The following is a 144,179-nucleotide window of genomic DNA, read 5'->3' as shown; positions in this document are numbered from 1 at the left end:
CAGTTGCACAACCATCACTACAATCAATTTTAGAACATTTCCATCACCTCTAAAAACGCACCCAATAGCAGTCACTCCTCATTCCCCACCACCATCTCTAGGCAACCACTAGTACACTTTCTGTTTCTATAGACTTCCCTGTTCTGGAAATTTCATATAAATGGAATCAAATAATATGTGGTTCTTTGTATTAGTTAGGATTCTCTAGAGAAACAGAATCAACAGGAAATATTCGTAAATATAAAATTTATAAAAGTGTCTCACATAACCGTGGGAACATAGAGTCCAAAATCTACAGGGCAGGCTGTGAAGCTGACAACTCCAATGGATCTGGATGAACTCCACAGGAGAGGCTTTGAGTCTTACCCATGCTTTAATGGGTAAGTGCATGTTCCCTTTCTTGTTGGTTCTAAGAGAACTTGGTGCCGATCATTCTTGGACTATGTGGATGAGACTAGCACCGCTGGAAAGGCCGAAGCAGAAAGAGAGCCTGTCTCTTCTGAATCCTCCCTAAAAGACTTCCAGTGATTAGATTAAGCATCACTCATTAAAGCAGACACTCCCCTTTGGCTGATTACAAATGGAATCAGTTGTGGATATAGCCAACGTGATCATGATTTAATTCTATGAAATTTCCTCATAGCAAAAGACAGGCCAGCACTTGCCCAACCAGACAAACAGGTACCACCACCTGGCCAGTTGGCACATGAACCTGACCATGACAGTTCACCTCCTGTCAACTTGGCAGTTATACTCATCACCTTAAACCATACCTAATTTCTAAATAGAAAACAATAAAAGACACATTTTTTTTCTCACCTAGCAATATTCAACTGTCCTGCAGATAACTGGAAACACATTAAATCTCTCCAGAATAGGGTGCAAGTCCTTGGGTAATATTCATTCTTAAACTTGATATCTTACAACTTAAATAGTATAACATGAACAAAATGGCATTACAGTCCTCATTTCTGTAACTGATCATGTGGCCATAGTTCATATTTATCACTACCTTCTTCTACTACCCATTCCATGTTCCCTTAACCCTCAGCAGTTGGAGTCCACAGTATTTTCAGAACAGTCATGAATATAACCCAAGTTTCTTTCTTTCTGGCTAGCCAACAAGTTTGTCACCTCTTTGTGTTTTATTTCCTGGCACTTCTGGGTCCAACCAGTAATCTTTCTTAGCAACTTTGTATACAAAATAGTCAAGGTCCATCCTGGCTAGTGTTCCAGGCATAATTTCTAGGCCAAGCTAAGCTGTGACCTAGGCACACATGCCCCCTCCGGATTCCTCCCATCCCTCATACACTGAAGAGTTATGATACCAGCTCTTCCCTAGCCTCCTGCTATGATCACTCATTTAAAAATGCCATGTTACACCTCTAGCCAGAGCCTCCCTTTCCCCCTACCTCCCTGAGTAACCCCTAGTTCTTCATATTCCTATTTTTCCATTCCCTGATGACTTCTCTTCACTCCACACTCCTGGGATCTATCATTCATTAACCTCATTGGGCTACGTTTTAAAATATATTCATAATTAATTTGTATTGACAATCACTCTATACCCACCAAGCAAAGACTCACCTTATTTCCCTCCCTCTAAACTGCTATCTGTCTAAACTACCGCTAAACTACTGTCTCTGCAAATTTGCTATTTTCTGAAATCTCATAAAAACCACACCATATAATATTTGTCCTTTGTCCTTATATGCCTTGCTTTATTTCACTTAGCATAATGTTTTCAAGGTACATCCATTTGAAACATATCTCAGAACTTCATTACTTCCTATGGCCAAATCAAATTCCATATGGAATTTGGTAATGAATACTTGATTATTTCTACCTGTTGGCTTGTGTATAATGCTGCTATGAATATTGGTGTGCAAGGATATTTAATAACAGTTGTCACTTTTTTTGGGTATATACTTAGGACTGAAATAGCCGGGTCACATTGTAATTGTATACTTAACTTGTTGAACTGCCATGTAGCTTTATATGATGACTGCACTATCTCACATCTCCACCAACAATGTACGAGGCTTCCATTTCTTCACATCCTCACCAACAAATGTAATTTTCCTTTTTTAAATATATAATAATAGCCATGCTAGTGGGTATGCGTGGCCTCTCATTGTGGTTTTGATTTTCACTTCACCAAACGCTTATGGATATTAAGCATCTTTTCATATGCTTATGGATATTTATATATTGGTAATGTCCACTCGAATATTTTGCCCATTTTTAGATTGGGCTGTTTGCCTTTTTGTTGATGTGCTGTAAAGGTTATTTATATATTCTGCATATTAATCCCTTATCAAAAATGTGGTTTGAAACTATTTTATCCCATTCTGCATGTTGTTTTTTCACTTTATTGATAATGTCCTTTGATGCACAAAAGTTTTAAATTTTGATGAAGTCAAATTTATCAATTGTTTCATTTGTTGCTTGTGCTTTTATGTTATATATAAGAATCCATTGCCAAACCCCAACATCATGAAGATTTGGCCCTATGTTACCTTCTAAGAGTTTTGTGGTTTTAGCTCTTATATTTAAGCCATTGACCCACATTGAGGTAACTTTTATATATGGTGTGAAGGATTCAACTTCATTCTTTTGAGTGTAGATATTCACTTTTCCCAATGTTTGTTGAAGAGATCATTCTTTCTCTATAAGAGTGAAGTTGGTACCCTTGTCAAAAATCAATTGGCCATAGATTTGTGGGGTTATTTCTGGACTCCCAATTATATTCCATTGGTTTATTTGTCCATTCTTATGTCAATATCATACTGTTGATTATTATCACTTTGTAGTACATTTTGACTTAAAAAAACACAAATCATCCAACTTTAGTCTTCTTTTTCAAATTTGTTTTGACTATTTTGATTTGAGGACCAGCTTTTCCATTCTGCAAAGAAGGCTGCTGGAATTTTGATTGTGATTGCATTGAATCTGCAGAGCACTTCAGATAGTATTGACATTTTAGCAATGTTAAGTTTTTCAATCCATGAGCATGGGATAGCTTGCCATTTATTTAGATTTTCTTATTTTCTTTTGGCAGTATTTTGCAGTTTTCAGTATAGAAGTTTTTCACATCCTTAAATAAATTTACTTCTAAATATTTTAGTCTTTTAGACACTATAACAGATTGAATTGTTTCTTAATTTCCTCTTTGGAGTGTTGATTCCCAGCTTATAGAAACACAATTGACTTTTGAATTTTAATCTTGTTCCCTGCCACTTTCCTGAATTTGTTTATAAAAGCTCTACTAGGTTTGGGTTTTTTGTTCATTTGTTTGTTTTTTGTATTTTATGTATAAAAGAGCATGTCATTTGCAAATAAGGAAAGTTTTGCTGCTTCTTTTCTAATTTGGATACCTTTTATTTCTTGTTTTTTTGTTTGTTGTTTGTTTTGTTGTTGCTTTTGCCTAATTGCTCTGGCAAGGACTTCTGGTACAAAATTGAATGGTAGGAATAAAAGTAAGCATCTTTCACTTCTCCTCAATTTTAGAGACAAAGCTGACAATTTTTCACCATTAAGTATGACAGTTATGACTTTTTCATAAATGTTGTTTGTCATGTTGAGAAAGTTCCCTTCTATTCCTATTTTCTACGTATTTCTACCAAGAAAGGTGCTGGATTTTGACAAATACCTTTTCTGCATCTATTGAGATAACCATGTAGATCTTTTTCCTTTGTTCTATATTGTGTACTACATTGTTTGTTCTACATTTGTGTACTACATTGATTGATTTTCATATGTTGGACCACCCTTGCATTCATGGGATAAATTACACTGTCATGATAAATGAACTTTTTAATATGCTGCTACATCCAGCTTGCTAGTATTTTGTTGTATTTGCTAGAATGTTTGCATCTATATTCTTGTGATACCTTTATAAGAATTTGGTATCAAAGTAATGCTGACTCATAGAATGAAAAAAGCTGTGTCGCCTCCTCTTAAAGTCTTTGGAACCATTTAAAAGTGATTGGTGTTACAGCAATTGATTCAGAAATGGTTATGTGATCCAAGTTGGTCCAGTGATACTCAACCCTACAAATTTTATTGAACTGTGGAGTAGAAGCTCTCTTTGCTGCAGTTGCTAAGATTTGCATCATGAAAAGCTGGAACCAACAGGGGCCACCACATGGGGTAAGCCAGTCAGTGAATAAGCCAGTGCAAAGGAAAGAGCCAAAAGATAGAGACTTGTATCCTTGATGATATCATTTGTGTCCCTGGATCCATCCATGTCTCAAGCTAGTCTATCCCCTGAATTTTTCAGTTATGTGAACTAATAAATTCCCTTTTTTGCTTAAAAACATTAAAAATTGATTGGTGTTAATTCTTCTTTAAATGTTTGCCAGAATTCATCAGTGAAGTCATCTGGTCCTGGAATTTCCTTTTTTTTTCATTGTGAAAAATAACATATACAAAAAAAGCAATAAATTTCAAGGTACACCACAATAATTAGTTATAGAACAGATTTCAGAGTCTGTATGGGTTAGAGTTCCACAATTTCACGTTTTTCCTTCAAGCTGCTTCAAGACACTGGAGACTAAAAGAAATATCAATATAATGATTCAGCAGTCATACTCATTTATTAAATCCTATCTTCTCTGTTATAACACCACCTTCTTCTTTGATTTTTTCCCCAGTCTTTAGAGGTATTTGGGCTATGCCCATTCTAGCATTTTCTTATTGGAAAGGATGTCAATAACATGACACAGGGGGATGAAACTAGTTGACGTTCTGGAGAGGCTGGGCCCTCTGAGTTTTAGGACCCATTTGGAGGTTGTTGGTTTCTAGAAAGTAATCATAATGCATGGAACCTTTGTAGAATCTCAGATAAAGCTATACATGTTCTTTAGGGTTGGCAGGAATTTTTTTGTTGAGGTTTGGCAAACCACAATAAATAGCAGTATCTAGCTGTAGCTTGCATAAGAGTAGCCTCCGGAGTAGCCTCTTGACTCTATTTGAAGTCCCTCAGCCACTGATAACTTCTTACAGTTCTTTTCCCCCCTTTGGTCAGGAAGGCATTGTTGATTTCAACGTGCCAAGGCCATGCTCACCCCTAGGAGTCATATCCTATATTGCCAGGGAGACTTTCACCCCTGGATGTCATGTCCCATGTAGGGAAGAGGGTAGTGATTTTACTTGCAGAGTTGGGGTTAGAGAGAAAGGGGCCACAGCTGAGCAACAAAAGAGGTCTTCTGGAAGTAACTCTTAGGCATAACTATTGGTAGGCTTAGCTTCTCAACTACATAAATAAGCTCCACAAGTTCACCATTCTAGTTCTCAGTCAGTGTATCCTTCAGTTACCTCCATCCATTGGGCATCATGTATAATGTTCAAAGTCAACAGACCATGTCTCACATTATCCTCACTTAGTGGTATACCCATCAACACTCTCAATTTAGACAATTTTCATTGTTTCCAAGAGAAAAATAACTGATTAATACACCCTCACCAAACAAAAAATCCAAACCTTCCCTTAACACTTGTTCCCCCCACCCTCCCACCAATTTATTGCTGTGGTAATGTTAATGTCTTCCTGTTAAATATAGCCTATAACATGCAATAGTAGTTTCCCCCATACCCTGATATTATAAACTCTTTGTACAGATTCATGCCTTTGAAGTAGTTCAGGCAAGAACTTATTTATATTTATAGTGTTAATTGGTGGGGTACATGGCTCTATTTAACCCCTTTCAATCAATATGGTAATTTACTTATACACCCACTAATGAACTGCCTTCACTTCTATCCATTCTCTTCATGTTTAAGTTCAGCCTCATTAGCTATGTGTTTACCCATCACTTGCCTCTGTGTATCTCTATGTCCCTTATATTCTGTATTATAAGCCTCTGAGTTTACCTTTACCAAAGTCATAAAAGCAAAATCATACAGTATCTATCCTTTTGTGTTTGCCTTATTTCACTCAGCATTATGTCCTCAAGGTTAATCCATGTTGCTATATGCTGCAGGACCTCATTACATTTTACTGCTGCATAATAGTCCATCATATGTATATACCACATCTTATTTATCCACTCATCTGTTGATGGGCACTTGGATTGTTTCCACCTTTTGGCAATTGTGAATAATGCTGCTATCAATATTGGTGTGCAAATGTCTGTTTGTGTTACTGCCTTCAGCTGTTCTGGGTATATACCAAGTAGGGATATTGCCAGGTCATAGGGCAAATTGATATTTAGATTTCTAAGGAACCACCAAACTGTCTTCCTTAGTGGCTGTGTCATTATATAGTCCCACCAGCAGTGCATAAATGTCCCAATTTCTCTACATCCTCTCCAACATTTATACTTTCTTGTTTGTTTAATAGCAGCCATTTTCATAGGTGTGAGGTGGTATCTCATTGTAGTCTAGATCTGCATTTTCCTTATAGCTAAGGAAAATGAGCATCTCTTCATGTGCTTTTTAGCCATCTGTATTTTCTATTCAGAAAAATGTCTATACCTTTAGCCCATTTTATAATTGGGTTGTTAGTTATTTTGTTGTTGACTTGTGTGGTAGTTAGATTCAGTCATCAACTTGGCCAGGTGAAGGCACCTAGTTCTATTGCTGTGGACATGAGCCAATGGTATATGAACCTCATCTGTTGCTTATTTACATCTGCAGTTGGCTAGGAGGCGTGCCTGCTGTGATGAATGACGTTTGACTTAATTGTCTGGTGCTTAAATGAGAGAGTGCAACGTAGCACAGCCCAAGCAGTTCAGCATACCTCATCTCGGCATTTGCAGCTCAGCCCAGGCCTTTGGAGATGCAGAAAGAAAGTTGTTGGAACCCAGAGGCCTGGAGAGAAGGCCAGCAGAGACCATCCTGTGCCTTCCCACGTAAGAAAGAACCTCAGTGGAAAGTTAGCTGCCTTTCCTCTGAAGAACTAACAAAATAAATCCTCTTTTATTAAAAGCCAATCTGTCTCTGGTGTGTTGCATTCCAGCAGCTAGCAAACTAGAACAAGTTGTATGATTTCTTTATGTATACAGTATATCAGACCTTTACTGGAATTTCCTTTGGTGTAAGGCTTTTGATTATTGATTCAGTGTCCATACTTGTTAGAGATCTGCTGTGTTTTTCAATTTATTCTTGAGTCAGTTTATGTAATTTATGTGTTTCTAGCAATTTTCCCATTTGGTCTAGATTAATTGGTTGGCATACAATTGTTCATAGTACTCACTTATAATCCTTTTTATTTCTGTAAGAACAGTAATGATGTTGCCATTCCCATTCCTGATTTTAGTTATTTGCATCTTTTCTCTTTTTTCCTTTGTCACCTTAGCTAAAGGTTAGTCAATTTTATTGACTTTTTTCAAACAACCAACTTTTAGTTTTGTTGATTCTCTCATTTGCTTTTCTGTTCTCTATTTCATATGTCTCTGCTCTAATTTCAATGATTTTTTTCCTCTTTCTAATTTAGGATTACTTTGCTCTTCTTTTACTGGTTCCTCAGATGTAAATTTAAGTTCTGGATTTGAAATATTTCCTTTTTAAATCCAGGCTTTCAGAGCTATAAATTTCCCTCTGAGCACTCACTTTGCTGCATCCTATGAGACTTCATATCTTGTGCTTTCATTTTCATTTATCTCTATGTTTTTGCTAATTTCTCTTGTGATTTCTTTTTTTAGCTCATTGACTGTTTGAGTGGGATATTTTCTTTCCATCTATCTGTAAATTTTCCAGTTTTGCTTATGTCATTGATTTCTAGCTTCATTCTATTGTGGTCAGAAAAGTTACTTCATATGATTTCAACATTTTTAAGTTTGGTGAGACTTATATTGTGCCTAACTTATGGTGTATCCTGGAGAATGATCCATATGCACTTGAGAAGAATTTGCATTCTGTTATATTTGGGCAAAGTGTTCTATATATGTCTGTTAAATCTAGTTTGTTTATAGTGTTGTTCAAGTTCTCTCTTTCCTTTTGATCTTTGTCTAGAGATTCTAATATTTAAAGTGGTGTATTGAAATCTCCAACTATCATTGTAGAACTATCTGTTTTGCCCTTCAATTCTGTCAATGTTTGTTTTATATGTTTTGAGGCCCTTGTTGTTAGGTGTATATGCAGTGATAATTGTTATATTTTCTTTTTTAATTGGTCCTTTTATCAATATATAATGGCCTTCTCTGTTTTTTTTTGGAATAGGTTTTAATTTAAAATCCATTTTGTTTGATAATAGTATAGCCAGCCCAGCTGTCTTATGGCTGCTAGTTTCATGCAATATTTTTTACTATCGTCTCGTTTTCAACCTGTTTGTGTCTTTGGTCTAAGATGAGTATCTTGTAAACAGTATATAGTTGGATCATCCTTCTTTATTCATGCCTTTTGATTGATGCATTCAACCCATTTATATTTAAGGTAATTACTGAAAAGGCAAGTTTTCTGCCATTTTTCTAATTGTTTTTCGTATGTCTTAGACCTTTTTTGTCCCTCTTTTCTTCTATTACTGCCTTTCATTTTATTTAGACGACCTTTTGAAGCGAGTTATTTTGAAATACTTCTCATTTTCTTTTGTGTAGATTTCATTAGGTGTTTTCTTTGTGGGGGTTGCATTTAATATCCTTAATCTATTACAAGAAGACTTTGCAAATACTTTTTTTATTATCTGCCTAAATTACTCTGGGATATATTGAGATATCACCCTAACCTGTACAGAACAAAAAGATCTCACTCCCTATTCAAAATTCCATGTAATTATGGTGTTTGAATAAACTGATGATTCAATCTTAAGAGTGATTTTTGCTGTAAGTTATGTGCATGTGTATGAATGTGTTAGAACTATCCAATTAAGGAAGTTCTTTCTATTTCTAGTTTACTAAAGTTTTAAAAAATCATAGCATGGTATTGAATGCATTTCCAACAATATACCATTGAGATAATTAAAAAAGTTTGAGAAGGTGATCAGACATCGAGTAGAGATATGAATGAAGCTGATCTAGATAGGACTAAGATATATTAGAAGACTGGGTAAAGAATGACATCCATATTTTAAAACTTCAACTTCTGGGTGAGACTAAAGGGAAAGATGTTTATTTGGTGCAAAATTTATATTTTGGGTAGTGCATTTCCTAATTTAACTTGCATGGTCAATTTAGTTGAACACCTTAAGTACAGGTGAATAGGGCATGAGATTTTGTTGGTTTGCCCAGGTTAGTGTGATGCCCTGATTAAGCCCAGAGTGATTTGAACAGTGAATAAAGAAATATTTGCAAAGTCCCTTAGGGGGATTGGGGAGAAAGGAGAAAATATTCAACTTCCCTATTTGAAGAGTTTCTGATACTCTTGCAAGCAATGGGGACAACCAAATCAATAGGCCTAGCCCTCAATCTTGGGGTTCACCCCTATGAAAGTTATTCCTGCAAAGGTTAGGGTAAGCCTACTTAAAATTATGCCTGAGTCACCCCCAGAGAACCTCTTTTGTTGCTCAGATATGGCCTCTCTCTCTAAGCCAACTAGGCAGGTGAACTCACTGCCAGGGGGATTTACATCCCTGGGAGTCCTGTCCCACATAGAGGGGAGGGCAGTGAGTTCAACTACATAGTTCCTGTAAGGTACTGCTCACTTTCATAGCTTCAGAGCTCTAACTCTGAGTCTCAGGTGTCACATAAATACCCAAAGTTTCTGGGAAAGACCATGTTATATACAAGCAGCTCAGTATCTCAGAATTCAGAATTAACAGTTACACCTCATGATATATATGACTGCTGTAAGAGCTTACAATTTAGGACCCTTTACAGTAGCCCCAACCTGATAGTCCATGCTCTCAACTTTAGTTCACCGAATTTTTATATTATAGTTAGTCCATATGATTGAGGCATGATAATATTTGTCTTTTTGTTCCTGACATTTCCTTCAACATACAGCTCTTAAGTTTCACTCAGCTAGTTGCATGCCTCACAACCTCATTCCTTCTTGCAGCTGCTCAGTTGTCCATTGTATGCATACACCATAGTTCTCCCTTCCATTTCTCAATATCGTTGCACAGTTAGACCACCTTCATTCATTGTGGATCAGAAATACTGTTGCTACTGGGCTACTTTTGATGAATATTCAACCTAAAAGAAAAATAAGGTTTAGCAAAATATGGTTATCCTAGATATGGATGTATTTGAGGAAGAGAACAGTATCTGTATGCTCAGTGAGTTCCCACTGCACACCTTTTCTCCCTACAACCTGTTACCATCATTCCAACGTCTTTTATGTTTACTCTTTACACCAAGAATGAAACCTGCATGTTTTAGGTACTCAAAGCCTATTGAAGGAAGGAAGGAAGGGAGGGAGGGAAGGGGGGAAGGAAGGAAGGGAGGGAGGGAAGGGGGGAAGGAGGGAGGGAGGGAGGGAGGGAGGAAAAGATGAGGAACAAAAGAGGGAAAAAATGTTCTTATTTTTATGCAGAATCTTTTTTCTTTAGTATACTATCTAGAAGTTGAGTTGTCCAGTACAGTACTGACTAGCCATACAAGACTATTTAAATTTAAATTAATTTAAATTTCAGAGTCAGCTCCTCCATCACACTGGTCGTATCTAAGTGCTCAATAGCCACATGTGGCTACTGGCTAATATATTGGACAATGTAGATACAGAATATTTCCATCAACACATAAAGTTCTGTTGGGCAGACACTAAAAAACTTTCAAATGTCCATAAACATTTTGTTTTTAGGGGATAAACATTTGGCTGTGGTTTTGCTAAGGGTATATTGAGATACCAAAAATCCCAGTTTTTGGATCCTGAATAGAATGTAGGCAATTCTAATTTTCTTTAAAAAGATCAGATGAAAAACAAGATTCAAAACAAATCAACAGAAATATGCTTTTTATACCTGAATTTAAGAAGCTAAAATAATCTTGTGATTTCATGGATCTATAGAACAAATTAAAAAAAAAAAAGTCACAGAAAACCCAATGAGTAATTATTTCTATCAGTTTTAACCCTAACCTATGTTTGAAATATCATCACCTGTCACAAGGATCACATCAGTTAGCGGAGTTAGCAAGCCCTATTACAGCAAGTGAACATCAGGCATAAACCTCATTGATATTAACTCAGCACAGATTTTGTGAAATTGCATTATTTAAATGTAGCAATTTAGTTAATAATATAGAAACTCTTAAGGAACTTCTCAGGCAATTTTTAAAAAACATTTTAGAAATAATGTGCATGCATTATACATTTTTACGCATACTAAAGCATGTTCCAACAGGACTTCTGCTTAAAGAAATTTTATTAGCTTAGTTATAGTTAATGTATTTACTTAAAAGAAATGAAGTAAAAACAAAATTCTTTAGCTCAGAATTTTCATTAAAGTCACAGCTTCGCTCTTTCTCCCTCCTGACACCTCTCTCCTAAACCTCCATTCTGAAATGGTGAGATTTTACTGTCATTCCAGGCACTGAAAGAGCTTCTCACTCAATTGGGAAATAGGCCGCCATTTTATTTTCTGCAGCTTCATCAACAGTGAAGTAAGAAGAGCTTCTGCTCAGGGTTTTGGAATACAGGAGCAGCTGAAACCACATACCAAATAAAAAGCAACACAACTCCTGCAGAATGGCAAGAGAATATGTGACAAGGAAACCAAAAGAACAATCTTAACAACATATTCCAAACTTCCTGTGGCTGTTTATATCTTAAGCAGCTGAGGAGTTTCTATATATATATATATATATATATATATATATATATATCTGTACTTAAGCAAAATACTTTTCTCCTAGATCTGAATCCAAAGAACTACAGGTAAAGCATAACGGAAATTTTGCAACCAGAGAGAATGTTTTTTTCTGTTTGATAAATCAGATATACAAGGCATTCAGGTTCCAGGCTCTTCTCCAAACCATGCCTTACTCTTTGGCAATGTGATACCAAACACTGAGTAATGAAAGCAAATGTACAATAGCAAATAATTCAGTATAGATCCAAGGCTGTGAGTAGTAGTTCATACGCATGAACCCCTGCCCTGGCATTCCCTATTTCCATTTCTGTTTTATTTCTTCAAAACTTTATTTAAATTTTCAAAACTTATCACATTCAAATTTATTATAGATTTATTTGTTTGGTTTATTGTCTGTCTCCCCCATTAAAATGGGCGCTCCATGAGAGTAAGGATTTTTATTTTATTCCCACTATTTCCCAATGCAAGATCAGTACACAGCACACAGAAGTCTGTCCATAAATATTTGTTAAATAAATGAATGAATGAAGACGTGTTTTCTGCAGATATATTAAAATATGCAAATAGACAAAAAGAAGAAAATTAGAATAACCTATAATCCTATGACCCAGAGTTAACTATTTTGAACATTTTTTTTATATTTCTTTTCAGACTTCACTCCATCTCTTTGAATATATGTGTGTGCTTTAAGCCCCAAAACAAAGCACCAAAATGCAGACTTTGGGGTCAGATAGAGTTTGAATCCCAGCTCTGCTATTTGTATGTGACTTTGGGGAAATGATTCCATTTCTTTAAGCTTCAATTTCCTCATCTCTAAAATGAGAAGTATACATCTATGGTAGGCATAATAATGGCCCTCCAAAAGTGTCCTTGTCTTAGTCGCTGAGACCTGTAAATATGTTAGGCTGCATGGCAAAGGAGAATTAAGGTTTAGATAGAATTAAAGTTCTTAATCAGATGACTTTGAGATAGGGAGATTTTGCCTAATTATCTGGGTGGACCCAATGAATTCACAAGTGTCCTTATACGTGGAAGAGAAAAGTAAATAAATGGCATCATGAGAATGATTTGACCTGGCATTGGTGGCTTTGAAGATGGAGAAATTGGACCACAAGATAAGAAATGCAAATGGATGTTAGAAATTGGAAAAAGCAAAGAAACTAATTCTCTTCTACTTAGAAAGACTACAGTCCTTCTGACACATTGATTTTAGCCCTATGAGACCCATTTCGGGCTTCTGACCTCTATTCCATCGTAAGGTTATAAATTTGTGTTGTCTTAAGCCATTAAATTTGTGGTAATTTGCTACCACAGCAATAGGAAACTAATACAACCTCCTACTTCATTGGAATGGTATGGGATACAACCTCCTATTTCTTTAGGATGTCTGAAAAGTATTTAGCACAATGCCTGGCACACAGGAGACATTAAAACATTTGTGCTCTTCATTATCATACTGCACATGCTGTTTTGCATCTTGGTTTTTGTTTTCACTTGCTACTTTGTGAACATATCCATATGTTCATACATATAATCCCATGGCATTTTTAATGGCCCACAATATTCCATCATATGGATATGTCATAATATTTAACCAATCCTTTATTAGTTAAACAACTAGGTTGATCCTAATTGTTTCTTCCACTGATGTTGAGATAAATATTCTGGTTGTATCCTGATCTTTTCACAGATCCTTATCTATGACCTCAAGGTAGAAAAACTGGATCAAAATTTATACATATATTTAAGGATTTTGCTATCCACTTAAGATGATACCTTTATCATGGCCCCAATGATAAGCTTTTAGGAAATTATATGAGCTATAAAGTTTTGGCATTTTGTCACAATAGAAGAAACTGGTTTCAGGAAGCGGCAGGAATCTCCATAAATGAACCAATGCTGAGGTACTTAAGGGTTCAATACTATGTACTACCAGTCTTGTTAGAGTCTTCCCCATCTAATCCTGCTCCACGTGCTCCAAGAGCTGTAACCCCCAAATCCCATCCTGGACTGTGCTCTCTTGGCTTTTAAAGTCAACCTTCCACACTGGAACATCTGCTTAGACGAGAGGTGTCAGAGAGTCTAAAGGCAATGAAGACAGGGATTCCCTTTAATGTTGCTACATTGTGAATCAGTGGGACTAGGCATCAGGCTGGAGTGTCCTGGGAATGGACAACTGGAAGGGAAAGAGGTACCCACTTTTCTCCTTCACCTGCTGCTATTGTCCAGACATACTGAAGACACTCCAAAAATAAAAGTCATATGTGCATTTGTAGAGTGATTGGAAAATTAGGAAGATCTTACGAATGTTGCCACCCTCTGGCAAGTTATAAGATACACCTATTAATTTAAAAATGCTTGCTAAATCTCCTAGCTGTTGCATTTAAAAATAACTTGAAGGAAAGAAAAGCATCTTATATAAGCTACTAATGAGTTATTGGCATCTTCCTTAGAGATATTCCCTAGGCAGGTTAACAACCATACTAAACAAAGTAAGCTGAGGTAGATACATAGCAGCTACTCAATCAATATTTTAATTATTGTCACTGAGAATAGATTAACCTGCCTATCAATAGGACTTGGAATGAACAAACAAAAGAACCCCCATATATGGCCCTCCCCTCAAACTCAGGAAGCCCTGGACATAATACTGTTGGGGTGTTTGGCCTGCATGTTCCTTCTCTCCATTTCCTCACCAGGAGCAAGAAATGGGGAAAAATGCACAAAACTCCCTTTCTCCCACTTGTTTAAAAATAGTAGACAAGATATTAATTATAGGAGTTTATTCAGGCAATTTACAATTTATGAATAGGACAGCATCCAAACCACACATAGAAAGGAGTTTCAATGAGGAAATTTTCTGATTACTGACATTATGTTTCCATTTTACATAGGGAGGGGCCTTATGAAGTGGGAATCAATATATATTGATTAGTTTAGTATGCCTTTCCATTCCGATAAACTGTTTCTCCTGGTGGAAAACTGATTTATTACTAAGTGTTGTTTATCTGCAATTCCATAGAATGGTCCCACTGTTCCATTTTCTCAGAAAGTCCCTGCAGGTCATTTTTTTTGTCTTCTGGAAACTCCTTTTTCAGGGAGGGGTGCTTTTCAGCAATGTCCGATACACTTAGCCATTTTTTAATTTCCTGACCTTCTAGGGAAACATAGCTTTGGAACTCATGCCCAAAGCAATGTTGAAATGATTATTTTCATGAATAGGGAGTAGCCCAGGATTTGCTAGTGGAAGGAGCAGACCAGCTGCCCAAGTCTGCCCAGGACTCTGCTGGAGGCCAGCCTCAGGGCCCCCTTTCAGGGAAGCCGTCTGTGCCTCACTGTCTAGGTTTCCTATGACTGACTCCACAGGGCCCCCTTCCTTTCTACCAATTCCCACCTTGCTGTATGCATTTCCCTCCACTTCTCCTTTCCTTGTCCAAAACATTATTTGCCAGTGCTTGAAATACATATTCATTAGTGTTCTCTTTTTTCCCCAACATGTAGGTTTAGTGAGGAATTAGGTAACTGCTATTATTATTACTAGCAATAATAACAATGGCTAATGTAGTGGTTTGAAGCAGTATGTACCCCAGGAAAATAGATCCTCACAACTAATCCTTTCCTGTGGGTGTGAACTCATTGTAAGTAGGACCTTTCGATAAAGTTACTTCAGCTGAATTGCAGCCCAGCTCAATCAAGATGGGGGTCTTAATCCTATTAATGGAGTCTGTTATAAGTGGAAAGAAATGCAAACAGAGTGAAAAAAAGCTGAAAAAGGTGAACACCAATGGAACCCAAAAGAGAAGGGAAAGACAAAGAGATACTGCCATGTGCCTTGCCATGTGACAAGCTTAGGACCAAGTATCCAGAATGCTAGAGTCTTTAGAAGGAAAGCAGAATCACCTTGATAATGTCTTGATTTGGACTTTTTCATGCCTCAAGTTGTGAACTAATAAATTCCTAATACTTAACCCAACTCATTTCATAGTGTTTGCTTGAGCAGAAACTAAAACAGATAACATTTTTAAGCTCTCACTAAGTTCCAGATCTTACCCTAAAGATTCATTTAATCCTCAAACCAAACCTACAACATTTGAACTCTATGTTTCAGGAGGCTCAATGACCAGTTCTTATTTCCCACAGGTGGTTGAGAACTAATTACTAAATAGATATGGGTGTCTGGAAAATGGATATCAAAATATCCTTTACTACAATATAGCTGATAAGGGAGAACATGGTGTAGGCCTGTGAGCAACTATGCTCCCTAGTACTCACCCTGGGACTTAACTCACCCTCCACTCCCAAGCAGCACTGGACCATCACAGCTTCACCACCAAAGACCTGAACCTGTAGGTCTTTGAACTTAGAGCAGGACTGAACCTGTCCTTCCTCTGAGCAGCTGGATATGGAGTGGGTTAGGAAGGAGTAACTAAGAAGGAAGAAAGAGGCCAAGTTTACCCACTTCATGGAAATTCAAGCCAGAGAATAGAAAGGTCTCTTCAACACTATTATTATTTAAAGGGTCATGTAGCTGATACAATAAATACAGTGTACTTTTCCCAACCAAAGTTGCCATTCTTCCTGAGCCATGAGTGAAATTATACTATAAGCCAAGTTAAGGTTCATGCATTCACACTGTCACCCACCTGGCTTTCAGAAGCTCTAGGGGGCATACTTCTATGCCTGCTATCAGGTCTATGCAATTCCACAAACACTAAATGCCTACTCAGAGCTTGGGTCTGTGTTCTAGATATTCCAGTGCTATTTGAGTAAATTTATGAATGAATAAATGAACGAATGAATGGACAGACAAATGAACGAACCTAATGCAACACATTGCTTCTATCCCTTCAGGTTTTCTCATTTAATTCAACACATTCTGTGCCAAAACTTGTTATAAACTAGACAGGCTTGGCCTTGGAGTATGTTGGGAATTCCAAGACGTGCTCAATATAGGAACTAAGGGAAAAACAACTGAGACAGTAGTAGGCAAACTTTTTCTGGGAGGGTCCAGCAACCTCAGCACCAAGGCCAAGGTACAAAGTGAACTCAAGTCTGACTGAGTGATGGGATTCAAGGGAGCTGAGCTAAGAGTGAGTGGCATGAAATTGCAGAAGGACTTCTTGGCAATAACTTGAGTTAATCATAACTGGCATCGTCAGAAAGGGATCAGGAAGCTGAGTACAGCCATAAGAAAAAGGGCTGAAAGAAGATTGGAAAGTCAAAGTCCCAACTGACCGGGGATCTAGGTTCATCTCTTGTTCCAGGAAGAATTTGGAATGAAACCTGGGAAATGGAGATAGACTGAAATCCAGGAAAGTAGACAAGCTAAGTTCATTGCTGCAACTTACTGAGTGGGAAGAGAGTGACTTCTCTTCATCCCTCTGAGTGCCCAGCCATAAGGGCTTCTAGCTCTCCGGTGCAAACAGGAAAGAGGGAGCAACTGAACCACAGCAGTCCTGGTTCTCTGGCTCAGGATGGAGGTGGATGCAGAATTCTCATACAGTAAGCTCTTAATGATGATAGCTGGGATGGGGACATGCAAGCACAGCTATTTTCTAAGAGTGCAATGACCAATTCGTTGGTGATATAAATAAATAGATTCCAAGACAGACCCTTTTTTAGAGTAATACTGACCCTTCTTTTATCTTCCAAAAACATTTGCTGAGCTTGCCCCAAAGAAACAGATTGATCCAAGGAGTAGGTGTTTCTAATTGGAAAACAATGCTCCCTCTCTCCCAAGCTAGAAAGCAAGACCTCAGACACTGTAGCTGGCCTTCCTCACACAATGTGTGTTACCTGAACTTATGTGGCTGAAGTAAACAGTTTCAGCCTACAGACAGCTTCCCACCTCAGGTGCCTGCCTCTCTCTGCTTCTCTGCCTGAGAGTTTTTCACATCATAGACCTTGCTCTGATGCCAGGAACAACTCCGAAGTGTGGGAAAATTAACTCCCTTGCGGGTTACCGTCAACTGAGGGGAAATGGGAGTTAGTGGATCACCCACTCACCCACACACACCCGCTCTCTTTCCTTATATTCTGATGAATGACTCTATGCTTTCTCAGAAGAGCCCCAGCTGGACCAAAACCTGCTGCCCACAAGGATAACTCACTCATTCCCGCACCATTCATTGGCTTTCTCTCTTCCTTCTCTTGCTTTCACTGTTCCTTCACTTTTGCTTCCTGGGATCCCCTTCCTCAGGATCTCCTTGAAGAGGAACCCAACACACTGACTATCAAAGGAAGTTCTGGAACTTCAGAATTTACTGAAGTTCTATTTGTGCTGAACTCTGGGGATTTAGAGGTCAATAAAGTCCCTGCTCTGGAAATAAAAAGCAAGCAAACATGCATTCTGGGATCATGTCATCAAAGCAAGGGCTCCCAGGTGGCCTATCTGTTCCTTTCTTTCATTTTATTACCAAAGGGTAGTTAAGATTGCAGATGACATCATTGCTGCCGAGATCCAGCCCACTGCTTGCATCTCTTATGCCACTTCTCTGGGGGATGCTGGGTAGACTCTTCACCCAACAGATATTTATTGAGCAACTATCACACATCAGACGCCTGTGCTCTGTGCAGAGTTAGACACAGCCCAATCCTGTCTGCAGAGATCTAACAATCAAGTAGGAAACAAGCACTTAAACAAATGAAGGGGATGTGGTCAATTTGAGACCAGGCCTCAATATGTCTGATAATTTGGTGGCCTAGGTGACCTGCAGGCATCTGTTTGCATGAGCTGATTTGCATGGAGGAAGGGACCCAATTGAAAGAGATGTGGGATTGGAGAGGACAGCGTGGTGCCTATTTTCCAACCCAGCTCCACAAGCTCCTTTCTGAGCCTTAAAGGTTAAAGTCATTTGTTTTTAAGAATACTCTGGAAAGCACAGGGTCAAATTGTATTGCTGTGGTGACCAGGTGACAAAGTACAGTGCAGAGAAGGGAAAGTGGCATTGTCCATGCCAGTGAGGAATGCTACAGGTTTCAGACCAATCAAAACAACAGGGAGGCAGTATTGCTCTGGTACCATGACAGCTCGCAGCTTTGGGATGTCAGATGACAACAGAGCAGGCCTGGACATCAGTGTGGTCATAGTGGGCACCAGGAGGGCTGCAGAGGTGAAGGTATAGAGCTACCCTTCGAGGTTTTGAAACCAAAAGGCTGCTACTGAGCTCCTCTTATATCTATCAAGGATGACTTCAAGGATCCTTGAAACTAAAAGTAGGTTCTAAAGATATTACATTACATAGGTGAAAGGGGTATTTCAGTTATTCCTATAAATGTGAAACATTTATACCCATGGAATGATAAGGGCTAAGAGATATTGTGAATCCAATTAATTGCCTCGCCCTGGGGTGCATGTTATGGAAGAGGCAATTTTTAAGTGTGATGGGAATACCATAGAAAGAAAAAGCCTGACTCCATGCAGATAGTAGAGTTTTTCAGAGGTGATATGGGACCTGAAGGGATGAGTGGAATTACTTTTCTGTGAGAAAAGGGAGGGATGGGCATTCCAGAAAACAAAACATGGAGCAGAGAGGTAGAAAGCATGTTTTTTTCACATGATAGTTTGGTGTGGCTGGAGCATATGAGAATGCTGAGGATCGTGAGAAATGATGAGAAAGTAGGTTAAAACCAGAAAGAGAAGGGTGTTGATGGCTGCACTAGGGATTTTGAACTTTATTCTGGAAGCAATGGGGAACCCCAATATCTTTGAATCTGGAATGTTGTTTTAGAAAGAAAGCATGGATGGCTGAGTGGAGGACAGATTGAAGTTGAGTGAGATAAAAAAAAAAGGCGTTCAATTAGAAGATGCTCTGGTTATTTCCCACTGGCTTCCTCACTGTAGACCCACTTTTTTTCTCTGCTTTGCTCTGTGTCCCCAAAAGTGTGGTCTCTTGGGACTACATCACTCTGATTCCTTTGCCCTATGGCTTCTGAATAGGTTTGCTCAATGGGAGACATAGATTGGAGGGCAGGAGTAGAAAAAGATTGGGGTATGTTTTTACCTGCTCCCACACCCTTGCCACACTTCTGGCAGCAGTTGTGTTCCTCCTCCACTTATAGCCATACCTCCAGCCAGACAAATTCTCTTCCATAATTCCAGCTCCCATCAAACTCCAGTAACACTATTCCTTCTCCTTGACCTTGTAGGCCTGAGGATAACACTGGCCTCTTGCTATTGCTATTGCTATTGCTATTCCTCCCTTGGTGCTGCCCTTAATCTTGCCCATGTCACTCTTCAGTTAAATCCTTTGACCATGCCATCTGACTCCTGCTGGAACACTGACTGATATAGGCAGTTGTTTTATCCAAGAAAGAGTTGATGAGGGTTGGCATAAAGCAGAGGTAGTCATAGTCAAGAAGAACATAGAGATTCAAGAAGTCTCTGAGAGGTAAACTCAACAGGACTTAGTAACTAATTAGATCTACTGGAGGAATATATTAATTATCTATTGCTGTGTAGCCAATTACCACAAAGGTAGTAGATTAAAACAATGCACACTTATGATATTGCAGAAACTGCAATATCATAAGTTCAAGCATGGACACAATTCTGCAATATCATAAATCCAGGCACGGATAACAAAGTCTGTGGTGAGGCTGCCATCAAGGGGTTGGCCACGGTGGGGACTCATCTGAAGGCTTGACTGGGGAAGGAGCCAATTCCAAGCTCACACTACTGCTGACAGAATTCAGTCATATTGAGAGCTACAATTCTTTGCTGGCCATTGGCTGGGGGCTTTCCTTGTTCCTTGCTATGAGGGCTTCCCCAACATGGAAGCTTGCTTTAAGAAAACCAGCAAGAAATAAAGTGTGCTAGCAAGGCAGAACTTACAATTTGGTGTAATCTAATCTTGGGAGTTGCATGCTATCACTTTGGCCAAAGTCTACTGGTTAGAAACAAATCACAGGCTTACCCATACTCAAAGGGAGGAGATTACACAAGAATGTGAATGCCAGGAAGTAGGGATCATGGGAGCCGGTTTATAGTCTGCTTGCCACAAAGAGTAAGAGGGAGTTGATTCCTGGGACTTTTATTTATATAGGAAGTAGTGCCATTTATCAAGCTAGGAAAATGAAGAAAAGGAGTAGGTTTTGCAAAAGTGGGGTGTGAATCTTAGGATCCATGGGATCAGAACAGGAGGTTGTCTCCAGAGAAAACTAGAATTTGCTTCAGTCCATTTGTGGAGAAAGAGACTTTGGTCTTGGGAGTAAAGGAAAAGAGCAGACCTTGAGGTCTCTGAAAGTAGCTTTGATGATTCTGTTCATTTGTTGGAAAAATAAGGTGATAAAATTGACCTGTGAGCAAATCATCTGCAACTAGGATGCAGGGGAGGAGAATACATTGGCATTTTCAACAGCAGGGGCTACATATTTTAAATGGATGTGTATTTATGTTTGCTGAAAGGGAACAAGAACCAGACCAATTGTCTCAACTCCTGAATTTACTCCCTGAAGAGAAAGACATAGGCTTCTGTTGAGAGAAAAAGGTTATCTCCATTGGTCTTTGGAGGACATGTGAGTAAAGACATTGGATTCAAAAATAAAGTAGCTGATCTCACTGATATGAAATAATTAGAATAAGCAAATTCATACAGTAAGGAATGGGAAGTTAATGCTTTCTTGGTACTGAGTTTCTGTTTGGGGTGATGGAAAAGTTTTAGTAATGGATGGTGGTGATGGTAGCATAATACTGTGAAGGTAACCAACACCACTGAATCATATTTGTGAATGTGGTTAAAAGGGGAAAATTTAGGTTATGTTTGTTAGTAGAATAAAAATTTTAAAACAACAACATAAGACTGTACAACACAGTGAACCATATTGTAACCAATGGACTATAATTAATAGTACAGTTATAAAATTATTCTTTCATGAATTGGAACATGTATATCACATGAACACAAGATGTAATAATAGAGTGGTATTTGGGAACTCTGCATTTTATACATGAATTTTCTGTAAACCTACTTCTCTAGTAAAAAAATTATGAGCACTTTAATACTCTCATTTTAAAACTTTAATAAAATTAAGAGAAGCGTGATCCTGAACAGATAAAAGGACCCTGTATTTTCTTCCCCTAACATGTTGATAAACACTTCCCTCCTTGTCTTTGCATACCTTTTCTTCAAGATGGCGAAGGGAATTAGGGCTTGGTTCAGATTCTTTGAACCTGCTATTTCCTCTGTCCCCCAGATACTCTTAGGGCTCATTCCCTCACTTACCTCAACCTTTGCACAAATGTCCCCATCTCAGTGAGGACTACTCTGACAACCACTCTCTTCAAAATTGCAAACACTTTGGACCCTGGCACTCTCTATGTCCCATACTTTTATTTTTCCAAAACACTTACCATTATTGACTTACTACTCCATAACTCATTTTGCTTATTTACTGATTATATTTCCCAGTAGAATATCAACTCCATGAAAATAGGGATTTGTGTCTGTTTTTGTTCACAGATATGTTGCAGTCAGAGACCAGAACAGGGTCTAGCACATAGTAGGACCTCAGTAAATATTTGTTGATTCAATGAATGAAATGACATTTTTAAAATATCTTCCACCAAAAAGATATAATTATGCATAGAGTGTAAGTATGATGACAACTATGTAAAACAACCCAAAACACTTATACATAGATAAATATCAAAAAGGTAAATACCAGAATCCAGTAGTATATTCACTAAAGAGGAAATTAAAATGGCTGATTAGCATACAAAAAAATACAAACTCACAATGAGTTTAAAAGATAGATCTTAAAATGATATATTAGAGAATATTTTAAAAGAAGAATTGATGCTGATGGCACTGGCATTCACACTGCTGGTGGGAATCTGAATTGTCACACATTTTCTCAAAAGCAGCTTGGCAAAGTGAAGAGCCTTAAAAATGCTTATATCCACAAACTCAGAAATTCCATTTCTAAGAATTTCCTAAGGAAATAATAACTACAGACACAGATGTATGCAAAAGATAGACATTGATGCATTATTTATAAAAACAAAACAAAAGGAGGCTATTTAACTGTTCAAAATTAACTAATAGTCAAGAAAAATTGTGGAAATGACACAATGGAATATTATATAGTCATTACAATTAATCCATAAAGAGATTATAACAACATGAAGAAATGCTCACAATATATGCTAATTAAACATTTTTTAAGCAGGAATAAACATTGTGTATGAAGTTCACGTAAGTTCATATAAGTTATATAAGTTCATCTCACTTATATAAAGGGAAGACTGCTAAAAATACTCTTCTAGTTCGCTAGCTGCCAAATGCAATATACCAGAAACGGAATGGCTTTTAGAAAGGGAAACTTAATAAGTTGCTAGTATACAGTTCTAAGGCTGAAAAAAATGTCCCGATTAAAGCAAGTCTATAAAAAATGTCCAAATTAAGGCACCAATAAGAGGTCTCCTTCACTCAAGAAAGGCTGATGAAGCTCAGGGTTTCTCTGTCAGCTGGAAAGGCACGTGGCGAACATGGCGACGTCTTCTAAATTCCTCTCCAGGCCTCTCGCGTCATGGAGCTCCCTGGGGGCATTCTCCTCCCTCCTCTCCCAAGGCTGCTGGCCGGTGGACTCTGGTTCTCTCGTTATCATGTCATGGGTCTATGGCTCTCTCCTCATTCTCAAAAGGCATTCTTTCCAAAATGTTTTCTCTCTTATAGGATTCCAGTAAATTAATCAAGACGCATAGAATGGGTGGAGTCATGTCTCCATCTAATCAACCCATGATTGATGAGTCACATCTCTGTGGAGACAACCTAATCAAGTTTCCAGCCTATAGGGATTAGAAGAAACTGTTGCTCCCACAAGACTGATTAGAATTAAAACATGGTTTTTCTAGGATACAGAAATCTTTTCAAACTGGCACAAATACATTCTTGTTTTTATTGCAAAGATTTCCAAAAGATAGAAAAATGGATAGTATATATTCATTTTAGATTCTTCTGCACTTTCAATTTTCTGTGATGAAGACGTTATTTGATGATCACAGTGAAGAGTAAAAATATTTCAATAATGAAAAACTAAAAAAAAAAAAAAAACAATTCCTAAGTCACCAACTATGTTAACTTTGGTAGTGTTAAGTGGTGAAACCAGGGTCCTCCCCCCACTGCCTTCTATCTACTTTCCTAAATTTTCTTTTTCTACTTAAAACTAAAGTTTTCAATATCTCCTTTTTATAGTCAGGATTTGGCTTAACGAAATGGGATGGAGAACAGCCCAGGTGGATTTCAGAGAAAAGAGGGCCATTGAGACTAGGAAGCAGAAAAGATTAAATTACCAACATCTTTGACTAGGTCACATTGTTCCAATACCTAGCCAACACTTTCCAATAGAACTCTCCATGATGTTGGAAACGTTCTATATCGGCACTGTCCAATACGGTTTCCATGAGCCATACGTGCATGGAGTTATTGAGCCCCCAAAATGTGCCTAATGCAACTGAAGAATGAATACTTAATTTTATTTTCTTTACCGTTAATTAAATAGTCACATGTGGTGCGTGGCTATCACATTGGACTGCATAAGCCTTGACTATTACAATTTTCTCATAATGTATCTACCTCCCTTTTTTTAACCTCCACATTGCCAAAAGTTACCCCCAAACAAATTTCATCCCATTGTCCACCTCTCAATGTGCCACGTTATGTGTAACTGTTGATATTCAGGTAGATCAAGAAATAAGATGCATTTTCAACTGTTGCTCTTGGTTAATCATTAGCAGCATGCCCTCTCATCCTCAAAAATATTCCAGTTGGAAGAGAAATTGTATGTACACCTTTGCAAGGGAGACAAGACCAGGTTCAAACCAGGTATAGAGCGTGAGTCACAGGTCCGGAAAAAGGAAGAAGACCCCGGGAGGGCACCTGAGTCAGCTGAGGATCGGAAACAAATATCACGGCACTAGAGATGCGATTCAGGGAGTCGTAGGTCCAGATCGCCAAACATCCTGGCACACATATTCCTTTTTAATTGCCCTAGGAGATTTGTGAGTTCAAAACTAAAACCCTGGCATTCATAGGTGGACCACTAAGACTTGGGTCTGGACACATGAATTGTAATAATATATATTGCAGGTAAATAGAGGCAATGCATTTGCAAGGTTCAAAATTCAAAAGATATAAAAGGGCATTCAATGAAAATCCTTTCTTCCTCTCTTGCTATTCAGCTACCTACTCTCCACTGAAAGCCGCAAATGTTACCAGCGTCTGGTATATCCTCCCAGAAACATTTTACAGATAACTAACTAATTATGCTTAGATTTTTCTCTCTCTTTTATCCAAATAGTAGCATACGTAGCATGCTATACATTTATATGCTCTCTGCTTTTTTTTTTTAATTTTAATTTAAACGTCTTGGAGACATTCCATCTCACTATATAAAAAGCTTCATCACTCTTATTTTACAGCTGCTTAGTAATCTCTTTGGATGTACTATCATGTTTTATTTAAGCAGTTCCCTTTTAATGAACACATGAGCTATTTCTAATCCTTTGTTATTAAAAATGGTACTCCCTTGAAAAACCTTGTGCCCAGGTCATTTCTCTGCGGGTAAATGCCTGGAAGTAGGATTGTGGCACCCAGGGTATTAGCATTCGCAATTTTGACAGACAGTGCCAAAGTGTCCTTACTAGGGAAGGCCCCCCTGTGTGAGTATGCATGTGGTTTAATTTTAGCCCTCTAGGGCAGAGAAGCTAAGACTGCTGACATATGAATATTCTCTCTTTTCCTCCTACACAAATTCTACCGCTTCAGTACTCAGTTCAGTGTCTGGCACATACTCCGAGCTCAATAAATGTTTGTTAGATGAGTGCACAGGAGGATGAGTAGATGGTGGGATGGGGGGTGGTTATATGAATACACTTACTATCAAATTTAAGACTCAGCTCAAGTACTACCTCTTTCCAGAAGCCCATTCTGAGAACTCAAGTCTGCACTTACTCCTCTTTTTTTTGTTATCAGGACCACAGAATTTAAGACGTCATTGTTCTTTGCTTCATACTGTTTCTTTTTTTAAAAAAAGCAGCTTCATTGAGGAATATTCACATGCCATACAAGCCATTCAAAGTGCACAATCAATGGCTTTTAGTATAATCACAGAGTGGTGCATTCATCACCATAATCAGTTTTAGAAAATTTTCATTACATCAAAAAGAAAATCCCTACACCCTTGGCAGCCACATTGCAATCTCTCTATAATTCCCCAGCCCTATATAAGCACTAATCTATTTCTGTCTCTATAGATTTATTTACGTTTACATTTTACTTAAACAGAATAATAAATATAGTACTTGGTGTCAGTTCTTTTCCACTTAGCATAATGTTTCTAAAAATTATTATTATTTTTTAATTAGAGTAGTTGTAGGTTTACAGAAAAGTCATATAAAAATACAACATTCCCATATTTCCTTCCTGCCCCCATTGTTGACACCTTGCATTAGTGTTGTTTTATGTCACAAATTAAGTTTAATCTTCTGGAGCGCTAGGACCATGGATAAAAGAGTAAAGGGCATGGTGGCTGGAACCCAGGCTTCACCTTTTACTAGCTGTAGGACCCTGGGCTACCTGGCACCAGTTGCCTTGTATGTCACCTGTTGGGGTGGGGAGGGATGATAGTCGTAGGACCTACCTTGTAGATGGTGTTGTAGTTAAATGTGCTAATATAAGAAATGAGCTTAGGACAATTGCAAGCCCTAGCAAAGATTTGCTGATCCCTGTGATTGTTTCTATTGCAGTTCCCTCATTGCCTACAGTAATGGTGAACACACAACTGCATTCCCCCAATATTTCATCACTGATTCGCTACCCTCTAATTCACAATCAGTTTTAGTGAATGGATGCCATTCTTTCTGCACATTGCTTCCAATTCCTGTTGAACATCTCCAAGCTTGTCTACCAGCTCAGGTCAAAGCAAGCTTTGAGCAAGCATACATTAACACATTTCATGAATATTTAATTTTATCTACTATGGACCAAAATTACAGCAGCAAACAGAACGACATTGTATTTGCCCACATGGAGGTTTCATTTTAGCAGAGGAGACGTAGCCCACAGAGCTCGGTAAAAGATGCAGCCACTCTGGGAAATACACTTCTTGAAATGACTTTATTTGGGAAGGAGCAAAGGTAAAATTATCCAAATCATCTGTCAACACCTCTCAAACTTACCTTTCTATTGGCTCCGCTCTCAAGTTCATTCATTTCAGCCTCAAGGTTTTTACTCAGATGCTCTGAATTTCCTTTTTTGAATATCCCTTTAATCAGATCCACTCTCCTCACCTCCTTGCTCTTTCTTCTCAAATATAGCTGCTAATGACGTGTACATGTGCCAGACTTGAACAAATGTTGAGCTGCAAACTACTTTGCGTCTGATAATCTCATCCTCAGCTTGAGCAGAGATCCTTGAGTTATAACAGATGCTGCTTCCCTGGGGCTTTAGCGCCTGTCGATCAGCTTTGTTGATGAAGAAGGCAAGGAAAGTTTCCTCCATGACTGCCATTTGAATATAATTTATTGTGTTCTGAAAGAAAAGTGGAAATAAGGAAAGTTTCCAATAGGCGATAACCCGAATGAATTGTGATGGATGACACTGGGATTTCAGTTTCAAGGGAAAATGCTTTTAAGCCAATAAATAATTGCAATGGGGAGGTGAAATTCTTCACAGCTGTGCCAAATGGGCTCCTTCTAACTGGCCGAGGTGCTTGTTGGAGTCCCTGGCGAATGCAGGTTCATAATTATAGTAAGATAATAATTAAATAATAGCATAGCATAAGAGCAAAGATGCTGTAAACAGACTGTATGAATTTGAATCCTGGCTCCACCCTTGAGCAAGTTAATTCATGTCTCTGTGCCTCAATTCCTCATGTGTAAAGTAGAGATCATAATAACACTTTATTCATGGGTGTTCGGGAGGATTATACATTCATATATATACATTACAGGTATAAAGTGATAAGAACAGTGTCTGTACATAGTAAGCTCTCAATGAATGTTTGCTCTTTGGGTGATTATTAACTTTTGCTCTCCATCAGGTCCTGCCTATGACTTCATTTTACTCTCACAACCACCTTATGATATCATCTTTTTTCTAGTCCTTTAGAGGAGGGAATGAATGCTGGACCATGTGCTTGTCTTCCACCTCCAACTGAATTTCTGACTTTGCTTTTATCCTTGTTAAGGTTTTATATGAGTGTCTTCTGTCTGTTTATTTATTTGTAATTCCAACTATATACAGAAGAAAATGTGAAAGACAGGAAGTGAATATTCCAAACTGGTAACAGTGTTTCTCTTTGAGTGATGTCATTATGATGGATTATTTTTTCCTATTTTTCTGTACTTTTCAAATTTTCTAAAAATAATTGTGTGCTTTTTAAAATTTTTTACAATAGAGCTTATAATATGAACCTTTAAAAATGTGGGAAGAGCAGATTTAACCCATTTTCCCTCTTCCTCAAATAACTCAATCAACCTCCTTAATCAGAGCACATTAATGATAAATCAGAAACTTGACGCCATATACAAGACCAAAACTGGCTGATTGCTATACTTGCTGTTTACTAAAGGGCTGTTGCTGGTGATTCATTTCACCTATAATATACCTAAGCTGGTGCAAGAACGTAATTTCATATGAGGAACTTGTAATACACATATTGTACTAAGAAATGCTATATCTGAAATAAAGGTGAGTAAACAGCCTAAATCATTCAAAATTAGTATGAAAACTAATGAACTACTTTGCATCTGGAAATTAAACAATAGCAGCATCTCCTCTGTTTAGGAATGAATTGCTTAAATTTTAGATGGCTTTGTAATTTTGCCAAGGGAATCGGGCAATTCTATTATCAGGATCCTGGCCTAAATCGGAGGCTAATTAGATGTTACCTTGCAACTAAAGAGACCATTTTTCCCTTAACAATACCACTCAAATTTTCATTTATCTTTTCTGGTTTCCCCACTCACTTGAAAATTTGTTGAGGAGAGTATGGGCTTGATAGATTGGGAAAAAGTATGTGTGTGTGGGGGGGAGGGGTAACAAATAAGGGCAGTCCTACCTCATACTAACCTTGTTGAAGAAAACAGGATGAAAGCTCATAGGGAGGTTGTTAGAGCTCAAGAATTCAGTGGGGAGTGGAGGCACTCCTCAGTCAACCTAGAGTCTCTTACAGGTTTTAGGCATTTCTTGGAAAATATGTGATGGCAGTGGGAACAAGGCATATGGCTCCTCTATACCACTATCCCAGTTTTGCAACATGTTACAATAGAAATCTAAGGGGAACTTTTTTTTTTAATTGCCCAAACTGTGTCAGTTATGTACTGCAAAATGATGATTTACAATAAAGACTCCACAAGTTAGTGGCTTAAAATAACAACCAAGTATTATTTCTCAGCTGGGTAGTTCTGTTCACCTGGACTGAGCTCAGCTATTCTTGACTGGGCTCATGTTGCATCTGTGGTCAGTTGGTAGTTGGCTGGCAGCTGACTGATGTAGGATAACCTCAACTGGGTTGATTTGGCCCTTCTCCACATGGTTTCTCATCCTCCAGTAGGTTAGCCCATGCTAGTGCACGTTGGCTGGACAGTTTTTCATGGGTAGGAATGGAAGTCTATGTGACACCTTGAGGCCTAAGCAAAGACCTGACACTCCATCACTTCCACAGCATTACATTGGCCAAAACATGACACAAACCAAGCCCAGATTGCAGGGATGGGGAAAGCAGATTCTATCTCTTGCTGGAGAAAAGTGACATAGTCACTTTGCAAAGGGAATGAATACTGGGAGAGGTGGAAAGTTGAGGCCACATTTACAATCAACCTACCACAAACTTGAAACATGATAGTATATGAAATACATAACACAAATTGTGAAATGCATATTATTGTTGTAATTGTTCTAAGACAGTGTAAATGATAGACAATGCATCAAGACAGAAGCCAAAATATCAACTGTGGGAAGATGGTGGTGTAGGGAGCGCCAGGACTGATTTCTTTCACCAGAACAGCTATTAAACAGTCATAATCTTACTGAAACAACCATTTTGAAACTTTGGAGGTCAAAAGAACTTGTACAGTATCCAGGGGAAAGTGGGAGAAGAAGCTGATAAATGATAGTAAAGAATAATAAATTGCTCTCCTGCTCCACGATTACTGGCACCCATCCTTGCCGTCTCGTGACATTCCTGCAGGGTCCAGCTCCTGGAAAACTCACTGTGACAGAAAGGGACATAAAAATCCTCTTCCCCAAGACCAGGGATGGGCACGGCTGATCACTGATCACAGCTTTTGATTACGACTTTGGATTGCTGGGGGCCTGGTTCAGAGGGTGGCCATGGTTCCAACTCACCCTGGACAAAAGCCATGATAAAGGAGACTGGCAGATGCTTTGGTTCCTCAAGACTGTAGGGGACAGTTAATAAACCGCACTTGCTCAGCTTTGGGGAGGCCAAGAAAGCTCAGCTTGAGGGAGACATAGAAGAATCTCTTAGCACCCTTACTTTTTATGCGATTTTATTGGGATATATTCACATACCACATAATCATCCAAAGTGCACAATCAGTGGTTCACAGCATCATCGTATGGTTGTGCATTTTTCACCACAATTAATTTTTGAACATTTTCATTATTCCAAAAAAATAAAAAATGAAAATGAAAATAAAAATAAAAAAGAACGCCCAGAACATCCCATACCCTTTATCCCCCATATCATTTATTTATTTTTTGTCTTTATTTCTGTCCATACACTGGATAAAGGGAGAGTCAGTCATAAAATTTTCATAATCACTTACTTGGTGACACATGAAAACTATATAGTTATACAATCATGTCCAGGAATCAAAGCTATTGGATTATAGTTCAGCAGTTTCAGGTATTTCCTTCTAGCTATTCTAATGCAGTAAAAACTGAAACGAGATATCTATATAATGTGCAACAATGAGCCCCAGAATGATGTCTCAACTCTATTTGAAATCTCTCAGCCACTGGAACTTTATTTTGTTTCATTTCTCTTCCCTCTTTTGGTTGAGAGAGCTCGGTACCCTTCTTGATGCCCCCCTGCCCCAAACACTTTGGGGCCAGTCTGCGTCCACTTTGTGAGACCCTGGCCCTGTTCTGGCTGGGAAAGGCTGACCTGGGAGAATCCTCTCTGCATGCACCTCCTCCCAGAGTTTGCCCTCCAGACAAAAGCATCTTGAGACAGTGAAAGAGGTATAAGAAACTATAGAGGTGGGCAGTCTGGGGCAAGGACTTGCCAGCTTCAAAAACCTGGAAGAAAGGATCTGTCTCCTTGAAAACAAAGGGAACAACCAAATTCCTACAGAAGGGGAGCCCCAAACAACTAACAAGCAAAAGCCCAGGGCGAGACAGAGGCCCAGAAACACAGTGGAAACCCTGCACACTGCACACTGCATCCCGAGGGAAGGGCTCAATGTTAAGAAAATCTCTGTCTTATCACCAGCTGGTTACAAAATCAAGAAACAGACATCTTGGGGAATAAATCCAAAGTTAACATTAAAAAATTTAAAAATGTACAGTGCACAATAAAAAAAGTATAAGACGAACAAAGAAATAGGATATGAGGGCCCATCCAAAGGAAAAGGATAAAAATCCAAGAACTGAAGGATATCAGGAAAACAATGAATGAACAATATGAGAATCTCAGTAAAGAGATTGAATTTTTTGAAAGGAGCCAAACAGAACTACTAGAGTTTAAAACCACAATAACCAAAATGAAAAATTCCTAAAAGGATTTCAAAGCAGACTGGAGCTGGCAAAATAAAGAATCAGTGAACTCCAGAGTTCCAGAAAGTTGGTGGAATAGGACAGATCAAGTTCACCCCTGTTCCAAGGAACAGCTAGAGAAGTGATGGCATGGCTATTCCAGGATGTAAATGACCTGGGAGGGTCTTCTACACCACACAGGAAGGCCCTGGTTCCAAAAGCTGAAGAATTGAGAGCTGAGAATTGGAGACCGTCCAGCTAGTGAGAACACCCTAATGCACCCCTTTCCAAAGAGAAGCCTAGAACCCTCAGGAGTGAATGGACAGGGTTGTAGGAGAAAGGAAGTAAGCCACGCTGCATTCCTTGAACACTCTACCCTCGGGCATGCTGTCCACCCCCCGACCTGTGATTCACCCCATACCCCAACACCTGAACCCCATCAGCTGCCCCTCCACACACACCCACACTGCAAATGCCCCCCTAAACCCCCCATGCATCCCCACCCCACACTCCTTACCTGAGCACATGCATGCCTGCCCTAGCCCAACCCACCTCTCCTGCACAAGCACACAGTCTTGCCCTGCTCCTCCTGAGATCTGCCCACCTGCCCCCAGCCCCTCGACCCCCCTCCCACTCCCTGTCCCCCACAGGCAGCCGCCAGTGCATCGAGGCTGCTGGCATTACCTTCCTGTCTAGGCTACACCAGACCCCCTGTCCATACAGTCGTGCAACCCCATCCTATTCACCCTGTGCACATTAGCTTACAGCCCCCCAGATCCCGGCATGCACACACATGCACTCCTGTCATGCCCCCCAATTCTGGGCAAGTGCTGACCTGTGCATCCCGGCCACGACCACCCCCAGCACATGCATGCAGGCACTACCTTGGCCTTCTGCCCCTGAACTCTGTGCGTAATCACACCAGGGCGCATCCCCTAGACTAGTGCACACCTAGGCCCTGCCCCCCAGACCCACACACGTTTACAGCCACATCCTCCCTGCTGCTGATGTCCTCGCATCCATGCACTGACCTCTTGATCCCTGCCCCCCAACCCCTTCACCGGCACACGTGCACACACTTGTCCTACCCCCTTACACAAGTGCCCTGCTCCCACACCTGGCAGGTGCTCACGTGTTCATCTGTGCTACATAGCCCCTGCTCTGCACTGGGCGCACCCCTGCTCCATCCCCCACTCCCTCATCTGCACACCTGCGTCAGGGCCCCGCCCACTCAACATCACCTGCTCCTGACCCACATCTGCAACTCTAGTGACCTGTGCCCACCCCTACACGCTCGCACATCTGAATGCTGGGCCCTCTGGGCCCCTCTCCCTGCTCAAGGGCAAATCCATGGCCTGCCCTCCCTGTGCCCTGACTTCTGTGCCATCTATCCTACACCCTGGTACCCACGACCCACACACAGCCCCCCTGCATCCACACAGCACCCCCATCCACCTCCCATCGCGCCCTACCTCAGTGTCCCCCACACTGCATCCTGCTCCTGTGCTTCAAGGCCTGACTGAGCTGTACCCTACCCCCATGGTCCCCACACCACACCTCCACATCCCCACATGCAGCACCCCATACTCACAGCCACCAGCATAGCATCCCCAACCTGTACCTATACCTGCACTGCAACCCATCATCGCAATGTTGTGCCCTACTCCCAACCCCTCATCCTGCTCCACATCCATCCCACAAAGCTTCAGAACACTGAAGGAAGTCAACTTTCAAAGGAACCCTAGCAAGATATTTACATGCCACAAAGGCAACAGATCATTAAACACATCAAGATGCAGACAAACCTTTCCCAGAAACTTTGAGTACTTATTAACACCTGAGACTCAGAGTTAGAGTTCTGAAGCTATGAAAGTGAGCAGTACCCCATACTGGAACTATTTAAATACTTGAAAAAGAAATTGGACTTCAACTAGAGATATGAATGAAGCTGAATTGGATAGGACTAAAGTATACTAAAAGACTGGGTAAAGGATAATATCGCCTGTATTTTAAAACCTCAACTTCTGGGTGAGACTAAAGGGTGAAGTATTTATTTGGTGCAAAATTTATATTTTGTGAAGTGCATTTCCTAATTTATCTTTTTTTTTTGCATGGGTAGGCACTGGGAATCGAACCCAGGTCTCTGGCATGGCAGGTGAGAACTCTGTCACTGAGCAACCGTGGCCCGCCCCCTAATAGGTTGAACACCATAAATACATGGAATCTTGACTACAGAGTGAGATTTTGTTGATTTTTCCAGATTAGTGTGATGCCCCAATAAATTTCAGAGCAGTTTAGGCAGTGAATAAAGAAATATTTGTGGGGTTCCCTTGATTCAATGGGAAGAAGGGGGGAGGTGTTAAACTTCCCCCATTTGAAGAACTTCTGATATTTTCACAAGCAGTGGGGCAACCACATCAATAGTCTGAGCCCTCGATTTGGGGTTTACCCCTACAAAACTTGCTCCTGCAAAGAATAGACTAAGCCTACTTAAAATTATGCTAAGAGTTACCCCTAGAGAACCACTTTTGTTACTCAGATGTGGCCTCTTTTTCAGTAAACTCAGCATGTAAACTGACTGCCTTCTCCTCCTGCGTGGGTCATGACTCCCAGAGGTGTAACTCCCTGACGACATGGGACAGAAAGCCTGAGATAAGCCAGGACCTGGCATCAAGAGATTATGAAAGCCTTCTTGACCAAAAGAGGGAAGAGAGAAATGAGAAAAAACAAAGCTTCAGTGGCTGAGAAATTTCAGAGTCAAGAGGTTATCCTAGAGGTCATTCTTATGCATTATATACATATCCCTTTTTAGTTTATGATGTATTGGAGTGGCTGGAGGGAAATACCTATAACTGTTGAGCTGTGTTCCAGTAGCTTAGATTCTTGAAGATGGCTGTATAAAGATATAACATTTACAATGTGACTGTGGGATTGTAAGAACCTCGTGTCTGATGCCCCTTATATCTAGGGTATGGACAGATGGGTAAAAATATGGTTAAAAATAAATAAATAATAGGGGGACAAAGGGTAAAATAAATTGGGTAGATGGAAACACAAGCAGTCAATGAGAGGAAGGCATAAGGTATATGGTATGTATGAGTTGTTTTTTCCCCCCTTTTTATTTCCTTTTCTGGAGTGATGCAAATGTTCTAAAAAATGATCATAGTGACAAATACACAACTACGTGATGATATTGTGAGCCACTGCTGGTGCACCATGTATAGAAAGCATGTGTGTGGAGATTCTTCTCAATTAAAAAAAATAACTCTCAACCGCAAACCTTCTGCTTATTCCCGTTTCTTCAAGAGAGGAGAAAGTACCTCGCTGCTCATGAACAGATGTTCATGTACTCTAGACATGCTCCTCTTTTCCCTGAATCTATCAGTGCCCATTGATTAAAAGTAGCAGTCATCTGCTTTTTAAATGCATGCTGAATGATCTCTTTCATCTCAAGGACAATCATTTGTTGAGTGGCACTAGAACATGTTCCACAAAAATCTCTGAGAATGAGCGATACTTTCCTTGAAAGCAAAAACAGTTCTGTTGACATTGATTGGGTCTTCTCCTCCAAAGAATAAAACTGTGATACTAAAAATAAAAAATAAAATAAAATAAAGGTGCACACAGTTATAGCCCACCCTAATGACCAAATTAAAACATCAGAGGAGATACAGACTTTGGAACAACTAATCAAAGGTGTTCATATAACAAAAATAAAATCAGTGCGATGGTTAATGACATAAAAGAGTTCATATAACATAAAAATAAAATCAGTGGGATGGTTAATGAAATGAAGGAGATTAAGAAGACACTAGAAGAGCCTAAAGAGGGATTTGAAAGAATAAATAGAAAAATAGCAGGTAATCACAGTGATTGAAGACGCTGTAGACCAAATGAGAAATATACTAGAAACACTCAACAGCAGATTTGAAGAGGCAAAAGAAAGACTAAGTAAACTAGAGGACAGGACAACTGATATTGAACACACAAAAGAGAAAATGGCAAACAAGATGGAAATTTTTGAAATGGATCTCAGGGAAATGATGGACAAAACAAAGTGTACAGTGTAAGACTCATTGGTACCCCAGAATAATCATTGAACTCGAAGCCAAGATGATTGAAATGAGTCAGGCTGAGGAGCAGAAAGAAAATGTATTTATAAAAAGCTAAAATAGGGGCGGGCCACGGTGGCTCAGCAGGTAAGAGTGCTTGCCTGCCATGCCCGAGGACCCGGGTTCGATTCCTGGTGCCTGCCCATGTTAAAAAAAATAATAAAAAAGCTAAAATAGCCCAAGAGACCTCTGGAACACCATCAAGCATATCAATATTCACATTACTGGAGTCCCAGAAGGAGAAGAAAGAAAGAGGAAGTAGTAATATGCAAATAGATAAGGACAGAGAACTTTGAAAACTTAGCAAAAGATGTGATTAGGCATTCAAGAAGCCCAGAAAACACAAGCAGGATAAATGTGAAGAAATCTACCCTGTCATATATTTATCCAAAAGACAAGGAGAGAGTTCTGAAAGCTGCAAGAAAAAAGTAACATGATACATACAAGGGAATTCCAATTAAATTAAGTGACAGTTTCTCATCAGAAACCGTGGATTCAAGAAGTCAGTGGGTGGAAGTTCTGTCAAGCAAGAATTTTACATCCAGTGAGACTTTCTTTCAAAAAAAAAAAGGATAAAGAGATAGAGACAGGTTAAAACATACCCAAATAAACAGAAGCTGAAGCAGTTCACCATCACTAGACCTTCCCTATGAACAAGTTTAAAGGGAATTCTTCAGACTGAAAGGAAAAGACACCAGACAGTGGTTCAAAGCAATGCAAAGAAATAAAGACTTTTAGTAAACATCACCCTTTGGGTAATTATAAATATTAGTATTATTGTAGTGCATTGTTTGATATTTAATTCCACTTCTTGCTTCCTACAGAAGCTAAAATAAAATACATAAAAAGTAATGACACATCTATGCTTTTGGACACACAATATACAAAGATGTAAGTGGTTACAAGTACAAAAATATCTGGGGGCAGAGAGGTGTAAGAAAACTGTATGTGCATGCTAATGAAGTCAAGTTGGTATCAAGCAAAATATGATTGTTATATATTTAGGAAATTAAATTTTAACTCTCTGGTAACCACAAAGAAAATAGATAAAAGACATATCCAAATGGAAAATAGAAGGCATTCAATATGATACAGCCCAGAAAACCAAATAAATATAAAAGTAGACATTAAAGGAAGAATTGAGGTGCAAAAAAACATATAAGGCATCCAGAATCTAAATAGAAAAATGGCATAAGATAGTCCTTCATTATCAACATGACTTTAAATGTAAATGAATTAAATTCTCCAAATGGCACAGATTGGCAGGATGGTAAAAAAGCATGACCCAACTATGTGCTATCTGTAAGAGAGTCACCTTAAATTCAAAGACACAAATAGGTTGAAAATGAAAAGATGGAAGAAGATATACCATGCAAATAGTAACCCAAAGAAAGCTGGGGTAGCTATAATAATATTAGATAAAATAGACTTCAAGTGAAAAAACAATTGTGAGGGACAAAGATGGTCATTACATACTGATTAAGAGAACATTTTGACAAGAAAATGCAAAAATTATAAATATATATATATGTATATAATACATATAAAAAATTAAATATACATTAACCTAGCAGTAAAGTCTCCAACTATATGAAGCAATACTGACAAATTTAAAGGGAAGAATTGATGGTTCTACATTAATAGTAGGAGACTTTAATACACCACTTTCAATAGCAAATAGAACATCTAGTCAGAAGACCAGTAAGGAAATACAGGACTTGAACAATATTCTATACCAACTAGACCTAATAAACATGTATAGAACATGTCACCCAACAAAAAGAGGATACACATTCTTCTTGTATGCACATGGATTATTCTCCAGGATAGACCACATGTTAGGTCACAAAACAAGACTCAATAAATTTAAAAAACATTGAAATCATACAATGTATATTCTCTGACCACAACAGAATGAAGCTAGAAATCAGTAACATAGGGAGAAATGGCATATTCACAAATGTGAGGACATTAAACAGCACGCTCTTAAACAGCCAATAGGTTAAAGAGGAAATCACAAGCAAAATTAGAAAATATATTGATATGAATGAAAATGAAAATACAACATACCAGAACTTGTAGGATGCAGCAAAGGTAGTGTTGAGAGGTAAATTTATAGCTTTAAATGCTTACATTAAAAAAGAAGAAAGACTTTAAATGAGAAACTGTGCTGATTTGAAAGGATGTATGGACCCTAGAAAAGCCATGTTTTAATCAAAATCCCATTTCATAGAGGCAAAATAATCCCTACTCAATACTGTATGTTTGAAACTGTATCAGATCATCTCCCTGGAGATGTGATTTAATCAAGAGTGGTTGTTAAGCTGGATCAGGTGACAACATGTCTCCACCATTTGGGTGGGTCTTGATAAGTTTCTGCAGTCCTATAAAAGAGGAAACATTTTGGAGAATGAAGGAGATTCAGAGAGAGCAGAGAATGCTGCAGCACCATGAAGCAGAGAGTCTGCTAGCCTGCGCTTTGGAGATGAAGAAGGAAAACACCTTCAGGGGAGCTTCATGAAACAGGAAGCCAGGAGAGAAAGCTAGCAGACGATGTCATGCTTGCCATGTGCCCTTCCAACTGAGAGAGAAACCGTGACTGTGTTCACATGTGCCTTCTCATTTGAGAGAGAAACCCTGAACTTCATCAGCCTTGAAGCAAGGTATCTTTCCCTGGGTGCCTTAGATTGGGCATTTCTATAGACTTGTTTAATTGGGACATTTTCTTGGCCTTAGAACTGTAAAGTAGCAACTTTTAAATTCCCCTTTTTAAAAGCCATTCTGTTTCTGGTATATTGCGTTCTGGCAGCTAGCCAGAAATTTTGAGAAAAAAAAATTTTGAGAAACCTACCTCAAAATTGTAAGAACAAGAAAAGGAGAGCAAACTAAACCTAATGTGAGTAATCTCCCAGTTTCTTAAAGCAGCTAGAAATAAAATCTAAAATTGTGAAATTATAACCCATACCAAACTCTGAAATCTGTTCTTCAACTGATTGTTGAGATGTGCTTTGAAATTTACTACTTTTTTGTATATATGTTATTTTTCAAAAAAAAAAAAAGAAAAGAAAGACTGTTGTAATGATAAATATATATATGTCTTCTAGCTTCCAATGTTCTGGAGCAGCTTGAAGGAAAAGTCTGAGATGATGGACTGTAGCCCATTGCAAACTCTGGGATCTGTCCTGTAACTATTAGTTGAAGACTGCTTCAAAAATTATTGCTTTTTTTCCTTTGCTTTGTATAAATGTTATATTGTACAATTAAAAAAATAATTTAAAAAATCCTACAAACCAAGTAGAAGGAAGGAAATATCAAAGATAATAACAGAGATAAATGAAATAGAAAAAAAAATAAAATAGAGAGAAGTATCAAAACTAAAAATTAGTTCTTTGAAGAGATCAATAAAATTGGCAAACCTTTAGGGCAGGCCACAGTGGCTCAGCAGGCAGACTTCTTGCCTGCCATACTGGAGACCTGGTTCGATTCCCAGTCCTGCCCATATAAAAAAAAAAAAAAATTGACAAACCTTTAGCTAGACTGACAAAGAAAGAAAGAGGATACAAATAAAGAAAATTAGAGATGAAAATAGGGACATTATTGACCCCACTGAAATAAATTGTACTATGAACAACCGTACAAGAAATAAGTTAGACAGTTTAGATGAAAAGGACAAATTCTTAGAAACACAAAAACTACCTATATTTACTCAAGAAGACATAGAAGATCTCAACTAATTACTAGTAAAGAGATTGAATCAATAACCTCCCAACAAAGAAAAGCCCAGGACCGGATGGCTTCAGAGGGGAATTCTACTGAGTATTTCAAGATTTAACTCCAATTCTATTCAAACTCTTCCAAAAAATTGAACAGGAGGGAACACTTTGATATTCGGAATAAAAGGAATCTTACTTAACATGATCAAAGGCATATAGGAAAAGCCTACAGCTACAATCCTACTCAATGGTAAAGGACTAAAAGCTTTCCCTCTAAGATCAGGAATATCACAAGGATGCCCACTGTCACTGTTATTCAGTATTGTACTAAAAAGTTCTTGTGAGAACAATTAAGCAAGAAAAAGAAATAAAAGGCATCCAAATTGGAAAAGAAGTAGTAAAACTTTCCCTGCTTGCAAATGACATGATCCTATATACAGATTTCCTGGAAAATCCAGAACAGAGATCCTAGAGCTAATAAATGAATTCAGCAAAGTAGTGGGGTAAAAGATCAACACCAGAAGTCAGTAGTGTTTATGTACATAAGCAATGACCAATCAGAAGAAGAAATCAAGGAAAGAATTCCATTCACAATGGCAACTAAAAGAATCTAATACCTAGGAATAAATCTAACCAAGGATGTAAAGAACTTATATACAGAAAACTACAAAAAAGTGCTAAAATAAATCAAGGAAGACCTAAATAAATGGCAGGACATTCTGTGTTCATGAATTAGAAGACTAAATATCGTTAAGATGTCAATCCTACCCAAATCTATATATGAATTCAGTGCAATTCCAATAAAAATTCTAGTAACCTTCTTTGCAGAAATGGAAAAAAAAATCATCATTTTTAAATGGAAGGATAAGGGGTCCCAAACGGCTAAAGCCATCTTGGAAAAGAAGAATGAAGTTGGAGAGCTCACACTTTCTGATCTTACAACTTATTAAATTTTCATTACTCAAAAACAAACAAACAAACAAACTTATTACAAAGCCTCAGTAATCAAAGCAGCATGGTACTGGTACAAGGTCAGACATATGGACAAATAGATTTAAGCTGAGAGCTCCAAAATAAACCCCACATTTATGGCCAACTGATTTTTGACAAGGGAGCTAAGATCACTCAACTGGGAAAGAATAATCCGTTAAACAAATGGGTCTGGTAAAACTGGATCTCTATTTGCAAAAAAAAAAGAAAGAATGTGGACTCCTACCTCACACTTCATATAAAGGCATCTCAAAATGAATCAAAGACCTAAATATATGAGCTAGAGCTATCAAACTCCTAGAAGAAAATGTAGGGAAGCAACTTCAGAACCTTGTGTTAGGCAATGATTTCTTAGACCTTATACCCAAACGACAAGCAATGAAAGAAAAATAGGTAAATGGGGCCTCATAAAAATTAAAAACTTTGTTCCACAAAGGATTTTATCATGAAAGTAAAAGGATAACCTAGTCAATGGGAGAAAGTGTTTGGTAACCACATATCCAATAAAGGTTTAATATCTATAATATATAATGAAATCCTCCAACTTAAAAACAAAAAGACAAATAGCCCAATTAAAATATAGGCTAAAGAATTGAACTGTCATCCCTCCAAAAAAAGATATACAGATAGCCAGAAAGCACATGAAAAGATGCTCAACATCACTAGCTTCAGGGAAATGCAAATCAAAACTACAAGAGATACCATTAAATACCCATTAGAATGGCTGCTATTAAACAAACAGAAAAAAATAAGCATTGGAGAGGATGAGGAGAAATCCTCTCTGCAGTCATTGCTGGTGGGAATGTGAAATGGTACAGCTGCTGTGGAAGACAGCTTAGTGGTTCCTCAGGAAGTTAAGTTTAGAAACTACCAAGTGACCAAGCAATCACACTACTAGGTCTATACCCTAAAAAATTGAAAGCAGGGACTCAAATCAACATTTGCACACCAATTTCCATAGTGATATTATTCACAATTGCCAAAAGATGGAAGTAATCCAAGTATCTATCAACCAATGCGTGGGATAAATAAAATATAAAATGTGGTATATACATGCAATGGAATATTATACAGCCATAAAAAGGATGAAGTCCTGATACATGCAACAACAAGGGTGAACCTTGAAGACAGCATGCTGAGTGAAATAAACTGGACACAAAAGGACCAATATTACATGACCTCACAAATTTGAAATAATTAAAATAAGCAAACTCATGGAGTCAGAATCTGGAAAATAAGTTGCCAAAAGACAGAGTGGGGACAGAAAATGAAAAGTTAAACCTTAAAATGTCCAAGCTTCTATTTGGGATGATGGAAATGTTTTGGTAATGAATGGTGGTGATGGCAGTACAACATTGTGAATGTAGTTAATGGCACTGAAATACATATCTGAATGAGATTATGAGGGAAAACATTAGATTGTATATATGGTAACAGAATAAAAATGTGAAAGAAAAAAAAAGTCCATGGAACTACTTTACACAGAGAACCCTGAGTTAAATCATGGGGGGTGGGGGGAGAAGATGGAAGCCAAAAATGCACAAAATTATAATCTGGGACAATCTGGGAAGACATCAATCACCACTGCGGCAGTCTTATTCCCAATCCTGAGAAGGTTTCTCCCTCCTGAAAAAGACTCCCTTGATTCCTGATAATTCTGCAGAAGTTTATTTGCCTTCGCCTATAAGAAAAATAACCTGAATCTGGAGCTTCTTTAGAAGGAAATCACTGCATGACTGGGAGGGGCTTATTATTTCTCCAATGCCAGATCTGAAGGAATACAGAGGGCGACTATTGGGCAGTGACATTATTGAATTACTTCAGATATTTTAACAAGGTCTCCGGAAATCAGAGTTTTTCAAACATAATCAAGTTTTGACAAAAGGTAGTAAAGGTAAAAAATAACTTTTTAAATACAACTCTAAAAATTTGTATTCAAAATTATATGCATACTGTAGGTACAGTCACATAAAGAAGTGTGCATGTAAGAACAAAGTTGGACCAGGATACACAAAAGGGAAATAGTTATACTCAAATAAGATGGTTATATTTTTCTCATTTTTCAAAATGTTCTCTGATGCTGGAGTTATACTGTTTCACAATGAAAAGAAAAGGGGGAAATGTAAATAAGTTGAAAGCAAAGATTAATTAGCATTTATTTTCAATAGTGTACACATTGTGAAATAGGAAAACTCAGAATTGTCTTTTCATCTTATAATCCTCAAGGCTGACAATGAAATATTCAAATGCCAAGAAACACAAAAGCAGCTCAGAATTATACTTAAGGAAGAGTTATATGACTCCACTATCATTACTTAATTCATACAAAGTGCCTTAAATAAGTGGTTTTATCTTCAACTTATGATTTTTTTATTTAGAAGATTTCTATGAATGTGTCAATGATGACAAGCTGCCAGGACCCATGTACTCAAGTATATCTAACAATGCAATCACAGTAATTTGAAAAAATAACAAAAGAATAATCATGACTATATATTCTTTGAGTGGTTTTGAATACAAATGCAAAAATTTGGGTAAATGTCACAATCAATATATCTGAAACCAGAAGTGAAAAAAAAACTGCCTCAGTAGGGAACATTGGAGCTTAGCATGTCAAATGATAAAGTTAACTTAATGTAGGGGCAAAAGAAACACGTTTCATATTTGTTTTTCAGGGCTGAGTACAAAGCTTTTAATCTTAATTAGAAGCTTTATAAAAGGATGTGGTCCTATTTGAATTGGAAACATTGTTTTTGCTCTAAAGTCTATTCAGTAGCTTATGAGTGGTGAACTGATGGTTTTTCAGCCTATTCTTAGATCCTGTCCCTAACTCATTCTTTCTTATCAAGACCAGAAATAACTTCAATAGGAACATTTCATATGCATGCCATGCTTATTATGTTCAAATAATTTTTGCATACATTTGCTCATTTAATACTCTTCCAACACAGCACACAAAACATTATCATCCCCATCTCACAAATAAAAAAAGCAAGGCACAAAGAAATGAAAGCAACTAGTTCAAGGGCATAGAGCTGGTAAGAGGCAGACTGGTTAGGATTACCTTTATGAGAAGCAGAAAAGTTGTCTATTGGATACCAGTTGATACTTTCAAATATTATCTCTACTGTGTAGGCATCTCAACATTAAAATGGCCAAACTCAGATCTTGTATCCTGCCTTCCAGTCCATTGCCCTTTTGAAGTCTTCCCCATTTCAGAAGTACTTACCATTGTAATACTTACTCTTCCTTCTTTCTGGTATCCTTTTCCCACAAATACCTGTTTGACTTGCCCCCTCACTTCATTCAAGTCTCTCTTCAAACATCACCAGCGAGTTCTTCCCTCGGCACCCTATTTAAAACAGGAGACCCCGCCTCTTCCTCATTGTCCTCTATTTTCTTGCTGCTCCTGTTTCTCTTCATTTGTTTTTATCATTACATGATAGATGAAATGATATGATATAGTAGGACATGGCATGTGATATGGCACATATGCTCATTCATTTGTTTATTTTGTCTCCCCCCACTAGAAATTAAGCCCCAGGCAGGAAAAGACATTTTTTTTTTTACTTTTTTTTTTTTTTATTATAAAAAACACACACAAGAGATTTAAGAAAGAATGAATATAAGACAAATCAGAACCACGGTGAGTTAATAAACACATTTTCTATATACAAATAATAAAATTCCGAAAGTGGAACATCTTCAAATGGGAAGCACATTACAGCCTGGCCCCATATGTACAGCACACACAGGGACCAGGCAGAGACATTTTTAAAAGTTTTTGCTTCAGTACTTTATACCCAGGGCCTAGAACAATGTTTTACACATAATAATCTCTCTGTCTTCTGTGGGAGACAGAAAATGAGTGAAATGAGCACAAATCCATCATGGCATATATCGTATAATTTAGTGATAAAAGCTGCAACGAAAAATAAAGCAGGTAAGGGAATAGAGAGTTATGAGAGAGAGATGGGGTCTCTAAATACATACATACACACATGTTTTAGAAATATGGTTCCAAAAATACTATTTGATAATCTGCCTTTTTCACAACAATATATCTTGAATTTCATTTTATATTTATTAATACTCCTTTACAATATTATTTTTAATGACTACATAGGATTCTATTGTAGAGGTGAACTGTTGTTTATTTAACTGATCCAGTGTTGTCAAATATTTAGATGGTTTCCATTTTTTTTCACCCTTATAAATACAAGTTAGATTAATTTAGGGGTTTGGACTTGCTGTCCAATATGTAGCCATTAACCATATGGGGCAAGTGAGCACTTAAAATGTGGCTAGTCTGACTTGAGATACTCTATAAATGTAAATTATACATCAGATTTACAAGATTTAGTATAAAAAAGGGCGAGGAATGTAAAATAATTCATTAATGATATATTAAAATGATTATAGGTTGAAATGATAATTTGGGGGATATATTTGGTTAAAATAACACTGTTAAAATTAAATTCAACTGTTTCTTTTTACTTTTTCTAAGTGGTTACTAGGATATCTTAAATCACATCTGTGGCTCACATAACTCTCAATATACTTGTATTTAGTGTACTAAGAGTTGACCTGGCAAGTTCGGGTAGAAAATGTGCAGGCTTGGGAACAACTGAGAGCCGGGAGAGGAACTTACGTGTGAGCTGTGTCATCCCACATAAGGTATTTAACTTCTTAGACCCTCGGTCTCCTCATCTTTCACTATATACCTCACGAGACTCAGGTAAGTTTTAGATGAAATAATGTTTAAAGCACCTGGCATTATTTGTCCCCTGCCACTAACCTACCAGATTCTCCTGCTCCACCTCACCAGGTCCTCTATCTCATCCAAAAGTAGAGAATGCACCATAATATTTTATGATTCTAAGTATGATTCTTTTGCCTGGTGTGCTGGTTTGAAAAGGTTTATGTATCCTAGAAAAGCCATGTTTTAATCCTAGTCAACATTTTGGGAGCAATAGTTTCTTCTAATCCCTATTCAGTACTGTATGTTGGAAACTTTAATTAGCTTCTCTCCATGGAGATGTGACTCAATCAAGTGTGGCTATTAAACTTGATAGATGCAGATGCCTATCTCCACCCATTCCAAGTGGTCTTGATTGGTTTTGTTGGAATCTTTAAAAGAAGAAGCAATTTGGAAAAAGCTAGAGAACAAGAGAAAAAGCCATGAGATTTTGAAAAAGCAGAACGACCTTTGGAGATGAAGAAGGAAAATGCCTTCTGGGGAGTTCGTGAAACAGGAAGACAGGAGAGAAAGCTAGCAGATGGCGTGTTCTCCACATGCCTTTCCAGATGAGAGAGAAACCCTGGCCATGTTCACCATGTGCTTTCTCACTTTAGAGAGAAACTTTGAACTTCATCAGCCTTCTTGAACCAAAGTCTCTTTTCCTGGATGCCTTAGATTGTACATTTCTATAGACTTGTTTTAACTGGGATATTTTCTTGGCCTTAGAACTGTTAATTAGCAATTTATTAAATTCCCCTTTTGAAAAGCCATTCCATTTCTAGCATATTGCATTCCGGCAGCTGGCAAACTAGAACACTTGGTTTGGTGTTCAGAGTCTCTTAAATGGAGATGGATGATTTTTAAAATGAGGAGGAAGGAGTTCTCGTTTCTCTGATATTGCCGTATTTTCCAGCTGAAGGTTACTATGTTAATCCTATGAGTAATGACCAATCTGGGTCAGTAGCCTCTCAGATGAAACTTTGCTTTGGTTTAAAACAGAGCCCTCTTTGGAGAAATGCTCACTCAATTCTGTGGTTTTCCATGTAGGACATCTATCAACCACAGTGGAATCAAAGCCAGAAAGTTTTTAGCCATTTACAAAATTGTCACAACAGTTTGTATTGCCTCTCATTTCCATTTGCAGTTATTTACTGTATGAGTTAAAGATCAATTTTTCAGGACCAAATGCCACCTGAATTCATGTTTTACACTCAGACAAGATTACATTTGGCATTCATTAGATTATTCATTGAATATTTACTTAGCAGTTGCTACATGTCAGGTACTAAGACACCTACTGCAGATCAGTGGTGAATAAGATAAATAGCCCTGCCCTCAAAAAGCATATAGTTTAGTGGCAGGGATAAGCGATAAACAGTAGACCGTAAACATACCAACACATTGCATAAATTATTTCATAATGTGAAATTATAAGAGTCACAAGGAGGAAAGGAAGTGCAGCCTGCTTTTACCTGGGTACCTAATCCAGATAAAATCCACTCAGGGTTTCCTCTGGGAGTGAAATTTAAACCAGACTCTAAAGGATGACTAGTAAGAAAAGGATTATGAAAGGGTGTGTCAGGTTGTATTTTCCAAAAATGGACACAATGCTGTGTCTATTCTCACATGCTCTTCTAGAACATGTCACTCCCCCATCAAATGGTGGGGTCCATATCCTCTCACTTTGCACCTGGGTGAGCCTCTACGGTTCCTTTAACCAACAGAGCACATTAGAAAAGGTGCTGTCTTAGTTTTCCAGGTGCTATCACAAATATCACACAATGGGCTGACATAAACAATGGGAATTTATTGGCTCACAGGTTCAGAGTCCAGAAGTCCAAATCAAGGCGTTGTCCAGAAGGCTTGTCTCCTCGCGGGGTTGGTAGCTTTTTGGCTGCTGGCGATCTTTGGGTTCTTTGGTTTTTCTATCACACTGCAATGTCCTCTCCTTTCTCTGCTGGGTTCTGTTGACTTCTGGTTCCAGAACCTCCCCATAGCTTCATCTTTGTGAGGCCTCCAGTAAAATGATTAAAACCTATCCTGATTCAATTGGCAATACCTTAAATAAAAATAACATCTTCAAAAGGTCCTATTTATAGTGGGTTCACAACACAGAAATGAGATTAAGATTAAGAGCATATTTTTCTAGGGTACACAACTCAATCTATCAGAGTTGTTACCTGACTTTTAAAGTAAGTCATAAAAGGTGATGCAGATTCCAATTAATTTTCTCTCGCAAGACACAGACTCTCAGAACTGGGCACGTGGAGAAGACCCAAGGTCCCTAGCTCTCAGCCCTGATTGAGTTGACAGCAGTAGGTTGCCAGTTATATGAGAAAACTCTCTTAAGGAGATCCTGCAACCCTCAGTCAGGCTACCCCCAGTGATGCCACATGGAGCAAAGATGAGTCTTCCCTGTGAATCCCTACAAAATGCAGATTCATGAACAAATAATTATTTTGGTTTTATGCCACTAAGTTTTGGGTGGTCTGTTATATAAGAACAGAGAACCAGAAGACATGGTTAATCTTTAATGCAAGAGATGGAGTGAAGCAAGAGGGGCTTAGCCTATCCAAATATCTGAAAGGAAGTCAGTGTGACTGAATTGAAGTGAGCAAGGGACAGTGTGGTATGAAAGGAGACTAAGAAGCTGGGGGAGCCAGGCCAGGAGGGCACTGGAGTCATGGCTACTGATCAGCTGGTGTTCATTGATCTGGACATACAGACTAAAAAATACCAGTTCCGTTACTCAGTAGCAGGGAACAACTCCAGCTCTGGCCTTGGGCTTCTTTTGTCACTCCCAGCACGAGCCGCACTATGCCCCACCATGCCCCACCAGCGGTACAGCACCACCAGGTAAGGGTCCGCCCTCTGAGCTCTTAAACTTTGTCCTTTTGTTCCCCAGTTCTAGGAATGGGAGCTGTGTCCTGCAGTTACTAAAATCTGGTGAACAATATAACAAATTTCCTGTATTAAATCCCCTGTATTTAAAATATCTAGGGTAGGGCCTACTATTTCTTTTTTTACTGAATTCTGACAATTAGCAGAAGCAACCTTGCTGCTCTAGCTCCATAGACTCCCTCTGATTAGAAAGGTGGCACCTGGTGCAACAGGCAGTTCCTAGACCTTGACCTAGCACTAAGGCCAACATCAGTTCAAATTGGTGGTGTTTGTGCTGGATCAGTGGTTAATTATTTTAAATATTATCACCCTCAATAGAGCATAGTAATAATTTTAGACTTGATTCTAAGGGCAGTGGAAACCCATGAGAAGATTTTAAGTGGTGGCCTGAAATAATGAAATATATATATATTTAAAAGAGTACTTTTACAGTCCTGTGATGAATACATTGGAAAAGGGCAAGGACAAATACAATAAGGTAAGACAGAAAGTTATTGGACTTGACCAAGTGAAAACCAGTGATGACTTAGACTAGGCTGGAGATATGGGGGTAAGAATACAGATTTTAGGTAGATTTAGGAGCTAGAATATGCAGTGCTTGGGCACTGATTGAATGTAAGGGTGAAGAAGAGGCAAGTATCAAGAATAACTCCAGAGTTTCTGGTATAAGAAACTATGGGCTCAGAGTTCATTTGCTGATGCAAAACACTTACAGAGGAACAGGTTGAGGGGGTAGCTAATAAATTCCATTTGGGGTATATTTTGGTTAATGACTATAAGCTGTCCAAGGGCAAATGTTGAGTAGGTGTCTCAAAAACAGATTTGAAACTCATAAGAGAATGATTTTTGCAAGAAATAAAACTTTTCAAGTTAGTAGACCATAAAGATAGTAAGTAGGTATGACAGCCCATGACAAACTCTGGAATCTGTCATGTAACTTACTTGTTGAAGAGTGCTTTGAAAACTGTTGCTTTTTTCTTTCTTTGCTTTGTGTATATGTTATTTTATACAATTTAAAAAGTTAAAAAAAAAAAAAAGAGTATGTAGAGCCTTGGGGATGGGTAAAATCATCTAGGAAGAAATTGTGGCGAGAGATGAGTCCAACATTGTGCCATGAGGAAACTCCATAAGGAAAGAAAAGAAAAATAAGACTGAGAAGGTACACACAGAAAGGTAGAAGGAAAATTACAAGAGTGTTTCAAGGACGTAATGGTGGCCAAAACATTTCGGAGAGTCAAGTAAGAAGATAACTGAAAAATATTCATTGGATGACTAACGGCGTGGAGGTTGTCAGTGCTTTTAAAAAAGACCATTTTGATGGATGATGGGTTGAATAACTAAATTCCAAAGGCTTGAGGGGTTGTGACAGTGAGTGGAAAATTTGAGAAGCTTGCCAGGAACAAAGTCAGTAAGAGAAATGTGGAAATCTAGAAAGAATGTTTGCTTTGAATTGGAGAAAAACTAAGACATTGTTTAATCCTGGAAAAACAGTCCCATATAGAAAAGAGAGAGTGTGGTCTGTCGGGCAAGAGACCTGAGATGATATGAGGGGATGAGATTCAAATCACAGTGAGGAGTTGGTCATTTATGAGAGGATGGTCCTTTGCCCACTGTAACAAGAAGGGGGAGAGAAGCAGTTGAGTCCAGAGGTGATCAACTGTGTGGATGGATTTGGTGATGGGAAAAGGAGTTCATTTCTTTTCAATAGAATCTACTTCCTCTGCGACGTGTGTAAGTCAAGAGTGAACTGATTAGAGAGATGCAGTAAATGGGCTGGCTGGTGTTGAGATCATTGAACATCATTGAAATGAATATATATGAAATGATACCAATCAATGAAGTTTTCTCCTGCATCCCTCCATAGTTTGTAGGGTCAGGAAGAGAGATGGCAGGGGTGAGGGCGGTGTCTTCCCAGGACTGTGAGACAGGAAGGACAGAGAGTAACAGAAGTATAGTGAGTAGAGCACATTTGCAAGAGACTTGAAGTAAAGGTGTACTAAAGAATCTAAGCTAGAAAGAAAGGACAAGGAAGATGGAAACCTGATGGGAAAGGAGGGAGGGTTAATGGATTGGAGGGCACAGGGAAAGTCAAAGAACAGCTGCAGTGCAGGAGGCCTGAAAAAGGCAATGGAAGGATAAGAGTTTTGTGGCTAGAGGATGGGATTTCAAACTAGCAGTTTCAGGTGGGGACTGGGCTCTCTGCCTTATCCATTGGCTCCTATTTGCAGCCTTATTCCAGCCTTCATCGACGAAATTCTAGTGATCCCAAAGGTTGATAAATAGAAAGACATAGTGCAGTGGAGTCAGACAGACCTGAGACAAAAACAGCCCATTGCCCACCCTTCTTTGTGACGTAGGCAACTTTTACTTTTAATCCTTTTCAGCCTCCCTTTCCTTTTCTCCATATCAATATTAAAGCAAAGTTGTGAAAATGATTTATATCTACAAAGTTCTCAGCACTTCAGATACTCCACAAATGTTAGCCTATAACACACACACACATACACATACACTCTAATCACCCTCCGTTTTTCACACGTAGAAAAATGAGAACCAGCTGATTTAAATTATTCCCCTCCACCAGCGCGCATGTCTTAAGAATTGTACTTTCAAACCCTAGGAAGCCTTCTCAGCCGGCTGGAAGACAGAACCAGCACTGTGAAGCTTTCCCAGCCACTTCGTTTGCATCAAGCAGATGCCCACAAACCTTCCATTCATAGAGCGTCTGAGCCTTGGGCTGGGGTAGCAGGGCAGACTGGAAATAACCAGGTCTTTCATGCACTTAGACACTGAATAGAATTTCTGTTTTTCCTCTGGGAAGGCAGCTCTTGTCTATGTGGCAATAGATTAAAAACAACAATGAAGACATCCACGTGGATACCAATTTAGAAAATATATGAGTTTCCAGGTTCCACCAATGGATATCAAAATTGGCCTCATTGTTTCTGTATAATTTAGAAATGATGCTACGCAGGAAGCGTGTGGGCATGGCAGCAAGAAGGTCAGTCTTGGACTGACTCCTCTCCATTTCAAATATTCCGTCCCATCAGCACCCCCTTTGCCCACCCCAACCCCCATTTCAAATATCCTGCCAGGCTGTGTATAGAGCTATGTGTCCAAGTTTGGGGCTTTGAATATATGGCTACCATAGATAGAAACAGAGGAGGAAATGGGACGTCCTTTTCTTCTTAAACTTAAAAGAAAATTATTTATTGCAAAAACAACAGCAGAGCGACATGACCAGAAATTTTACTGAAAGCAAAATTCACCCCTGAACCAAACATACCAAGAAATCAAAATGTCTTTTTTTCTATGTGTCCTTCACCATTCCTAATTCATGAAATATTTGGATTGTAGCATAAAAATTTAAAAAAAAAAAACAAAAAATAAAAAAACAGGCAGTGCCAAGGCTGTGTGAATTCCCAGAGTTGCACTCTCCCACCCTCTCACCCGATGATTCTAGCCAGATATAGAGAAACAAGCCATGGGAGGGCTTCTCCTCCTCTCCAGGCCACCTGCAGATGAAACCCCCACCTCTCAATCAATCAATGTTTCAAAACATCACCTACTGCGTGTTCAGCTCTTTCCTAGACACAAAAGAGGTGGGGGACGTGGGGAATACAGGAAAGAAATAGAAGGTCTGGTCCTTACTCTCCAGGGGCATTGTCATGGCAACAGGAAGGTGGGAGGCAGAGGGGGTGGAAAGGGATGATTACAGAGAGAGGCCAGGGCTCAACTAGGGTACTTGCCCCATTACGTGTGTGCAGGATGCAGCTGCCTTCTTTGTCCTTTCTAAATGAAGCCACTGATTGTAGTTTCTGGGGCAGAGTTTCCTAGAAGTGTGTCATGAGAAAGAGGCAAGATGTTAATGTGCTAAACAACAATAACAGCAAAAAAAAAAAAAAAAAAAAAAAACCAGTTCCATGGTCAGATGAGTTGGGAAAATGAGGGTTAAAGGATACAACAGGTTTCTCTTTGCAGGAGATCATAGAGCTTGACTATAGAATCAGGTTGAAGCATACTGTCACTTCCCAAGCTCACCTGGACACAGAAGAACATCTTGAGGAACCAGCGTCTGAAGAACACTTTCTGGCAAATGCTGCTCCAGAATATTCACTGTCCTGCCTATCCACTGACCTTATACCAGATTCCCACAGATATTTCTAGGCCAAAGGTAGTCATTATCTTGCCTTCCTTCCCATGTCTGGGAAATGGCAGAATTGTAGAGATACGAGATGTTGGGTTAGAACGAACCCTGTACAAAGAGCCCAGAAGGGGAATGAGTAGGAAAAGAACTCAAAGAAAGACACTACTTACTGAGTACCTCCTTCCAGAACTAGGTGAAGACACAGCCAAGACCCAGGGGAGCCCGCAACCAGAAGAAGGCTTCATAACCTAGTTTCCATGGCCAACTTCCTGAGTACCATAGAAATCCCAACATTTTCCCATTTCCCTTTCCTCTGAACCCCTTCTTAACAAAGTGTATATGAGCCAGACAGATTATGCCACTAAAGGCTCTGTGGCTGAGCCTTTTAAGATTACTTTGTTATTCTGGATCCCTCCTCTTTCCCCTAAGTTTCCTCCTGTAACTTCCTTGAAGTCACTCCATCCTTTCACTCTCTAGTCCAGTGGTCCTCAACTTTGGCTACATGTTAGAATCATCTACAGAGATTTTTTAAATTCCAATGGCCAATCCTCATCCCAGAAAAAATAAATCAGAATCTTTGGAGGATGAGATTCAGGCATCAGCATTCTTTATATTGGTGATTCCAAACTGCAACCAATATTGAGAACAACTGACATAGTGCAAAAATTCTCTTAGCAATCCTGGTCTCTCAGAAAGCAGGTTCCTTTCCATCTGTGACCAAGACCATCCTTTCTGTTGAGTCAAAACTGTTCTCTCTGGGGCACCCAAATCCTAATTTACTGATGCCTCTCAGTTATAAACAAAGAATTCTCAGAAACAAGCATTTTCTCTCTTCTGGGGAGCCAACTTCACTTCAGTTCCTCTGAGCCACTTCACAGTCAAATCAATACATTACTGAAAATAATCAGTAAAGCAGAGCACAGTGCCTACTTCCAAGGGGCTGACCAGTCATGATTTGGGGCTCTCAATGATTCTTGCCAATACCCAAGTTTTTTACTACCCCCAATTTCCCCATCTTGGCATCACTGATGCACATTCCTGCTAGAAGCCATCACCCAACCAGTTATCTCTCACTATTCCTTCACTCAGATAAGCCTAAATGCAAAACATTAACTCCCCTGAAGGTTTTTAGTCAGTGCTTAGCAAACTGCAGTAGGCTGCCCCCAGCAATCTTAAGGAATGAACTGAAAATGTCCTCTTAGCTATAATTGAAGCTAATGGACTCAATACAAAACAGATGAGGTAGCCCATTTGTTCTCATCTAAATATGCTACCTCAAAAGATGGATTGCAAAAATGGTACGAATAGGATAAATCTAACTGAAAGATCAGATGATTAATGTGTAGCTTTGATATAGAATGGATTTAATGCCAAAAAATAAAAATTCTAAGACTAGCATTCTTCACACAGACAGTACAAGACAATCTGGAATGTAGGAAAAGATGTTAATATTGCTATTTAGATCATAATTTATACAAAGACAAGAAAGAATTTTTAATTTATTTTAATATATAAATTGATAGTAATGCACCTATATAATTTATAAATAAATAAACATACTCAAAAATTCTTAACCACAGGGATGTACTCAAAAAAAGTTTGGCTACCACTGGTCTAAAGAATTATATGATAAACTCTTAGCCTATAGGAAAGACAGTAAGAAACTTACAATCCAGAAGAAAGAGGTGGTGAAAGTAGTAAGAGTTAGTCAGTGTTTATTTAGCACTATTGAGAAACAGGATGTTCTGACCAAAAGAATGCTTATCAGATACATAGGAGTGTGTACAGCTATAATAGTTTAAAGGTTAATTCTTTAAATTTATCCAATTCTCTATGCCCCAATGGTATTCACAAGGTAACCTTCCAGGAGTAACTCAAATTCTCACGTCAACTTTCCTTTAGGGAGGTAATGTATAAATAAGCCAACTCATGGCTCCAGGTCTGTTTGGAAGATAGTATAAATTGATAAATTAGCTTCCTGGTTTATCAATAGGTTTGGGTTGGCATTTCAGATAAGTTGGATAAATGTGAGTCAGGTTTCATGAGTCTGATTGCCTCTGAGGGAATGTCAGTCCCTGGATCTCTCTGAAGCTCTGCCTTGGACGTCATCTTGACACATCACTGCAAGGTCTTCTCTGAGCCACTGACCTCTCTCTTTTTGCATCACCTCAAGTGTCACTCAACATATCTATAACTTGACTTGTTTAGACTAAAGTTTCTTATTCCATGTATGCTTTCGGGGAAGAGAAGTAGTTCTTATTGTTTGATAGCCAGTAGTAGAACATTAGACACTACAGAATACGCAAAGTGAAGTATAAGATGAAAAGTTGTTGATAGTTCCTGCGGGTCTCCTCACTGGGCTTCTCTTCCACTGATCACTATTTGTTTCCTGTATAATTAACTTGCTCTAAGCACAAAGAAGAAATTCCAAAGGCTTATGTTATTCAGAAAGGTTAAAAGGTAGAGTTCTCATAAAGGTCATCTTCTGAAGCTAACAACCCATATCTCACACTCAAAATTGAAAAAGGAATCATGAGCAGAGGAAGCCTGATCCCTGTCTCATCCTACAATGTCAATATGACAAACATTTCATAACAGTAGAAACTCAGAAAATTCCAGCAAAGCTGATGTCTTAGTTTCTTGGCTGCTAAATCAAATACCATATAATGATATTTCTAAACTACAGAAATGTATTGGCTCACGGTTTTGAGACTACAAGAAGTCTGAAATCAAGATGCTGTCAAGGCGATGCTTTCTCCTAGAAGATTGTGGCATTCTGGGACTGGCTGCCAGTGGTCCTTAATCCTTGGCTTTTCATATGAGTTCCTCTTCGGGTTTCTCCCTTCTCTTCTGGGTTCTGTTGCTGTTCAACTTTTGCCTACTTCCTCTGGCTTCCCTCTCTGTGACCTTCCCCATAAGGCCCCCAGTAATAGGACTAAGAGCCATCCTGACTCCGCTGAGCCACACCTTAACTGAAGTGACCTCATCAATGGACTCAACATACAAGAATGGACTAAGATTAAGAACATGTTTTTCTAGCTTCCGTAAATCCAAACCATTATAGATGATAATCTGGGTTTTTAAAAAAATCTAGAATCACAGAATTTCAGACCAGAAAGATCTCAAAGAATTTAAAGATATAATTTAATTCCCTCACAGAGTTGTTTGATAAGTGCCTTCTCCACAGGGTTTCAGGCAGGATACGTAAGGATATGGAACAGAAATTTATTCTGTCCTCTCACCCTCAAACCTGCCAAAGGATGTCTATTGCCCACCTACACCCAGAGTTGTTCCCTTTGTCTTCTTTTCTTTTCCCCACAGGCTCCTCCTCCTACTTCAGAAATGTTTGAAATTGTCTTCCTGTGTGGCAGGGGATTGAATTTGCCGTATCTTAAACATTCTTCTAACTCTATGGTTTATAGCAAAAAAAATGATGCTTGATCCTGCAAGCACTGGTCCTCAATATTTAAAGAAAAGCTTTTGGAATTCAGAAAAATATGTATTTTTTTCTCTCAAGTGCCTGACTCTTGCAATTCAAAGTGTGGCTTACCCAACTACTATTGCTGAACTGGGCACTGAGACTCTATTTAAGCAGTTAAAACCTCAAATTTGACTCCTTTCTCTTTGCATTCCAACTATAAAAAATCCTTATCTTCCCTGAAAGAAATATTCAATAGGTTGAATATTTGAAAATAATGTACACACATACAAAAAAGCAGAGTACTATTTACCCATCTAAAATACAATTGGTAGCTTAACTTTCTAGTTCAAATATTCTATGATTCCATGATTTGGAACCAGCCAACCTTGGGTTTCTCCAGTGCTCCTCCTATGAGTGAGTCCCTCCCCTGCGTCCCCCCCACCCCCTTCTTCCATCAATTGTTCATTCTTCCCATAAATTCCAAGGTGGCACCCCGCCTCAGTTTTCCTTCTCCTTCCCATTTTCTCCAAGTGATTGGTGACAGTCTTCTAAAATTTTCCTTGAAAGTATTGCTGATAATAGAAGAGAATGGCCCTGTGGCCTCTGGGGTTCTGGGCCACAGTCTAAACCAAGCCTACAATTTCTTTTAAATCATTTGTTTTTTGTCTTGAAGATTCATGCATATGTTCCATTGTCCTCCAAAACTGAGATCTGTTTCTTTTTATAAGTTAAAAATAAGTTTTAAATCACATATCAGAATTACTTTTCTTGTTCTCCCAATCTTCAAATAAAGTTGACCCTTTGGCGTAAAGCACTACATTAATTTTGTGGCTTCTAAAAGGCTAAACACATAGCTGACTGCCTCCTACTAATGGGCACAAATTTCAAAAGTATGGACAGATGATTTGTTATAATTAAATTCATATTACTGTCAGGTATTCCAAGCCATAATAGCACTGATCATAGCAGGGAGTTGAAACAATATTTGGGAAATAAATTTGGAAGAGAAACTAAAGAACCGGTTACTTTGAACAGGGTTGAAGATCTAGTCACAAAATGGTAAGGAGTAAAAAATTATTTTGCTCATTCTACAGAAAAATCACCAGCTGTTCAGTATTTATTATAATCACATAGAAATAGGGGAACATTAAACTACCATATTAATCCTTGGTTATTCTGAGTTCCAAATCATTCTAGAGCTCCCAGAAATAAGTCATCTCATACTTGGCGCTCTCACCTCATAGCTTTCTTCAAAACTTCAAAGAAGGGTGGGCCATGGTGGCTCAGCAGGCAAGGACACTTGCCTGCCATGCCAGAGGACCCGGGTTCAATTCCTGGTGCCTTCCCATGTAAAAAAAAAAAAAAAAACTTCAAAGAAGATAGTCTTTCCCACATAGAAATCAGGCCATGGGCTTGGCCATGCTAGGAGAGGAAAAGTTTGCTACTTACAATCTGAAGGACTGCAGAGAAAAGGGAGAAAGGGATTGTGGAGGAAAGTAGATGTAAGGGAGCTCTCTCTCCCCATTTTGAGGCCTTCCTCATACTGGAGGAAAGGCAGTGTTTTCTCTGCTGTGCAATCAATTAACAGAAACTTTGTGGCTTAACACAAATTTATTACCTCACAGTTTCCATCGATGCCAGGCATGACTCAGGGTCTCAGGAGGCAGAATCAAGGTGTCAGCTGGCTGTGTTCCTCCCTGGAAGTTCAACCAGGAACAGATCTGCTTCCAAACTCATTCAGGTTGTTAGCAGAATTAACTTCCATATAGTTGTAGGACTCAGGCCCTTCTGTCTTGCTAACTGTTGACTGAGGATCATTCTTAGCTCCTAGGATCACACTCAGCTCCTGGCCATGTGGCCCCCTCCATAGGACCTCTCACACTTCCCATCTCTATGACCTTCGTCTCTAGTTTCCAGATCCAATTCTAAAGGGGTCACATGATCAGAGCTGACCAAGCAGTCTTCAAAGCAGAGCCCTCCTGTCACCAAAAGAAAAGCAGCAAAGATGCAGAATACACTGCGGGGATCCAAGATCCGGGCAGGTTTTCACTACTGCACAGAAGGTAAGCCAGGCCTTTCCCTCATATACCCAGTGCCTGCTCAGAGAAGAGAAGGGGAGGAGGAGAAATTAAAAGCTTGAGGGATAAGCAATGGTTCTGAGTATACTAGCGTTGAACCTGAGTTCTGTTTTCCCAGGGCTGAGGGAGGGTCTCAGATATAGGACTTTGAGTTCTGAAATTGGGACGGTTCTGGAAAACCAGGAGAGTAGGTCACCTTAGCTTGAAGAGACTGTTTAAATTATTAACTTGAGCTCCAACTTAAGTGAAGTTGCACCAAATTGAGACACACACATACCACCCACCTCAGGAAGATCATATCAATAGAGAGAAATAACAAGCTAAATTTATGTTGCATATCTGAGTTGCAGTGCTAGTAAATTTGCAGTTCTCAAAGTTCTTTCACTCATTTTCTCCCAATAGCCCTGTAACACGGACAGAAAGAGATGGTCAGGCCTGTCATAAAGATGCGGCTATAAGGGACTTACCTAAAAGCACATGGCTAGTGAGTGCTTTGTGGGACCAGGACTGGAACCAGAGCTCCTGATTTCCAGTGTTCAGCATATGATGAGTCTTTGGAATCTAATTTATTACCTAGACTTATCTTTCATGGTGATTTACTTAATTTCATTAATAAATTAAATCCTGAATATTCATCAGGATTCATCAGCGTTGATTATTATTCATTGAGTGTCCAATGGCTGCACAGTCTCGTTCAAGACCCCCAGGCAGCCCTGTCACAGCTGAATCACAGCCTCCTGCAGCCGGCCCCCACCTGCCTCCCCCGCCTGCCTGACAATAGGAGAAACCGGAACAAAGAGCAGGTCGGGCCAGAGCGCGGATCTCTGTGTGATGCTTCCCCCTTGTGGCCAACTTGCAGCTCTGGACAGGAAGTAAGAAGTTTCCAAAGGTTTTCCTTGCTCAGGGATGACTCACCTGCTCAGGTAAGTAAGAGGAGCACACTCACAAGTAATCTTGGGATCTAAAGGTAGGGGATCACAAGATGAGGTCTCTGATGTCCGACTTCCAGCCAGGAACTTTCTTCATGCTTGTAGGAACATAAGTCGTGACTCTCTAGAATACATACGTGCTTGGTTGTCAACAAATGCTCAACACATTTGGAGGGGGTCAGTGAAGGCAACGACTGATGTCAAAGAATGGCTGCGGGGAAGATTGGTGGTTGGCGATTAACCGCCCCATAACTCATCAAAACGTAAGGCCTATGGCTTGTTTTTTTTTTCATCATATCTGTATTCCCTCAATTTTATATAAACGGGTAAAACAAACTTTTAGAGGGTGGTGCGAGGGTAGCTCAGTGGTAGAATTCTCTCCTGCCTTGCATGGGACCCGGGTTCGATTCCCCCCCACCCCAAAATAAAACAACTTTTAGAAAACTGTAATTTGTATTTATCTTGGCAAGCAAAGAAAGCTTTAAGATTAGTTTCCTGGGATCCCTTTCCACCTACCTCACCATCCATAAGGCCCGCCCGCTCACCAGGCCATCATGGGCTGCAAGCTTACAAGGGTCGCAAACACACTTGTCCATGTTGACCCAATAAAGGAGTCCAGCGACCAGTGCACAGTGGACATGCTTAGGAGAGGGAGCCCTGCTTTACACAGGTACCAGTGAAAGAAGAACCAGCCAAGCATGGCAGAGAGAGTTTGAGGGTAAAAACGAGCAGGCGGCGGGAGGCTGTGGTGGAGGACAAGGCACAGGAATTAGTTGCAGACAAATTCCTGGATTATTTCTCTGAAATCAGAAACTCTGAGGAGATAGCACTGTGATAACTAACTGACTTAGAAATGTTTCAGAGGAGCATGGCTCACTCTGGGCTTATAGTGGTTGGCCTGGTATAAAACTGGGGTGGGATTGGAGACAAAGGTTAGAGTTGAGATGGCAAAAATGCTATTTGCTTCAGAGCTTCAATTCTTCTCTAACCTCCCACCAAGACAAGGTAACATTGCTGCTTTTTTTTTTTTTTGTCCATTCATAATGCTCTACTTTTCCCCTTGCAACCCTGATCATAACTCTAATGAAGTAATTATTTGGATAATTATTTTACTAAGTCTTTCTCCACCATTGAACCATAACCTCCATGAGGGCAGAGATGTCAATAAGTGGTTTGGAGTTAATTAGTAAATAAATGAAGGATTGTGCCATTGAATGAATAGCGCTAAGCACTGTGCCAAAGACAGGAGATACAGAAAAGAGTAAGTCAGAAAGGACCTGCCTGCAAGGAACTTAACAGTTTCAAGAGGAGTTGAGCCATTGAACATAGAGGGCTGAAGAGTGCTTCAAAGGACAAGTGGAGTACAGTACACTGTAGGAGTCTTCAGAAAACAGTTATGTCTTTGGGGTGCATGGATTTGATGCATGTTAATTCGCAAACCAAATGCGCATTGTCAGAGGAAAGAGCCTTTCAGGCAGAAAAAACTGCATGTGCCAAGGCCCAAGACAAGAAAAAGCTTAACTTATCGGTAAGACTGAAAGAAAAGCATTTGTGGCTGAAATAAGATGAAGGGGAGAGTGATGCAAAGTGATATGGGCAAGGGCCATAGTCCCTGTTGTTGAGTTAGACTTTTCTGTAAGAGCAATTAGAAGCCCTTGACCAGTTCTCAGCTATGAAGTAGAATGATTGGATTTGTGTTTTGAAAACTGTAATGAATTCTCTGGTTTCTGTGTGGAGAGTGGATTGAAGGGAGGAAAGAGTGAATGGGGTTAGGGCAGTTAAGAGGCTGTGGGGAGTGCTCATTTGGCAGCACATATACTAAAATTGGAACAATACAGAGATTAGCATGGCCCCTGTGCAAGGATGACACACAAATTCATGAAGCGTTCCATGTTAAAAAAAAAAAAAAAAAAAGAGAGACTGTGGGGACAGTCCAGGTGAGAGGTGATGCAGTTTGATCTCTTTTGGTGGTCATGAAGATGGAGAGGAGTGGGAGGATTCAGGGGTGGCTTAGGAAGCAAATGGAGAGAGTGGAAGAAAGGAAGGGAAATCAGGTATGTCTCTCAGGTTTGGGGCTCAAGCAGCTGGTATGTGTCCTGCCATTTACTGCAGCAAAGGACACTAGAGGAGGAGCAGGTCTCTGGGAAGTCATCATGGATTCATTTGGGGACTTCTTGAATCTGAGGACCCTACATATCTACCCAAAGAAGTTAACCAGTTGGTAATTGATTATGAGTCTGGAGCTCAGCAGAGAGAACAGCACAGAAAACAAAAAGCATATAAATAGTAAAAGGAGCTAAGAACTCCACCTAAGAGCCACTGAATAGATATACATGCGAGCATATTCATAACCATATGAAGACAAGGAATAATTCTCTGTGTAGTAACTCTTCTTGCATTTTGTTTTCTTGCCTCTGTATTCTTATAAGCATCAGAAAATCAAATTCTCTTATATGGTAGAGGTGACTAGTTGCCTACCCTGTATCCATTCTCCTTTCTGCCAAAGTAGCAGGCTTCTATTTTGACAAAGGTCTCACTGTGACCTGCAGAAAATGATACTTTCTAGTATGCTTTTCAGGATGACTAATGGGAGTAAATGGAAGTTGTTGAATGGGATTTCAAGAAAAGAGTCCTAAGCAGGCTGACCCAGCAGGTAGGCAGAACCATTTTCCTCTTCTCCCTTCTTTTACTTCTTGCCTCAAGCTTGGGGATGATGGCTGGAGCTCCAATTCCCACCTTGGACCATGAAATAGCCTTGAATATAGAAACTACACACTATAGAGTGGCAGGGATGGACAGTCATTGGGTCTCCAATGACTTATAGGATGAGATCATATAAGAACTCCCAAGAGACTGAGGCAGAGCAGAAAATGTGGGGAAAGACCTCTGGTCTTCTGGCTTTCATTTTGCCATGGAATTCCTTGTCATCCACTAGAATGCCAACACTCCAGCCCACCAAGCCAGGATTGGGTGAAGGAGGCCCACTCTCAGGGTTCCCAGAGCTGCCAGGTTCAGGAGCTTCCAGGAAACACAATTCTGACTATTTCATCCCAGAGTGAGAATTGAGTAATGTAATGCTTTATTCTTCCTTTGTTCACATCATTAAGTTTTCTTCCTAAGAACCATTTCTGGCTCACTGGCTTCAGCTGCAAACTTGATGGCTCAGATCCCTTCCACGTTATTCTGCCCTCATGTTTCATGTGCACTATAAGCAGCCTCTGACTCTGCACAGCTGTCTGGTGGTTTCCACTTCCTTCTTCTCTAAGCCTTTCCTAGCTGTTGCCATGTGAGCTCCTCCAACATGCGAAGGACCTGGCAGCTACCATCGCCATGTGAGGGGGAGTCAAGACCCTTCCCTCTCATTCCCTAAGCTATACTTTCTCTCATTTGTCTCCCAAACAGGGCAGGTTGCTTCCAGCAAAGCCTTCTCAGCACAGAAGGCCAGCCATCGGTTGCAACCAGTCAGATCATTAGGTCTTTAATCTTCTTATGGAAATTTAAACTTTTCGATCATTTTTACCTGTCCATTCAGATGGGTACCTGTTCAATGCCTACACACAGCTTAGGCCTTTTCCTGGACCCTTCTACATTGAGGAGTGTGCGTGAATTATGGATGCCAAGGGGTCTGGGGTTCGTGTCAGTGTTGTGGCCCTTTCTCAGCTCCTGTACTTGGCTTACAGTAATGCTGTAGAAGGAGCTTATTCTTTGACTGTCTTATCATTACCAACAAGGCAGAGACAGCAGAGCATAGTATCAAGACATCAAGAGCACAGACTTAAGAAAAAATCAACCCCCTGGTTCGCATTCCAACTGTGGTGCTTACCAGACGTTGGCCAAATCCTCTTAGGATTTTTAAGAGGTTTTAATTAGTTAATATTTGAATAGAGTTTGGGACTGCGTCCAGTCCATAGTAAGTATTTGTTAGTATTTGTAAGTATTCTTATATTTTGTAATGCTGAATACAACACTGATGTACCACTTGCTTGCTGATGGTAACACATGGCTTAAGTAGTCCTTGAAACATGAATGTTAATTTAAAAATTGAAACAAAAGATGGCTGTAATTACATAAACTTCATTGATAACGATGTGATCATTACTACTGACTAGCAACCATGAAACATCAAAAATGATCAGGATGCCTATATATGTGGCAATAAACCAAGGCTGTAGGAAATAAATGGGCTCAGTGAAATAGCGCATACCAATACCAACAAATAATGGTGTGATAGCTAATTACCATATGTGATGAGAAAGTTCCTGAATAAGTGAGTGCAGTTAGATCTGAGAAATATAGAGGGGGCTAGAGAGAAAATGCAAAGAGAATGGAAGAATTAAAGAGAAACCCACAGGAAGGAAAGGAGCTGTTAAGCAGGGATAAGAGCAAGATTCTCAAGATCTAGCCTTTCTTAGAGGGCCTTTGTGTGACTTCCTTTGCCTCCCTGACTGTTTTCTAGGCTGTAAACAAGTGATTTGAGTCAACCAAGAATCTACAGTGTGATTTATTCTAAAGCCCCTGGACTAAAAGTATACATAATTCCAGGGTAGATACCAAGGCCTGGGTTTATACTTGCACTCTTTGCGGCTCAAAGGGAACAACTGAGAGTTGAAATTCAGTCTAAGCTTAACCCCAAAGACTGGTCCCTGGGTCAAGCCTGGAGGCAGCCCCACTTTCCATAAGAAGCATCATTTGCCAATTGGCACAAAGATGCTTGATGAGTTGACTGGTACCCTGGTGAATACATTGGGAACCTTACTTGTCCAACTTACTTGTCTCTTCTGAAAACCACACAGTGTAGATTGCCTTCAAAATACTGAGGAACAAGGAAGGCTATGAGGAGGCCCACCAAAACAGCTGAGAAGATAGTTGAAGCGCTTTGATGGATTGATATCAAGAAAACTATTATAAGCAGATAAATTTGGTCGACCTATGGAAAAGCTCTATCAGTTAAGTAAGTATCACTCTTAATAAAGGGACATATCTTACTTTCTACAAAAACTAAGGAAATGAGGATGTGGCCCAAAGAAGAAATTTTCAGTTTCTTTGGAGCTTCTGTTGCTCTCTAGCATCCCCTTGTGGCACTTGAAGCAATCTGCAGTTCAGTGCGCTGATCAAACTCTGCTCTTAGCCACAAGAGGCTTGAACTATAAGAAACTGATACCTCGAATGCATTAGAATCCCTGTTCCACACGTAAGAATTGTATAGACCTTACAAGGAAAAGTTAAGTTACCAAAGTAAACTAGCAATGAGTCAATTTTCTACGCACCAGTGAAACTCAATTCTTTGAGAACCAATCAGATTAAGCTCCTCCACCCCTCTCTTCCACCCTCCATACCTCCCTCCCTCCCTCTTTCTCTCTCTTTCATTCTCCAGGCATTTACTTTATCCTACTATGTACCAGCCCTGTGATTGTGGCTCAGGCTAGAGTGATGGACACGATATCACAGTTTTATAGGAGAGACAACTAAGAAGTAGGCAAGAGACAGATCATGAAGGACCTATTATGTTTGGCTGAGAAATTTGAAGGAAATAGGGAGTCATGTAAGATTTAAACAAGGGAATGATGTAATCAAATATTCATTTACAATATATCATTATGGAAACAGAGTGAGTCTGGGTTAGGTATGGGGGAGTGGTTGATTAGGAGACAGAAGTCAAACAAACCTGACTCAAGATAAAGGTAACAAGAATTTTAAAAAGAGGAAGAAGAGGATTGCTTGGGAGTAGAATGGAAGGACTTGAAAAACTTGTTAGAGTTCTAACTAAGACAGCCGAGTGGCTGGTAGTATTATTAACTAATATTGCAAATTTAGGTTTGGAGTAGGGTAGGTAGAGGATGGGAGATGGGAAGAGGGTGAATCTGATGAAGGGTTAAAAATGATTTCATTGGTCCATAATGACAAAGAACCAGCAAACATAGTGTCACCAACTATCAAATCAAAACTGTCCCTTACCACTTGTCCTCCCCCTCACCGCCACCACCAGTTTTTTTGCCCCTGGTGATGCTGTGGTACTGTTGATATCTTCCTATTATCTATTGATCATAGCATGCATTTTTAGTTTTCCCCTACCTCTCTACTGTTGACTCTTTGCACACTATTGAACCATTGAAATAGTTCATGTGAGAACTGATTTATAATTGTAAATGTAATCATTGGAGCACATGGCACTATACAACCCCTTTCAATCATATTCAGTTTCAATATGGCAATGTTACTTATAAACCCACTAATTAGTTACCACTTCTATCCGTTCCCTTGCATTTATATTCAACCTCTTTGGTAGCCTTTCCTCCCTCTCAAGGTTTTGTGAACCTCTAGGTCTGTTATATTCTACAGTGTAACCTCTGAGAGTACCTTTACCAGAGTCATAATAGCAAAATCATACAGTATCTTCCTTTTGTGTCTGACTTATTTCACTCAGTATTATGTCCTCAAGGTTCATCCACATTGTCATATGTTTCGGGACATCATTCCACCTGATTGTTGCATAATATTCCATTGTGTTTATATACTACATTTTGTTTATCCATTTGTCCATTGATGGGCACTTGATTGTTTCCACCTCTTGGAAATTGTGAATAGTGCAGGTGTGAGCATTAGTGTGCAGATGTCTGTTCATGTCAAGAGTTTTCAACTCTTCTGGGTATATACTGAATATTGACATTGCGGGGTCATAGGGCAACTCAATATTTAGTTTTCTGAGGAATCATCAAACAACCAAACAAAGATACAGTAAGATACGGTTTGTTTATTCTGGACATTATCCATGATGCCCAGTAGATGGAGAGAGCCGAAGGGTGTAATGTCTGAGTTCAGTGGCAAATGGAGATATATTTATATGATGGAATTTGGTGCCACCTACAAAAAGGAGGGACATCAAGGGGCACACAACGAACTAAATAAACCTTGGGATAATGAGTTATGCAGAATGGGCCAGAAACAAAAGAACAAATATACTAAAGTCTCTTTCAGAAAATACTGATTAAAAAAAATGAGAGCCTGGATTGTGGGCCCTCATAGCAGCCACATTTGGTCTGAAGTTGTGGACGTATTTCTGGATTCTGAGACACTGAGCTATTTGTCTATCAGCTGGTCATTCCCTGGAACTTCAAGTAGCACTATGACATCTGGGTTCCAGAAATGGAGAGCTGCAGACCTGAAAGTTAGCACAGCTATATGTAATAACAGTTGAAGTAACCAAGAAAGAGATTAGGCTTCAATTAAAGTTTAAAATGAAGCCAATCTGGCTGGGTCTAAGGTAAATTAGAATGCAGGGTAAAAGATGATAGTGTACGTATACTAGCCCTCCAGTTACTGTATGAGATCAAAGACAGAGAGATTTATTATGTCTAGAACATAAATTTTCTGTAATGCATAGTCTGAATCAGCCTCTCTGGGTAGCTCATTTAGACTAGCCCAGATTCCTGGAGTCCAGAATGGGAATGAGACCTTGTAATTCTCTATGGCTTGGTATAGTACCAGGATGCATCTCAGACTATGGTGGGCTGACAATTAAAAAGTATTGATAGAGTCCCTTGAGAATCTGAAGGCAGGGGGGAAAACATATATATATATATATGTATATATATATATATATAGAACTATTAAACTCTTCCATCTGGCAAACCCCGGTACCCTCCCAATCGTTAGGGACTCCCCAGAAAATAGGCCAAGTCCTGGATTCTGAGACTTGCTCTCATGAAACTCATTTCTGTAGCAGAGAAGCCAAGACTACTTACTCATAACGAGGCCTAAGAGTTGCTTCCAGGAAGCCTTTTTGTTGCTCGAATATGTCCTCTGTCTCGCTCAGTTCAACTCTGTAAGGAAAAATTTTTGCCTTCCCCCCTACATGGTACAAGTCATTCAGGGATGAAAATCTCCCTGACAATGTGGGGCATGACTCCCAGGGATGAGAGTAGAACCATGGGATTGACAATGTGGGATTGACACCGTGGGATTGACAATGTCTTCCTGAAGAAAAGAGGGGAAAGAAGTATAGTAAAATAAGACATCAGTGGGAAAGAGAAATCAAATGGAGTCAAGAGGCTGTTCTGGAGGCTCCTCTTATGCAAACTTCAGTTAGATAGTGCTAATTGCCATGGTTTGCTAAACTTACTCCTCTTGACATCTAAGAACACCTAGCGCTCAAACTGAGATGCCATAAAGGTTTCATGCACTAGGTTTGCCTTCTTGGAACATATAATTCCCAAAAGGTTCCTAGGTCAGATAAATCCTGAAACCAAGAGGGATCAGCCTCTCCAAAATTATCAATTAATTGCATCGCCCTACACTTTAGTGTGACACCCCCTTCTCAACATGATAAAGTCAGAATGGGCATTGCCCAAAGATCCCTACAGATCGAATGAAGGATTAAGGGGGAGGTATAATGGAGAAAATAGGATTTAACAAATGAGTATGGCTGCTGAATCACTTTATCAATATTCCTTCTAGCCTCCATAGTTTTGGATTAGCTGGAAGGAAAAATCTGAGATGTTGGAGTGGTAGCCCACAACAAACTCTAGGATCCATTCTGTAGCTACTTGTTGAAGTGTGCTTTGAAAATTATTGATTTTTTCTTTCTTTGCTTTGTATATATATTATATTACACAATTAAAACATGTTTTAAAAAAGCGATTTCATGGAAATCATTTGCATCTGGGTGTCAGGTTCCTGCCCCTGTCTAGGTAATTCTAGACATGTTAATAGCTTCTTTGAACTTTCTTTCTCACATCTAAATATAGGAATAATAATAATAATATCTACTTCATACGATTGTATACAGCTTATTTACAACATGTGATAATCATCTTTGCACATATTAAGCACGTTCATAATTATCATTAACACTCAAAAACCTGATCTGCTAGTGCCTTTCCCCAGAAAAATCAGTTTGTTTGGGTTATGATACAGTCAATGAGTTCATATTCATGGAGACTGTTTAAAGTACCCCAGCAGGAGGAAATTTCAGATTTTCTAGAGCATTTGGTGCTAATCCCACTTGGTTCAGAATTAGGACAGATTACAGCAAAACTAGAATGAAGGTGAGGCAATTGATTCGTGTAGAGTCCAAAATTTAAGAAGGCTCCCAGAACTCTTGATTCTGTAACCCCCTATTCCCCGCCTTGTTGTACAGTTACAGGATAAAGAATTTCCATGCTAAAGTCATTAACATCGAGGAGCTTTATCAAGTGGCTAGCCCTCAGCTTCAGCATAATCTAAATGCAGACTATTGTGCACATCCTCCACACTGAAGCATGCTTCTGTGGATAGCCTGGGTCCTTTGCCAAATAGCCCCCATCAAGAACTAACCAGAGACCTGAATTTGGAGAGGAACTGAAACTAAAGAAGGTTTGCTTATTCAAGCCAGAAGGGGAACAAATTCTCTTTTTTTGTGGGGTAAAAGTCAGTGTTTCCATAAAAGTCACACCAAGTTCTACAAATCCATGTATTTATATCTTAAGAAAATAGCCAACACCCAAGACCACCCATGTACTTACTTGCAACAGTGCTCAGGATTAGAAGTTCCCCAGCTTCTAACTCTTCTTCTTTTTGCCTCATTCCAGGCTTGAAAAGGTTGCCAGAAAACCTCTGTTTTTCATTTAAAATAAAAGTTGTAATTCTTCCCATAAGTCTGAAAAGGATGTTGCAATGGCAAACAAGTACATTCCGTAGAGTTTTTATATTTTTTATTTTTCTGGATTCAAAAGGAGCTTTATTTAAATGTGAGGAGACCTTTTCAGATATGTCCCTGCTTAAAATTCCCCTTACCTTCACAAGCATGATTTTTGTCCTTTTCTCACTAGAGAAGAGCACAGCTGTAGTAGGCATTTTGGATCGATGTTCATAGGCTGGGGAATTTGGGCCAATACTGAGTTTGCCTTTGGGAATTACCAGAGGCTTGAGCATTGTTTTCTCAATTAGTCTGTGGCCCTCAGGGTCCCCCTACAATCCTTTCCTCTGTGGGCAGGTGATTCATTCAATCTTGAAATAAATATTTACTGAGCACTTACTCTGGACCAGCCACAGTTCGAGGAATTGTAAATATACCAGTGAACAAAAGAGATATGAATCCTGTCATCAGAGAACTTACATTCTAGCAGAGGAGCAAAAAATAACAGTGAATTTATAGGTTAACTATACAGTAAGTTTGAAGGTCATACTTGCTATGGAAAAAAAAGAGAAAAAGTAGAGCAGGGTAAGTGGGATAGTATGTAGAGCAGGTTAGTGGGGACAAGGAGCAGAGCAGGTGGGTGGTGAGATGGTGCTCATGAGATTAAGTAGGATGGTCTGAGTGTGCCTCATGGAAAAGGTAAAATTGAGCAGACACATAAAGAAGGGAGAGAATTATCCAAACATATCTAGGGGAGGAGCATTTGGGGCGAAGGACATAGCCAGTTCAAAGGCCATAATGTTGGTGTGACCTTGGTGTGCTCAAGAAACAGAAATGAGGCCAGTGAGGTTGGAGGGAAGTTGACCGAAGTCAGAGAGGTGACAAGTCAGATCTTGGAAAACCTATTTTAAAGACTTTAATTTCCAATCTGAGAAAAATGGGGAGCAGTCCAAGTTTTTGACCAGAGAAGTGACATGATCTGACTGCATTTTTAAAGGATTTCTGTGGCTACTGAATTGACGGCTGTTGTGGGGAGGGGCAAAAGCAGAGCAGGTGGGCTTTTCAGGAGGCCCACAGCAATCCAGCTGGAAGGTGATGATGCCTTGGACCAGGGTGATAGCAATGGAAGTGGTAAGAAATTTTTAATTCTAAATATATTTTGGATGTGCTTTTAAGGTAGAACTAAAATCTTGGCAGGATATGAGAAAGAGGAGTCAACGATGACTCCAAGATTTAGGGTATGAACAACTGGAAGTTTAGAGTCTTCATTAACTGAAATCAGGGAAACTGAGAGTGGATCAAATTTGAGGGAAGGAGCAAGAGTTAAGTTTTGGAATTAAGGTCAATTAATAGACATCCAAATGGGGATGTTGAGTAGGGAGGTGGATGCATGAATTGGAAGTATAGGTGAGAGGTCTCAGATGGAAATGTACATTTAGGAACTGACACCAAGATATCGATGGTATTTGAAGCCGTGAGGTTAGATGAGATGGAAAAAAAAAAGAGGTTCAAAGTGAGTCCTGGGACACTCCAACGTAAATAGAGGCCAAGAGAAGAAAAGAATTAGCAAGGAAACCAGTGATGCAGGAGGAAAAACAAGAGAGTTTGAGGTCCTGGAAGCTCAATGAAGAAAGTATATTAAAGATTGGAATAACAGAAATCCCCATACAACTTTCTAGTTTGTTGCAAAAAGGATATATTGCTAAGGAATGCATTTGATTGAAAATTCCAGAAAGCATGACAAATAGTAATTTAAATATATAATTTTCTCATGGGAAAAAAAGAAGAATCTGGAGGTAGATCAAGAATGCTCCACCTGTGCAAAAATATCATCAAAAGATTCACATTGTAGCCTTTGAACTGATCTGGATTGCCATTTTTACATGTGTACTTTAACTTCATGGTCAAAAGATAGCTGTTGTATCTCCAATCAGTGTCTCTAAGTTCAGGCAGGAAGAAATGAGAAGGTGAACATGAGAAAGGCAAAATCTTCTTCTCAAGGCTTTGCCTTTTTACTGCAATAAGGGAAATCTTCCCCAGGAATTGCACCTACATCTTACTTGCCAGAATCATGTCACATGGACAAATTCTAGTTGCAAGGGAGGCTGGGCATCTCAGTATTTTACTCTCCAACATTTTATTAGAAAAAGGCAATAAAAGGGATATTTAGAAAAGATGTTGAGGAAGCCAATCTATAGTATCTGGTGCAGGGTAAGAAAGTGTGCAAAGGTAAGGATGTTGTGACTATAGAGGTAAGTGTAAGGCTGACAAATGAATTTATCTAGAGTAGTTTGAACCCATATCTCAGAGTTGTAATCAGACCCTGTCCTATTGCTCCCATTTGAACCTCATTTTGCCTTTATTCTGATACATATTCAAGAATTTCTTAAGTAAAAATATTTCATTGCTGAAATATATCAGACATTTAAGGAAGAAATAATACCAATTCTAAACAAACTTTTCCAGAAAATAGAAGAGAAGAAACCCTCCTAACTTACTCTATGAGGCCAGCATTCTCCTGATACCAAACCAAGGAAAAGGCTTGATAAGAAGAGAGTATTTCAGACCAAAATCCTTCACGAATATAGATTCATAAATCTTTAACAAAACAAAATATTAGCAAATTTAATCCGATTATTTATTTATTTCATATATTTGATAATAAATTGTAATCAAGTGAATTTTATCCCAGGAATGCAAGATTGGTTTAATATTTGAAAAGCAGTCAATGCAATTCACTTTATTAACAGATTAAAAAGGGAAAATTATACATCAATTTTAATAGATGCAGAAAAAAGTTTTCACAAAATCAAATATCCGTTCTAGATAAAAATTCAGCAAATGGGAATAGAAGGAAATGTCCTTGACCCATAAAGAGTTTGTGTGAAAAACCTGAAGCTAAAATTATACTTAATGGTGAAAGACTGAATATTTTCCCCTTCAGATGAGGAATAGAGCAATGATGCCCACTCTCATCACTTCCTTTTGATTCTATACTGGCTAAGATAGTAAGTGAAAGAAATAAAAGACATTCAGATTGGCAAGAAGAGGTAAAGTAGTTTTTAGTTGCAGATAGCATCATCATCTGTGTAAAAACATTCTAAACGTTTTGCAAGGTCACTGACTATAAGGTCAACAGCACTTCTATTACTAGCAACTATTGAAAAATTTAAAATAGCAAAACAGATTAAATATTTAGAAATAAATTTAACAAAATATATCCAAGGCATGTACACTGAAAACTACAAAGCATTACTGAGATAAAAATAAAGAAGACCAGATAAATGGAGAGATACACAATGTTCATGGATTGAAAGAGTCAATATTGTTAAGATGTCAAGAGTATCAGTTCTTTGTCAGAAGCATTGAAATATCTACTCTATCATGTCTATTAACATCCTATTTCCCATTAGCAAAAAAAAGTCAAGTAGTCACGTCTAACTTCATTGACATGAGGATATATATTCATCCCATGGAAGGAAGGGGAACAGTAATTCAATTCACCACTATGTTCAGTGAACATTAGTGATGGTAGCATCCCTAGGGCTTAATATAATGTTGCAAAGTAGTTGATAAATGATGAATAAATAAATGTCTTTATGGAAAAGTATGCCAAGATATCACTTTATGTCTCAGTTTAGAAAGATCTTTTTTCCAAAATCATAACTGTCACAACCTTACCCATGGTGATGATATTTCACCATCCACATCCCTGAAAGTCTTCGTTCATAACTGTCTCACTCAGGAAGCAAACGTAGTTATGGCACATGGTAAGAGATGAATGGCAATACCAAAACATTTGCATCATTTTTGTTAGGAATGGGAAATTACCATTTTTTTCTTTTGTTTTTCTGAGAAGTTGAGGTTAAATGGTTGGGTTGAACATGCATAACAACAGAAAATTGCATTACTTAATTACTGTCCCATAACTGACCCTACATACATGTACTGTAGGACTAATTCTCCTGTATCCCCTGGGTGAAATTTAGGATCAACACAATGACATTTCTTGTCATGTTTAGATAATAAAATGTTTTCTATTTCTTTCAGTCTGGTAACCATAAACTAACTTTATGTAAAGTTTTAATTTCTACCTCCCAGCTTGGATCTGCTGAGGAAGAAGAGTTTGCAATGGTAAAGAATTGAAAATGGTCAATTTTTTCCGCTTTCCCAAAAATAGAGCTTCTTTATTCCTTACATGCTAACTTTGTTGCCTCTGCCCCCTTCAGAGTTAAGGGGGGTGGGAAGGAAGGGTATCACTGGGGAAGAAGTAAGGAGACGAGAGAAATCTAACTTGACTAGTACGAGTATAATCTAACTTAACTAATACAATCTAACTTGACTAATAAGCTAGTATTGAGAACTGTGAAGAATCTGAGATTTTAAACTACTAAACAAATAAGTAGTCTGTTACAGTTCCTGGATGCTGGCAGAAGACAAGAGATTCCTGGATCAGAAACAAAGGACTTTAGAACAACTCACAGCACAGCAAACAGCATGAGCTTTATATTTGTTTCAGTTCCCTTGTCCCTCAAGTCTCATGGGGTAATGTGAAATGGCATGGGTGGACACTACGCACACGGTGGGTTTGTATCACAGCTGAAGAATTCCAAACTTAGAAAACCCCAAACGTTTATGATGGGCTGCAAACAAACCTGGCCAACCTTTGTCCCAGAAGGAGATATTATTTTTATTATATTGCCCTCTTCTCTGGAGGGAGACTCTATCTCTATCTTCCATGAATGTAAGAATATTGTCTGTTGTATTAATTGCTGAATCCCAGGCCTCGCTCAATCACATTAATGGAAAGAGATATCAAAGTTTGACTGGATGGATGTGAAGGCAGCCAAAGAAGTGTCTGGAATCAAAACAAGGACTGGGACTGGAGGAAGCAAGGCCACCAAATCTGGCTAATCCAGCCCTATCTCCCTATTCTCCAATAGCCCCTTGTCCTCTGGTTGCAGAAAAGCTCTATATCACACCCTTTGGCTTTTTATTACCCCCAAAGAAGGATTGCAGCCTTCACCTACCACTATTTTCTTCTCTGCACTGCTCTGCTCTGTGATGTAATGTTTGCCTCTGGTAATTAGCTAGCTGGCTGGAATTAACTCTGTCAGCTGCCTGCTTTAGGCTTAAGCATCTTGGAGATCAAGTGAACAAAAAGGAGGCTGTTCTTTAATAAATAGTTGTAGAAGGAATTAATTAAAAATGATTTTCTTAAAAAAAATGATTTTCCATGGTTGGATCCTTGCATCATGTTCTCATGCATTTTCTCCAAGCCTTTCTAGGGAGAGAGAAAGGACATCTAAGAATCTCAGGCTAGTGAAAGGAGTATCCATTCTAGAAGTGTCTTTATATACTCAGGATATATAAACCAGAATGAAGTAAGAAATGCAATATAATAGGTCAGAGAAGAAAAAAGTTTTCTTCATTTCAAACAATTACTTAAATCCTAATCAAGTCTAAAACTTTGACCAAACAGCTGACCTCAAGCACCATGTAGAATACTGGAACTGACTCTGTTTCGAGCAATCAGCATGAAATATAATGAAATTCAAAATAGACAGGATACACATGATCCAGAGGGAAGTCATTAATACCCATGAATAATGATAAAGCAAAATACCATCTGCCAGAATAATGTAGCACATCATTTTAGAATTCCAATTAGCCTATAAACTAAAAACAGGGAACAAATATGCTTGCCCTGCCATGTGTGACCATGAATCCCTGATGTCTCCATCGCATTATATGTAAACTATAATCTGGGTGATGGAAACATTATCCATGTATGAATATATTTTGGAAAATGCATTTATTATTCTTTAAGAAACCGGTACAATTTTATGTAACCGGGTAGACCAGATGTCTTCTAATTAAGGCCACATATGTGTTTTCATTTATATTCTAATTGTGGAGTGAAAAAAATTGTGTCTGTTATAAACATAGTATATTAATTTTGCTGTAACAGTGTGGTTGCATTTAATTCTTCTATATATTTGGAGTTAGAGATAATGAAGCTTTTCCATCACCCTGTTATTCCAGGGAAAATTGCATAATTTATAATGGATTCAGATGTTCTAAGTCATTTTCTTGGGCTATATTTTATGAAGCACATAGATATTAAAATCATAATACCCATTACTGGAAGTATTGTATTATACCTTGAAAAGAAATTTTTCTGATTACAAATGTGTGAAATAGTTCTACAAGCCAACTAGTCCATCACTCACCTTTTGAAATATCTCAAGAAGCAAAGCAAACTTGAGAACCTTTTGAACACTGATATTTTCCAGTATCCTTTGCTTTTCCCATGGTTTATTGTAGTGTAAACAGTACTAAAATTGGTATATTTGGAATTTCTAATTCCAGTGCTATCTTGACCCAGTTGTGTGATCTTGAAAAGTCACTTGAATCTTTTGATGCCTTGGTTTCCTCATCTATAAAATGTCTTCCCTGCTGCAAAGCGCTTATTGTAAAAATCGAAGAGTAAATGTGAAAAATGTCTTTGAAAAAGCACGTATCTAAAACCCTTGAAATAAAAAGTCATTTTTATTATCATGAGAAGAAAGGAAAATAGGCAGAATTGCCAACATTGTATGAAGAGGTAGAATTAAACGTTTAAAAAGAAGAACAAAAAGATCTCTCCAGGCAAGCTTAGAGTATTGATGCTACAATAAACAGCTATTGTTTAGTCAGAAGGATTATTGTTCTGATAATCCATCTCTTTCCTAGGGCTGAAACAGAAGGCAAAGCTAATACCTGACCTTGCAGCTGACCTCTTTCTGGTTTTAACTCTAAGAGGGAATGCTTTGAGTTGTAGGACATTTAAATTTGTGTAATAAAGAGTTATATTATAATAAGGTGCTGTATTCTGATTATTAGCAACATCAATCAATCTCCATTATCCATAAGCTCAAAATGAGATGGCTTGTATATATTTTTTTAAGAATGAAAGAATGCACTCCAAATGATACACTCTGCCTCTGAGAAATGGGTCAGGGACAGGATAGGGAAGAAAACATGGTGAAAACAGACAGTAACATTTTATTTTATATATTTCTATACTGTTTGAATGTTGTACTAAGTAAAAATAATCACATATTCCTTAAGTAGGGGAGAAAAACACCATGCAATAAAGACAAACAAACAGAGATAGGATCAAAGATAAGTCAACCCAGTCACCTTTAAGTCAAATTCTGGGTCTGAGAACTGACTAGCTCAAATGTCTCAAATCTTGAATTTCCTATTGGTGTCATCAAACCATAAAGTAGGATCCTTTTGAAATGTCCTTAAGAAAGCAAGTTAAATAGATTTACTTTAATTTATATGATTAAACGGAAAACAAAAATATAAGAACCTTAGCATAACTTTAAATTATATATATATATCATTTATTGAAATATAAAGATCTTCATTTACACATTTTAAAATGAAAACATGAGCAGGGGCATTTGTAATGTATTTTGTACTGGTGGACCCTCCCAATCAAGTTAATTCTTCTCACACATTCACCACACCGTTGTTTGGGGAACACTTAAGTATTTTTCCTATTTATTATTTCCAAAATATAATTTTTGGACATTCAAAAGTGCAACAGTTAATGTGCCTGTGGGAAATATCACAGTTAAAAAAATATAAACAAAGGCAGTGATACAGCTTGTCATAAATGATTTGGCAGTATTCTCCAAGTCTATATAGAAATACATATATACATATTGATGTATAACATCATTTTATCTTACGTCCCTCTTCACAAAAATAGGACCATTTTGTACAGATTGGCAGACCACATTTTAAGGACATCCTTGATCACTTAAAAATTCACAAATTGTGCTTCTTAGGCCAGCTTTGATTGTCATAATAAAAATAGAAAGCAGGGAGGACTGGTAAATTTTCTTCTGGGGACTTTTCAGGAGGCCAAAGAGAAATAAATCTGTGATATATTGAAAACACTGTAAAAAAAAAAAAAAAAGCAGTCACAAAGACTCAGGGGGAGCATTTGTTAGGACTGCAAACTGCTGGCCTGAGAATTTTTATCCAGCCTCATGATGTCAAGCAAGATTCAAAGTAACATGAAAATGCAAAGCACCAACAAAAGAAGGCTACATAAGTGAGAGTAAGCGATAAACAGAATGCTTGAGCTATGATTCTAGAAACACAAATGTATTTCAGGTCTAATTGGTTCTGAAGAATCTAATCAGGTTTTCTTTTTTAATTGGCCAATCTGGCTCAGTCTTCATATTTACCATAAAAAGGGTGGATTAGAAAGTTGGGGCTTGCGTTGAGATTACACCAGTAGGTAGTCAAGTACCTTGTTATTGCTTCTACAGTTTACAAAGCATCACCTGTCAGCAGCACACACAGTGATTGCAGTAATCACAACCCATGTTTCATTCATATGGTGTCAGCAATTGAGCAGTTTTGCAAAGAATGTCAATGAACCCATGTCAACCAGTTTGACAGTTTGGATGGATTTGACAATTCATTCTCCTGTCTAACTCCAAAAAATGAGTAAAATTTTTCATCAAATATTGAGTTCATCAAAATATTGGCATGCTGACTTGCATCATTTTTGTACATGCCTCTTCCAGAAATGAAAAACAAAAAAAACAAGCATAGATCCCCCATGCAGTGGGAAGCAGTGTCTTCACTTTTGGAAGATCTGCCAAACCAAGATTTAGCTTTCTTAGCCTCAGCTAAGATAATTAAGAGTAGCAATTGCTAGATACAAGACCGTAAATGTGACTGACCTGAAGTCAAGGATTTAAGCAGTAGGCTTCCTGCAGGGTTGAATTCTAGCACGGTTCCAAATTTCAAATTATTTTTCCCCCAGGACAACTTCCTATAACCTAAGCTGATCAAAACAGCCAGGGAGTTTATAAAATACAGGTTCCTGCTCCCCAAAGGCTTAATAAATCAGAATCACTGGGGTGGGGATCCAGAATCTAATGATTCTGATTGCCAGCCTCATTTGGGAACCAAAGATACAGGTTAATGCACATACAGCCTTCACCAAACTGCCTTTACGATCACAGAGTTTCAATCTATTTCTTTTTGGAGCAAGAGATAAGGGAATGGGGCTGATGTTCAGGGACTCTTTCTGAATTCTGGGGATTCAGAGAATTAAAAAAAAATCTGGGTTGGGATCCATCAGAGTTATCACTAGGCATGGGAAAAAACCTCTGCAAAGCCAGTCTTTTTGCTGATGATTATATTTTCCATTGGGCAGCAATGAGATGTCTTGCTTATGCCTTTATATTGAAAATACTTTGGGGTTTTTTTTAAATCCCATTACTTCAGAGGGTAGTTAATGGTTTTTAGTACAATTGGTTAGCAAACCTATTCAGTACACAATTAAAAACTCTGACTTCCTGGAAGACACTACTTTTACTTTGTTTTCTATGTTCAACTAAATTTAATCCACTAAAGCTATTACCATATCTTACAGAGAAACATGTTATTTAATATAAATGTGAAAAAAGGTCAAACTTGTCACCTACTTAGTAAGGGTGTTTTTTTTACCTCGTGCTTTCTCTGTAGGGAAAACTTGTTACATATACACATTTAGCATTGCTGATAACAGCCATGTTATTATAAACGTAGATTAAAATATGCAAATGAGTTTGGGGCTTCTAAACAACCCAAATCTATTAAACAAGGTTGGTTAATTATTATCTTTTATCTCTTTAACACTAAAAAAAGGTAAAATGCTATAGTACCAGTACCTTTTAAGGTTCAAAGTGGTTTTGCATGTACTTCATTCATAAGAGAGTTCAACAGCAGCTGACACTAGGTTTCAAGAGGGAAGTACATGAATGGATTGAGTGGTCTCTTCAAAAGTCCAGAAAAGATATTTAATACAAATCTAAACACATCCTGGATTAGAATTTTTTACATAATTACAATGCTGGAGTTTTGTCGCAGTAAAACTTGTGTACGTCAGAATCTCACCAATGCCCTTGAAACACAAAGTTCATCTTCCGTGGCCTATCATTACCTTGTCCATCTACCTCCAAACTGCACACACCGCTGAGATGCTACTGAAGCATTGCAAGAGGCAATGCTGAAAAGGTTCATTTCACTTTATCCCATTCATTCATATTTAGAAGCCTCCCAAAAGCCCTTGGCTGGTAACTTCTCTTTACACATCATCCAAGTCCTCCTCTCAACCGTTGCATTGCAATAAAGTGGTTTTCTTAAAGGTGTCCAAAGGTAGTACCAGGAGTGGAAGGTACCTCCTGAATCCACCAGTTACAGGAAGCTGTCCTCCACCAGGTCTGAGGAGTCTATGCCAATGTCGTCCATCATGTCAATGTCCTCAATGGTCTCATCCTCTCTCTTGATGAAGGTAGAACTGCTGGAACCTGTTTCAATGGCACTCTCTTCAGAGGTCTGCGAGCTGGAGGACAGAGAGAAGAGGAAAATATTAAGGCTAATGTACAGACCAATAGGCCATGGTTGCATTTCTTGGATGGCCCTTGCAAAGGTTAAGGAGCTCTTTTTGCAAAATTCTTTGGCATTCAAACTCAGTCCACCTTAGTTTGGCAAGATTCTTCCATGGAGCCAGATAGCTACTTATCATCCATCATGCTGCAGTGGGTCATGTGAAAAACCAAAGTCTGCAGGTAATCTTTAAATTTGCTTTGGCCCTTCAGCTTTCCTTCTCTTCTGCCAAGTTTTTAATCAAAGTTGCTAACAAGCTGTGGCAATTTCTACTTTCCCTACTCAATTCTAATGGAAGAGAAACTAAGCAATGCATGATCAAAAGGCATGGAGAAAGAACATGAACTGAATTAAATCATCTACAAATTGTAGCCAAGTTCTCCCCCAAAACCTCTTGAACACACATATTTTGTTCTCAGGATTTCATCCCACTCCCCTGGAATACCCTCCCTCCTCCTTCTCCTCTTTATCTAATCCTCACCCATCCCACCCCCACCTAAATCTTGAAGGTGCAGGTGAAGAGTTTAGAGTTAATAGAGCAATGGTTAAGAGGGAAAGTTCTACAGTCAAAAGATGTCGATATGGACTAGTTCCACCACTTATTTATGTGATACGATGTCACTCAAGTTACTTAAACTGCCCCCCCTCACCAAGTTCTTTGCCCTTGCCTGTGAACTGGGATGACAATAGTTTCTACCTGTTTGTTAGGGGAATTAAATAAGATGACCATAAAGCACCGAGCGCAATGCCTAGAACATAGTAAGTGCTAAATAAATGTTAGCTACTATTATCAGATTCTCACCTGGATATTAAATGATATTAGAGAATAGGTGATAATATTATTTTGTTTGACAATGATTTGGGGGTTATAACCGAGACTGTATTTTCTTTTAGGAGATTATACTGGAATATTGAGGGTGAGGTATCATGGTATTTCACTTAGCTTCAAATGATTGAGAAAAAAAGGACAAATTATGCATAACATAATAAATTTGACAAATAAAGCAAATGTGGCAAAAGATTAACTATTAAATCTAAGGGGTGGGTGGTTATGTGGGTGTCATTATATTATTCTCTCATTTTTTAATGTACCTTTGTGGGGGATTTTTGGTATGCTGTATGGCGGGGCTCACATTTCTTTCTTTTTCCATGTGAGTATCCCATTATTGCAGCACCACTCGTTAAATTTTTGTATATTTTTTCCTTCTTTTGTTTGCTTCTTTGTTTGTTTTTGGGAAGTGCATGGTCTGGGAATCCAATTTGGGTCTCCTGCATGGCAGGTGAAAATTCTACCACTGAATTACCCTTGCACCCCTATTCTCTCATTTTTTATGTACTTTTTAAAATTTTTCATAAACATTTTTAGGAAAATAATCTTGCTTAAAGCCTCCAACTCATCATGATTTGCCATCTCTCCTCCCTTCTCTAAATTCATAACTATATTATCTTATCCTGCCTTGTATTGCAATCAAAATGTTTATGTGTATCTTTTCTCTCCAAACAGATCCTGACCTGCTGAAGGTGTGCTGAGGGTACTGAAGGCAGAAATGGTTTGGGCTCCTGGTTGTGCAGTTACAGCACCATGCCATATGAATGGCACATATACTATAAATACTGGTTGGCCCAGCCAGAGGGATGAGCTGCACACAGACAGAAACATGCAAACACACACACATCAAACAGGGGATCTCAACCCTTTCAGCTGCTTTTCCTGTCAGATTCCTCGCCCTCTCTCACCTTTCTGCATCAGTGCCAGAGCAGGGAATTAAGCCTGGTCAATGGGAGCTCTCTCCTGACTATAGGAAATAACCTGCTGCCATCTTCCCAAGTCTCTTTGACCTGTGAGCTCCTAGACCCTCTGGCACTATTGAGCTGCAGTGCTCCTAAATATCTCCCCACAAACTGGGCCCTTCTCTATGACTGAGGTTTTGCCCCTGTTCCTAGTATGTAGTCTATCCCCACCCCACCCCCTAACCCCATTTAACACCCTGGTCCTGGAGCCTCATTTTGAGTCCAAGTCCACTTGACTGGTCTTGATAAACATCTAGTCCTGGAAGTTCCACTCCCTGAGAGTCTAGAACCTGTCAACAGCCAGAGGCCATAAACAACTCTTGGACATTGACCCAATCCAGCTAGAGCCTGCATTGAGGACACTTCCTTGGACACTGCATTTTGGACTTGGAGGAATGTTAATACAGCTGAGCCTTTGGCTGAGTTATATCCTGGCACCAGCCCTCCCTGGTCTGACATTCTTTCTCTGCTAGTCTATCGCACAAAGAGAAGGCACAGGTGTGAGCACAGAGGAAGCTAACTTTCATCAAGACTCAGCACCAGATCATTGCTGCTGATCTCAGCTTCAAAGTGGGCCTTAGAGCTGACAACTGGCCTTACTTCTGGTTCTCAAGCCACAGTGCCCATCTTGTAGCCCAGGGCCTGGCTCCCAATGGGGTACTGACCTAGCACACCCAAAGCTCTCTACGATGTGAGCCTGTCTATGTCTGCTACCCAACCAGAGCCTAGCATCCTCAATTCTGGCTGTGCATTAGCATCAACTCGGTAATAAATTAATAGATTTAGGCAATGATCAGCAATGGCTACTAATACCTCAGAAAGAGATAAAGTTCCCTCAGAATGACCACGTTGATTCCTGGCTGCCTGAATCAGAGCATCCCAACTCTGGGACTTCATCTCACTAACCTCACGCACCTGTCAGGGATACAGAATTTCTTCCATTCCAGTTTGACCTGAACTGGAGTAGTTGTTCGGGACATACTTTGCACACTTTTAAGAAGATCAAAGTTGTCACCTTTGCAGAAATTCTAATTAACTAATACTACTGGCACTCTTCTCTTTGAGGAAATATGTGTGAAATTCTGCAGCCCACACTGGTGTACTCCTAGAAAACTTCTGGCTGCCTTTTTAAACGCTATTTTATTGAGATATATTCACACACCATACAAACCACCCAAAGTATATAATCAGTGGCTCACAGTATCATCACATAGTTGTGCACGTAGCACCATGCTCAACTTTGGAACTTATTCATTACTCCAGAAAGGAAATAAAAAGAAAAAAGAAAACCCAAAACATTCCATACTCCTTATCCCCATCCATTACTGACCCATCATATTGGTGTGGTACATTCGTTACTGTTAATGAAAAATATTAAGATAGCACTGTTAACTATAGTCCATAGTTCACCAGTAGGTACATTTTCCTCATATACCCCTCAACTATTAACTCCTTGTAATGGTGTCATACATTTGTTCCAGTTCATGAAAGAACTTTTTTTTATTTGTGCAGTTAATCACAGTCATTGTCCACTATGAGATTCACTGTTATACGTTCCCATGTTTTAACCTCCAACTTTCTTTCTGTTGACATACATCACTCTAACTTCCACTTTCCACCACTTTCACCCACAATTCAGTATCATTAATTATTCTTACAATAACACGCTACCTTCACTCACTTCTATTCATTTCCAAACGTTTAAGTTCAGCTTAGTTAAACATTCTGCGCATGTTAAGCAATCGCTCCCCATCCTAGAGCCTCATTCTATATCCTGGTAACCTATATTCTTTATTTTATGCCTAAGAGTTTACATATTATAATTAGCTCATATTAGTGACAGCATATAGTATTTTTTCTTTTGTGTCTGACTTATTTCACTTAGCATAATGGCCTCAAGGTTCATCCATTTTGTCCCAGGCTTCAGGACTTTATTCTTTTTTACTGCTGAATAACATTCCACCATATGTATATATCATATTTTTGTTTATTCATTCATCTGTTGATGGACACTTGGGCCATTTCCTTCTTTTGACAATTGTGAACAATGCCCTATGAACAACAATGTGCAAATGTCTGTTCCCACTTCTGCTTTCAGATCTTCTGGGTATATATTGCATAGCAGATTGCCAGGTTGTAAGGCAACTCTATACTAAGCTTCCTGAAAAACTGACAAACCATCTTCACAGTGGCTGTACCATTTTACATTCCCAACAGCAGTGAATAAGTGCTCCTATTTCTCTACACTTCCCTGTTTGTTTAATAGCAGCCATCCTAATAGGTGTGAAATTGTATCTCATTGTTGTTTTGATTTGCATTTCCCTAGCAGCTAGTGATGCTGAGCATCTTTCTATGCTTTTAGCCATTTGTATTTCCTCTTTGGAAAAATGTCTATGTATGTCTTTTGCCCATTTTTAAATTGGGTTGTCTTTTTATTATTGAATTGTAGGAATTCTTTATATATTCCGGATATCAAATTCTTATCAGATTTGTTGTTTCCAAATATTTTCTCTCATTTAGTCTACTACCTTTTCATCCTTTTGACAAAGCCATTTGAAGCATAGAAGTATTCAATTTTGAGGAGGTCCCATGTTTTTATTTTTTCTTTTGTTGCTTCTTTGTGCTTATTTTGTCTATTATTAGATCTTGAAGATGTCTCCGTACATATTCTTCTAGGAGTTTTATGATACTGATTCTTATATTTAGGTCTTGGAACCATTTTTACTTAATTTTTGTATAAGGTATGAGATGGGTGCCCTCTTTCATTCTTTTGGATATGGCTATCCAGATCTCCCAACATCATTTATTGCAGAAACTGTTCTGTCCCAGTTGAGTGTATGTGGGGGCCTTGTCAAAATTCAATTGATTATAGATCTGAGGATCTATTTCTGAACTCTCAATTCAGTTCCATTGATTGACAGTTTATCTTATGCCAGTACCATGCTGTTTGGACCACTGTGGCTTTATAATATGCTTCAAAAACAGGAAGTGTGAGTCTTCCCACTTTAGTCTTCTTTTTCAAGATATTTATAGCTATTCAAGGCCCTTTACCCTTCCAAATAAATGTGTTAATTAGCTTTTCTATTTTGCAAAGTAGGCTGTTGGAATTTTGATTGGTCTTGCACTAATCTGTAGATAAACTGGGGTAGAAGTGACATCTTAACAACATTTAGCTTTCCAATCCAAGAATGCAAACGGTTTTTCCATTTATTTAGGTCTTCTTTGATTTCTTTTAGCAATGTTTCTAGTTTTCTGAGCACAAATCTTTTACACCTTTGGTTAAATTTATTCCTAGATATTTGATTCTTCCAGTTGCTTTTATAAATGAAAATTTTTTCTTGATATGGATAAAAACCTTTGGATAGCTCATTACTAGTGTATAGAAACACCACTGAGTATTGCATGATGATCTTGTATCCCGTCACTTTACTGAACTCATTTATTAGCTCTAATAGCTTTGTTATAGTGTTTTCAGCATTTCTATATATATGTCTTCTGTATGTAGTCTGCAAATACTGAACGTTTTACGTCTTCCTTTCCAATTCGTATGCATTTTATTTCTCGTTCTTGCCTAATTACTCTAGCTAGAACTTCTAGCACAATGTTGAATAAAAGTGGTGACAGTGGGATCATTGTCTTGTTTCCAATCTCAGAGGGAAAGCTTTCAGTCTCTCATGATTGAGTATGATGTTATCTGTGGGTTTTTCATATATGTCCTTTACCAAATTGAGGAAATTTCCTTTGATTCCTACCTTTCAAAGTGCTTTTTCAAGAAATGATGCTGAATTTTGTCAAATGCCTTTTCTGAATCAATCAAGTTGTTTAAGTGGGTTTCCCCTTTTGATTTGCTAATGTGGTGTATTACATTAATTGATTTTCTTGTGTTGAATCACCTTTGCATACCTGGAGTAAAACTCATTTGATCATGGTGGTTTTAATGTGCTGTTGGAATTGATTTGTAAGTATTTTGTTGAGGATTTTTGCATCTATATTCATTAAGATAATAGTCTGTAGCTTTCTTTCCTTGTAGTGTTTTTAATTAGACTTTGATACTATGTGTCATGGTCAGGCTCATGTGTCAACTTGGCCAAGTGGTGGTACCTGTTTGTCTGGTTCGGCAAGTGCTGACCTGTCTTTTGTGATGAGGACATTTCATAGAATTAAATCATGATCATGTCGGCTGCATCCACAGCTGATTCCATTTGTAATCAGCCAAGGGGGAGTGTGTTCTGCAGTGGGTGATGCTTCATCTAATCACTGGAAGCCTTTTAAGGAGGATTCAGAAGAGACAGGCTCTTCCTGCTTCGGCTGGCAAGACTCTCCTGTGGAGTTCATCCAGACCCTCCAACGGAATCATCAGCTTCGCAGCCTGCCCTGCGAATTTTGGACTCTGCATTCCCATGGTCACGTGAGACACTTTTATAAATTTTATATTTGCGAGTGTTCCCTGTTGATTCCGTTTCTCTAGAGAACCCTAACTAATACACTAGGTGATGTTGGCTTCATAGAATGAGTTAGGTAGTGTTCCTTCTTCTTCAAGTTTTTGGAAGAGTTTGAGCAGGAATGATATTTAATTCTTCTTGGGAGTGCTTGGTAAAATTTACCTGGTAAGCCTGGGCTTTTCTTTGTTGACAAGTTTTTGATGACTGATTCAATCTCCTTAATTTTGATTGGTTTTATGCTGGTTTTAATCTGTTATTACCCCAGAAAAGCCAATATTCTTTTAGTCTAGTCTTGCTGAGGTTGATCTATTGTTGGGTGGGACCTTTGGATTGGGTTGTTTCCATAGAGAAACTGCCCATTCAAGGTGTGTCTTGGTCTGCTTACTGGAGTCCTTTAAGAGAGCTCACAGAGAGAGAAAGTGAAAGTTGAGAAAGAAAATGCCCCAGAAGAAGCCAGAAGGACCCAGAGGAGCTGAGAGAACCATTTTTGAAACCAACCCAATCCAGGAGAGAAAGGCCAGCAGACGTTGCCACGTGTTTTCTGTGTGACAGAGGAACTCCAAGCGCTATGTGTTTCTCTTTAGAATCAAGGTATCTTTCTCTGGATGCCTAAATTTGGAAATTTCCATGGCCTTAGAACTGTAAATTTTTAACCTAATGAATCTCCTTTGTAAAAGTCAATCCATTTCTGGTATATGGTATTCTGGCAACTCTAGCAAACTGAAACAGGTTTGTGGAGGTCTTCTATTTCTTCCTGAGTCAGCGAACATTGTTCATGTGTTTCTAGGAAGTTGTACATTTCATCTAAGTTGTCAACTTTGTTGGCTTACAGTTGTTCATAGTATCCTCTTATAATCTTCTTTATTTCTTCAGGGTCCACAGTAATGACGCCCCTCTCATTCCTGGCTTTATTTACTGCATCTTCTTTTGTCTTTGTCAGTCTGGATAAGGGCTTATCTATTTTATTGATATTCTCAAAGAACAAACTTTTGTTTTTATTGATTCTTTATTTTTTTTTTCATTCTCCACTTCATTTAATTCCACTCTAATCTTTGCACTTGTTTCCTTCTGCTTGCTTTGGGATTAGTTTGCTGTTCTTTCTCTAATTTCTCCTCTTCAGTTAGGTCATTAGTTTTAGCTTTTTTTCCTTTTTAATATAGGCAGTTAGGGCTATAAATTTCTTTCTCAGCACTGCCTTTGCTATATTCCATAAATTCTGATAGGCTGTATTCTCTTTTTCATTCATCTTGAGTTATTTACTGATTTCCCTTGTAATGTCTTCTTCGGCCCTCTTATTGTTTAAGAGCTTCTTGTTTAACCTCCATATATTTTCCAGTTCTGCAGTTGTTATTGATTTCCAACCTCATTCTATTAAGATCAAAGAAAGTGCTTTGTATAATCTCAATCTTTTTAAATTAATTAAGACCTGTTTTATGCCCTAGCCTACTGTATATTCTGGAGAATGTTCCATGAGTACTTGAAAAGAATGTATAGCCTGCGTGTTTTGGGGTGCAAAGCTATACATGTCTGTTAGGTTTAGTCCATTTATCGTACTATGTAGGGCTTTTTTGTTTCCTTATTGATCCTCTGTTTAGATGTTCTATCTCTTGAGACAGTGTTGTGTTGAAGTCTCCCACTATTATTGCAGGACGTCTATTATTCCCTTTAGTTTCACCAGTGTTTGCCTCAGGAACGTTGGAGCAACTTATTTAGGTGCATAAATATGTATGATTGTTATTTCTTCTTGGTGAATTGCCCCTTTTATTAATATATAGTGCCCTTCTTTATCTCTCATAACAGTTTTGCATTTAAAGTTTATATTGTCTGATTTTAGTATAGCTAACCCTATTGCTTGCAGAGAATATCTTTTTCCATCCTTTCACTTTCAATTTATTTATATCTGTGTGTCTAAAATGAGTCTCTTGTAAACAACATATATAAATTTGGATTATCTTTTTTTAATCCATTCTGACAATCTGTGTCTTTTGATTGGAGAGTTTATTCAATTTTGAAGAACATTCAATATTGTTACTGTAAAGGCAATACTTCCTTCAAGCATTTTGTCCTTTGGCTTTCTTTTGCCAGGTCTATTTTTTCCTTCTTTTTATCCTTTTAGTTACCCTTATAAATACTGTTCAATTCTGTACCCTCCCGAGGCCTCTCTCTCCTGTCTTTTCTTTTCAGCAGAAGAACTCCTTTTTGTAGCTCTTGTAGGGCCAGTCTCTTATTAAACAGTTTTCTGTTTATCTGCTTAAACTCTCCCTCACTTTTTAAACTTTTTTATTGTAAACTATAACATATATACAAAGCAAAGTAAGAAAAAGCAAAATTTTCAAAGCACACTTCAATAAGTAGTTACAGAATAGATTCCAGAGTTTGTCATAAGCTAGCATTCTACCATCTCAGATTTTTCCTTCTAGCTGTTCCAAAACACTGGAGACTAGAAGGAACATTAATATAGTGATTTAGCAGCCATGCTCTTTTGTTAAATTTTGGTTTCTCTGATATACATCCTCCTCTCCTTTGATCCTTCTCCTAAAATACAGGGACTTTTAGGCAATGCCTGTTCTGACTTTTTCGTGATGAGAAGGGGGTGTCCACACTAAAGGACAGGGGGATGTAATTAACTGATAATCTTGAAGAGGCTGGTCCCCTTGGGTTTCAGGATTTATCTGACCTAGGAACCCTCTGGGAATTACAGGTTCCAGGAAAGCAAACTTAGTGCTCGAAATCTTCATAGAGTCTCAGTTTGAGCCCTAGGTGCTCTAAAGACTCAACAGAATGGGGTTTAGTAAATCATGGCAATTAGCATTATCTAACTGAAGCTTGCAGAAAAGTAGCCTCCACAATAGCCTTTTGACTCCATTTGCTCTCTCTTGGCCACTGATGCCTTATTTCATTGCATTCTTTTCCTATTTTCGGTCCAGAAGGTATTGTCAATCCCATGGTGCCATGGCCAGAATCATCCCTGGGAGTCATGCCTCCCATTGTCAGGGAGATTTTTACCTCTGAATGTCATGTCCCATGTAGTGGAGGAGGGTAATGACTTTCCTTGCAATTGGGTTTGGAGAGAGAGAAAGAACACATCTGACCAACAAAAGAGGTTTCCTGGAAACAACACTTAGGCCTTGTTATGGGTAGTTTTAGCTTCTTCCCTATAGAAATAAGTTTCACAAGGGCAAGGCTCAAAATCAAGGCTTGGCTGTTTTCCTAGGAGTTTACAATGGTCGAGAGGGTACCTGGGGTTTCCCAGATGGGAAAGCTTAATAGTTCTATATATATGTTTTTTTCCTTTGGACTCTCAAGGGATTCTACCAATACTTTTAAATTATCAGTCCACCATAGTCTGAGATGTATCCTAGCATTACATTAAGCTCTACAGAATTACAAGGCCTTGTTCTGGACTCCAGGAGTTTTGGTTGTTTAAATGAGGTTGATCCAGACAGGCTGATTTAGATTATGTGTTACAGAAAGTTTAGGTTCTAGACATAAAAAAAACCTCTCTGTCTTTGATCTTATATAGTAGGTGAAAGTCTAGAGTACATACACTATCATCTTTCACCCTGTATTCTGATTGACCTTAGACCCAGCCAGATTGGCTTCGTTGTTAACTCAAATTCAGGCCTGATCTCTTTTTTGGTTATTTCAGCTGTTATGGTATACAGCTATGCTAATTTGGGGGGCTGCAGCACTCCATTTCTGGGTCTTAGGTGTCACAGAGTTACTTAAAGTTCCAGGGAAATACCAGCTGATACACAAATAGCTCAGTATCTAGAACCTAGAAATACATTTACAACTTCAGACTATAAGGGTTTATAATCCAGGGTCCAATTTTCTTCTAAGTACTTTCTAAAAAAGAAATTAGCATATTTGCTGTTTTGTTTCTGGCTTATTTTGCACAATACGTTGTCCCCAAGATTTACGCATTTTGTTGCATGCCTTTCAATGTCCTTCCTTTTTATAACTGCACCAAATTCCATCATATAGATGTATCATAGTCCGCCATTCTGCTTCTCAGTCACCGCACTCTATGGCTCCCTCCATCTATTGGGCATCATGGATAATGTTCAAAATAAACAAACCACATCTTACAGTATCCTCACTTGGTTGCACAATCAGCAGCATTCTTAATTTTAGAAAATTTTCATTGATCCATAGTGACAGAGAACCGACAAACCAGAGTTACCCACTATCAAATCAAAACTACTCCTTATCACTTGTCCCTCCCTCCCTCCCAATTAGTTGCCCCTGGTCATGCTGTGGTATGGTGATGTCTTCCTGTTAACGATTGGTGGCCATAAAATGCATTTTTGGTTTTTCCCCTATACTCCTCTACCTCTTTGTCCACTATCAAACCTTTGAAGTCGTTCATGTGAAAACTTATTTATAATTGTAGATTCAATTATAATCTTCAGTGTCATACATGACACTATATATCTCTTTCAATCATATTCACCTTCAGTATGGTAATGTTACTTATAACCCTGCTAATTAGTTACCAATCATGTCTATCCATTCCCTTGTATTTAGGTTCAACCTCATTGGGTAGCCTTTCTTCCGTCTTTAGCTTTTGTGTTCCTCTAGGTTTACTATACTCTACAGTGTAACCTCTGAGATTACCTTTACCAGAGTCATAACAGCAAAATCATGCAGTATCTGTCTTTTTGTGTCTGACTTATTTCTCTCAGCCTTATGTCCTAAAAGTTCGTCCACATTGTCATATGCTTCAGGACCTCATTTTGTCTTGCAGCTGCATAATATTCCATCATATGTACCTACCACATTTTGTTTATCCACTCATCTGTGGATGGACACTTAGACTGTTTCCATCTTTTGGGAATTGTGAATGGTGCTGCTATGAACACTGGGGTGCAAATGTCTGTTTGAGTCACTGCTTTTAGCTCTTCTGGGTATATACTGAAATACTGGTATTGCCGGGTCATAGGGCAACTCAGTATTTAGTTTTCTGAGGAATAGTCAAACTGTTTTCCACAATGGCTATACCATTATACATTCCCACCAACAGGGAATAAGTGTTTCAATTTCTCCACATCCTCTCCAATATTTGTAGTTTTCTGTTTGTTTAATAGCAGCCGTTCTTATAGGTGTGAGATGGTATCTCATCGTTGTCTTAGTTTGCATTTCCCTTATAACTAATGAAAATGAACATATCTTCATGTGCTTTTTTTGGCCATTTGTAATTTGCTACAGAAAAGTATCTATTCATATTCTCTGCATTCTATAATTGGCTTGTTTGTTCTTTTGTGGTTGAGCTATATAATTTCTTTATGTACACAAGATATCAAGCCTTTATCTGATATGTGGTTTCCAAATATTTTCTCCCATTGAGCTGGCTGCTTCTTCACCTTTTTGACAAAGTCCTTTGAGGCACAGAAGCTCTTGAGCTTAAGGAGTTCCTGTTTTTCTATTTTGTCTTTCACTGCTTGTGCTTTGGGTGCAAAGTGTAAGAAGCTACCTCCTATTATTAGATCTTAAAGCTGTTTCCCTATTTCTTTTTCTAGAAGTTTTATGGTACTGGCTCTTATACGTAGGCCTTTAATCCATTTTGAATTAATTTTTGTATAAGGTGTAAGGTAGGGGTTCTCTTTCTTTCTTTTGGCTATTGATATCCAAGTCTCCCATGCCCATTCATTGAAGACTATTCTGTCCCATTTCAGTGGATTTGGGGGACTTATTGATGATCACTTGTCCACAGATATGGCGATCTATCTCTGAACTCTTGATTAAATTCCACTGATCAATACTTTGTGCCAATACCACGCTGCTTTGACTACTGGTTTCATGGTAAGCTTTAAAATCAAGAAGTGATGGTGCTCCCACTTTCCTCTTCTTTTTTAGCTATTAAGAGTTGAATAACTAATATCTTTAGCTATTCAGGGTCTCTTTCCCTTCCAAATAAATTTGATTACAAGCTTTTCCAAGTCTTTGAGTAGGTTGTTGGTATTGTGATTGATATTGCATTGAATCTGTAGACAGTTTGGGTAGAATTGACACTTAATGGCATTAAACCTTCCTATCCATGAGCCAGGCAGGTCTTTCCATCTATTTAGGTCATTTTTTATTTCTTTTAGCAATGTTTTATATTTTATGTGTACAAGTCCTTGACATCACTGGTTAGGCTTATTCTTAGATACCTGATTCTTTTGGTTGCTGTTTTAAATGGATTTTTTCTTTAATTGTCTCCTCAGATAGGTCATTGCTTATGCATAGAAATATTACTAATTTTTGTACATCAATCTTGTATCCTGTCACTTTGTTGAATTTGTTTATTAGCTCAAGTAGCTTTTTGTAGATTTCTCAGGGTTTTCTAAGTATAGGGTCATGTTATCTGCAAATAATTAAGGTTTTACTTCTTTCTTTCCTCTTTGAATGCCTTTTATTTCTTTCTCCTGTCTAATCAATTGAGCTAGAACTTCTAGTACAATACTGAATAATAGTTGTGATAACGGGCATCATTTGATCTTCTTCTCATTCCTGATCTTAGGGAGAATGCTTTCAGGCCCTCACCATTAATTATGATGCTGGCTATGTTTTTTTGTTTTCTTAGTGCACTTTGTGATATTAGGGAAGTTTCCTTTGAGTCTTCCCTTTTGAAGTGTTTTCATCTGGAAAAGATGCTGAATTTTGTAGGATACTTTTTCAGCATCGGTCAATATGATCATGTGATTTTTCCCTTTTGATCTGTTAAAGTGCTGTACTATGTTGATTGATCTTATTGTGTTGAACCACCTTTGAATTTTCTGGCATAAACCCCACTTGGTCTTAATGTATAACTCTTTTAATGTGTCAGTCATTCCTTACCAAACCAAGGCCTGGATCTCATGTAGGGGGTACAGTTCTACCTGAGGGTCTATTAAAAGCTAGGCAGGGGTGCATGGGCACTTCATTGGCAGATCACCCACCTGCCACAGGGAGACCCAGGCTCAATTCCAGGCCCATGCTCCCCAAAAAATAAATACAAAAATAAAATAATAATAATAAAATTAAAATATGAAAAAACCCTCACCTCAACAGTAGTAGGCCCCAAAGTCAGAAGAAGACACCTCAGACTGGTGCCACAGAAGGAGGAAAAATAAAAAACTAAATTACATTTAAAAATAAGAAATAAAAAATAAAAAATAGCACTACTTCCAATTATATATACATATATTAAAAGAGAGAAAAAAAGAAAGCCTAGGTATATAAGGAGTTTGCCACTCTGCACTTACTGCTTCTCACCAGCAGGTGGCATTCATGAGGCACTTCCTCCCCTCAGGCATGCCCCTCAATTGGCTGGGAAGATGGCATGCACCATGGTGGGAGGGAGGGGTTTGCTCCCAGCATGCAGTGGCAGGACAGTTGTTCCCAGCATGCAGGACAGTAGAACTAGCTGCAGCACCCAGGGGAGCAGCTGCCTTGCAGCACCCGGCACCCAGTGTAACCACCATACACCACGTCCAATGGGATGGCAATTCACAGCACCTGACTGGGTAACCACTCCCAGTGCCCAGGGTGGGGAAGGTCAGTGGGTGCTGCTCTTCATGGTGGATAGCCAAGCCCACCTCCAGGTCCCCCATGGATACTGCCAGCTTCAGAGCCACTAGGGAAGGTTTCCCAAGCCAGGAGCTGGGGCAGGCTGGGGAAGAGGGATAGTCAGTTCCCTTCAATCCACTTCTCCCCACATGTCACCCTCCTCTTTATTTCTGAAGAATAGCTTTGTTGAATAGAGAATTCTTGGCTGGTAATTTTTCTCCTTCAGTATCTAAAATATATTGTTCCACTATCTTCTTGCTTCCATGGTGTCTGATGAGAAATCAGCACTTAGTTTTATTTGGCTTCTCTTGTATTTGTTGAATCACATTTCTCTTGCTGTTTTCAGGATATTCTTCTTCTCTTTAGCATTTGACAGTCTGATAAGTATGTGTTTCGGAGTGGGTCTATATGGATTTATTCTGTTTAGAGTTTGTTAGGCCTTTTGGATTTGCATGTTTATGTCTCTTATAAGGTATGGGAATTTTTCAGCCATTATTTCCTCAAAAATCCTTCTTCACCCTTTTCCTTTCTCTTTTCCTTCCAGAATACCCATGACGCATATATTTGTGCACTTTGTGTTGCCAATCATTTCCCTGAAACCTTGTTCAAATTTTTCCATTTTTCTCCATTTGTTATTTTGTCTGTTCAAATTTGGTTGCTCTGTTTTCTAGCTTGCTTATTTTTTCTTCTGCTTCTTCAAATCTGCTGTTGTGTATCTCATATATTTTTAATTTCATCTACAGTCTTTTATTTCCGTAATGTCTGTTATTTTTCTACATATTCTTTCAAATTCTTCTATATGCTCTCCTACTGTCTTCTTAATTTCCTTTATCTCTTTACATATATTTTCCTTCATTTCTTTGAATTGATTCAGGAAATTTGTTTGAACAGTTTTGATTAGTTATTCCAGATTCTGTGTCTCCTCTGACTTTTTGATTTGTTCCTCTGACTGGGCCATTTCTTCCTGCATTTTAGTAAGCCTTGTGATTTCTTTGCTGAAGGTCATCTAATTATCTTGATAGGTCTATTCTGAAGGTCAGTTTCTCTCTCTTGTCTAGGATTTAGCTGTTGCATGGGTCTGTATTAGGGTAATATTTTGACAGTTGTGTCATTAGTATTTCACAGACAAAACAGGGTCTGGTACCATGCAGGGTGTGTAGACTACCACCAGTGGGCCTGGGTTAGGTCTGAAGAGGCTCCAAAAAGTTCTGCTGTTTTCCCCTGTACTTTATGGGCTTCCCAGCAGATAATGCTCTTCAGCTACTTATTTATCTTCAGGTATTTAACTCCTGGATCTGCGTCTGCTCGTTGAGGTTGAAATTGTGGGGTTCCTGTGCTCTCACATCACTGGCCAATATCTGGCTCAGTGTTGGGCTGTGTTCCCTCTGTTCATGGGGCAGAGGACTCTCATAGCTGCCCCAGTCCATGGCTGTCCGCAGACTAGAACTGGGCCTCTTGTTGCTACTTCCCTCAAAGGTTGGGGAAGGACTCCAAGTGTTACAGTCTCTGTCCATGCTTTCTCAGACTTCCTCCCTCACTGACCTGCACCTTAAAATGTTCTACCCTGTCCCCAGGTCACCAAACAGTTGATTTGGGACAGTTTCTGCCTGGCTACTTGCTGCTTTTGGAAAAGAAGTAGATTTTGCTATTCTCTCCCTAATCCTCCATTTTGGAAGCTCCTCTTTGATCGCTTTTGTATTCCACCCTCCCCAGTGTCTTGAGTCCTGTGGACTTGGCTCTCTGTGTCTAGGTATAGGTACGGATCTGTTTCCCTGCTGTAAGAGATTTTACAGTCTGTGTCCCTGGTGGGAGGGAACCCAGCTGCTGCCTCTGGGCATTTCCCTAACTTGTGAGGGACCAAGTGAGGGTGAGGAAAGAAGACCTGACAGTTCAGGCCAGTATTCTACCTGATATCTTTCTTTTCATTAAATTCAGCATTTTAGGGATACTTTTCCAGTCTTTACTTTCCTCCTGAGTTCTAAACAGGTGAAATTGGTCCTTTCTTTTGCTGAATCTGTGAAGAAAGCTTTTCAGTAGCTGTCTTATGTCGCCATGTTGATGACGTCACCCCAGGCATTCTTTGGCCTCCTTTCCTGTGGCATTTAACCCAATGTGACTTCCAACTTTATTTAGAACAGAACCCATTTTACAATTGAATTATTCCTAGCCCCTAAATACAGAGAAAATGAATTCACTCTGTATGAAACTGCTGTGGAGGCTCAGAGACCCCTTACTCGGCCTTCCCCTTAGCCCCTGAATTTCCACCACAGACCTCCAGCACTTGAAGGAACACAGTTTGCTAAAGAAATATAAAGACATTTAAAAATCAGCCCAGGCAAAGCGTACATAGAAAAGTAAGTCGATTTTGCCCCATCTCTAAATCTCATTCCCCCCAAAAACCCCGAAACTGTACTTAAAAAATTTTTGGTGCATGCAGATAAACAAGGGCTGTCTATACCTTATACTTAAATTGGTTAAGAAAGGCTACAGTTGTAAGCTTCCAAAATAATACTATGTACTTCTGCTAAATTGTATATAGTTTACTGAAGGACTGAGGAAGAAGGGAAAATAATGTCCCAAATGAAGAGAAGGAAAAAAGACTCATAAGCAACTCAGACCTTGAACCATGGTCACCATCATCATCTCCCCTACCTGTTTCAAGGGACATTTAAAGACAGCAAGAGGCACAGACCTCTCCAACTGGACCACGTAAACCAATGGTTCTCAGTCCAGGCTGTGTGTTAGCATTGCTTAGGTAGTGAAGTAATAGAAATAGGCAGTAATCACCAGTGGCTGCTAATTCCACAAAAAGAGGGACAACCAGACATTGTGGACCTCCGGATGAAGTACACAGCACCAATTTTGGAGCACACTAGCCAAAAATGTAACTTGAGTCAGACCAAGCCTCTAGACTACCTGCCAATTGACAACAAATTTATGAGACAAGAATAAAGTAGTGACAAAGACACTACAGAGGTGTAGTGGAGAAAAGTATGGGAATTCTACAGGTAAATTTCCTGGTTACTTTACAAATATATCCAAGGGGACAAAAACGAGGTAGGGGAACTTATAGAGACATATCAACCAAAGGCAGTATGTGACTTTATTTGGATCTCAGTTGGAACAAACCAAGTGTAAAATAATATTTGTGGGACTATCAGGGAAATTTGAACACTGAATGCATATCTGATACTTTTAATGATTTACCATCCATTTGGGGGTGAAATAATGGTATTATAGTATGTGTTAAAAATTGAGCTTTTATCAGGCTGAATATTTATGGATGAAATGATATGAGCTCTTCAATTTCCTCCAAAATAATCCAAAAGGGGTTGGAAGAGAAATGGATATAGCGATGAAAACAACAACATTGGCTGTGAGTTAATAATTAATGAAGTTGGGTGATAGATACATGATGGTACATTACTTTAACTGATCATATGTCAAATCTTTCATAATACAAAGATAAGAATAGATCGATGATAGATAGATAGATAGATAGATAGATAGATAGATAGATAGATAGATAGACAGATAGATAGATAGATCCTTCAGGGTGCAGGGACCACACCCTTGTGTATCAGTATTTTAAAAGTCTCTCCCAGTGATTCCAGCCCTCAGCTAGGGTTAAGGACCACTGATGTAGACTCAAACAGTCCAGACTCTTTTTGAACTTTCCCCTCAGTTAGGTAGCTAATTAAGAAAACAGCTTATATTATCACAAAAATCACAGTTGCTGTATTACTTTGATCAAATTACTTGAGAACCTAAGTCAAAGATTCTCTTCCATGGAGAATGCCCCTCTCTATCCTACAACCTTTCCCAGCCCCCAGTCCCAGGGACGACATATGAGAATCATCTGGAAAGTGTTTTCAAACTAAACTGGCCCCTTGGGGATTCTGCTGCTTCCTCCCCTGGTACAAACTCACTGACCAGTGACAAGAGGTCATCTCCATCAGAAGAGGGGGAGATAAAAGCACTGCTGGGAGCTGAGACGGCTGCCCACAACTACCTGTGTCTGTTCCTTTTGCCCAGGTCTTCGTCCTCAGGGACAGGGTCGATGTCAGGGAGCGGGATGATGTAGCCACTGTCCGCACTCAGCCTCTGCTCATCGAGGCCGCCCTCCCAGCCCTTGAGCTTGTCCGCCTCATTTTTGTAGGTGACACCAATGTACATGTTGTCAGAGTCCACACGCATGCGTGCCACAGCGGGGTGGTCGCTCTTCAGGAAGTCCAGGTGGATTTTCTCATAACTCTGTAAACATTATTTAACAATTTAAACAAGTGTTATTGACTGAAGTATAAAAATGATTGCAGATGCTCAGAATTTAGCATTATTTAACTGTCTGTATTTCCACACTGCCTTCCAGATGTGGGATTGAGACAACTGAAGGGGAGTCATACTCAACCATCCCCAGAGATGTGGAATAGGAAGAGAAAGGACAACCAATAGCACAGAACTCCTGCTGGTAAGTCTCCGGGTACCAAGCACCCCTTCTCTGAGTCAATAACTGTGGCGATATCCCTGACCCCTCTCTGAGTCTAGCACGGCTCAATGGGTCCCTATAGGAGATAGTCAGGACTTCTACTGGGAGCACCTGAGGTCTTCCTGATCCCTAAATGTTCGGGAAATATAACTCAAAACTTAGGGGACTTTGATCTAAGAAGACCACATTTTTCGGTAACAGTTTCAACCTCTTTCTTCTAGCACATCTTCACAATATGAATGTTTTTGACTGACTTAAGGTCAATTTCCTTCTCCTTCCAGACTGCTTATGGGAGCTGTAATAGGCAGTCAAATAATTCAATAGACAAAAGTATTTGAAATAATCAATAGACAAAAGTATTTAGCTTTCAGTTCAACCAGAACTCCTTCAGAAGAAGGAAGAGAAGCAATGAGTATAAAAAATCTATCTAGTGACTAACCAAGACTCAGAAATTGAGTTTATTAAACAAGCACGTGTGTGAGTTTCCTTTCCAGCGCCTCTGCAGAAAGTTGTTTTGTTCATCTACATATCCTGCTTGGTTCCATAAAATTACAGTTGTTCATTTGTACACTGCTTTCTATACCGTAAAAAAAAACAGCTGGAGGCACAGATAACAGCTGAGGTTACTCCTCTCAGTCAGCTGGTGAAAGCCAATCTTGCACGGATTTAAGTGTATTCAAATTAGTGATTTAAAAATTGTGGATGTCCTGAGACTTCTAACTGCACAGTAGCTCCAGATACACAAGCAACTGGAGAACAAAATCTTTGCAGGTCGTTGCACGTTTTAAAAAAGAAGATCAAAAGGGAACCTTTTGGGAAGGGGTAGGATTTTCATTAATCATTGCTAGCAGGGCTCCAAGAGGACTCCATGAAGCCCAGGTCTCTGGACCATACGATCTAAACTGTTCCTCGACAGCACTGAACAGTGCCGCCCCCTGGAGTAACTGCCCAACATTCTCTTGTACCTTTCCCCATTCCTTTCCACTCTTCTCAACAGGCCCAGACAAACCTTTTTATATTGTCCAGGCAACAGATTCTCCACAATTCCACTCAGGTGGTAAAAGGAGGGTCTCTTCTCCGGCTCACTATTCCAGCACTTCACCATGATTTCGTACCTGGAGAGGCAAAGAGATCAGAGTGGGCACAATGAGAAGGGGCAGGGAACACGCCCCACCATCTCCCACAGACCCAAAGGCAGGAAGGCAAAGTCAGCGGGGAGGGAGCTCACACTTCACTGGTGGCATGGTCGGGCTTGGCCATCCGGTACCCACTCTTGATCTTATTGTAAAATGTAGAATCCACCATCATGCCAGGGTAGGGTGTGCCACCTAAAAGCCAAGCAATAAATCAACCAGTATTAACAAACATGGGCACAGTACATTGTAGAAAAGCTTGGGGTGATGTTGTCTATAGAAGACATTTGGGCTTCCTAAAGCCTTGAAGTCCTGGTTCTTTCTAGGAAATTTGTTGTTAGCAGCTCCTTGACTTCCCAGCCTTGCTCAAATTTTAAATTTAAATAGGGCTTCCAGGTTGATCAAGGCCAAGCAGCCCAGGCAAAAAGTATCCATCTTTAGAAAAAGTGCTAAAGTGTTTTCATTTCTGACTACTGGATTTATATATGCAAAGTGAAATAGACAGCAAGGAGAAATTCTTGAGGCCAAGAAATGATTTCTTGAGGCCAAGAAAATCATTCAAATCATTAGTGTTCAAATAACTAAAGCAAAAGTCAACTTTGGGCTTATGGATAATTCTCTACTTTTAATGGGTCCAAGACTAGCATGCTGTCAGGTGCAAATTAGGATGATACACTGTGGCTCTCCATGGAGGAAAAACCAAGATAAAGACTAAAAACCAGGGAGGGGGAATACATTTCAGTATCACATCTGGATAACAGATGAATTTTTGAAACAGTTCACATTTTTATGGCCAATGCCAAATTAAATTCTGCTTCCTCTCTAAAGCAGAATTTAGAACGTCTCCTTTCTCTGGACTCCTGTCTCAGTTTGAAATCAGAACCACACAGTTAGTCACTGAGTGCTTCTCTAATCACTTCCTGTGTGCAAGCCTTATCTCCTCAGCTGGACCATCTGGAAGTCAGAGCTGTGACTCATCTTTCTCTTAGGGCCCTCACCTGGCAGCACGTGGCACCTATGTTCATGTTTGGTAACTGACCAAATGGCTAAGAGGTTTCTAGACTTCGGAATGATGACCAAGAAGGGGAGTCACACCCCTTACCTCCCACTGAACTTTTCACCTGGACATGATCACCATCAGGAGTGGGCAGGGGCTCCTTTGCACTGGTGATCCCACTTAACCCAGTGTCCAAGGTGAAAGGCCGCCATGAGTGGGTGTCATCAGGAAGGAGTGCCTCCAGGGGGAGAAAGCCACTCAACATAGCCCAAAAGAGAGGAGAGGCAAGGCCAGGGGTGAGGAGGCACCCCCCAAAGGTCCCCATCTCAATCCACATGGGCACATCTTAAATGGACAGTTTTAACTGCACATCTTAAATGCACAGTGCATGCTGTCAATTGGCTGCAGCTCGCTTGCCTCACACCAGGTGTCTTAGCACCATTTGTAGCCTGGAGCTTGGAATAGCACAGTGTCTCCCTTTCTGGTTTGCTCCAGAATAGCCCAAACCAGCAAAGGCGCAGACCATACCAAGGGAAAAGATCTCCCAGAGCAGGATGCCGTAAGACCAGACGTCACTCAGGGTGGTGTACAGGTTGTCAAAGATGCTCTCAGGAGCCATCCACTTCACAGGGAGAAAGGTCTACAGGGAAGAAGGGAGGTGATTAAACCCAAGTCTATGCACTGATGATCTAAGACAGCAGAAATGGACAGGTGTTCTCAATGGGTTAATAATAACTCATATTTATAGTCATGCCCCCAATTGGTGTCTCCTTTGTGTGTGCCATTCACCGCTGTTCTTTCAGCACTGAAAGGGTGCCTGGCACCTAGTGGACGTTTGGTAAATATTCAACACATGCTGAATGGTCATTGCTGCCTCTTATGTCCTCCAACGGAATAACATCTAAAAATCCTGAATTTTTATTCCCGAAAATGTGAGTCCTAAATGGATCTGTACCCTATTTCCTACGAACAAAATCAACATATCCAGTGATCCGTGAGCTTTTAAACTTTAAGAAATAAATAGCAATTTCCAACACTACAAAGAGTTGAACATTAAGATAAATTTTCCAGCCTTTCTTTGTGAGTCTGATCCAACCTTCAGTGGAAATACTAAACTGAGGCAAATACATAAAGTGGCCACACGAGCATCCTTAAGCCCTCTAAGACTGCCTGAGGAGATAGCAGAGATTCATAACTTATTTCAACAGGAAAAGTAATGAGCTCTACCAAAGTCCAATGATTTTGTCCATGATGCCTAAAGCTGCCACCAAAATGCTACAAGTCAAGGTCATGTCTACACGAAACACACAGAGCATAGACACAGGCCAGTGTCCTTCTCTAGGTGGACACAGAATCCCTGTGCCTTGACTCACAACCAGTGCTGCTGGGGTGATTTGGAATTGTAGGTACAGGTGGTAGAAGTTCCCCAAGCTATTTCATCTAGAGCTAGAAGGAGCAGGGAGAAGGGTCCCAGCACAAGATAGAATGGCTACCTTTTAGAAAACTGTGCCTCTAAGACATATTAACTCAAGTGATCTTAACATTTTGCAGGTTACAAATGCCTTTCAAAAATTTGATAAAAGCTAGAGGCATTCTCCCTGGAAGTGCATACATGTATATGTACAGACAGTTGTGTACATACATGTATATGTACACCCCTAGTGAGTGGTGGAGCCGGGATTCACACCCAGGCAGTCTGACTACAGATCCTGTGCTTTTCGTGCGTCCCCCTGGAGCTCATTCATGAATCTTGTGAACTCCACATTAAAAGAATGGGCACCAAATGGCTAGAAGCAACATCTCATGTTAGAGATTAAAGTGAGGGAGGGTGAGCGTGCAGAATGAGGGTAGACGGCAGAGAGCACGTACACTGCCTTTTGACACGTAGTTGGAATCATGCATGATATCTCTGGCCAAGCCAAAGTCACAGATCTTCACGATTTTTCCTTGAGCAAGGAGGACGTTGCGAGCAGCCAGGTCTCGGTGAACACACTATGTAGAAAGGGGAGAGACAACGCAGGGTCAGACCCCAGTGGCTAGCAGCCTTACCCCTGAGAGACTGGCTGCTTCATGCTGGTGTTTGGAGTTATCCGGTACCACATCTTAGGAAGGCTGCCCTGGCTCCCCCACTGAGCCCTCATCCCAAGCACTACCCGAATAAAGAAAGCACTGGAGAAAGCGGTTCCCAATGACGTCAGAGTCTCCACCTGACTTAGGGGAGAAGGAAGATAGGTAGGGAAATGAAAAGTAGCCATGCCACCGGCCTCTCCAAAATCTATCTTCTAAGGTCTCCTTCCAGGCTCAACCTCACTCTGAAATCGGTGGCCTGCATCTAAAGAGGCCTCTGTTCCTTTAAACACACTTACGTTTTTTGAAGCCAAAAATTCCATTCCACGGGCAACTTGATACGTGAAGCTTAACAAATCCAACAAAGTAAGGCCTTCTGAGTTATCATCCGAAAGGAGGTTTTTTACCTCAGAGTCTGCAGAAAAATAATTGTGTTGGTGAAGGGATGCACGACATGAAACGTCACTGGCAACACTTCCTCTGAGCTGGACTGCTTGTCAGGGGAAGGGTTGCAGAAGTTTGCCCAGGCAGCATATCCAAAATTATTTTCTTACAGCGTTTCTAGACCTCCCAGGGTGGGCAGCTAAACTATGCAAAGACACTTTCTTAAAAATAAATATCTGCAGAAAATTTTCTTAGTCAATATATGTATATACATATTACATATATATATGTATATATATGAGAAAGAGAGAGATTATATAAGGGCCAGTCTAAACCATTCTGATGAGTTCTCACACATATCTTGTTGTTTGCTACTCAAATTTCTTCTTTCAACCTTATTAAGTCACCTCAGCCACCTTAAACACACACAGCACACACGCACACATTTTCCATGTTGAATATACATTAAGTCCCTCTGAAAGAGTGGTTTCTAGGAATTGCTATTTTATTCTTTCTAAAGCCACTTCACAGTACTTGGCTTATTTTGTGGAAAAAGGGAAAGAAAGAAAGAAGACCAGTGCCAATGGCTTTGTGTTCAGTTCACTCTGTTTGTAACTTGTCCACTTTCCCCAGATAGTCCCATCTGGAAGGGTCCCAGGGTTTTCGAGGAAGGAAACAATCCAGGCCAGCAGTTCTCAGTTCTTTTTGAAAATTTTCAGGCCAGTGAAGAGTAACTCCAGCCATTCACATTTTTTTCAGCCAGCTACAGGAAGACCAGAGAGCAGTGGTCTGTCTGCCAGCAGGGTCTGGGCCCAAGCACGACTCAGGCTCTCCTGACATCTGGAGCCAAGTCTACCAGCTCTGCCTGAGAAGCAATGTAAACTATTTTTAACAATATGGGAGGGCAGAGGAAGCACTGGTTCCGATCATTCTCATTGGCTAATCTTTAAAAAGGGCTTGGATGTTCACCCATTTGGCAATGGGAAGCAAATGGAACTTGGAAGCACAGAAATGGAAAATATTATTTTGTACTGAGCGTTGCAAAATAGGCACATTCTTTTTTTTAATGGATGGTACCTTTCACTTAAGAAGACTGAAGGCATTCAGAGCACACTGGTGATTTTCAAAACAATTTCTTTGACTGCTCAAGACTCTTTGCATTTACCAGTGGCAGGCCTCAGACCCAGTAAGACAAGATTCCAGGACAAGCCAATGTCAGACCCACATAGCTGTCACTCTCTTCTCCCCATTCCAAGCCTGTGATCAAACCAGAACACTAGAGGGGCCACCGCTAAGTAAGTGTAGGGTGGTACATCTGGTATGAGGATTGGCTGGATTCCCTGGACTTTACAAAGCAATTCAAATCTGTCACATGCGCATCTGCTTTGGAAACAGATGGCTGGATCCTCCTACAAACAACATTCAGTAGAAACACCCAACACCTTGTCACAAAATATAAACTCAAATTGTCTACTCTCCAGTTTACATCATAAATTGGATGCTAGGAAAGCTAAATGCCAGGGTTATTGACTCATAGATTTCATAGGCTTCTAAAATGAAAACAAAAAAATAGTAGGAACCAACATAGGATTACCAACTTTTAACTCTTCCAAGTAAGGACATTGAAAAAAAAAAGTCAATTATCACCATGCTTTCATTAAACAAACAAACAAACAAAAACAACAGCACTAAAAAAGAAAGTCATTACACACCAATAGAGGGCAATTCTTTAAATCATCACATCTAAAGTCTGAAAAATTCGTTACATAAAGGCTGACATTATTCTTTCTCCTCTTTTCAACTTATAAGCCACAAACCTGTGAAACCATGTCACAGACAGTACAGTGTACAGACGTGCAGTTAGGGACCACGACGCCTGGGAGATTGACTTACCATCCATCCCTACCTCCCTCTGTGTATTTTTAGTATCAGATTAAACCACGGGAAGATCACAATGCCTAAAGAGGGTATAAACGTTTTACCTAACATAGATTTCTTCTTATACGAGGCTGGGCGATCATACAGCGATCTCTGGATGTCCGAATACTTCGAAACCTCCTTCCTTTCTAGCATGGGGACATACTGGGTGGTATCGGCTTGCCTCATGTCCATGTAGTCGCCATTGTTTTCAAAAGATAAAATAACGTAACTGTAAAAACAGAAAAAGAGACCTTACCCAGGGTTCCCCTCTGGGGTGGCCATTCGACATGGAATAGATGATGACCAGATGCCTACAATGAGCCAGTGGGGTGGAAGGCATAAGGGGTCTGGGGTGAGCAAAGCCAAAATCAACCTGTGCCTTCCTATGGGTGATCTAATCCGGAGCATGAACGTCAATCAAACAGTCACATAAATACATGGGTCATCTCAGAAGGAAGGAAGGTTAGAACAGCACATGCCTCCATCCTGGGCATTGCGCCTGAGGATGTTAAATGAATTCCATTTACAAAAATGAGAGTGGAGGAATATTTAATATCATACCTGACACATATAAAGGACTCAACAGATGTTAGCTGACATTGTTATTTATTTCCTTCTTTATGTTTACATGTTTGTTTTCAGTGCCAATCCCCAGCACCTCTTCAGATGGAACACAGGCATTCTGGATAGCCACATCTAAGACAGTGGGGCTACACTCCCATAGCCTGATTTTAAAAATTTCAAGCCTATTACATTTAAAGTCTGAAAAAGTCATTAAATTAAGACATGGAACTTGGCACCCAATTCTTTTCAGTTCAACGCCACAATCCTGGGCCATGTGCTCACGTGGCCTGGACAGCCAATTACTGCTACTTACAGGCCCTGGTATCCATCGTGTAATTTAATGTGAAGCTAATTCATTGTACTTTCTGATCTTTGCAGAGCTTCCTATCTACAGAGATATCTATAGCCACCTGTTGGTTTCTGCAGTGAGGATCATTATCACTAGCTTGGTTTATAGGCCTGGGTACAGCAAGGGCCAGTATTTTCTCAGATGGCTACTCTATGAGGTACAAAAATTCAGGTGTCATTGGCCAGAACAGCATTTTATAGGTCTTATATGGACCACATATAAAATGATTCTCTAAACCTATTCCAAGTCTCACTCTCATACAAGCCAATCAGCAAGTCCAGTACAGAACACCTACAGACATCATGTATCTTACCTCCATCATGTCACAGGTGTTTGGGAAGTGTGATTTGACGCTAAGCCTTACTATCTCCTGGCACTGAATCTGCAGATGTGGAATCCAACAGGAGATGAGTTCTCTCCTTTGATGAAGCTTGTAAGACAATGATAGACAACAACACCTCTCCTTGCACTCACCTCCGTGTGCTTTCATCAGCAGGGTTCAATCCAAAGATGTCCAGCTCTTTCTTTGGCTTTTCTGGATGGTGGCTCAGGAAGCTGTCCCTATTCTTATGCAAATAGTTGACTAAATCCCCATAGAAGCAGTACTCAGTGATAATGTAAATGGGTCCTGTAGAGACCAAAACTGGTTAGAAGATGGGTATGAAAATGAAAAACAAAAAAGCCATAAAGTGCCAAGTGTGGACTGGCAAGAGATGTTGCTCAAAAAAAAAAAAAAAAAAGAGCTTTCATCAACTCAGTGGAATTCAGTCAATCATTCAAGGTATTAATAATATTCACTGGCACAATTGGTGATGGAGAATGGGGGATTGAAAAATTGGCTCACTGTTTTCACAACTATAGGTGTTCCATGAAAATCATCATTTCCAAGTCAGGAAACCTACCTGATTTGGTACAAGCTCCCAGCAAATTTACAATGTTTAAATGTGGCCCCAGGTGAGTCATTATCTTCAGTTCAGACATCAGAGCTTGTTTTTCACTGGATCTGGCTGTGGCTGTCAAAGAAATAATCACATATCATTTCAACTGAGCTACCTAATTCCTGTTCTCAGAAAAAGCCAATTAACACAGCTAATCCTGTCATTGGACATTGTTTTATTTACCAAGAGTCTAAAAGAGAAGCAGGTAGTGACAAAGCCTAGACTCCAATCACAAATTCCTAGTCTCTAGGGTATAAAGAAATCACTAAAAATAATTCTTGATTTTCCAATATATAGACAACAGGAACAATCTAAACAAACCTAATTGGCAAAATAGTCAAAATAGACAAAAAACCTAAAATCAGAAGAACCAGGTTCTACTCCTAAATATGGCATTTACTAGCTGTGATTTGAGTAATTAACTTACAGCTACATGTTCAAAAAGTCCCCAGGAATAGGCACTTACGTTTCAGCATCTTCACTGCTACTTTCATGACAGGCTGGGACCGACTCAATCCATAGGCAGTGCCTTCAACCACTTTCCCAAATGCACCAGATCCAAGGATACGACCTATGGACAGTGAGAAGCAGAACCATGACCCCTCATAAATGCCACACGTCCCTCCAGCTTTCTTCACCAGGGCCAGCACTCCTGGGTGCTCAGTGGGAAGGGGTGTATTTCCCATATTAAGTAAGCATAATTATTCTTCCAAGTCCTCATGTCAAAAACAGAATTAAGCCCATGGGGAAGGAAAGAAGTATAATTGCTTTTTTTCAAATAACATTTGCAAGGGAAAGGAAAACACAGATGGAGAAAGGATGGTGAGCCCTCCCCTGGGTGGGGCTCTCCCTGGGGTGAACACTGTCTCCCAGCTGCCGTGATGGACCAGTCCTTGACTTTTCAACGCTTGCTTTCTGTGGCTCTTGCCCAAACCCCTTAGTTCTCAACCCTTCTGTTTTCCATATGCAAATAGGGGCATATCTTTGGCATCAACATATCCTTATCTACTGGAAATACTTCAATATTCAAAGTAACAAGGATTCCAAGAAGTGATTAGGTAAAAACTTGAGACTGTTTGTCAGGAACCCCTAGGCATATTTGCTTCATGTGGGGAGAAAAAGAAATCGAAGCTGTCATCACTTCCATTCCCCCCTTAAAGAGCCCACAGTCTAACAGGGATGTTTCCTAGAGTGGTCAGACTCACAACATAGAATCAAACCGGAGAAAGACTCAACTCAGAAAGGACACTGTAGTGGGTTAAGTGTCCCCCCTAAATTCATGCCCACTGGGAACTTCAGAATGTGATCTTATTTGGAAAAAGGGTCTTTGAAGAGGTACTTAGTTAAGGATAGCAAGATGAAAATGTCTTGCATTCAGGGTGGAACCTAAATCTAATGACTGGTGCCCTTAAAAGAGGAGAGGGCACAGGGAAGAATGCCAGGTGACGATGCAGGCAGAGATTGGAATTATGCTGCCATAAGCCAAGGAATTCCAGGAGCCAGCAGAAGCAGAAAGAGGCAAGGAAGGAGTTTCCCTGAGACACTTTGGAGGCAACCTGGCCCTGCCAACACCTTGATCTCGGACTGCAAGTCTCCAGAACCTGAGACGAAAAATTTCTGCTGTTTTAAGTCACCAAGTTTGTGGTAATTTGTTACAGCAGCTCTAGGAAATTAATAGACACCAACATCATGACATTGGTTCTTAAAACGTGTCTGCATGGCTGGAAATTGTACCTGGAAAGGTATTGTTTCACCTGAGATTTGATGATACACAGGAACAGAGAGACACAGAAGTGCTTTTTGGAATATTAAGGATCTTGCCCTTTTCCCAAAAATATTATATTACTTCTTACCTTCCTTAATTTCTCCTTTCTTTTTTGCAAAACAGGAAAAATAATAATGAAGAAAGCTTAATCCTCAGGTACACTACTACTAGAGCAGCCAGAGTACTTTGTTTGGTTTCAGTTAAAGTAACTCTTTAGGAATCTAAACCCGGCTATATTTTTTTAGTGAGGCAGATAATAAAACTGCATTTGGCACCTTTCAAAGTACATGCTGTTAGAATATTCATGGTGACACAACCGCTAGCTCAACCTTCATTTGTCTCTGTCCTGTTTCCATTCATTCAGAATGCAATTTAAAAAACAAAAAACAAAAAACACACATTCCCTTGGAATAGAGTTTCATGCACTTGGTCTCAACCCAGGATTGAAGTATTTGTAAAATTTGTGGTAAGTTAGCTTGGCTATTTTTACATTCTTTGCTTTACAATGTACCCTTATTTTTATATTCTAAATTCTCTCTCTTTCTCTCCATATATATATAGGAGATATACATATATATATATAGGAGATATCTATATCCTAAATAAGTACCTAATACCTCTTTAGAATGTATTGGGTCAAAATATCTTTTGTGGTTTTCGTCATTTATCATCTGTTCTTTTTTAGTCACAGAAATTAATCTCATTTCAATTTGTGCGATTTCCAAAGCTAAGCCATTTTGGTGGGTATCTGTGCCAGGCCTTCTCATAGTCTCTTTTCCCTTTGTACAATTTTCTTAAACTCTAATTTTCTATGGAGTTAGATAAAAAATTATTGCAGGGTTCCAATTAACTCATCTTAAAGGCTGAAAAATATTTCTGTAAGCAAATTTCTATTACCTAGCTCTTACTAATAAGCACAAACTCAGCTCCCTTATTCTTCCATTTACCTGTAAATAGTGAAGTTGAGTACAAATCAAAAGGGAGTCTTGGCATCATGTTGAGTGAAATAAGTCAGACACAAAAGGACAAATACTGTATGGTCTCACTGATATAAAATAATCGGAATATGCAAATTCATAATCAGCAACTTGAAAACAGGTTACCAGGGACAGGGTGGGGAGAGGGAAGTGGGAGTTAATGCTAAATTGGTAGAGTTTCTGTTCCAGGTGGTGAAAAAGTTTTGGTAATGGATGATGATGATGGTAGCACAATGTTGTGAATATAATTAGCAGCACTGAATTGTTTATTTGAATGTGGTTAAAAGGAGAAATTTTAGGTTGTATATATGTTACCAAAATAAAAACGTAAAAAGACATAGAACTGTACAATACAAACAGTGAATCCTAATGTAAACTATGGACTAGAGTTAACAGAATAATTATAATTAAATTGCTTCATCAATTATAGCAAATGTGCCACACTAATGCAAGGTGTTAATATCAGGAAGCACTGTGTGTGTGTGTGTGTGTGTGTGTGTGTGTGTGTGTGAGGGAGACTATATGAGAATGCTCTAATTTCTGCGTGATTTTTCTCTAATTTTACAATTCCAATTTTAAAACGTGGGGAAAGGGAGAGATTACCCCAGTAGGAGCTTACCAAGCACTAGTCCATCTCTTGGAAACTCCCATCTCGAGTCATAAGGCAGCTGCATGGGATCCACATAAATATATTCATGTCCATCTGGGCTGATTGATTCAATGACCCTCCAGCGAATTTCATACCTTGGTTTCTATAAACAACCAGGACAGGTAACTGGTGAATCCTCAAAGTCTGAATGCACCAAAGCTTTTAACTACAGCAGCAAAGAGACTGGACACAGTGGGATTCAAAGCCATTCATTCACCACCTAACAGTACCAAGCACTGACCGAATTGCTATTCTTGTTCTTAACTAACTTCAAAGATTTTGTGTTCTTTGAGAAAATATCTACCTGTTTCCAAATGACAACCAGGACAATAAGTGAGATGATCACAATCACCAACAGCACCAGGACCGCGGCTGCCACTGTGAGTTCAGAGCGCAGAGCTGGAGGACAAGAGAGAGCATCACAGTGGATACTGTCCTCACGAACGTGCAGGACGGCAGAAGGGCAGTCTGGCTGGGTCTGGGAAGGGGTGAGGGCCACCTGGCTTATGTCATGGGCAAGTGGTAGCATCTCTCACACATCTACATGCATGAAACATCTACTCAAACTCTTCCCTTAGAAGAAAAAGGGAAAAGCTCAATGAAGGGAGCTCAATACTTTCTCCAAAGATGCTCCAAAATTATCCTTTTGGACACAGTGTGAATTGGAACAGTAAAGACTAAAAAATGAGACTGGTAGTCATGATAACTTCAGAAACCTCCATTATTATTGAGAGGCTACACTTTATTCGTACTGTTTTCATGTTCCCTGAGTTGTGTGGTTTTTTTTGTTTTTTGGTTTTTTTTTGAAAAATTCAACGTGTCTTAACTGTTATAAGGAGCAACAAGACAAAGACCCTGCTTCTGCACCCTCGGCCCCACACACCGCTGCTCAGTCTACAGAGAACAGGTAGCTACACTACTGGGAGAGAAAAATGCCAAGGGGACTCTGCATGATACAGTTTGGAATTTGAATCTTGAAGAAAGGGATCTCACATAGATGCCCAGAGAAACTCCTTTAGGAGCATTTAGAGGTGAATTTCTGCCTTGGGACCTTCATTCCTAAATAACTCCAACTGGGATTCAAGGTTCCACCTGAGGGAGACAGAGCTCAGTTGATCACTTAGAGTTGTCCTGACAGTTGAGCAACTCACTTGTAGCCACCAGCTTCAGTTCCCGGTTCTCAACCCCAAGAAGATTCTTAGCCAGGCATCGAACTGCAATGGTCTCCTCCACTTTCGTGAATGTCACTTGGCCCTCCACCATATTCCTGCCTCGGGGGTGGATCTCTGTGATGATGTTTGAGACATTGTTGGCCAAAATTGTCCACGAAGTTTCATTATTACACCTGGAGAGAAAAGGGATGTAAATATAGAGTCATTTATTGGAAGTAATGTAAGTGAATGCATCAGTGAGAATAACCTAAAATGGCCAGCAGTGGCTCCATTTGGAGGTGTTCCACATTGACTTTCTTATTTTATCTGCATATTAGCATTAAAACTTGTTTAATTCTCTGGGCACACACCAGAGAATTAAAAATCTCATTTTACGTGTACATTAGCATTAAAACTTGTTTTAATTCTCTGAGCACACACTAAAAAAAGGAAAAACTTTCATGTGGGCTAGTGAAAGTTAACTGTTTATAAAGGAGAGGCAGAGATGAACAAGTTCAATAAAATATAACTACCAATGGCCAAACTGAAACTTTCAACTTCAAGTATGCTGAACTATCTTGACAATTTCCCACCCTTTCCAAGAGGCCTGGCATCCTCCCTCCTCCCCCAGGATGCTCCACCTCAACACCTGGACTACAAAGAGCCCCTAAGGTGTCACTGAGATTGGAACAATCTTTTGGTTGAGTTATGAGACCTGGACTCCAGCTTCTGTCACTATCCAAGCCCTGTCCCCTAAAGCCCTAGGAGAGGGTAAGACCAGGGGTTTCAGCTTTCAGGAAGAAGGAATCAAGGCTTCAGAGTTCTGTATTTTCAGCTCATGTGCTCATTTGAGAAGGCTGAGGAGTAGTGGAGGTAGGGGTTACCAGTGAGTTAACGCAGGTGGGTGAATGAGGTAAGAGCAGTCACATGGGCACCACCTTTATTTATGCAAGTCATAGGAATGTGTGCAGGAAAGTTCACCAAATAAGGAAGATGAGATGAAAAGTGGACTGGAGTAGTAAAAATCCTTTGAGGAAAAAAAAAACTCATTTTCTTTTCAAATTAAAGATCCTTTGAAATCTGATAAAACCCATTGATCTTCTCCCTACAGCTGTTCATGAACACACACATCCTAAAGCTAGGGTCCATGTTCAGAACCCCATCTTGTAGTTTATGAGTAATGTGAGCCTTAGGTCAAATAAGAATCATAAATACAAAAAAAGAAACCCAACAAAAGAAAAAATGAATTTGAGGTCCTTGATGTCAAGGGAGAAACATTCTGACCACAGAAGAAAAAAAGAAGAACATCTGATTTCCATACTTTTTAATATCCTTGCAAATCATCCACTCAATATCAGGAAGAGGCATTCCTTCAGCTGTGCACCTCACAATCTGTCCCCCAGAGGGGCTATGGTGGTCATCAACCAAGTCCAGAATGGATGAGGGAACTGCAAGAGGTGGAAAGAAGTCAGCATTGAATGGGTCATGTTTCCGAACTTCTGAGAGCGAAGTTAGAACTCTTCCACATTGCATGTGAAACTACAAGCCACCCTAAGGCAGGTGAAACCAGTGTGTGCATAACTGCATTCCAGTTTGGACAGACCCACGTGGTTAAGAACATTTTCAGCTTTGGTGTTTTGGGATTTGTACCCTGTGGCATTTTAAAACTAGAATGAGGAAAGCATAAAAACCCTCTAGTTATTTGGCTTAAAGGTCAGGGAAACTCTTTAAATTACATGATAGTTTGGGATTAAACTAATGGATTCTAAAGTACAATCCAAACCAGTATTTCCCTAAGTGCATCTGTGGGATGTTACCAGTTTTCATTTTTGTCATAGTTATTATCAGGGGTTTTTTTTTCGGTTCTGGTTTGTTTTTTGGTGCCAAAACCCAGAAATGAACCTGTAATTAGGTTTTAAAGAATTTTAAACATCTGTAGTCAAATAAATCAGAAGTAAGCTGATACCTACATCACAAATGGACTGTGAGAATCAAATAATCCCACTTAAGACATAAGCTGGATCTTGGTAGGCACTCAATGAAGAGGTACTGAGTCTAAACGTGAATAGATGAAAGCGTTCCACATACAATGTCTACAAGAGAAACTAAACAAAAAAGGCCAAAATTCTACAGAGTGATGAAGTGTCATCCAGACCTAAAAGCATCACTTTGCTGTTCTCAGATTTGAAGGTGACATTTTGAGAAAAGTGTGGCAGGGAAGCTGTTGGAGCCTAAGAATTCCCAATCAGATATTCTAGTGTAGCTCACAACCAGAATAACCTGAATTCACAAGTCCAACAAAGCTATCCCCAACATATGACACATTCAGTTCCTACTTCTTCTCCTCAATCTGGGGGAAAAGTCCTGGCATCTCCTTATAACACAGTCATTCAATGAACAACCATTAGCTTTCTGCTGTCATTACATACCTTGAGTTAATAGTTCAAAAGTATAGCTCTTCACATCATCTTCATTTTGAGCTACAATGGTATAATGGCCACTGTCTTCTTCCTTAGCACGGATCAGCTTTAATCTGCTTTGATACCTTCAAAAAAAAAGGATTTTCTTTTGTTTCCACAAGGAGTAACTAAACAAATCCCAATCATTTATGCAATTATAGTCAAGTTAAATTTTTTTGTAAAAGGTCAAAAAACATTTTTTTCTGTATCATCTCTTCTTCTGAGGTTCTCCATACACTTTCACATGGTGAAGGTCTGAATCAAAGACACTTAATTCTTACAACAGAAAAACTGACATTTTGAAATGAACAAAAGCTTCCATGTCTCCAGAAGCAATCAGTTCTGGCAGAGCCTGACTTTGGGATGGCATTAAATGTACCCTACCAGGTGTTTGTTTGTTTCTATTTTTGTTTTTTGGGATCCTTGATTTTTATCTTTTAAAAAAAGACTTCCTCCCCCTAAATATCCATCATGTAGGTGGTTCAGCCAAACAATGGAATACCATCAGAAGAAAGAATGAGGACACTCTCTGCATATTGATATGGAGAGGTCTCCAGGATATAACATCCCTACTTGATTGTATTTGCTTAAAGAAACTCTGGAAGGTTGCACAAGAATCACATGAAATAATCAAAGAGTCCCTGTGGCAAATAGGGAGCAGGGGGAATTGAGCATACGAGGACTGGAGTGGAGTGAGAAGTCTTACAAGGCATCATGTGTTTGTTCACTTTTAAAGCATGATATTTCATCATCTATTCAAATAATACACTAGAAAAATATATATTTCTTCAAATCTTCATAAAGATAAATCTCCCCCCCCAAAAAAAGATTTCTTTCACACATTATAAATGGAATTTAGTTGTGTATGTGTGTGTGCATAAATATGGTATTTGTCCATTTCATTGTCCTTCTTAATAAAGCATCAGACTGTGGAAAAACAACAGGAGTGGAGAAAGAAGAGCACTACTCATGGAGGGAGAAGTCCTTGGGTGACTAAATTCTCTGTGTCTCAGTTTCCTTATGCATAAAATGGAATAATTGTACGAATAGCAGCATCATTTTGAAGATTGATTCATTGAGACTGTAAGTGTGAAAGCATTTCATAGGCTCAAAAGCACTCTGCAAATGTAGTATCTCCTAGCCTAAGATGCTGGGACAGTGTGACGAAAGCCTGCTGGGCTGGATTTTAGGAACTTAAGGTATTACTAACTTTCCTTTATAGATAAGGAAATTGAGGCTGAGGAGTGACTTACCCAAAACTCCACTGCTAGTTAAGGGAGAGGAGCAGTCTACCACCACAGAAGGCAGAGACACAAACTACTCATTATATGTCTCTCTCTTAACCAACTTGAGCAGAGCGCTATGCTTATTTTCAGTCAAGGCCTTGACTGGGGCAAATGTTTTGAGTTAAGCCAACGGTGTTCTGTTTCGTGTAAGTTTATGTGATAATTGCCTTGCGGCTGGAATCTCCATACATGCCAACTTTCAAAATGGATAACGGACAGCAAGGAATATATTCAGTCCAAGAAGGTACAATTTTACTTTCTTTTCTCCACCCTAGCTGGATCCAGTACCCTGTCATTCACTGTGGGACAGAACTTTTCAGTTTCTTCTTTGTTCTCTTTTTATTGTTAAATACTTACCAACATATTATCGGCACATTACAATATTATAATAAAGATACTTGATTTTAAAGCATTTCTTAACTCAGATTGCTATTTCCTAGTCTGACTTTTGGTTGGGGTTGTAAGATAAATCTCTATCTAGGGACACAACAAAAAGAAAAGACATACTTGGGAAAGGTCTTTCTTTACCTTATTTCCTGGATCTTCTCTACATCAGTTGTGATCTCAGTCAGATTTTCAATCAGAGTTAGGTTATCCTTCAGCCAGGAGATCCTGGGAGGGGGGTAAGCCTGTACATCCACCACAAAGTGTTTGACCTCATGCAAGTTGACCGTTTCCAACTGGCTGAAGTTGGGTTTGATTTCAATAAACCCTTTCTCTGCACAGGGAAAAGTTTCCATGAAATAATAATTACTGCAGAGCGGATTTCAAACAGCATGGACGACAGGCATTTTGGAAAGCAGAGCATACCGTGGACAGAAATGGTGACTTTTTTCATTTCTTTAACATCCCTGGTGGCCTGGTGGGCTACACATTTGTAATCTCCACTGTCCTTCACTGTGGCCTCGGGGATGGTCAAGGTATACACCAACTTCATGGACGGAAATTTGATTTCATCAAACATCATGTTGCCTTTGCCTTTCTATGGCAGAAGGGGAAGAAAACCAACGTGTAAAAAAAGGTAGAACATCATGTTTCAGAGAGACATTTAATAACTTGGCATGGTGCTTGTGCTATACTGCTGAGGGTAAAAAGGACATAACGAAGCACAATCTAAAGTATGATGCCTATTTTACTATTAAATATTTATGTATAAAAATATTTAAAAGAGTTATCTCCCCAGTGTATTAACAGTGATGCTCTGGGAAGTCTTTTCTTCTGTTTCTCTAAAATTTCCACAATAAGCATGCATCGCTTTACAATCAGAAATAAAAAACAGTTGTTTTCCAAAACAGCACTTTGATGATCTACTTTAGGGCCAAATAGCATGTTCTTTGGTTTGGAATAATAGGTCTATCTCCAATAAATGGGGAAAAAATGTTTATGTTTTAAGTGTTAAAAGCAATCAAGTTTGAAGAGAAAATCAGATAGTTTCATACTTCAGGGAAGATCACATTTTGGACTGTGAATGCATGAGCTTTATAAGATAACATGTAAAAATGCCCAATTTCTAATCAGCTGCCTCAGAGAGCAAGGAATAGCAGCAGCAAAAGCCTGGAGGAGAGAGATGGAAAAAAGAGAGAAAGAGAGCACTGTCAATCGCAAAGATAAAAACTAAAGAAAAGGGCAGCAAGCAGAAAGTTACAACTCAACAGTGAGAGGGAAAAATATATATCTGGTCTTTGTTCTCCATGAGGCCTCTGTATCAAACACAGCTAGATACTGTTAATCATTCCCATCTTGGGCTTTGACAGCCTTTTACACACAATTTACCATGATGTATTTGAAGAAATGAAACACCTTATATAAATCTCTAGTGATCCTGAGATCATATGGTGGCTCCTGTCCCCACTTCCACCTCCACCACCATCACTACTTCTTTCTGGGCAGGAATCCGTTTCTAGTACAGTGCTTAGGATTTAGCAAACATCATTAAATCTTTGCTGAATGATTAAAGCAATAAGCATCCCCTGAAGGTGAGAGCCACACAAAGACTGGACAGGTGGGAAGCAAAATAGGAAGATAAAAGAGTCCTGGATGCCAAGGAAACAGAAAAGGGAGGGACCAGGAGCACTCAACTCCATCAAGTGCCTCAGAACACAAAGCGCACGGAAGCTAAGAAAATGAGAACAATTGACTGCTTCAGCACTTAGCAAAGTTTAAAATCCATTCATTCTTTGCTTTGTTACATTTTGGGTTGTTAGCATGGAGGCATAGAACCTTCCTATTTCTTTCTGACTTCTGAAAAAGAAGTCTCAGTGCACCATTTTGATGCATTCTGAAGGTCCTGAGCCAACTTTCGTCATATCCAACTCTCCTATCGATCAAGAGCTTAACTGGTCATTGGGTCAGATGTGCTCATTGTAGTAATGGGAACCAAGGTCTAGAAAAGCTCAGTAAAGTGCTCATCAGAGACAGGCATGGTCTTTTGCACCCCACTCCATGCCACCACGAGCCTTGAGGTACCTACCATTTTGCCTGGGTAAGTCCACTGAAGGTCAACCACCTCGTTATTAAAGACTGCACAAGTGATTATGATCGTTTCCCCTGACTTATATACAGTTTTTAGAGCTTCCATTTCTAGGTCAAGTTGGGGTGCTGCTATAAAAGAAGAACAAAAACAAGAATCTAAATATCCATAGTCCAACTAGGATCTTATGAGGTTTGTTTCCATTGGTTTTAAAGAACACCCTGAAAAGTAATTTGTGAACCAGTTTGTTCAAATTTTGTTCAAGAAACATTTTGAAGATCTCAGAATCCTTGACTCTGAATACATATGTCATGTACTTACAGCACAAAAATACAAAATACTGCTAACAATAATAATAGTAAATTCCAATTAAACAGAACACCACATTTCTGAGCATTTAGAGTAGTTAGGTTTTATTTTCCTCCTCTCTTTCACACTGCTTCCCAGTTATTCCAGAACCTAACACAGTGTCTGGCTCCAAACAAGACCTTCAGAACAGTTAAATGGCACACCCTACATGTACACAGTAAGTGTTCAATACATACACACTGACCTGGACTTTATTATACTTTCCTATTCAGGGTAAACACTCACATCAAAGGGATGAAGTCTACAACTATGAGATTTACTCAAAATCAAAATCACTTTTCTTGAATTACTAAAATTAATCTAGGCATCCAACCCCCACAGGTTTATGTTTGTTTTTAGGGCCTCTTTAATCAAGAATGTGAGTAAAACATAAGAGGCTTATGTAAGAAAAGAATTCCTTTACCATGTTTTGAAGTTTTACAAGGATAAGAAAGTTTTTGCCTTCAGTAATTTTAAGCTTAGTATTATTATATAGCCCCAGAGGTCAGCATAACATTTTAGAGTGAAGGTGGTGTATTAAGTGCCCAAGTTGGAATTCAGGATCTCCAGCACCAGTGGCCATCATTAAATTAAAAAAAAAAAAAAGTCGTCCATGCATCTGATTATTTGGCCTGTTATTTTGACTTAAAGAAAGTAAGCACAAGTACCTTCAAAAGAAATGACGTTAAAGGGGATGGTCTGGAATTTCTTCCCATTGACGGTGGCCTCACAGACATATGGTCCCATGGTGAAGGTTCCGTTGAAGCCCTGCCTGCTGTCATAGGAGGCGTACACCATCCCGTCACTGTTGTGTAAGGTCACCGGAGTTTTGGGGTCCGTTGTACGGCAGGGGATGATGGCAGAATTGTCGACCTCCACAATGACTAAATAATCTGTCATTCCTAGAGGTGCAAAGGCTACATCTGGGTCTGTGGTTGTAAAAACAAAAACAAAAGCTTATTAATTTTTACCTTTACACTTAGAGCCAGAAAAACCATCCCATTAGTATTAATCTCATTAGGTTAAGCACTTTACCCTTACACATATATCCAGAAGAGTCCCTCCACTGATATTAGGCATCATAAGAGCTAGGTGACTTTAAAATAGGACTAATACCAAATTGTCATCCCCTGATTAAAAAATGCTGATGATAAATATAAGTATTAGCCAGAAATTCCAATCAAAATTTAAGCAACAACTCAAATGGGCAATAAAATAATAGCATTCAACTCTGTTCACAATGAGAGAAAAAATTCATAATTTTAAAATTATGAATTAAAAAGGTAAAAAAAAAAAGAAAAAATTCCTATCACCTATGAAAAGTAGTACAAAAACCTTATTGATTAAAAAGTAATCTCTCAATTAACAAAACTTCTAATTCCATAGCTTGAGAATTTTATTTCCGAAAGAAAACTAGCCATTTAACCTTCTCTGGTAAGAAGTACTGAGAACCTCAAGCATCGATTTCAGAAAGGGCCCGTTTCTCTTCATACGTGCAAATAAAAAGATCTCTGACAACGGCACAGGGGCTAACTTGGTTGGTTCTGTGTTGGGAGGGGGTACAGAATAAGAGGAGTCTTTTTACAATCTTAAACAGATTAAAACTACAGAACTCAACTACTTTTTTAAAAAATATATGTATTTTTATTGAACTACCTTCACACACCATACAATACATCCAAAGTATACATTCAATGTTCACAGTAACATCACATAGTTGTATATCCGTCACTATCATCATTTTCAGAACATTTGCATTATTAAGAACATTTTTCTTCTAAGAAAAAAGAAAACCCTAAACATCCTATACCCCTTATCCCTCCCTCTTATTGGCCACTAGTATCGCAATCCAAGGACTCATCTACTTTTAACAAACTTACATTCCTAGCGTCAGATCCCGCTATGTGTCGAGGGTTCAGCTGAAGGAACAGAAGAATAGCATTTGTGTGTGAATGAAGCTGGAGTCACCAATGAAACACCTGCTCCATGTGGAAAAAAGCCTTTTTATTGTTAGGAAGGAAAGTACAAATAAGTGCATCCTGAAAAAAGGGAACAGAGTCCAGGATCCTTGAGGAAGCCCATGGTTACAGAGGGCAGGAAAACGAGTCAATTGAAAAAAAAATTTTTTTAAAACAAATAAAAAGGTGAAACGTAGTTAATCTCTGTTGTAAAAGGGATATGGGGAACCAGAGGAGGTGGGGTATAAAATTACCACCACACTTGCTCACTCCAGGAGCAGGACCAAAGCAGTGGCATAGAATAAAACTGATGTCTCTGGGTCTGCTGGTTTTGTGAGACCACGGGCAAGTGTATTTCTCTGGATATCTCCTAGACCCACTCAATAAATGATGGAAGGTGTTTATATTCAAATGCTATGGGAGAAAAAAAAAAAGACCAAAAAGTAGGAAAATACACATCGCAGGAACCATTCACTCAAAAGATATATTTTTGAAGGAGAGACCTCCTTACTTAACCACTGCCAAAACTACAGGGATGGCAGCAGTTGTAAAGAGTTTGTTTATGTTTGTGGGCTTCTTCACTTTGCGTTGTTTTTTGTTTGTTTGTTTTTGAGGGTTGTAAACCTAGTACTTTTAACCGTATTCCCCTATAATTCACCTCGCCACATACTAAAATTGCCATTACTTTAATTCGTTTTTAAGAGTTCCAAATTCTTCAACTCTGTTAAGCAAAGATTTCAGCAAACACATCTGCAAATTAATTTCAGGTTAAAATATACAATTTGGTAGCCATAACACATCAACCGAGTTTTCCTTTAAAATGCAAGCTTTCTCTACCCAGCCTGTACTGTTCACAAAATGTTTGAATAACATCACAGTCCTTCTTTTAACTGTTGGTACAAATCAGCGTAAATAGGTTAGATATAGCTACAGATACAGATAGAGACAGAATCACAAAGGAACCCACGAGAATGCTGGGTGGGTGGACCAAAATGCATCTCAAGCTCCTGTCTAAACCTAGTCCAGCAGCACGGCTGCAGCGAGAACGCACCACACCTCCCTCCACCCAGGAGAGTTTAATTAACCAAGGGTCACAGCTGTGACATCCATCACTGCCTTTACGCGGCGGCCACGCCTCCGATGCTTCCAGCCAATGACTGAGCAGAGCTGGGGTTCGGAAGCAGCCCGGTTCCTAGGAGACTCCCTTCAGAGGCCTCTAACAGCCAACCTCAGTCGACTCCGGGCTTCCCTACTCTTCAGAGGGAAGAGGAAGCACAGAGATCTAGGATGCTTCCACCCCATCTTCCTCCCCGCTCACCTTTACTCAGGCTCGGCCGTGTGCCAAAGACTCACCGCTCTCCCAGTCTCTGCGGGACCCCTCCCCATTTTCTCTCACAACCTTTCCCCCATAAAACCCTGCCATATTTAAATCCCATCTTACTCCAGTCTCCGTGTCTTCTTATCAAACAACAGGGGATAATATCATTAATTTGGGATTTTGCTCTAAATTTTAATTAAAAAGAAAAAAAATCCCTTCCAATTCATCAAGAGTAAATGTATGTTTGCACTAAATCAGAAAATTGGCATGGTTATTTGGAAGTTAGTATAATGTACTATAAGCAACTCCAAGACAGGGTCTACCTAATTAATTTTTGTGTGCCCAGAACTTAACACAGAGCCTAACATACAGTTAATGCATAACAAATACTTGCTGAACTTGCTTGAACCGAATAGAAACGAGCATATTTCAGATTTTTTGCACAAAACTAATTCCAAACGCCATGCCACAATAAAAATTTTAAAAACGCAATAGATAGAGAATTGGGAGTTAAACCTTAATGGGGCAGAATTTTTGTTCATGGTGATGGAAAAGTTTTGGTAAACAAAAATGGTGATAGTGGCACAACACTGAATGCAATTAACACCAGGGAATATATATCTGAATGTGGCTAAAGGGGAAAATTTTAAGTCAAATGTATGTTACTAGGATAAAAATTTTTAAAAAGATATATGGGGATAACTAGGAAATGTTTAATAAGGACTGGATATTAGATAATACTTGGAAATTATTATTTATTTTCTTAGGTATGATTACAGTTTAGCAGTTAGATCAAGAATGTCGTTTTTCTTAGGAGTAGCATGCTGAATATATAGGGGTGATGTGTCATTGTGTCTGCAACCAACTTTCAAGGGTTTTAGAAAATATATACATGCATATGTACATGTTAAGTAAAAATAATATGTTAATTGTTGAATCTATGCTAATAATTGTTAAATCTAAGTGGTTGGTGTATAGGTATTTATTATATTAATCTTTCAAGTATTTTCTCTGTTTGAAATTTGTCATTAAAATTTTTGGAGGGGGAAAAAATGTAATACAACTCCAAAACGTTAAGAATGAATATTTCTTTTCTTTTTTTTTTTCGCATGGGCAGGCACCAGGAATCGAACCCAGGTCTCTGGCATGGCAGGCGAGAACTCTGCCTGCTAAGAATGAATATTTCTTAATAAGAAGATTACAATTTATTTTAATTTAATTTTGTGGCTCTCACATGTTTTCCAAATTTTCTATAATAAATATTTGTTATTTTTCTATTGAAAAGCTTTAGCACCGTTAGCACGAGAGACAAAACAATAACAAGCTGGCTGGGTGTAAGGAACCATCCTACTCACCTGGCACATAGATGTAAATGTGCCTGCCTTCAATCTCACTTTCTTCTGCCTGAGTGTGGTTGTAATAGCAAGTGTACAGTCCCGTGTGGGCTGCTGAGGCATCGACCACTTCCAGCACAGTCACAAAAAGGCCACTGTTGTTTTCCTCACTTCTGATTTCTACTGCGGGGTTTTCTTCTTCGGTCATGGGGTACAGCCAGCTCACTTCACTCTCCCCAAAGCATCTCAGAGAAAAGGATGAATTCAGCTGCACAACCTTTTCATTTTCATTTGGAAGGATAGAGGGTAATGAAAGCTTGCCGAGTATTAGGCTTGGCCCTGTAAAAGGAAACATGCTCTGAATAAGATGCGGCCAGAAAGGACAGTCTCACCCAGAGAACTAAGACAACCAACAGTAGCAGCTTATCTGAACAATAACCATTTCTGTGCAAAAATCCATTTGCCTGGCTCTCCATGAAAGGCCACCCATTATAACAGCCACTGCATCTGCTAAGAGCAGCAAATGGTTCCAAATGCCTCAATAACAACACCGACACACACCACTACCCCCCACCCCACCCTGCCATTCACCCCTCCAAACACTCATGAGGGCATCTGATTCCAGTTCCATATTTTAGACACTTATGTGTGACCATAAAATATCCCAAGATGGCATAGGCTCAAGCACATATGAGGTTCTTTATTGTCCACATTCCCCACAGAGGTTTCCCTTCGGAAAAAAATGGTATGAGAATGGGCGCAGGCAGACAGACTCAACAAAGTACAAGGCATATTTGTGCTCAAGAATTACAAATTCACCATTTCTTATATGATTTGGGCATGCATTCTCTTTCTAATGAATTTCAGAAACCAAAGTAGGATGATGTTGACTTTAAGTCAAAATAAGAATAAGTAAAGGTCAAGAATGAAAACTCTTAAGTTCATCTTAGGACCTAAAATTTCACTTAGCTTACCCTGCCTGTGAAACTGAGAAAAGAGATATTTAATTATTAATTAATTAATTGAATGATTGATTAATTATCAATGGTCTCCCCCACAGCCAGATGTGGGAATCACACCTTGTTTCAGTATTTGACCACTATGATTCCCGACACTCGTTAAGATAGGAACTATAAGTACAGCTAGATTACCATCGTACTGTGGGTGGGGTATAGTTAGTGAAGTTTAGAAGCACTAAATCATTGATCTTGTTAAATTTCACCATATCCATATGGATTAAGACCTGAAGATGTCATCAGGCTCAGCTAACTTCACAGACTAGAAAAGCATTGAATTCCTGCTGAACATCTGCAATGCATAAATATCTGGATGAAAGCTAAGAAATTGCAATAAATATTTTAACATTTATCCCAGTGGCATTCTCCTGATGAGAAAGTTAATGAGATTCCCCAAGAGTAAAAAAAATACTCATCAATTAGTTTCTAAGAGAAAGGGGAACCCTGAGATTTTCAAGCAATTTAAACATTTTTTAGACAAGTATGATGTGCCAGGCTAGAAATATCTATTATTATTTCCTTTGAGCAGAATTTATCTGATCCACCTTTACTGGAAATCTTTATCCCAAGAAAAGGAAAAGGGTAGTGAGAAAATTTGGACTATATTCCTAATAACAATTGAACGCCAGCTTAAACATATATTAAAACGGCCACTGGAGGGCACTCTTTTTGAAATGGAATACAGCAATGGGGTAAAGGGAACTGAAGGTCTGCAGTCATTCCACATAATTTTCTATAACTTTGCATTCTCTCTTTTGGGCTTTGAACACAGTGTGCAGGTAATATACTGCAGGGCACAGAAACTGGGAAGCAAGGACTCCCTGAGAACCATGCACTCAGTGAAGAGGGGGATCTCTACCTGTGAGGAGGCAGCCTAAGACCAGGAATGCCCGTCGAGAAGTCCCCATTCTTCTGGAAAACTGAAAAAGTCAAAAGCCGAACAGAAACAGCATTAGTCAACAGAAATAGCCAGTGAGTTTGGATATCTTTGTGTTTTGCACCATGGAAAACGTTACCATCATTTTAGTCAAAAAAGAACCTAGTTTAATAGGACACCTAAAAATTAAAACAGTGAGACACCTAAAAGAAGAAAATCAAATAAACCAATAGAGTCCATGATCATGACAGAAGCCTTCAACTGCATTCTGAAGCTGAAAGCTTAGCAACTGCATTCAATAGTCCATCTTTACTGTCTTGGAAGGTATCTGAAAGTACAAGAGAACTATGGAAAATGAAGAAGTAAACATATATATTTTCTCAACTTTCTCAAAAAGGTTTGTCACTTGCTTTGTGTCTTGCTGCATAAAGAGGTCACAGCCTCTATACCCACTGGAGAAAGTTGCTTAGGCTGGGTCAAATATGCTAATATATAAGTGCCACTCTGATCTATGGTTTTTGAAACTCAACTAAACAAGGTCACTTAGAGAAGAGCTTTGTGATGCAGAGGCAAGTATGAAGGCCCAGAGCTGAGCTCCCAGACTGGGTTTCCTTAGGAACTGCTGCATATACAACCAGACTAAACAAGGCATGGGAAACCTAGACCACTGGCATGAAAGAAAGAGCAATTTTAAAATAATAATAAATAAAGGAGAGAAAATGAAAAATGTGACAAAATTCCTGTGTTGGGGGGATACATTAGATAACAGGATAAAAAATGCAATGTCAGTGGAGACTGATTCTACATTTTCATGGAAAGGAAAAAACACCTGTAGAAGCCAAGTTCTCCACTCTGATTTCACACAGCAAAATGTGAAGGAGGAGTGGAGAGAGAGAGAGAGATTGAAAGAGATGAGCAGAAAGAAGGAAGGGAATGGAAAAGAAAATTAAGGGAGAGAAGGAAAATAAACTGGGGTCACGTTACCCTGGGTAAAATCCCTTCAGGGTCTGTTCTGGTCAACTCTGAAAAGGCACCTCTTCTTTATCTTTTCCTGCATATATGCTACCACTCGCCTAAATTTTAGATCCCCCCCCCCTTCGCTTCCCAGATGAAATCTTTGGCAAAAATGGTCAATGAAAAGGAAGGATAAATGGGCTTGGAATCACTGAGCACCCAAGTTTGGTTGCAATACAATCTTTAAAGTAACCCATAATCCCCACCCCAGCTGCAGCTTGGGCTGTACCCAGCTCCTATGACATGCAGAAAACTCCAATTTATGCAATGAACTAATGTAATGGCCTTAATTGTTTGCCATCACTGACTTTGGAAACTAAGACTATACTGTGTGACTTCTGAGTAAACTGTCTTAAAAAAACGAAAGGAGAAATTCAATGTATGCCTGTGTTTAGGGTTTTTTCCCACCCTTCCTTCCTGGTTGTTTTTTTGTTTTGTTTTGTTTTTGGCTAGTTGGAGAGGCCCTGATAGCTAACAGCCTAAATGTAGCTTTTGGTGGTACTTGATCATATATTTTTGCTTAAAGGTGGACTCCCTGAAGGAATCAGAGGGCAAGAAAAAGAGACAATGGAAAATGAAATGCTGGTAATGCAGCATGGGGGAGGGGTGGGGGGTGGATTTGGGACAGAAAATAGAAGTGACAGTTCTGTTCTTTCCAAACAAAAGAATGAGAAGCAAATTTTTATTAAGCCAAAGTTGTGTTGAGAGATTGTTATAATAATAACCTTGTGGCAGGAATTATTATTTTAAGAAGTGGCTCTTCAAAGGATTTGAACAGACATTTCTCCAAGGAAGACATACAAATGGCCAATAAGCTCAGGAAAAGATGCTCAACATTATTAGCCATTAGGGAAATGCAAAACAAACAAACAAAAAGTACAATAAGATACTATTTCATACCCACTAGGATAGCTATTGTTAAAAACAAAGGAAAAGTAACAAGTAATGGCAAAGATGTGGAGAAACTGAAACACTCATATACCAAGGGTGGGATGTAAAATAATGCAGCTGTTGTAGAAAACAGCTTGGCAATTCCTCAGAAAATTAGGTGTAGAATTAGCCTATGACCCACAATCCCACTACTAGCTATATACCCAAAAGAACTGAAAGCAGGTTACAGAAAGTAGGCCAACTCTTTCCAACCTTAGTTATATATATTCTTTTAGAGGGCACAAGACAGAACCCAGCAGGTGTCTAGTGTACACTAGACACTGTAAGTAATAACCATCAATAACTTGAGTAAATATAAACCTATATGAGCAATCTTGGGCACTTTTGTATATTTTGTTGGACATCTACTCTGTTTTGCAATTGTTTCATTCATTCCAATTGTTTCACTTAGCAAACATGTTGCAATAAAAAGTAGTAACTATTTGGGTAGCAATAAAGACAAGATGAGGATACAATTTCAGGAGCCAGAAAAGATAGTAACATTTCCCATTCCAAGACAGAAATGTCAGTCGTCCTCTGTCACCTGTCCTGTGCCCTTGTTGATGTAGTAGCTCAGAAATACACTACGGTGGCCAGTTTTCTAGTGCTCTGCAAACCACTCAACATCAAAAGAATTAGAAAGAAAAGTGACACAAGTAAACTTTGCAGGGAGCTTTCTCAGACAGTCCATGGAACAGTTATTCCTATGATACCACCCTGTAGGAAAAGCTGTGCTATTCTGAACAGCATCATTATATTATGTTCTATTTTGATTATCTTTCATTTGAGGGGCTACTGATAAATGTTTAGTTGCAGAGCCAAAATGACTAAAGGATAAACAAGGACATGGACCCAGGTGATACATCTCATGTGCCAAGGGATTTCATGTATTATCTTATTTAATCTTCTCAATATTATATGATATATGATTATATAATATCGGTATTATTGTCCTCATTTTACGGATAAGGAAGTCAAAGCACACAGAGGTTAAGAGACTTGCCTATCACACAACTGGTAAATGGCATAGCAAGATTCAAACCCAAGTAACAGAATCTGTATTTTTTTTTCTTCCAGTGACTTAATAAAAAGAAAGTTTAATTCTCACTCATGCTTTAAGTCCAACATGCTTAAAAAAGAATTGAAAGCAGGGATTTGAACAGATATTTACACATTTGTTCACAACAGCATTACTCACAATTGCAAAAAGCTGAAGCAACCCATGTCCATCAATACATGAATGGATGAGCAAAAGGGGGTGCATACATGCAATGGAATATTATTCAGCTGTAAAAAAAGGAATGAAGTTCTGATACATGTGACAACATGGATGAATCTTGAAGACATCATGTTGAGTGAAATAAGCCAGACTTAAAAGGATAAATCATTAGAATAAATAAATTCATAGACACAGAAATTAGAGTACAGGTTACCTGGGGAGGGGGTTGTGGGTAGGGGGTGGGGAAATGGAGAGTTAATGCTTAATGGATACAGTGTTTCTGTTTGGGGTGATGGAAAAGTTGATAATGGATAATGAGGATGGTAGCACAACATTGTGAATGTAATTAACACCATTGAATTATATACTTGAAAGTGGTTAGGTTGTATACATTACCAGAATAAAAAAGATTTTTAAGACAACATAGAACTGTACAATAGAAAGAGTGAATGTTAATGTAAACCATGGACTGTGGTTGCAGTACGGTAATGTGCTAATATTAGTTCATCAACTGTAACAAAGGTATTGCACTAATACAAAATATTAATAAGGAAAAATTTGTGCATGGTGGGGGGACTCTGTACTTTCTGCATGGCTTTTCTGTAAAGCTACAGCACTAAAATTTAAAAAAATAAAGTTGAGATACAGAGAGGTTTAGTAAAAACCCAGTGTCACACAGCTGATGGCAGAGACAGAATTCTAACACAAGGTCCATATAATGCAAAAGCCATGCTCTCTCCACGCCACCATATGGCCTCACTCATGCAAAGGTCAGTGTTGCAGCATGCCGCCACCTACTTCACCCCACCCCCAACTATTTCCTAATGCAAGCTGGTACCGTTTTCCTTCTCTGGCTCACCACAGCAGGGAGAAGCACAATTGCAGTGCTGTGAACCTAAATGCAATCTGCACAATGCTGGCTGGCTGCTGGCTTCTGAGGGTCCTGGCATGTGCCGGGGGACACAGTTTCCACACCACAGCGGCCACCAGGAGGCCTCAGAGCCAGGCTGGAGAACCTGATTTACCGCAATTAGCAGTAAAGGGGCCGTGTGTTTGTACATATAAGTATCAGCCTCCCACTGATAATCCACTTAGCAAACTTCAAAGGAGCCCTCCAGAGCCAGCCTGATGTCTTGAGTTTTATCACATTTATATCCTTTATTTCTGTAGCGGGACTTGCCAACGATGCATCTTTAAAGCATTCCCAAGCTTAAAAGAGGGGCTCACTGCTTTTACAGTGCAGGCTCTTGGGAGCATTTTGCCTGACCAGGCCCTGCCAGATCCCCTTCTGTGCATCCAGATATGGTGGGCTTTCTGCCAGGGAAGATTATTTACTGACACACAAAGTGGGCAATGAAAACAGGGCCTCTGCGCAAGTGATAATGATACAAATACTGAGACTCAATACCAGTTTGCTTAAGGTTTCAAACTCCCTTTTCTGATAACAGTTGTTCCCCCGGCTAGAATCCAGGCGTACTTGTGAAATTTCACATCGTTACTCATCTGCAACTCAATTTACTTGTGAATAACTGCAGAGCATTTGCCCCACAGGGTGGTAATGGAAAACAACAACGGGAAAGAGAGAGCCTTCCCTCTCTTACTGGCCCCAATGTAGGAACCTCTGGGAGTCGGTCTTGCTACTTCTCATGCTTTTCTACTCTGGGAGTAAATGCTCATCCTTCATCAGCTACCCCTATCTCAGAGCTCATCCAAAAGTCAGACGTGAAAATTAAAGTAAGGGGATACAAGTTCAGAGGAACATGGCACTGGAAAGGTCAGTGAGAGCGAATCACTTTGCAGGGAGGAACAATGGATTTAATGGATTTTCTTTTTTAAAAAATCATTATTAGTTTTCTCATGCCAACTGTATGCTGGACTTCAGCCTTAATCTTCTATAATCACTGCTCAAGAAGCGTTTGCCACAAGTCAGAGAAACAGACGAAGAAGAGAGAGCTCTGTCATGTTCACTTTCAGGCAAGTGACCTGTGTCCCACCTCCCCTGCCCCATTCTCTTGTGCTTCTCTCAGAAGATTTAATGGAAATAGCATTGCACTAGATCCCAAAAATGACACTTAGTCCACCTCTCTGAACCTCAGTCTCTTCTGTAAATCAAGACTAGTAATACCTAACTTGCTTGCTCTACTGACTTACTGTAAAGATTAAACTATATAGTTATATATAATTATATAATTGAAAGTGTTTTGTAAACTGCAGCTATTAGTTTTAATATTGGATGTTTTTACCTGCAGAATTCTATTATGTTTCTTAGATGAGAGGGACATTTGAGGTGGTTAAACTTCTCTGTACTGAGAAAGTGAAGCCCCAGAGGCCACACAAACTTGCCTTCATCACTGGCCTAGTGGAAAGCAGGATCTGAATTCTGATTCCTAACCCAGGTCAATTGTCCACTCCTATACCATTGCTACCTCCAGCCTGGGCTGTCTATAGATACTATTTAAACATCTTAAATTAGTCTCTGTGTATAGGACTTAACCAATGCTTACAGTCTTATACACAGAGAAACAAATCTGCTTACAGTTACTATACTTTCTCTTTAACTTGCTGTCATCTTGTTTTCTGCAAACAGAAGTGAAAAACCATCGAGTGTGACTCTATAATCAAAGACAATATGCTCTCCTAGAGAATAAACAGAGAGAAAGCAATGCAATGGCCTTGTTTCCAGAAGTAACAGCATCCCCATAAAACCAGAAAGCTGGCTTCCTGATCACCAACTGCACATGCATCCCACTGCAGAGCCCTTGAATATTGAATTTCACTCCACCCTGGCATGATTAAAGGCCAGAAGAGACTTGCTCACAGCCCCCAAAACCACCAGTGACTTCAAGATTCAGTTTTCCAAGGTCCGGTTAATTTGGGTTCTCCTGAGTTAATTCTAACTGTGAAAATTACATATCTAGGTTTTTTTTCCCTGCTGCAAATGTTCTGCCCTTTCTCATAACTTCAGCCCAGGCAGTCTATCATCAGCTCTGCATTGGCAGTGCTGTGTTCTGATTTTCCACCAGAGGCTGTGTTGACCAGGATCTCTGCACAGGAATAGGGCCTGTTTTGTTGTTTTGGTCTCCCTCAGCTCGGTGAGAGATTCCAGTGGAGGGAGCTGGGGAGTTTTTACACGGGCGTGTTTTATGGGACAACCGAAGCTCATAAACCTTTCTCCTCTATGCACCAGATATTTAACCACAGGAGCCCAAAACCACACTTTTTTTTGATTGTCTCCCAAATGGTGTGACACCTAATGAATGAGACAATTTCAGGAAGAGCAACTTGTAATACACGAGCATTGGGCTCGAGGTCACCAATTTCAGATCTGGATCTCCTCAAGCATAAATGAAACTGCAAATACCCGACCACATTTATTACAGGTCTCCACTGGCAATTAGATGTGGTGGGAAAGCACTTTGTGGATTATGTAATTGCAAAGGATTAACAACTAAGGCGGAAAACTACAAACAAGTGTTGTCCGTCCAATAACGCTTGCAGCTTCATAAGAAAAGAAAAAACAGTCATCATTTTTTACTTGGGCCCACCCAGCAAAAAAAATGCCTGCTCCCGACGCCACAATTAGCTTAGAATCGCTGCGAAGCCCATTCCCGCCACGGGGCATCGCAGTTCCTAAATTTAACCAGCAGATGGCAGTGTTGGTCCAAGGACCTGCGCCTTGGGGTTCTCAGAGAGGCAGGAGGCGCAGCCCGGAGTTTTGTGCGAAAACGTTCCAAATCTCAACTTCCAATCTCTTCCTCTCTTCGATTGTGCTTTTAGGTTTCTTTGTGAATTCAGTCCAAAACCCTTGGAATGGGGGTAGGAAACGGCAAACTGCGCCAAAAATGCCTAAATTTCCACGGGTCCCTAGGCGAATTCTGTAAGGGAACCTCTGGGGAAAGGCATTACCATCACTCTCATCGCCCCACCCGGTCCGCCGTTGCCTCGGGGCTCAGGAGCGAGGGAAACAATGCAGGAGCAGCTGCCATCCCTGACCGCGAGGTTTCGGCAGGAAAAGCCGCTCGAGAGGAGACTGAGTAGCTCAGGGTTTGGTTTAGCCAAAAGTCTCCCCACCTTGGAGATTCCGCACACTCGCAGGAGAATGTGTGGGTGTGGCGAGCCGCTGGGAGAGAGGCGAACACCTGGGCGGCCGGGATTGGGGGCTGCCAAGCCATCCTCGGGACCCGCGCTGCCCAATCTGTTCGCATGCGTTGTCAACCCTCAGAAACCCGCCCGGCGGGGGACGCGACGGCCGCGCAGCCGGGAACTGTGGGCTGAAATTGGAAACGACTGTCCCGATGCCCAATAACGCAGGGTCGTAAAACAAACAAACAGCAACAGGCCTCCTGCACAGCAGGGAAATTTGTGAGGGGGTTGAAAGCAGAAGTCCACGACCATTCCCCCAAGAACGTCCGGGGCCGTTTTATCTTCCACTTTTCTCTGCTTCTCCCATATTTAATTATGACATAATTATTAATTATGGACGGGAACTCAGATACTCCCGTCCATCCAGCACCTCCAGGGCCACACTGTCCCTGCAAGCCGTCTACACGATCCCTCAAGAACCGGGAAAGATGGCCCGGGTTATTTATTCTGGGACCCCCGCCCTTAGCTCCCAACTCCGCGCTTCGACACGGCGGTGGCGCCGACCGCCCGGGGCTGACGGAAAGCAGGACTACGGTTCGGTAGTCCGCCAGAGGGCGCAGCAGCCCTGCGAATCTTACCCAGCTGGCTTGCCCGCGGCTCAAGCTCCCGGTCACCGACAGCGCAGCTCGCACCGCGACTCGAAAACCTTCTGCCGGGAGGCTTTGCGCTGGCACGGTCCTCCCCCAGCTCCGCCACACCCACACCAACGCGGTTTGGGCCGCTCCTCGCCCCAGTCACCTCCACGCCCTCGGAAGCTCGGTCTTCCCAGGGTTGGTGGCGATGCCCCACGGGTTCCACGGCCCCTCTCCCCTGCCTGCTGCGCTCCGGAGCTCAGCGCTGCAGCGGCCGCCCGGTCCCAAGCCCAACTCCGGGCGTTTGCATTGTTTTGGGTTGAGACCTGCGAGGGGGGCGGGCGGGGTGGAGGGAGAGGGACCCGGGGGTTTAGAGTTACAGCCGCGCGCCAGCGCCTCCTATGGGCCTGAAGGAGGCACAGCCGCAGGCTGCGACTCGTCAGGAAGACCGGAATGAACCAAGCCTGTGCCCCTCTCGGCTTTTAAGAACCCGGGTGCTCACCTTGTCCGACGTTCGCCTTTGCCGCAGTTACCCCGCGCACTCGCGCTTCCTCCCGACTCTGAACCTCTCGCTCCTCCTTCGCTACGGGCTACGGTGGGAGGCAAGGAAGTTAGCGCCCCAAACCCCGGATCCTCTATATTTCACCCACCCACCCCTAGTCCGGCTCCTAGTCTGCTTTTCCTGGCTTGGCGTTCAGTTTTAAACAAAAGCAAAGGCCGCCGAGCCACTTCTAAGAAGACAAGTATCGGCGGAGTCCGAACAAGGAGTTTGCCACTGGATCCTGCACCTTCGACCGCGGGCAATCCAGCTAGACATCCCGACGGCTGGTGCCGAGCACAAACCCCGCGAGGCTGGACGCGCGGGACACTAAGCGCACCTTTTGGCTAAGTCTTTCCCCAGAATTGCTGCTTCTCCACTAGTAACATGAAACCTCCTCGGAGGCAGGAGGGAACCCCGCCCTCCAAGGTCTGCAGGAGGTCGCTGGCCACCACGTCTCCAGGACGCGTCGCGGCACGCCGCCCACGACCGGTCCCCAGGAGGCTCACGGTCGACCCGCCTCGGCGCCAGACGCTTTTGCAACTGGAAAGCCCGACTCTATGCCCCTCCCCCTGCACCCCTCCCCACCCCGCCGCCCTTAGCGAAGCGGTCCCGGGGCCGAGAGCTGGCAGTCCCCGCTCTTCACTGCGTCTCTATCTCTGTCTAAAGACCCAAGCAAGGGCAGGAGTACCCGGGGACAGAAGCAGACGCCTTCCTGGCGCCTCCCCACCGCTTCCTCCGCACCACCCCCTCGCTCTCTGGACTCGTTTTGGAGTCCAGCTGCAGTTGGGTCAAACCAACAGCGGGAATGTGCAAGAGCTCCAAAGCAGGGACCAACCCGGGCGTCAAAGTGAGGCTGGGCGGGCCCCCACCTGAGGGGAACGGAGGAAGGGCCCCTCATCCTGGAGAAGGTCGAGAGGGAGGGGGAAGATGAGGGAGGGGGAAGATGGGGGAGGGGATGCGACGCAACTACGCCAGGGTCCGGGTTGACCAAGTAGAGGGCGGGGTGTAACAGACAGAACCTCGCTCTGCAGTGGGTGAGGTGCTCACGCCTCGGGCACCGCTTCCTCTCATCCTGCGGCCCCGGGGACTCGCTCTCCTCTGAGGTGCTGATGGGATGAGGTGTGCGGCTGAGAACTGTGGTGCTCCATTTGCCCTGGATGCCTCCCCTTGCTCCAAAAAGCTGACTAGTCCTGCTTGGGAGTGACCGCGGCGAGGCGAGGCGAGGCGAGGCGGTCCAAAACATTGAGCAATTCGGCCGGGGAGCCAAAAAGTCATTTCCCACACCTCCCAGCCCGGGGCTTTTCCAGTGAGTACGGGCGGGCGTGGGGCGACTCCAACCTAATAGGGGCCGTCCACGCTCCCTTTCCAGCTTCCCACCCTTGGAAATGGGAGTCCAAATGGCAAGTCTGTTTTTCAGACAGCCTTTCTGCAAATCCTGAGGTCTTAGCCGCGCAGGCGGAGGGAAGCGCGAGACTAGCGCTCTGGCTGCGGAAAAGACCCTCCGCGGCAAGACAGCCCAGAACTTCCTTCCCGGCCGAAACTCTGGACCAGGCCACCCGGGAGCTCCCGCACACCTGGCTTGGCGGCCAAGGTTCCCGGCCCCTCGGGCTGCTGGACTCGGGTGGGGCCACACTCCCTTTCGTTCCGAACTGGCCGAGACCTTTCCAGACAGAACCTCTGAGCCCAGATGTTTTCCAGCCAAATGGGCGCCGCCCGCTCCCCTGACGCTGCCTGGAGAAGTTACCCTCACGGGTAAAAAGCCGATTTCCTTGGGGATAAACGGCGGAGAAAGGAAGGGCTCTAGGAGATGGCGCAGGGCGAGCACAGACTGCGAGTGTCACACATCCCCGCACGTAGAAGGACACACGGCGGGGGTGGGGAGGAGGAGGAGCATCCAGAATTCCAGTGCTGGGAAGGAGAAGGGAGAGGGGAGGGCTGTTCACCTCCCACCTTTCTGTCTTACCTGGAACCAAGCCTCTCCGTTCCAAGCCATTTCTAATTTCCCCAAAAGAAGTTCGGCACTTTTCTGGCGATTTCCTTTCTTCCTTCCTGCGGCCGGGACTGGCCAGCAGCACAGCCCCGGGTTCCCCTGGAGGAGGGGAGCGCGCAGCGACGGATGGGAGGTGGGGGACCACCGCGCACAATGAAGACCCCTAGGAGCACCGTTCGAAATTCCTCAAATCACAGTTGCTGGAATGCGAGGCGACGACGACTTCTTCACTCCGGGCCAAATGTGTTTGTCATTACTCCAGAACGCCCGCGCGGTCGCGCGGCCGCCGCCCCCGGGCAAGGACGCGCAATCCAAGAGTACTGCGGCGCCCACTCTGGCTCTTCCTCGCACCTCCCTGACCCGGCAACACCCTGGGAAGCACCCCAAACTCTCGTGCAAGCCCGAGCTCTGTCTGCTCGTCTTGCAGCCGCAAGCAGATGTGCTGACTCTGGACTCTGCTTGTACCCGGCGTAGCGCCGTCCAGTAATTACGCGTGCTCGGCCGGCGCCGTGTGTACCCGGCAGGCACCCGCGGTCCTGCCTCCTCCAGCCGAACCCTTCACGCCTCCCCCGCCCTGCAGCCCCATTTCCTCGCCGCTCTCGGCGGTCTTTTCTTTCCAGCGTACCCCAGCTGCGCTCCACACCGCGGGCTGCATCTCTGTCCAGCCAAACCACGGGCGAGGAATGAAAATATTCATTAAAAACCTGTCGCCTTCCAGGACCCAATGCCAAGAGGGCAAAACACCTCTGCTCCCACCCCCAGCATTACTTGGTACTCTTCCCAGCATCCACGAATACCACCCCCATCCCTAAAAGAAACCTCAAAAATGCCTAAACAATTTTGGGGGAGGCCATAGGGTTGTTAGAAAAACACTACTAAAATAGGCCTGGAAAATGTGTTGTTTTAAAATCCCCAGACTTTCTAACTCAGTATTATCTTCCTCCCAAGTGAAGTTTATTCAGAATAATTATTCTCTGGGCATACAACAGGAATTCAGTTCCAAATTTTTTTTTCCCCCATCGTCCAAAGTTTGAGTGAAGTTACTTCGCTTCTTCCAGCCCAAGGACCTGATCAAGGACTTCCCATGGAAACAACAATCACTTTTTCCCTCCCTTACCTTCTCCTATGTTAATCAGCAATGAAAATCCTACACATCGAGAAAAAAAAGTCCAAATCTTCAGCTCTCTCTTGTGGTCTCTTCCTCTGTTTCTCTCCCTCTAGCTCCGACTGTATTGGGCTCAAACACCGCGTTTTGTAATTGATTCAATGTTATAGTCCATCCTTCTAAAACTAATCATTTGCTCTAAGTAAATAGCTGTCAGGAAACGAAGCCCCCCCTCGGCCTCTTCAAAATAAAAGTTTCCCTCAAACTCCCGACTCTCTGAATCTCCCAGCCTTCAGATTGTGCCTTCGCTTTTTGCTCTTATGCAACCAGGGGGTCCAGCCCCAACCCTCAGGTTTCAACAACAACTGGTGGGGGGGTGAGGGCGGGGAGAAGCAGACCAGATGGGGTGGGGGTGGTGGAAGGGGGAGGTGTTGATGCTCTGCCGGGAAAGACGTTTCGTTTCGTAAAAATACAAATTGCCCATCATTCCAGAATGAGATTGCCTCCTGACTTGGGAGATACTTTCCTCAGCTCCCATACTGCTTTGTATCCTCTTTAAAAGAAGTAAAAGAATACATAAAATTGCTGTTAATTGACAAAGAGAATATAAATCCGGAATCAAGAAATGTCCTGTCTAGAGAAGCTCCTGGCCCAACTGGAAATGGGACTCTCTGGAGGGCTCCAAGTGGTTGAGTTGTTTCGAACCAGGAGTCTTTTAGGGAAAGTGCCCTGTAGTTGCTAATCCTTTAATGGGATTAGGCAAACTGTTGAGTCCAATACGGCAATGATGTGTTGTGTGTGTGGGAGGTGGGTATGTGTGTACCCGCGCGGGCACGCGCGTGTGTTTGAATGGCTGGGGTCTGAAAGGGAATACAAAGACTCTAGACTCTGCATAGGTTTGGAACATACTCCTACAGAAAGACCTTTACTCCCAAGAAGCCACTTATTGTGCCTTTGTTTTCGGAGTTATCAGGGTAAGGTTGCCCTGGCTACCTCCCATAGAAAATGACTCCGGCTTGGGAGACTGTGGAACTGTCAACAACAAGCCAGCCACCTTCTAGTCCTGGGGATGGGAGTATTTTGACGCCACTTGTGTTCCCACCGCCGCGCGGGTCGGACCCTATGAATGCCTTGGGGTTGAGAGTGGAGCCCCAAATCCTGTGCCCAAGGCGCTAGGCAAAGAGATGGTGTTGGGAGAGAACAATGCTGCTTACAAGGGAAAGGGGGCGCTGACGCTCCAGGAACCAGACCTGGGTCGAGAGCGGGGGATGGGAGAGCTTTCACCTTCCCCGCTTGCTGTAATTTTGAATTCTGTAGTTGAGGGGAGGGGGGCATCCTTTATCTCCCTTCACTAACACACACAGTCAGAGTGGCTAAGGCGGTCAGGTTTGGACTGGCACGTGGGAAAGCCATCACCTCCCTCACCGGGTGGACACAGGGAGACCCTCAGGGGAGGCTCACAAAAAATTACTCCAAGGAGCTAGGTGCCAGGTTTAACCCGGGCGGGCTCCGGAGTGCCAGGCCCAGGAAGAGGGCGCCTGGGGCTCGGCTTGGGGGCCCCACTCCCCGGGCCCTTCTGCGTGCCCGCCTCTCATGCATCTTCAGCTCGGGTGACTTGCACAGCCCGCTATTACTTCCACATGTTCCTTCAGGAAATCATTGAAGGCAAATATATGAACAGCCCCTTGTTCAGAATGCTAACAGGATACCGTAATGTTTGTAGATAATGAACGGGAACTAACATTCCTTCTCCCCCACCCCCCACCCCCCAAATCAGAGCACAGAATAAAAGTTGATAAGCAGCGGACCAGCTTTCAGACTGTTGTTAAAGACGAATTGAGAGCGGGGTTTTTATCCCAGGTGCCCAAGAGGGCAGGAGGCGAGACAGAAAGCCTAGCCTGGAGGGCCTGCGGTGCTGCCGGGAAACTGCTAGCCGGGTCTCCCGCTTGAGGGGCCCCAGCGCTCCCCCGCCCACAAATGGTAACTTCACAGTTCATTTCGGAGCCGCTTTAAAGGGGCCCGAAAAGCGGGCTGGGCGGGGGCGACTTCGGACGGTAACTCCTCGAGAGTTTAAAGCAGAGAGAATGGATGAGCCCAGCAAGCACCCAGTTGTCCTTCTGGTAGTGATTACCTGCCTAATTTGAATGATGCCTTTGTTATGATCATTAACAAACTTTTGCTAAAGGTTTCCATGTGTGACATTCTGGAAGGTTGAAAGGCCTGGGGAAGCTGACTCCGTGGACAGCGCGCCGGTGGGGGGTGACCCAGGGAAGCAAATGGTTGGGGGAAGAGTTCGTGGAATCTGGACCAAGCAAAGATGGAGAGCGGGCACCATCTGCCTCCCCGGCAAAAGCAAAATAAACCTCAAGGACTGGAGTTAGCTCGGGGCAGGGGGTCCACGAACCGAGGTGGTTGGTTAAACCTTCCTCATGGGCGGGTTTTCTGCCCTTTGCGGCTGGTCAGAGGCTTTGGGAGGTCGGGTGCGAGACCGTCAGTCAGACCAGCGCGTTGGGGGGCGGCGGGGGTGTGCGCGAGCAGAACCGCTCTCCTCCCGTGTTGTCCTAAGATCCTTCCAGATTGCTCCCCACGACGCCCCGGGTCCTGGGTGGTCCGGGAGCCGGATTCGGCAAGAAGTACTGCCCGGGCCGAGGCGGGCCGCGGGGTCTTTCCTCCTCTTCCTGGGCTTCTGGCGGGGACCGCCGTCCTGTGCCCCGCAAAGTGACCTTCGCCGGCGAGGGCTGCTCTGCGAAGGTCCCAACCCGCCCCCGGATTTTTTCTTTAAAGGAGCATCAAGGGGTTAAGAATGAGGGTTTTCTCTCCTCAAGGGGTTAAAAACCGGAGTCCTGTCGGCCTTGGGCTGAGGGGGAAGGAGACCTAAATCCTAAATTGAATCTGGCTGGAAAATTTAGGGAAAGGGGTAGGGGGCGCAGCGTTTAGGGGAGTGGCCTCGTGCGTCTAGGCCCTCAGACAAAGTGAAATCGGGAGGAGGTGTAGCGATCCAGCCAATATTCCAAAACAGAATCCTGTGAACTTTTTTGCAACTGAAATGGTCACTGAAAACAAAGACAGAATCTCGCCCTGCCCTTCCTCTCCTGGTTGAGGGCAGTTGCGACTCAGAACTCCCACCTTAGATTTTCGTGGGCATTTCCCACTGCCTTGACTTTTTGTTTCTCCTCTGCAGCATCCCAACTCCATTTCCCAATTCTACTTTCCTCGGAGAATTCAAAAGGTCCTTTTGCTTTAGAAGACTTGGGATTGTAGCAGTTATCAAAGCTGTTAGTTGTGAAATTCTGGCTTCACGATTTGAAAACGAAGGACAATTTTGTAGTTTGCAAAAGGAAAATGCCCCGACTGTCCCATCCTCCCTTCGCCTAGAGGCTGGAAGGAACCTTTGCTGGGAAGGCTCTGAGCAGCCTTGTGGATGCAGTGATGAGGGGAGGGGGTTCCCTGCAGGGAGACGGCGCCAACAGTCAGCCCTTGCCTCTAGCCTACCCCTTCTGAGGCTCCCAAGCTTGCTTGGTGCCTCTTTGCACACTTGGAATTCAGAGAGGGCCAAGTCCTGGAAAACTAAGAGGAAGAGGGCTCCAGGCTGGCCTGTGTACCTTGGGGTGATAGTTTGCTTTCTCACCACCATCTCCTCACACATTTGTCGGTGACTCCTGGCTGCATCTAACCCGGCAGCACCTCTTCTGGTTCCTAGGGGGCTCTCCATCCCTGCTCCCTCTTCCAGGGCAAAGTACAAAGCAGTTTCCAGTGCATCGTGACTTGCTACATCCTCTACAAATGATTCCTAACACCACAGCCTGGTTACTGGCCTGAAGACCAGGGCAGTGAACTGCGTTTTGGGAACTCTCGTAACAGAGCTGGGCCATATGCTTCTCAGCTGGGGAAAGATGTGGTAGGTCTATACCTCCATGGGGTCTGGATATTTTGATATCCTTTTCCATGGGAGAGAGCCACTTCCTCAATCCAAGGGTGTTCTTGTGCCTCTTACTTCCCTCTCCTCTATAAGGCTTAGTTTTTAGTTACTTTTAATTTGAAAAACCATGTGAGGCGAGGGAGAGGGAATGACGAGATTGGGAGGTCTGCTCTTTATTAGGGGCCTCAGCCATCCAGCTTTCCAACACACAGCTGTGGCTGGGGAGGGGCTAGAGGTCTGGCTCTGCTTAGGTCAGCCTGACTGAAGAAAGGAACTTGTCCTCTGGAAGTCCCAGGAGCATAGCAGGGTTCTGTGATTGAAAAAAAAGAAAAAGAAAGAAAGAAAAAAAAATCCTGAAGTAGAAAGTCAGGTGAAGTCTGGTTTCCACAACTGCAGTAATTATAGTGCATGTGTTTGTGTTTGAGCCACATTGTTTATTAGTGATATCTCATTTGATCCTCCAGACTGCCCTGTAAGGGTGCTTGATTAACCTCATTTAGTGGATGAGGAAACAAAGTCAAAGGGGTTAAGCAATTTGCCTACAGCAGCACCAGTATCTGCTCCCAGATCTATCTAACCATGTTCTTCCTGGGTCCAGTGACTGCATAGATCTGCTTAAGACAGGTCCTGGTTCGAGTCTCAGTTTCCTCATTTGAATGAATGGCATAATATCTACAACATTTCCCTGGGCTGTTGTAAAAGATTAAATAGGATGATATATATGAAGGAGCCAGGCCCAGAATAGGGACTAAATAAAATTTCTTTCTATTTTCTTCTTCAAGCTTTTTACAGGCCCTCAAGATCTGGGTAAAAGGACAGTCTGGCTTCCTATTTCATAGTCTCAATTTAAGGTAGTTGGCAGGAAGAGGAGGGAAAGGAGAAGTTCTATTTCTCAGCTGTTCCTCTCCATTATCTTAGGTTCTCTCTCTCTAAAAAAAAAAAAAAAAAAAAAGATGAGGACCAATGTAGGAAAGCAGAGAAGGCAACTGAGAATTAAAAGACAGTTCTGGCATTGCCAACCACAGAGCCTGGAAGAAGGAAAGCTGAAGTCTCAAGGTCTGGGAAAGTGGAGTAGGATGGGTGAGAGAATGCCTTATGTATCTTGCTAGGATTGTCAGTAGATGCCCTGACCTTGAGAGGATGCCCTGGGTAGAACAAGTCTCCCTGTACATCTCACACACAGCCACCTTCCCCTACCAGACCTCCCCATAACCTTGGTTTTGAAATAATTTATCTTCCTATTTTTTAATACACCAAAAACATATAACAGGTGCCAGCAAGGGTTTCTTTTCAGCTTTGAAGAGTTGATTCTTCGATTCAAGAACTATTTATTGAGCAAATGCCTTGTGGCTGGCTCTAGGCTAGACATTGGGAATACAGCAGTAAGCAGAATGAACATGACTCTTGCTTTCAGTGAACTTGCTCATTTATTTTCACTTAGCCATCAGGGTTCCCCCATTGCAGTGTCATTGCTGAGTGTTGAGAGAGCACCCATTGCTGCAACACTACTTTCTTTGTGAGACTGTTTTAAAGAAGATCACTGAAGAAGGCAGGCCAGGCAAAGTCTTGAATGATGGGTCACTCAACTTCCAAGCTATCCAGAATGTGTGCAACATATTGGCAGGGAGGAATTTGTGTTAATTCAATTTGATCCAATAAATACTTAGTAAGCCTTAGGTGCTCAAGGCTCTGTGCCAAGTGCCAAGGATATAGTCCTCTCTTCCATCTTTACAGGCTAGTTAGGCAAACAATCAATTAAACCTAAACTTGCAATATACTCTGTACCATGTTACAGGTACAGAGTGATGTCAGAGGGACCTAACCCCAACCTGACTGCTTAGAGGGAAGGACATTGCTGAGAACCTAAGCTGAGTAAGAATTAGGTAGGGAAGTAACCTTTGTATGCAAGGGCTTGGAGGTGAGAGAGCATGAAGTCATTAGAAACAGTGAAAAAAATTTAGAATGACTTGGAAGCTTGAAGGAGGATCAAGAAGGAGGCCAGATTGTGGAGACCTTAGAGGCCATGTTAAGAGTCTGGACTTAATTCTGTTGAATGCCAGAATTCTTGTAAGAGGGGTAGGATAGGAGCAGAGTTGTATTTTAGGGATGATGATTGTGGATCCTCCCTGGTGTCGGAGTAGCCACCACTGTAATCTAGCAGGAGAGGTTACTGCCCTGGCACAGAGTTGTGGCAGGGAGGGTTGGAGCAAATGAATAGGAGAGGGGAAAGTAGGATGTGCGGTCCTCCCTGGTTGATTGTGACCAGTGAGGGAGAGGAGGGACTAAGGTTGGACAAAGATCCCTAGTCTAGACCATAGCAGATGCCATTTACTCAACTGGAGGGCAGGAACAGATTGGGAAAGACAAATGATGAGTCCACTTTAAAACATGATGCAGTTGTAAAAGTCCAGGGCAAGAATTAAAATAAGAAGAAAATCCAGAATGGAATGTTGGATTACCCTAGCATTTTCTGGTGGGCAGAGAGGGTGCTGAGAAAGTACAGCCAGGACTCTGTCTCCTGAATGTTCGAATGCTGTCTTTTAAGCCAATATTTGTTAGGATCAAATTTAACTGTAATGGAAGAATTCAAAATAACTGGCTTAACAAGGCAGAATTTTATTTTTTTCTCATTTCCAGGAGGACAGAAGATAGTTTATCAGGATTGTTTGGTGACCCTCTATTTATTGCACCATAGCGCATGGATTCCATTTTCAATGTTGCCTGTAGATGAAGTATTCTGTGGAAGCTCTGGTCACATATGTGCTTTCCATCCAGCAAAAAGACCTTACTTTTTTTTTTCTCTATTAGAGAAGTTGCGGGTTTACAGAACAATCATGGATAAAATGTAGGATTCCCATATATCACCCTATTAATTACACATTTCATTGGTGTGGAACATTTGTTACAATTGACTAGAGCGCATTTTTATTACTGTAATATTAACTGTATCCCATAGTTTAACAGGGTTCACTGTTTGTGTAAGGATGCTTCTTGGAGGTTGTACCCACATCTTTTGCTTATATCCCACTGGCCAGAACTTATCTACATGACAACATCTGGCTGCAAGAGAGATTGTGAAACAAGACTCCAGGAAGCAAGAGTCAGAGGTTCTATTACCGAGAAGGATGGGGAGAATGATTACTGGAGGACAATAAGCAATCTTTGTCAGTGGACCATAGGTATTTTTCAGTCACTGAAAGTGAACTCTAACTCAGTCTCTCCATAACTTAGTGAAGGATGGGAGTGGGAGACAAAGAGTTGAGTATTGAGTGTCTTTAGGACAAAGATCTGAATTTGGGTCTTTGGTTGACCTCAAGTCCAAATGTGAATACAAATGTATAATTAAGAGTATGAATGGGGGAAAAATAATCAAGTATTGCTAATTTTGTCCATCATCTGATAACTAAGATTTTCATGTTTTTATAGAATTTTCATAATCACTCATACATACAAAATTGCCAGATATACCTTGGCTACAATTTATAATGAATTTGTAATATTGAATTTAGATGGTAAATATAGACAGGTCTTTGAATTCAACCATATATAGGTGGTATATGGGAATCCTACATTTTATCCATGATTGTTCTGTAAACCCACAACTTCTCTAATAGAGAAAAAAAAGTGAGGTCTTTTTGCTGGATGGAAAGCATATATGTGACCAGAGCTTTCTCAGTGAACTTCATCTACAGGCAACCTTGAAAATGGAATCCATGCACTATGGTGCAAAAAATAGAGGATCACCAAACAATCCTGATAAACTATCTTCTGTCCTCCTGGAAATGAGAGGAAAATAAAATTCTGCCTTGTTAAGCCAGTTATTTTGAATTTTTCCATTGCAGCTAAGTTTGATCCTTACTAACAAAGTCAAAAAAGGCTTACTCATTCTAACTACAATTAAAACCATCCTCACTCAGAAATGAAAACTGTCTGAGGATAGAAGGGCTGAAAACACATACACAGCTGCCTGACATCCCATTAAGCTGACTAACTGGATGTCTCCCTGCTGACATACTCACATTTACAATTTTCCTGTGGCATTTTAAGTGTATGTGTGTATTTTTAAACACTCAATTCAGAATACTGCTTGTTCAACTTAATTTGTCTTTGCATAATCAGTGACACAAAAGGAAAACTGAGGCAGACAAAAGAAGATACGCATTAGTTCTCTTTCTGTATCATTTTTTCCTGGTCTCATATTTTCATTCATCATCTTCTTACTCTCGCCCTTCAGTATACTCTTTCCATCAGCATGCTTCTGGCTTTCTCTCTTGGCTTCCCCCAGAACCCCAAAGCATTTACATTATCATTTGATTTTCAGTGCTTTAAACACTATGTCTTCAGAAAGGTAAACTATTCCCCCATATTTTGAAGTAGTAAAATGAAGTAGTAATCAGTCCCACAGAGCTTAAAACAGCTTCCACCCAGCCCTTGGCAAAGAAATGCAGCCCCATGAGACAAGGAAATGATGATTCCTGCTTGACTCAGGAATTTAATGAAAAATTTCGGGGTTTTGCTCCTCTCACAGCATCTGTGGCTACAGATGTGCAATGGCCCTCTGGATGCTAATCTCAGCCCTCTAACTAAGCTATCATTGATCTTCAATCATAAATTGAGTGAAAGATCCTTTTGCAGCTCTAACATAAGAATCAAAATCAGCAAAGGAGCCAGGCTCTGTGATAGACTCTGGAATGCTGCAGTAGACAAACAAACAAGGCCTCTGTGCATGAGGCTTAGCTTCTGTGGGAGAGACAGACAACAGAGTGGCAGGGGTGCTAAATACTCTGCAGATACCCGGTGTGGTAGGAGGCTAGCATGGGAAGCCCAGCTGGTTTTCTTTTTCAAGGAAATGTTCCTGAGGAGGTTATATTTAAAGCTGCATGCAATTCTGAGGAAGAAGCTACGTTCAGCAATTATTTTGAAGTCAATCAGAAAGTTTAGGTCACACAATAAGTGTATGTCTTCGGCAGAACCAGAAATAGCAAAGCACACTCTCCTGTTTGTGGAAACAACCATTTTTAATGTTCAATGTGCAAGCCAAAGGGATTCTAAATATCTGATATTGAATCCCAAAATGATTGAACATACTTAGCTCAGAAACTGGCTTTGTTCAAAAGAGTCAGTTTGGTTCTCCCAGGATTATGAAATTTGAGCATAACTAAGAATCCTGACATCCCCAGATCTGGTGCTTCCGTCATCCTGGTGCTGGAATTATCTTGGAGAGATAAGAGGAACACATGCTGTCATCCAGTTCCATGAGCTAATGCTTCACAGGCTGACAGTGACAGAGTGGTTGTCTTTGATGAAGGCAGACTTTCAATTATCCGTTGGGTGCATACAGCCTTTTAGGGTTTGCATTAAAAAATAAAGAACCGAATTCCTTTCAAGGACTTCGATGTTCCAAGTTCCTTATTATTGCATTTGGTTACTTATTTTATTGCTCCGTAAGCATATTTGCAGATTGACATCACTGCCTGGTGGATGCCTAAAGGATTCATCTTTGGTGAAAAGTCATCTGGTTGAGTTCTGGCTCTGCCAGGGCTGTGATTTTGTACCACTAGAGGGCTCTAGAGGCCAGCTCAGAATCTAAGGATAGCCTGCGGAAATGCACAATTGGTGCCTGAAACCAAGCCAAGTACTAAAATCCCAAATGCTCTGGAGAGAAACCAAGTCAGACTCCCCCATCCCTAACCCTTCCTAGGCACCCCTAGAATCTGGTTCAGTTCCAATCCACCCTTAAACAAGTCTGAGGTTCCACTTGAAAGTGCAACTCAGAGTCCTCCTAAAAACTCTAAGGTTTGTGCATTTGTGCAATGAGGGTGGGGGAAGGGAGGATCAGGCAATTCCAGCTAAAGCTAGGTAGATGGGTGATTTTAACATAAAAAATCAGTGCTAAACATAAGCCAAGAACATAAAGTCCTGAAAGCAGAAAATCAGGGCACTTTATCCAGTCTAGGGGATTCAGGCAGTTTCTGTGCAGTGAGTAGAAATGACCAGGGAAGAAGGGTGAAGAGATATGGTCTAGCAGAG

At 40.4% G+C, this 144,179-nt stretch overlaps 1 protein-coding gene, 1 long non-coding RNA gene and 1 other non-coding gene across 8 annotated transcripts; 2 read left to right on the top strand and 1 right to left on the bottom strand.

Moving 5' to 3' along the window:
• The first annotated feature begins 38,120 nt into the window (after positions 1 to 38,120).
• Positions 38,121 to 58,057, top strand: LOC143663624 (uncharacterized). The gene is made up of 4 exons (XR_013166082.1): positions 38,121 to 38,188; positions 44,800 to 44,905; positions 57,349 to 57,501; positions 57,919 to 58,057. It is a non-coding gene; the product is annotated as an uncharacterized LOC143663624 (long non-coding RNA).
• Positions 58,058 to 60,240: 2,183 nt separating this feature from the next.
• On the top strand, positions 60,241 to 60,343 carry LOC143663818 (U6 spliceosomal RNA). Its single transcript, XR_013166197.1, has one exon. It is a non-coding gene; the product is annotated as a U6 spliceosomal RNA (small nuclear RNA).
• Positions 60,344 to 75,425: 15,082 nt separating this feature from the next.
• On the bottom strand, positions 75,426 to 134,539 carry PDGFRA (platelet derived growth factor receptor alpha). Of its 6 annotated transcripts, none has more exons than XM_077136887.1 (24): positions 132,155 to 132,642; positions 131,097 to 131,184; positions 122,699 to 122,759; positions 120,845 to 121,162; positions 116,882 to 117,142; positions 115,866 to 115,996; positions 114,206 to 114,377; positions 113,924 to 114,113; positions 112,080 to 112,195; positions 110,972 to 111,098; positions 109,651 to 109,844; positions 108,804 to 108,898; positions 108,470 to 108,602; positions 105,575 to 105,679; positions 105,073 to 105,183; positions 104,645 to 104,798; positions 103,320 to 103,486; positions 101,253 to 101,368; positions 100,756 to 100,878; positions 99,415 to 99,526; positions 97,985 to 98,084; positions 97,766 to 97,871; positions 96,283 to 96,524; positions 75,426 to 78,460 (listed from the first exon to the last, which is right to left on the bottom strand). In XM_077136887.1, the coding sequence occupies exons 3-24, from the start codon at positions 122,745 to 122,747 to the stop codon at positions 78,313 to 78,315; spliced, it is 3,270 nt and encodes a 1,089-aa protein (XP_076993002.1). In that variant the 5' UTR covers positions 122,748 to 122,759; positions 131,097 to 131,184; positions 132,155 to 132,642; the 3' UTR covers positions 75,426 to 78,312. The 6 variants fall into 6 exon arrangements, with proteins under 6 accessions (XP_076993002.1, XP_076993001.1, XP_076993003.1 ...); XM_077136886.1 differs by lacking the exon at positions 132,155 to 132,642 and adding an exon at positions 131,473 to 131,603; XM_077136888.1 differs by lacking the exons at positions 131,097 to 131,184; positions 132,155 to 132,642 and adding an exon at positions 134,243 to 134,539.
• Positions 134,540 to 144,179: the final 9,640 nt, after the last annotated feature.

Source organism: Tamandua tetradactyla, chromosome 19 (assembly GCF_023851605.1).
Source record: "Tamandua tetradactyla isolate mTamTet1 chromosome 19, mTamTet1.pri, whole genome shotgun sequence".
Classification (NCBI taxonomy): Eukaryota; Metazoa; Chordata; class Mammalia; order Pilosa; family Myrmecophagidae; genus Tamandua; species Tamandua tetradactyla.
Note: the sequence above shows the minus strand (reverse complement) of the source record. Positions and strands in the feature narration are given on the sequence as shown.

Coding starts and splice junctions, on each gene's coding strand:
- PDGFRA (XM_077136884.1), bottom strand. CDS start 133,128: ATGGCTTGGAACGGAGAGGCTTGGTTCCAG. Junction 99,527..100,755: donor ACTACGTGTCAAAAGGCAGT/GTACGTGCTCTC, acceptor TCTTCCCTGTAG/ACCTTTCTCCCTGTGAAGTG. Junction 98,085..99,414: donor CTGGGAGATCTTTTCCCTTG/GTATGGTCTGCG, acceptor CTTGGCTTTTAG/GTGGCACACCCTACCCTGGC.